The sequence below is a fragment of the Myotis nattereri genome (assembly GCF_964212035.1).
Source record: "Myotis nattereri genome assembly, chromosome: 3".
NCBI classification, from domain to species: Eukaryota; Metazoa; Chordata; class Mammalia; order Chiroptera; family Vespertilionidae; genus Myotis; species Myotis nattereri.
Window position 1 is genome coordinate 53,364,855 of NC_138077.1, and position 117,300 is coordinate 53,482,154.

At 44.8% G+C, this 117,300-nt stretch overlaps 4 protein-coding genes and 1 pseudogene across 8 annotated transcripts; 3 read left to right on the forward strand and 2 right to left on the reverse strand.

Annotated features, from left to right (window-relative positions):
- Nucleotides 1–16,076: 16,076 nt before the first annotated feature.
- Nucleotides 16,077–38,736, forward strand: PIGZ (phosphatidylinositol glycan anchor biosynthesis class Z). The gene is made up of 3 exons (XM_081085342.1): nt 16,077–16,571; nt 31,999–32,200; nt 35,503–38,736. The coding sequence occupies exons 2-3, from the start codon at nt 32,056–32,058 to the stop codon at nt 37,062–37,064; spliced, it is 1,707 nt and encodes a 568-aa protein (XP_080941468.1). The 5' UTR covers nt 16,077–16,571; nt 31,999–32,055; the 3' UTR covers nt 37,065–38,736.
- A 2,517-nt stretch (nt 38,737–41,253) lies between these two features.
- On the reverse strand, nt 41,254–41,553 carry NCBP2AS2 (NCBP2 antisense 2 (head to head); the record flags this gene model as incomplete). The annotated part of the gene is made up of 1 exon (XM_081085346.1): nt 41,254–41,553. The coding sequence occupies one exon, from the start codon at nt 41,551–41,553 to the stop codon at nt 41,254–41,256; it is 300 nt and encodes a 99-aa protein (XP_080941472.1).
- A 112-nt stretch (nt 41,554–41,665) lies between these two features.
- On the forward strand, nt 41,666–87,941 carry NCBP2 (nuclear cap binding protein subunit 2). Of its 3 annotated transcripts, XM_081085344.1 has the most exons (5): nt 41,666–41,843; nt 42,794–42,975; nt 45,284–45,422; nt 46,202–46,321; nt 87,737–87,941. In XM_081085344.1, the coding sequence occupies exons 1-4, from the start codon at nt 41,766–41,768 to the stop codon at nt 46,271–46,273; spliced, it is 471 nt and encodes a 156-aa protein (XP_080941470.1). In that variant the 5' UTR covers nt 41,666–41,765; the 3' UTR covers nt 46,274–46,321; nt 87,737–87,941. The 3 variants fall into 3 exon arrangements, with proteins under 3 accessions (XP_080941470.1, XP_080941469.1, XP_080941471.1); XM_081085343.1 differs by lacking the exon at nt 87,737–87,941 and having other exon boundaries at nt 46,202–48,244; XM_081085345.1 differs by lacking the exons at nt 41,666–41,843; nt 87,737–87,941 and adding an exon at nt 41,848–41,949 and having other exon boundaries at nt 46,202–48,244.
- On the reverse strand, nt 48,913–116,495 carry SENP5 (SUMO specific peptidase 5). 2 transcript variants are annotated; one of them, XM_081085341.1, is made up of 11 exons: nt 116,280–116,495; nt 106,578–106,737; nt 96,985–98,522; nt 82,263–82,368; nt 81,981–82,119; nt 81,671–81,718; nt 79,695–79,772; nt 59,366–59,503; nt 54,704–54,787; nt 52,928–52,978; nt 48,913–52,102 (listed from the first exon to the last, which is right to left on the reverse strand). In XM_081085341.1, exons 2-11 carry the CDS (start codon nt 106,583–106,585, stop codon nt 51,992–51,994), a joined length of 2,301 nt encoding a protein of 766 aa, XP_080941467.1. In that variant the 5' UTR covers nt 106,586–106,737; nt 116,280–116,495; the 3' UTR covers nt 48,913–51,991. The 2 variants fall into 2 exon arrangements, with proteins under 2 accessions (XP_080941467.1, XP_080941466.1); XM_081085340.1 differs by lacking the exon at nt 106,578–106,737 and having other exon boundaries at nt 116,280–116,493.
- LOC308516869 (nucleophosmin-like) lies at nt 66,008–67,003 on the forward strand (annotated as a pseudogene). The gene is made up of 3 exons: nt 66,008–66,065; nt 66,513–66,709; nt 66,796–67,003. The product of its transcript is annotated as a nucleophosmin-like (transcript).
- Nucleotides 116,496–117,300: the final 805 nt, after the last annotated feature.

The window sequence follows — 117,300 nt, forward strand, 5'->3', positions numbered from 1 at the left end:
ATACCCTTCTCCCCTTTTTCCTTTCTAGCAGACCCCAATTTGGTTTGGGATCGCAATGAACCCAGCTAAAAATATGGGTGAGCACGCAACCCAGTTCTGGCCAATGAAATATATGGGGAAGTTAGAGGGCATGGGTGTCAGCAAGGCATTTTAAAAGGACAAACTGCGCTAACATAGCTCTTTCCCCTTCTCCTGCCCAGAAAGCAGACACAATAGCTGGAAAAGGGAGCATCTTGCTATGTGAGGCAACGGCACAGGAAAGGGCACGGAGGGCAGAGCTGAGCATTGGGGTGGAGCGGCCTCTCCCCTACCAACTGGGAGGCTTGTCTCTTCAGTGTCACATGCTCAGCCCCTACCTCAGACCTGGCTTCCTGAAAAGAAGAATTAATACAGCACGCGTCAGCGGAGCATCAAACGCAGGCTCCCATCCCGGCAGGGATGCCTCTGGCCCACTGGCAGCCTTAGCCCAAGTTGCTTCAGTATCTGCTGGCCCATTGGCCTCCCCAGGTCAAAGCCAAGCCCCTCGCAGTTACAAGCCCCACCGGACCGGGGCAGGACCGATTCTGTGCATTGGTGGTGTCTTCAGACTCAGAAATGTCACAGCTTGGGGGCAAGGGCTCATTGCTATCCCTTACCCAGCACTGACCAAGGAGGAAAAGCTGCCTCCCTGAGTGTGTGTCTGCTGACCTGCTGCGAGGGCACCTGGGCCGGGGCCTCTGAGCCCCAGGGAGGAATCTGGGACTCGAGTGAGGCAGCCGAGCAAGGCCACAGGCTTGGGGACTTTTCTTTAAGATCAGCCTGCTAAAATGTGCCCTAAGACGGCAGGTGGACCAATGGCCACAATGTTCACTCTGGAGTTTTTATGGCAGTGAAATACGGGCAACAATCCACATGCCCAGCAGTATTGGCTTTGATAAATAAAAGCTGCGGCAGACTATCATTGGCGATGAAATACAGTGGGTAGTCTGCAGCCATTAAGAGCTATATTTACTGATATGGAAAGATTCCATGACATATTGTTCAGTAAAAAGAACAGATTATGAGACAGTGTATGATCCCATTATCATAAAATCGCACACGCACACGCACTCAGAGCTGTCTGGAAATCTGTTCACCAAACTGTTAGCAGTAACTATCTCCAGTTGGTGGAACTTAAGGGTAATTTTTACTTTGTTCTTTAAATTCCATATTCTGAATTTTAAAGTATTCTGAATTATTCATCATTTTCACTTTGAAATGAATAAATAAACAAGCAAACAAAAAATAAAACCTTCCACTGTTCTGATCACAGCCCCAATGTCTCACGTCCCCTTGTATCTTGTCAAGAAGTTCTGAGTGGGCCCCAACCAGGAGGAAGAGGGGGGCTGCAGAGCAGGCCTGGAGCAACTCTGGCCCGGATGTGGGTGTGGCTTCAAGAAGCCACTCAGCCCTTCAAAGCTTCCATTTCTTCCCTGAGTGTCTGCTCATGGGCTGGCTGAGGCGTGAATTACAGGTGAGTCAGGTGCCCACACCGTCATCTTGAGGGGATAGAGGGAGGCCCCTGCTTGCCCAGGGAGCTCTGTCCTCTCCAACTTCTGCAACAGCCTGTGATCCTGAGCTACAGCTTCCTGTCAGGGTGCGGGGAGACCTGGGAGGAAGGCAGGGAAGTCTATGAGGCCAAGGTTATCCTCAGGAAAGTGGACAAAAACCCAAGCTCAGCTGGGTCAGCTACAGGAGCCCAACTGTTACCGAATGAAGGTTCCCTGCCCACTGCACACTAGAGTTGATGCTATGGCACCGGCTTTTGAGAAAAGAAAGGAGCTTTATTTGCAAGTTGACTGGCAAGGAGACAGGACACAAGGCTCAAAACTGCCCAGCCAGTGTGGCTCAGTGATTGAGTGTCAACCTATGAACCAGGAGGTCATGATTCAATGCGGGGGTTGCAGGCTAGGGGGTGTGCAAGAGGCAGTTGATCAATGATTCTCTCTCATCATTGATGTTTCTATCTCTCTCTCCCTTCCTCTCTGAAATAAGGAAAAATATGTATCTTTTTTTAGTCTGTCTTCCTGATCTAGGATTCGGGGCAGGGTTTTAAGGGGTAGCAGTTAAGGGTTCACAAGTGTTACTCACTAGTGGTGTATGCAAGGTTTAAACTTTGACTGCAGGTCTTAAGCAGAATAGGACCAGTTTGAGCTAGTCCACAGTTACACTAGCATCAGAGCCCAGCAGCCCAGGGGAGGGCTGGGGGAGGAGGTGGGGGCCCCATAACAGAGCACTGAGCCAAGGATCATAGTTCTCCTTCAGGCAAGGTGGGGACACGGAAAATCTCCTTCAGGCCCCCCTTCCTCCTTTTTGCACTGTCTTGGCTCCAGGGCACTCCCATCCCACCTAAACCCCCATCACTAGTTCAAGATGCTGGAGCTGGGAGGGCCTCAGCGAATCAGCTTGTCCAATTGGTTGGCTCTGCCCCCTCATCTTTCAGGAAACCAAGGCCTAAGGGGCGACTTAGCTCCCGGCTCAAACTAGCATAGTAAGCACACGACGTAATGTACAGTGACCAGCTCGCACCAGTGAGATCCCTTCTACCAGTATCCCGACCCAGTTCACCCCCTGGGAAACGTTAACAATTACACCATAGCCTCGTGCCTGAGGTCCTCGTTGCCAGCTGGCCCCCCGATGAACTGGTGCCAAAATTCCAGTTTAGAGCCGATCACTAGGATTCTCCTGGCTCCACTGGCACAGGTTAGGTTCCCTGGAAAGCACGCCCTGGGACAGAGGTTTGTGTGCAGGTTTCTCAGGACGTGAACTCAGAAACCCCTGCAAGGGGATGAGGACTCCTGGGGTGGGCAGAGGGGGAGCTGAATGCAGTGCTATAGCCAGGGAGGCTCGGGATGATCCCACGGGAACTCTGCTGTCCCTCCAGGGTTATCCTGCCTTGAGACACGAGGGCCTGGTACCCCTACCACCGCCCCCAGCAGATGCAGGTCAAGGGCAGGCTTACCTTGAGCAAGGTGGCTCTCTTCAGCGGAAGGCAAGGCCCAGAGAGAAACCCAGCGTGAACCCATCAACTGCCAACACTCCCAGCAACGGGGGAGTGAGCGCCTCAGTCCTGATGGGGATCTGGGCAGGGACCACAGCGTCCCCCACAAAGAGAGGCAGCCACTTGCCCGAGATCACACAACCGGTACATGACAGCTCTGAATTCAAATCCAATGACCAAGGCCCACATCTGGATCCCAATAATCATATGCATGTCTAGTGCTTTAAAGGGTGTGCTCAGTAATGCCCTGGGCATTGTGCTAGACACTAACTGCAAAATATGTCATTTACCTCAGAAGAAGGTATTAGTATCGTAGCCACATTTTACTGATGAAGAGCCTGCAGCTTGGAGCTGATAAGTAACTTGCCCCGTTGTCAGCAAACGGCGGCTCGCGAGCCACATGTGGCTCTTTGGCCCCTTGAGTGTGGCTCTTCCACAAAATACCAGGTGCAGGCGCACACGTACAGTGCAATTGAAACTTCGTGGCCCATCCGCAGAAGTCGGTATTTTGTGGAAGAGCCACACTCAAGGGGCCAAAGAGCCACATGTGGCTCGCGAGCCGCGGTTTGCCGAGCCGCAATTTGCCAACTACTGAACTTGTCCAAGGTCCCTGAACTAATGAGCCAGGATTTGAGCCAGGCAGTTGAATCCTAGAGCCACTATGTGATAAGGCCACACTGACAAATTAGAACCTTGCCTAGTAGCTTGTAGATAACATGTATTTTTTACACTGTTTTTTGGAGTAAGAAGAAAGCATGGTGAGCCCTGACCTCCGCAGGCTGCCCACTGGTCTGCCAGAGGCCGAGCCTGCCTGGGTGTGCGCTGCCTGCAGGCTCCCTGCTCTAAGCCCTCAGAGCCCCCGAGCTCTGGGAGAGCAGCCTGGCTGGGGAAGTCCCATGCCTCACCCCTGCTCAAGGCCAAGTCTGCTTGGAGCAGCTGATGCTGGCATTGGCCCCATCCCGCCCCGCCCCGCCCCCTGCAGAGCCCTGGCTGGGACTCCGGAGCCTTAGTTTACAGGGCTGTAAACAAGGGGTCATCCCCATTATCACCATCGCATTGCTCCACCAGGCCTCTTTGAGGACTGCTGTGAAAATGATTACAATACATATTGCAAAACCCGTGCTGCATGTGCTCGGCAGTGTCACCAGCCCCAACAGAAGTTGACCTTTGACAGCCAGCTACCCCACATTCCTCAGAAGTAGCATGTTTCCTCCCTGGGCTGGGACCCTCTCCACCTGTGAGAGGCTGTCCCGGGAACCTGATCCTCAGGCCCCAGAGCCTGGCAGCTGCATGGGGAGGGCTGACACGGAGGAACGGACCAGAGGGCCCTGGCCAGGCTGTCACTGGACCCCTGTGTCCCACTTGATGAGGGGCCTCTATTTGGGAAGGTCTGCCTTTCCCGCCAGGACTCTCAGGGCAGACTAAGCCTGCCCTCACCCACTGCATGCCCAGGGCCAACCTCCGCCTGAAACACAGCTGGGACCCAATAAGGCAGCGGTTCTCAACCTGTGGGTCGCGACCCCTGTGGCGGTTGAACGACCCTTTCACAGGGGTCGCCTAAGACCATCCTGCATATCAGATATTTACATTACGATTCATAACAGTAGCAACATTACAGTTATGAAGTAGCAACGAACATAATTTTATGGTTGGGTCACAACATGAGGAACTGTATTTAAAGGGCCAGAAGGTTGAGAACCACTGCAATAAGGTGTTTGCTGAATGGATGAATGAATGAATAAATGAATGAGTGAATGAGAGAGAGATAAGATGTTAGCTTTGCATTCTAGAAGTTGGATGCTCCCAGGGGAGTTCTAAGAGCGCTGAGTGGCCAGGTCCTTCCTGGCAACTTTCAGACTGGAGCTAATTGTTTAAAAAGCTTCCTGTTGGCACCAGGCTGGCCAGGGTCTATGCCTGGTGCCAAGGCTGATCCCTTCCCCAGGGTATATGTGTTCATTTGCTGGGGCTGCCAGAACCAAGTACCACAACCTGGGGGGCTTAAACAGAAATTCATTGTCTCGGTTCTGGAGGCCAGAGGTCCAAAATCAGGGTGTCAGCAGAGTTGGCTCCTGGCTTGTAGGCGACCCCCATCTCTGTATCTTCAGATGGCATGCCCAAGTAGGCATGTGTCTCTGCCCAAGGTTCCGTTTTCTATAAGGACACCAGGCAGTTGGATGAAGGCCCACCCTAATGACTTAATCCCAACTCACTGCACCTGCCACAACCCTGTCTCCGACAAGGTCACAGTCTGAGGTGCTGGGGGTTAGGGCTTCAGCCTATGAGTCTGGGGGACACGATCAACCATAACAGTTTGCTCTTGTTCTGTTGGTCAGGGTTGGGCATAGAATGCCTCACAGTTCCTCTGCCCCCCTCCCCCCACCATCACCACCAATGCTGATGGTGTTTGGGTGAGAGACCAACCCTGAGAGAAGATCAGACCATCTGGACAGCAGCTCCTAGATGTGCTTCAACCCCCCACTTACCTTCCCTCGGCAAAGAGCAAAGGAGCAAGTACAGCCGGTTCTGACCTGCGTACAGACTGCCCCAGAGGAGCTCTCTCTGGTTCCGTGGCTTTGGCACATCCGGGAGGAAGAGCAGCTGGCTGCCCAGTACTGCCCTCTGCACCCCAGACTTGGTGCCCCTGGCGTGCTCAAGCCCAAGCCCCAATTCCCTCACCCTCCCGTTCTCTCCTCCACCTCCTTCTCTCCTTCTCAGCTCCTAGAGCATCAGCTACTGGTTGTTGGAAACTATCATGAGCTGGAAAGGAAGCAAATGGGCAGTGGCATTTCCCAGGAGCTGCCTTCTGTGCTGTCAATGACCCACAGTCATTGTTACCTCATCTCTCTCCCAACACACCCACAGGGGCCTGTTCGCATACCCCCCATTCTACTGAACAGGTAGGTGAGGCTGTGAGAACCACGGGGCTGCTGGGATGGGAACACAGGCACAGCTGGGATGTGGACATGGTGGTGGCAAGTCTGCCCCAGGCCACACTCAGAGGCTGCCACATGGCTGGCTGGGCTGCCTGCCCACAGCTTCCAGGACACGGGAACCAAAGTCCAGGAGCAATTGCCCTTATCTCCTGTGCTCCACATCTCCATAACCATCTCAGGGCCGGTCAGGTGGGCCTGACTGCTGAGGAGGCCTGGGTCAGCCTTTGTCGAGCTTGGGCGCATAGCTGATAACAGAAGTGCTGGCCCTGCTAATGTTAGAGACGGCCCAGGGAATTAGCCTACCTCTGAGAGGCCAGTGTTAGAGACGGCCTGGGAACTGAGCTCATCTCTGAGAGGAAGTCCTCAGCAAGGCTTTTTCAGCCCGCTGGCTGCCCAGAGGCGCCCCTACCAGGGCATGAAGAACCTTCCTCCTCTTGCAGGGGCACCAAGAGCAGAGAGGGGTTTCTGCCTGCACATCTGCTCTGCCGTCAGTCCCCCCGAGGGGGTCTCTGCCCCACAGCAGAGAGAGGATATGGTCAGGGAAGAGGGACATGCAGGCTGACAAGGGCCACCTGCCCCACCTACAGTGGCCAGCGGGATGGTTTAATTAACTTATTTCTTTCTGTAAGAGACACCAATCCCGGGGGAGTGCGTGTGCATGTACCCAGTGTGCATGATGAGGTGTGTACACGAGTGTAAGCGTGCACAGCTGTTTCCAGGCCTTTCCTCCTGCAAAAGGACAGGGGAGCTGGTTCCTGCTCAGCAGAGGATGACAGATGTCCTCACCCAAAGGTGTCTCAGGGCTCTAAACATTTTTGTTGTTGGTATTCATCCTCACACAGAGATATTTTTTCAATTGACTTTTAGAGAAAGTGGAAAGGAGAAAGGGAAGGGGAGAGAGAGAGAAACATCTGTATGAGAGAGACACATCTATTGGTTGCTTCCCACATGCATGCCAGTGGGAGCAGGGAGGGGGAGGGAATGGAACCTGCAATTCCTTGACCAGGAATTGAACCCACAACCCTCCGGTGTTCCAGCCGATGCTCTAACCTCTGCACACACCAGCCAGGGCAGGACTCCAAACTTCTGAAGGCTCTGTTCTTTTTTCCTCATTTCCATTTCCATTTCCATCAGAGGCCAACGAACTTTTTAAAGCCAGGCCTCTTTCCTCCTACCCCAACCTTCGGTTTCTTTTGAGGCTGAGAAGGACCCCCAAGGGGTGGGGTAGAGTTTGCATTGAAATGCTTCTGCTTTGCATAGTCTCCTCTTAGGCAGCTTTATTTCTTTTTTCTTTTGGTAAAATACACATAACATAAAAATTTACCATTTTAACCTTTTTTAAAAAATGTATTTTTATTGATTTCAGAGAGGAAGGGAGAGAGAGAGAGAGAGAGAGAGAGAGAGAGAGAGAGAGAGAGAGAAATAGAAACATGAGAGAGAATCATTGATCTGCTGCCTCCTGCACATCCCACACTGGGAATCGAGCCCACAACCGAGGCATGTGCCCTGACTGAGAACTGAACTGTGACCTCCTGGTTCACAGGACACTCAACCACTGAGCCACGCCGGCTGGGCCATTTTAACTATGTTTAAGGGGAATGTCCTGCGGCAATAAGTACATCACCACCATCCACCTCCAGAACTTCCCCAACTGAAAGTCTTTCTTCATTAAACACTAGCTCTCCCTTCCCCCCTGCCCCCAGCTGCTGGCAACCACCATTCTACTTTTAGAGCAGCGATTCTCAACCTGTGGGTCGCGACCCCTTTGGCGGTCAAACGACCCTTTCACAGGGGCCGCCTAAGACCATTCTGCATATCAGATATTTACATTACGATTCATAACAGTAGCAACATTCCAGTTATGAAGTAGCAACGAAAATAATTTTATGGTTGGGTCACAACATGAGGAACTGTATTTAAAGGGCCAGAAGGTTGAGAACCACTGTTTTAGAGAATGGCGATTGATTTCAGAGAGGAAGGGAGAGGGAGAGATAGACACACCAATGATGAGAGAGAATCATTGATCGGCTGCCTCCTGCACAACCTGGGCATGCGCCCTGACCGGGAATCGAACCATGATCCCCTGATTTATAGGTCGACACTCAGTCACTGAGCAAAAGCAGCCAGGCACCATTCTACTTTCTGTCTCTATGATTTTTGACTATTCTAGGTACCTCATATAGTTGGAGTCATATAGTATTTGTCTTACTCTGACTGGGTTATTTCACTTGGCATAATGTCTTTAAGATTCATATACATATTGCAGCATATTACAGAATTTCTTTACATTGTAAGGCCGAGTACTGGTCCATGGTATATATACACCACATTTTACCTAACCATTCAGTCGTCTGTGGACACTTGGGTTGCGTCCACATTGTAGCTATGATGGATAAAGCTGCTATAACATGGGAGTACAAATATCTGAGACACTGCTTTCAATTCCTTTGTCTATATACAGTGGGGCCTTGACTTACGAGTGTCCCGACTAACGAGTTTTTTGAGATACCAGCTGTCTCTCCACCGATTTTTTGCATTGAGTTGACAGAGTAATTTGAGTTAACGAGCTCCTTAACGAGCTCGGTCTCTGAACGAATTAAACTCGTAAGTCAAGGCCCCACTGTACCCAGAAATGAATTGCTGGATCATATGGTAATTCTGTTTAATTACTTGAAGAATCTCCATACTGTTTTCCACCATTTTACATTCTCACCAGCAGTGAACAAGAGTTCCAATCTCTCCACATCCTCACTAACACTTACTTTCTTTTTCTTTTAGTAATAGCCATCCTAAAAGGTGTGAAGTGGCATCTCATTGCGATTTTGATTTGCAATTCCCTAAGAATTAGTGCTGTCAAGCATCTTTTTATGTGCTTCCTGGCCATTTGTATATCTTCTTTGGAGAAGTCCTTAGGCAACTTCACATTTTTTATAAAAATACTCCCTTCTTGATACTGTGAAAGTTGTCACTTGAGATCGTTTCTTTCTGAGATTTCTTGTGGCCTATTTCAGGGCTGAACCTGCTCCCAACTCAGACATTCCTGTGGGAACAGATGTGGGTGGAGAGGGAGCCGCAAAGAGAATCTCGCCCACCTTGAAACCCGGCCTGAGATCTTAGCTCGCAGGATTTCAACCCTCTTGCTTGAGACATCAGAAGCTCGAGTTGAGCGGCAGCCAGTTTCTGGATGGCTCCAGTACATGCGGCTCCCACAGGTTAGCGAGATGCCAGTTTTGAGGGAGTTTTGCCTGAGCTGGGAGAGCAGCTGACCTAGTGCCCAGCGCCAGGAATGGGCAGTGCCCGCCTCCAGAGCTGTCTTCAGGCCCCCAGCTGATTGCCATTTTCCAGGAGGATCTTCTCTCCACAGGCCACATGACAGCTAGAGTCACTGAGCACACGCACAGGCCTTTCTGCTGATAGGAGAGATTGCAATCAGGCTTGTGGCCAAAGGTTCAGAGCTTATCATCCTACTCCGGTCAGAGTTTATCAACACCATCAGCCCACAAGGCCCTTCTCCCGGTTCTTTTCTTGATTGGCCCCCTTTATCTCTGGGCCCAATTCCTGCCCCCACCTCCCGCACCTCACCCACCACCGACATCTGCTCTAATGTGCTTGAAGTACTAGTATATCCTCACATCTTTGTATAGCGTGCATGTTTTCATGCATATGTTTCTTTAACTAATGTGCATTGTCCTGTGCTAATAAATCTCCTTCTCACTTTGTCGTTCGCTGGATGCTATATATTTTTAAAATCCATTTTCCATCGGTGTTTCTGATTCATAAAGGATCCCATCCCGTCTTTCACCTCTGGGAGACTGACACCAGGTACCTTCATTGCTTGAAGCACCTTCACTCTTAAGATTATTAAAGGAATCAATTAAATCATTTATATGTTTGTTTTTTAAAATCTATTTTTTATTTTTTAACTACAGCTTATGTACAATATTATATTAGACATTTCTATAACTTACACCAGGGGTCCTCAAACTTTTTAAACAGGGGGCCAGTTCACTGTCCCTCAGACCATTGAAGGGCCATACTATAGTTTAAAAAAAACTATGAACAAATTCCTATGCACACTGCACATATCTTATTTTGAAGTAAAAAAACAAAATGGGAACAAATACAATATTTGTATTTGCATGTGGCCCGCGGGCCGTGGTTTGAGGACCCCTGACTTACACAGTGATCATCCCAATAAACCTAGTACCCATCTGACAACATATGTAGTTACTACAATATTAGTGACTATATTCCCTAGCTATACTTTACATCCCCAGGATTATTCTCTACCAATTTGTACTTCTAAATCCCATCACCTTTTCACCCACCCCCCAACCTCCCTCCCATCTGGCAATCTTCCAAATGTTCTCTGTAGCCCTGGCCGGGTGTCTCAGTTGGTTGGAGTGTCATCCAGTACACCAAATGGTTGTGGGTTCAGTTCCCAGTCAGGACACATACCTAGGTTATGGGTTCAATCCCAGTTAGGGCTCATACCGGAGGCAACTGATCAATAGTTCTCTCTCACACTGATGGTTTGCTCTCTCTCACTCTCTCTTCCTCTCTCTAAAAATCAATTAAAACAGTGGGTCTCAACCTTCCTAATGCCACGACCCTTTAATACAGTTCCTCATGTTGTGGTGACCTCCAACCATAAAAATATTTTCATTGCTACTTCATAACTGTAATTTTGCTACTGTTTGTTTTCATGTCTAATATGCCTCGTATAAGTATTGCTACCCCAGCATTTTTTGTTTATTTCCACTTTCATGAAATATCTTTTCCCATCCCTTTACCTTCAGTCGGTGTGTGCCTTTCTATCGGAAGTGAGTCTCTTGTAGCAGCCAGAGAGGCACAGGCAGATGGCCCAAAGGAGCCTCCCACCCCCACCCCACTCGCCAATTATAAATATGCATAGGTAGTTGACTTTTTCATCTGTTTCTTCTAGCTTCTTGCAGAAGTTGTTGATTTTTTCCTCCATCCGGTTTATGCACTCTAGGACCTTTATTCTGAATTCTTTTTCTGTCATGTTGCACGCCTCTGTATTACTTAGCTGCTTTTCTGGAGAGTCCTCCTTCTCTTTCCTTTGGGGGTTCCTTTGTCTACCCATGTTTGATCTCACTGACATATCTAGACGTTGAGTCTTTCAGTGGCTGCTCCCTGGGTGGCAGTGGCTCCTTGGGCTGTGGTTGCTCCTCGGGCGGTTGTGGTAGCAGCTGCTCCTCAGTTGGCAGCAGCTCCTCTGGTGGGTGCTGTTCACAGCTGTGGTGGCTCTTCTGGCTGGTGGGGGGAGGCTTCACGTACAGCTGCTGTTCCTCAGACAGAGGGTGTGGTGCTCAGGAGGCTGCTGTTGCTTGGATCTGCTGCGTTGATTTAAAGGCACAAAATACAACACAACAAGGCACCACGTACCAGGCACTAAACACAAATATATTCACAATATTAATAACCCCAAATAAAGGTGACCACCCGAATTAAGAGAATTAAGGGATAAGGAAGAAAGAAGAGAAAAAGATAAAAGAGAAAAAAGAAAAGAAAAAGTAGAGAAGAAAAAAAAAGAGTGCAAAAATGAAATTGGGAAAAAGGAGGGGGGAAAAAAAAGAGAAAAAAAAAGAGAGAGAGAGAAAAAAAGAGCGAAAAGAGAGAATGAAGTAGAAGAGGGGAAGAGACTGTGTATATGAGGAGAAAACTCCTATAGAACCGCCACTAATCCCAACAAATTCCAGCAACAGCTCCCTGGAGATGAATGCAAACTAGAAACAACCAATAATATCAAGAGAGGCAAGGGAAAACAGAAGCACAAAAATAACCGGGGGGGGGGGGGGGGGGGAAAAACCAGCAGAAAAAAAGAAAAAGCAAAAGCAAAACAGCCTCACAACCAGTCCTAAAACACACACACACACACACACACACACACACAAAACCAAACAACAACAACAACAACAAAAACAATATACTCAACAATCAAGCAAACAGCAACAAAACAATAGAAAGATAAAAGAAGATAGTGAAAATTGGATAGTGAAGAAAGATAAGGGATATGTGTATAAGGATTTAGAGCAGTGGATGCCAATTATAAATATGGAGGGAGCTTTGCTTAGCTTTAGGTCAGACAGGGTGGGCTCTGCCTGAGGACCTGCCCTGAGCCCAGGGAGCTATGGGCCTGGAGCCGCACCTGGCCTTCAGGTGAGTCACTCCTTCCTACCTCTCAGAGCCACCAGTCAATTCTGTTAATGATCTGAGATCTTCCTGTTTCTCAACCTCTTTCACAACGATGGGGGCCCAAGGCCAGCACCCTCCTGAGGGAGTGAGGGAACGGGAGCAAGGAACAGAGGTCAGGGTCACCTGGCACGGTGTGTCCTTTGAGTTTCTCGGGAAAGCTTCCTGGGACTCAGCAGGAACATTGTACTCCTGTAAAGTGAGAGACCTCTGCTTCTACAAAGCAAATTCCTGCGATCACCAGTCTACTCTTCTCTGTGGCTCTGTCCTTAACTCTGATGCTGTCTTTCGAGCTCTCTCTGCCCAGCTTGTATGGGCCTTGACTCGGTGTCTCCCGCAGCAAGTGCAGCTGACCAGCGGGTGGACCCCAGCAGGCTCGGGCCCTCCGTGCTGGAGCACAGCCCCGGCTGCAGCTGCTGAGTCCCTGGAAACGGTCAGAGACAAAGCTAAAGGCAAACAGCACAGGCAGGCGGCACTGAGAAACTTCGGGAGAGTCACGTGAAACGGCCAAGAACATGCTGGTTTTGGCCACACACACACACACACGCGCACACACACACACACACACGCACACGCACACGCACACACACGCACACACACGCACACACACGCACACACGCGCGCGCACGCACACGCACACACACACGCGCGCGCGCACACACGCGCGCACACGCACACACGCGCGCGCACACACACACGCGCGCACACGCGCACACACACGCGCGCACACGCGCGCGCACACACACGCACACACACACGTGCACACACACACGCACACGCACACACACACGCACACACACACGCACACACGCACACACACACGCACACATACACACACGCACACACACGCACGCACACATACACACACGCACACACACGCACGCACACACACACGCACACACGCGCGCGCGCACACACACACGCACGCACACACACGCACGCACACACACGCGCGCACGCACACGCACGCACGCACACACACACGCACACACACACGCACACACACGCACGCACACACGCACACACACGCACACGCACACACGCACACACACACGCACACACACACACACACACACACACACAAGCACCCGTATATGTTTCAAACACAAAAGCTGCCTTTGAGACCAAAATACATAGTCACAGAAGCAAATCCGTGGTGCCACCCAGTGGCCAGAGCAAGCAAGCAGAGCTTGTTTCATTAATCGTGATGGCAACAAATAACAGCCTGATTTCCAACGGGTGCGGCCCAAGAATTTTTAAAACACGCAATACCTGACTATTTATTCAGGGGCACGGACCTCTTTTCCCTTAGGTTGTCAAATTTAAAAATGGCAACAGCCAAAACAATAGCTGTCTGGTGTGAATGAATCAAAATTATACCTTTTTTTTTTGTCAGATCAGAAAAGAATATTATGTATTTTTTGGTGTGCCACAGAATTTTAGCAAATTAGTTTATGTGCGTCATGAGGTGAAAACAACTGAAACTCTGACATTTTGGTATCTGTCATCTGACCATCCATATAAAATGTTCCCATTCAAACATTACCCAAAATCGTGGTTAATGATTAAAACAACAACAAAAAAGTCTGTCCTTGTGTCTAGTGGCACTTTGAGTCTTTTATATCAGGATATTGCAGTATGGCCAGAGGATTTTATGGGACTGGAGGCAATTGGGATAGTCTCCCAATTGACCACAGCTAAATAAATAAATAAAGCATAAGCAACTGAAAATAAAGGTAGAAAGTCACTGCATTGAGCATCTGCCCCCTGGTGGACAGTGTGTGTCATAATGACCAGTCATTCCCACTCAATCTGCTATTAGGGTCAATTTGCATATTACCCTTTTATTACATAGGAGTGCCTGGCCAGCCTGGGTGAGGGACTGATGGCTGTTTGCAGGTTGGCCACAGCCCCTTCATGGTGGGGGTTCCCACTGGGGTGCCTGGCCATCCTGGGTGAGGGGCTGAGGGCTGTTTTCAGTCTGGCCGCACCCCCTTCAGGGTGGGGGGGTCTTGCTGGGGTGCCTGGCAAGTCTGGGTGAGTGGCTAATGGCAGTTTGTAGGCTGGCCAAGCCCCCCAGCGGGTCCCTCACTCCATGAGGGTGTGGCCAGTGTGGGTGAGTGGCTGATGGCTGTTTGCAGACTGGCCACAGCCCCTTCAGGATGGGGGTCTCTGCTGGGGTGCCTGGCCTGCCTGGGTGAGGGGCTGATGGTGGTTTGCAGGCTGGCCAAGCCCTCCAGCAGGGACCCTCACCCCATGAGGGTGTGGACAGCTGAGTGAGGGCTGATGGCTGTTTGCAGGCTGGCCACAGCCCGTTCAGGGTAGGGGTCCTCCCTGGGTTGCCTGGCCAGCCTGGGTGAGTGGCTGAGGGCCATTTGAAGTCTGGCCACAGCCCCTTCGGGGGGGGGGGGTCCTGCTGGGGTGCCTGACCAGTCTGGGTGAGGGACTGATGAATGTTTGCAGGCTGGCCAAGGCCACCAGTGGGGACCCTCACCCCATGAGGGTGTGGCCAGCTTGAGTGAGGGGCTGATGGCTGTTTGAAGCCTGGCCACAGCCCCTTCAGCGTAGGGGTCCTTCCTGAGGTGCCTGGCCAGCCTGGGTGAGGGGCTGAGGGCCGTTTGCAGGCTGGCCACAGCCCCTTCAGGGTGGGGGGTCTTGCTGGGGTTTCTGGCCAGCCTGGGTGAGTGGCTGATGGCTGTTTTCAGGCTGGCCACAACCCCCCAGCCACCCAAGCTCCCAGTGGAGGCCGGCTGGAAGCAGGTATCTGGGATTTCTTTATCTTCTATAATTGAAACTTTGTTGCCTTGAGTGGAGGTCACAGCCGGCCAGGGCAGGCCGGAAGCTTGGCTTTCTCCATCGCCCAGGCAACCAAGTCTCCTGCTTGCTCCAGCTCCGTGTCTGGATGGTGGGTGTGGCTTGGGGTGTAGCAGAGGTGCGGTCAATTTGCATGTTTCTCTTTTATTAGATTAGATAGCTAGCTAGATAGATAGATAGATAGATAGATAGATAGATATTTTTAAAGACTTAATTGCAAAGGGGCAGAATGGAAACAGTCTACATCTTGAACTGGACAGTGTTTAGCCTGGTGTTTTCACTTGTCAAGTCATAAAACTGTACACAGTACTTTAAATTTCTGCTCTTGCTGCATATGTAAATATCTCAATAAAGTAGTATTTTTTAAAAATATTTTTTACTGATTTCAGAGAGGAAGGGAGAGGGAGGGAGAGAGATAGAAACATTAATGATGAGAGTGAATCATTGATCGACTGCCTCCTGCACGCCCCCTACTGGGGATGGAGCCCCCAACCAGGCATGTGCTCTGACCAGGAGTCTAACTGTGACCCCCTGGTTCGTCGCTCAACCACTGAGCCACACAGGTCTGGCTAAAGTAGTGTGCTTTTGTGGTGTGTGTTTTTTTAATGTGAGGGCTGCTGTGAAGCATAAAGGAGAACATAGGGGAAGGGGTTCTGCTCAAGGCCCTTCAAAAAAAACCATTGATTTTGGAAGGAGGGAGGGATGGTCTACTCCGCGCCAAGTCAGCCTCAGCAAGAGGCGTAGTGAAACATTTCCCCGCCAGAGGGCAGTGTCGTGGTCCGCCGGCCACTACCTTCTGTCCGTCAGCCGCCGGGCGGGGGTAGGACCCACCTGGACGCGGGGCGGCCACGAGCCCCACATTTGCAGAGGGAAGCCGTGCGCGCCCAGACGGAAGCCGTGCCCGCCGCAGGACCGCTTCCAGCACAGACGCGCAGCGGCCGGCGGCTGCGGGTGTAACAGAGCCCGCGCTCTGGCTCCGCTCCTGGAACCAGGCCGGCGCCTCCGTCCTCCCCGACCTCCTTCCACTCAGAGAAGCAGGTCATCTGAGCTTCCCCAACCCCCACCCGCACAGAACTAAATGCTTTTCTTTTGAATGACAACGGAAGCGTGGCCTAGATTCATGGCTTCATTGTCCCAGTGCTAAAAGGCGACTCACCAGCCCTGGCTCGCCGAGGAGGGGGCTGCTGGGGGGATGGGCCGGCATGCGGAGAGGGGAGGGAGCAGTCACTGCCGGGGGACACGGGGACACGGCCCCACGGCCCGGGGGCTCCCCATCATCTCCCTCACCGTGGCCACCGCCCGCAACCGGACCCGGGCGACGCCTTTGGGCAGCCCCGCCCGCCCGCCGGCTCGCTGGTCCCCAGCCCTCGCCTCCGCCCGCCTGGCGCACTGCAGAGCTTGCGAACTTCCCTGGACCCTGCAGAGCGGAGGCCGCGTCGACGCCTCCCGACTCTGGCCCTCTGGTCCCGGCGGCTCCCGGCGGCTCCCGGCGGCTCCCGGCGGCTCCCGGCCCACCACCCGCAGGGCAGGCTCTCGCCCCGGTGCAGACGCCGCCAGCGCCGCAGGTGCCGCCCAGAGGCAGCGCGAGGGTGAGTCGCCGGAGCAGCTCGGGAGGAGTTAAAGGAGGTCAAGGGGGGGAGGGGGTGTGGAGGAGGAAGGCAGGGGGAAGGTCATTGTTCCTATTCCTGCCTTCGCTAGCTGCCAAGAGACCAGCAGATGCGGGAGCCAGGGAGGCAGGCAGGGGAGCTATGGGCTCCCACACATTCTCACTGGCAACTTTCCCCAAACCGGGCCGCGGGCCGCAGCACTGACTTGCCCCAGGCTAAAGGGGACTGGAGACCTGCTGCGACTTTTCTGGGGAAGGGAGGCTGTCGGTAAACTCCACTTTAGGGACCTGGACGAAGGCCTAGACTTGAATCCTCTCCTGCTGTGGGCGGGCCTTCGTGGTCACTTTCAGGACTTTACTTTCCCCATCTATAAAATGGGAGTATAATGCTACCTCCCAGGGTCCCTGTTAGGATGAATCCAAAAGACACTGCAAAGAGCTGAGCAGGAAGCCTGTGAGAGCAGATGGGTTCACGTTGTTTTAGCGGAGAAGACTCTCCGCTCGGGCCTTGCGGGTTACACTTAGGCCAGGCCTGCCCTCCTGTTGGCAGCGAAAGGAGCACCGGAATGTTCCCAGCCATTGGACCTGGGTTCAGCAACCTGGGTATTTGAGTTCTGGCTAAAAGGATTCAGAGCCAAGGCTCAAACTATCAAAGAACATTTATTTGGGAAGTCACAGGTAGAAGAAGTGAGCTGCAGAAGAAATGGGCCCAAGAAACAAGTGACCGGAGAAAGAAGGGGCCTTGGAGCTTAGGGGAAAGAGTCGAGGAAAAGGAGCCTGGAAGGATGCTCCGTAGGGAGCCATGCTGGTCCTCAGCTTGAGGGTGTTTAGCTGGGGTCTCAGGGTGGATCCAATAGAATATCATCAGCTTTCCACATGTGTCCTTTGGGGTCCTGGTCTCTACTGATGGGGCAGGAGTTCATGCGGCAATGCAGCTGGTCCTGAGGTCAGCCATGGCCTTGCTGTCTGGTTTTGCTGCTGTTCTGGGCCTGGAACTGAAGCACTGCTGAGGCCTAGATGGTATCCCTAGATCAGCGGTTCTCAACCTGTGGGTCGCGGACCCTTTGGGGGTCGAACGACCCTTTCACAGGGGTCGCCTAAAACCATCGGAAAACACATATATCATTACATATTGTTTTTGTGATTAATCACTATGCTTTAATTATGTTCAATTTGTAACAATGAAATTGGGGGTCGCCACAACATGAGGAACTGTAATTAAAGGGTCGTAGCATTAGGAAGGTTGAGAACCACTGCCCTAGATGTTCATGTTTAAGGGAGTGGTCATGCAAGGGCCTGCCTGGGAGTCCCATGAAGTCACTCTCCCACCCCATGTTCCTCCTCCCAGGATGAGAGAATGGCCTCCTTGCCCAGGAGTCTCATGGGGGCACAGACAAAGGCAAAAGCTCTGTCACCAAGGATGCTCCAGGCAAACACGCGGGCCAGCACCGGCCTTGCTTTGGTCAGTGGCTGTCTGGGCCTTTGCATGGGATGCACAAAATGGCAAGGACTATTGCAGCTGTCCTTAAGGAGGGCGTCCCTCACTGTCATTCTTCACCACAGACATCTTTGCCTCAGGGAGCCACTGTCAAAACTATTAACAAAGCCCTGGCCCCTGTGGCTCAGGTGGTAGAGCGTCATCCCATGCACCCCGAGGTTGCCAGTTTGATTCCCAGTCAGGGCACATGCCTGGATTGCGGGCTCAATCCCCAATATCAGTGGTGGGCCATGCAGGAGGCCACCAATAGATATTTCTCTCTCTCTCCCTCCCCCTTCCTGTCTCTCTCTCCAAAATCAATGAAAATATACTTAAAAAACAAACAACTATTAACACTGCAAAACTCCCCCCTACAGAGCAGAGTTCCCATTTTGCAGATGGGAACCGAGGTCATGGATGGTTAAGTGCTGTAGGCCAGTTCATAGAGAAAACTTACTCTCTTCCACCCTCCCCTGTGTGTTAATGCTCCTTTGCAATCTCTGTTAATCAAAGGATAAGCAGGGGTCCGTTTGGACTGCCAGAAAAAGGAGGCGGCCACGCTCAGACCTTCCAGTGCTGTTGTGCAGGGACCCTCCCCCCTTTTCCCACACTCCCACCCCCTGCAGTCTTTAAAACCTGCTCCAGCCCCGCTGGCTGCTGTGGCTCAGTGGTTGAGCAATGGCCTATGAACCAGCAGGTCACCTTTTATTCCCCCTGGGGCACATCCCCAGATTGCAGACTCATCCCCAGTAAGGGGCGTGCAGGAGGCAGCCTATTAATTATTCTCATCATTGATGTTTCTCTCTCCCTCTCCCTCCCTCTCTTTGAAATTAATACAAATATGTTTTAGCTATAGCTGGTTTGGCTCAGTGGATAGAGAATTGGCCTGCGGGTCCCAGGTTCGATTGTGATCAAGGGCACATGCGGGGGTCGCAGGCTTGATCCCCAATAGGAGGCCTGCGGGAGGCAGCCGATCAATGATTTGCTCTCAGCATTGATGTTTCTATCTCTCTCTCCCTTCCTCTCTGAAATCAATAAAACTATATAAGAATAAAACTATATTTTAAAAAACCTGCCCTAGCCGGTTTGGCTGAATGGATAGAGCCTCGGCCTGCAGACCAAAGGGTCCTGGGTTTGATTGCAGGCCCTGGTCCAGGCTCCTGCAGGAGGCAACCAATCGATGTGTTTCTCTCACATCGATATTTCTCTCTGTCTTTCCTTCTCTTTCCCACTCTTTCTAAAAGATCAATGGAAAAATATCCTCCGGTGAGAATTAACAAAAATAAAAATAAATAAAACCCTGCTCCAAATTCCGGATCTGGGAAAGGGTCGCATCTGGGACCTGCCGCCCTCCCCAGGAAGCAACGACCCAGCAGCTTTGTCACGAAGTTGCCACCACGCGATGGCTGCCATTCCGGATCACAGTGGTTCCCAGCGGGGTCCCCAGAGCGCCCCGGCGCTGCGCGCTCAGCGGGCGCGGGAGGAAGGTGGGGCCCTCGGAGTCGGCCAGGCGGCCAGGCAGGCGGTCTCCCTGCCGTCTTCTCGCCGCACTGATGTCATCTCTGCCCGAGCTCCCCCGCTCCCCGCGCCCGACGCAGTGGCTTCCTCTTCGCGGCACCCCTGCCCCCGAGGTGGTCCCTCCCTGCCGCCTGCCCTCACCCAGCCCGGCACGCGCGCGGGGCGCCCTGTGGTCATCCGCACCCGCGCCCCTGCCGCACAGCCGAGTCCCCGCGGCCCCGGGAGCCATCCATTGATTCTAAAGCCTCCCGCTCCGCAGCCCTCGGGAGACCGACCCGGCGGCCGGGGCAACCGCAGGATTTGGACCGGGTGGAGGTGAGTAGTGGCCACGCCCCGCGGGGTTGGCCCCGCTCCCGGGGCGCCCTGCGGGGAGCAGCCACAGGGACCACCGCTCCAGCCAGGCCTCGGCCTGGGAAGCCCGGGATGAGCAGCGGGCTGGTCTCGTGCGGGAGAAGGCCCGCACTTGTTCAGTTCAGGGCCCCGCTATGTCCCCACCTCCTCCGACCCTGTCCTGGACCCTGGCCCCGCAGTGGGCCTATCCAGGTGGACTCGAGGGGCTGCCGAATCCGAATGGATCCCAGACCTGGGGGACGTCAGTCACACAGGTCAGTGCGCCCCCAAGTGCGAAGCCTGGCACAGGGTCCGGCGGAAATGGAGTTAAGGCGGGCTTCTCTGGGCCTCGGCAGTGGAAGCAAAATAGATAATCCAAGAAACCACTTGTTATGTTTGCTTTTTACAATTATTTCATCTTCACAACAGCCCTGAAGCCGGTGCCATTGTTATCCTCATTTTGTGGGGGAAAAAAAATGGGGTTCAAAGAGATTAAGTGCTCTTCCGCCATGAGCAAGTGACAGCAAGGATTTGAAGTCAGGCCTGGTCGATGCCAAAGCTGGTTTTAGCCTCCACGTTATAAGCACAGCCAGCAAAGAGAGCCACGTGAGCAAAGGCGCTGAAGTGAGAAACTACGCAGAATAGAGGAGGGGCCAATGCTACTGCGTTGTATGGAGGGATGGTATTTTAGCGTCCATTCCTTTGTTGAACATTTGAGTTGTTTCCACTTTTTGGCCGTCATGAATAGTGCTGCTATAGCCAAGGGCAAACTACTGCCCTCGGGCCGGATCCGGTCCCTTTGAAATGAATAAAACTATTGAAAAAAAAGACCGTACCCTTTTATGTAATGATGTTTACTTTGAATTTATATTAGTTCACACAAACACTCCATCCATGCTTTTGTTCCGGCCTTCCTGTCCAGTTTAAGAACCCATTGTGGCCCTCCAGTCAAAAAGTTTGCCCACCCCTGTATAAGCACTTGTGCATAAGTTTAGTGTGAGCATAATGTATACAGCTAGGAATGGAATTGCTGGGTCATGTGGTAACTGTATTGAATGATTAGAGGAGCTCCCAGGCTGTTTGGCAAGTGGCTGTACCTTTCTTCCATTCCCACCAGCAATGTAGGAGGGCTCTGAATTCTCCAAATCGTGACCAACATTTGCTGTGATCTGCTTTTTGATTCTAGCCATCCTCATGGATTTGAAGCGGTTTTGCTTTGCATGTGCATCTTTTTCTAAGATCAGAGAACTCTTTTCCAGAAGTCCCCCAGCAGCTTCCCACCAAGTCCCACTGGTGAGAATAGTATTAAATACACTTTCCCACACCCATCAATAATGAAGGACGTGGATTACCAGTGAGGACTCGCCTCCTGGTTTGGAGCTGGGCTCTGAGCTGCCTCCTCTGAAGCACACAGCCCTCCAGAGGGGGGTGCTTACCCGAAAGGAACAACAGAGAAGATAGACTGCTAGCCATTGTCTTTTTGTTTGTTTGTTTTTATTTATTATGTTCTTGTGGAAGGGAAGGGAAGCAAGTGTCTGGACTCAAAGGGTGACCAGATTTGAGACTGAGGCCTTGGGACCACATGGTCCAGGAGAAGGGCAACAAGGGGCCGATGGCCTTGAGTGGGTGGGTGAAATCAGCTTATGAGACTCATGGTCAAAGAAAAGCAGGGGTGCAGGGTGGAGTTTTGCTGGGGTGGCATTCCTGGTTGTCGACTGACTGAGAAGCTCTGCAAGGCTGTGGAGACAAGCACAGGGGGAGGGTGCTCATCTCAGAGTCTGCCCAGGTCCCCTGCCCAGCCAGCCGGCAGTGCTGCTCTTTTAGCATGTGACTAACTTCCTCCTGGCAGCAGCCCATTGCCGACAGCCACCTTGGACACCACATGGCCAGAAGGCAGTACAGAAGTCAGCAAAAAATCACTGACAAGAAAAAGCTAAAGGAGTTCATCACCACCAAACCAGGTTTGCAAGAAATGTTAAAGGAACTTCTTTAAGCAGAAAAAGGGGGGAGCGGGGGGAGATTTAAAAATATGAATAATAAAATAGCAATAGCTACATACCTATCAATAATTACTTTAAATGAAAATAGATTAAATGCTCCAATTCAAAGACATGGTGATTCAAAATAATATTGAATTGTAATATTAATATGATATAAACTATAATTAATAATAAAAATTTTAAAAACATAGGTTTGCTGAATGGAGAAGAAAACAAGACCCATACATGTAATACCTACAAGCGACCCACTTCAGATCAAAAGACACAAGTAGAGGGATGGAAAAATATATTTCATGCAAATGGAAATTAAAAAGAAACTGGGGTAGCAATACTTACATCAGACAAAATAGACTTTAAAACAAAGGCTCCAATGAGAAACAAAGAAGGACATTTCATGTACAATAGCCAAGATATGCAAGCACCCTAAGAGCCCACTGATGGACGATTGGATAAAGAAGATGAGTACATATATGCAATGGAATTCCACTCAGCCATGAGAAAGAAACCTTGCCGGAGAGAAACCAAGATGGCAGCATAGGTAAACACCGGAAATTGCTGCCTCGCACAACCACTTCAAAAATACAACTAAAAGACAAAACGAACATCATCCAGAACTACAGGAAGGCTGGCTGAGTGGAAATTCTACAACTAGAAGGAAAGAGAAAAGCACTGAGACTCAGAGGAGGTGTGGAAGTAAAGTGCAGAGGTACAGAGGCGCACGCCGAAAGGGCTGGCAGCTGAGGACACGGTTGTCTTTTTCAATCGGGAGGGAGTCTCAAGCTCCCAACTACTCTGAACTCCAGTTCCGGGTGAGTCTCTGGGGACCCAGACTCATACGGGGAGAAACTGGACTGTCTGGCATCAGGCAGAACTCGAGGGCGGCTTTCTCTCAGAGGTGCTTGCAGTGATTACCGGGACACTGAGACTTGGGGCCTCTTAGGGTAGGACTGAGGAGCAGCCATAGCTGCTTGTTCTGCCCCGTTGATCACCTGAGACCCTGCCCCACCCAAGCTGTGCTCAGAGGCTTTTGCATATGAAAGGCCTGGCCCTTTGCAATCTGAAAATTACCTAACAAACTGTAGCTGGGTCAGAGAGACCCAGAACTTCCAAAAGAAGGCCCAAGGTCCCTACAGCAGCTTGCATTGCTTCACAGCTGGGCCTCATCTGGGCACCTCCAAACCCCAAACAAAGAAGAGGAATCTCTCCATAGCTCCTGCTGGGTAGCCTCAGGCAGAGGCTAAATTAGCACCTCCTTAGAGATCCAAGAGCCAGTGTACCCAGTGGTCAGAGTAGGACCATCCAGATTACAACTCCTCAGATCCATAAGGGACACTCTCAGGGGGCAGACTCAGTGAGCACCAAAGCCCCACTAAAGCAAGTCTTGCCCCAGAAGAGTATCTCCAGCTCAGAAGTTCTCCCACTGCAGACACAGCTGATTCTCACAGCCAATTGGCCTGGAGGTCAATTCCTCCCAGTGATACCTACAACAATCAAGGCTTAACTACAACAAGACTGTGCACAAAGGGGTGCACCAAGAGTGTCCACCTCAGGGAATTGGGGAGACTGAGCCACTGGGCCCTATAGGACACCTAGCACACAAAGCCACTCTACCAACACAGGGAAGCATAAAAAATGCGGAGACAAAGAAACAAGTCACAAATGACAGAAATGGAGGAAAGCAAACTATTGGATATAGAGTTCAAAACCACACTTTTAAGGTTTTTCAAGAATTTTCTAGAAACCGCCGATAAATTTAGTGAGACCCTCAAGAAATCTAGAGTGACCCTTGGGGTTATGAAAAAGGACCAACTAGAAATTAAGCATACACTGACTGAAATAAAGGATATTATGCAGAGTTCCAACAGCAGACTAGAGGATCGCAAGAATCAAGTCAAAGATTTGAAATCCGAATAAGCAAAAATCACCCAACCAGAAAAACAAAAAGAAAAAAGAATCCAAAAATATGAAGATAGTGTAAGGAGCCTCTGGGACAACTTCAAGCGTACCAACATATGAATTATGGGGGTGCCAGAAGAAGAGAGAGAGCAAGATATTGAAAACCTATTTGAAGGAATAATGACAGAAAACTTCCCCCACCTGGTGAAAGAAATAGACTTACAGGTCCAGGAAGCGCAGAGAACCCCAAACAAAAGGAATCCAAAGAGGGCCACACCAAGACACATCATAATTAAAATGCCAAGAGCAAAAGACAAAGAGAGAATTTTAAAAGCAGCAAGAGAAAGAAAGTCAGTTACCTACAAGGGAGTACCCATACAACTGTCAGCTGATTTCTCAACAGAACTATGCAGGCCAGGAGGGAGTGGCAAGAAATATTCAAAGTGATGAATAGCAAGAACCTACAACCAAGATTACTTTACCCAGCAAAGCTATCATTCAGAATTGAAGGTCAGATAAAGAGCTTCACAGATAAGAAAAAGCTAAAGGAGTTCATCACCACCAAACCAGTATTTTATGAAATGCTGAAAGGTATCCTTTAAGAAGAGGAAGAAGAAGAAAAATGTAAAGATACAAAGTATGAACAACAAATACACATCTATCAACAAGTGAATCTAAAAATCAAGTGAATATATAATCTGATGAACAGAATAAAGTGGTGAATATAATAGAATCAGGGGTTGCCAAAACCGGTTTGGCTCAGTGGATAGAGCGTCAGCCTGCGGACTGAAAGGTCCCAGGTTCGATTCCGGTCAAGGGCATGTACCTGGGTTGCGGGCACATCCCCAGTGGGAGATGTGCAGGAGGCAGCTGATCGATGTTTCTCATCGATGTTTCTGACTTTCTATCTCTCTCCCTTCCTCTCTGTGAAAAATCAATAAAATATATTTTAAAAAAATAATAGAATCAGGGGCATATAAAGGGAGTCGACTGATTATTCTCGGGGGGAAAAGGGGTGTGGGGGGGTGTGGGAAGAGACTGGACAAAAATTGTGCACCTATGGATGAGAACAGTGGGTGGCGGGGGTAAGGGCAGAGGGTGGGGTGGGAACCGGGTGGAGGGGAGCTATGGGGGGGAAAAAGAGGAACAACTGTAATAACCTGAACAATAAAAATTTAATTTAGAAAGAAAGAAAGAAAGAAAGCTCGCCATTTGTGACAACACTGATGGACCTGCAGGGTGCTGTGCGGGGTGAAGTGGGTCAGATAGAGAAAGACAGATGCTGTGTGGTTTCTCTTAGATGTGGAACCTAAAAAACAAACCAAAAAAGTGGCACAGAAAACAGAAACAGGCTCATAGATGCAGAGAACAGACTAATGGTTGCCAGATGGGAGGGGGAGTAGAGTGCTGGGTGAAAAAGGTGAAGGGATTAAGAAGTACAAACTGGCAGTTACAAAATAATCATGGGGATATAAAGTACAACATAGGGAATATAGTTCACAAGTATATAAATGTCTAACCACTATCTTATACACAATATTTAATATAATATTGAATGTCAACTATAATTGGAATTTTTAATTTTAATTTTTTTATAATTAAATCTTTATTGTTCAGATTATTACATTTGTTCCTCTTTTTTCCCCCCATAACTCCCTTCCTCCCAGTTCCTGCCCCACCCTACGCCCTCACTCCCCACCCACTATCCTCATCCATAGGTGCACGATTTTTGTCCAGTCTCTTCCCGCATCTCCCACACCCCTTTCCCCCCCAAGAATAGTCAGTCCATTCCCTTTCTGTGTCCCTGATTCTATTATGATCACCAGATTATTTGTTCACTTGATTCTTAGATTCACTTGTTGATAGATGCATGTTTGTTGTTCATACTTTGTATCTTTACATTTTTCTTCTTCTTCCTCTTCTTAAAGGATACCTTTCAGCATTTCATATAATCCTGGTTTGGTGGTGATGAACTCCTTTAGCTTTTCCTTATCTGTGAAGCTCTTTATCTGACCTTCAGTTCTGAATGATAGCTTTGCTGGATAAAGCAATCTTGGTTGTAGGTTCTTGGTATTCATCACTTTGAATATTTCTTGCCACTCCCTCCTGGCCTGCAAAGTTTCTGTTGAGAAATCAGCTGACAGTCGTATGGGTACTCCCTTGTAGGTAACTGAGTTTCTTTCTCTTGCTGCTTTTAAGATTCTCTCTTTATCTTTTGCTCTTGGCATTTTAATTATGATGTGTCTTGGTGTGGTCCTCTTTGGATTCCTTTTGTTTGGGGTTCTCTGCGCTTCCTGGACCTGTAAGTCTATTTCTTTCACCAGGTGGGGGAAGTTTTCTGTCATTATTTCTTCAAATAGGTTTTCAATATCTTGCGCTCTCTCTTCTTCTGGCACCCCTATAATTCTGATGTTGGTACACTTGAAGTTGTCCCAGAGGCTCCTTACACTATCTTCGTATTTTCGGATTCTTTTTTCATTTTGCTTTTCCAGTTGGGTGTTTTTTGCTTCTTCGCATTTCAAATCTTTGACTTGATTCTTGCCCTCCTCTGGTCTGCTGTTGGGTGTCTGTATAATATTCTTTATTTCAGTCAGTGTATGCTTAATTTCTAGTTGGTTCTTTATCACAACATTGAGAGTCTCATTAGATTTCTTGAGGATCTCACTACATTTATCGGCAGTCTCACCAGTCTTTTCGAGGGCCTTACTAAGTTTATCGGCAGCTACTAGACAGTTCTTGAGAGACCTTAAAAGTGTGGTTTTGAGCTCTATATCTTCCATTTCTGACATTTGCGTCCTGTTTCTTTGTCTCCACATTTTTTTATCTTTTCTTGGTGCACCCCCTAGTGGTCTTTGTGGGCAGCCTTGTTGTAGTTAAGCCTTGATTGTTGGCAATACCAGGTGTGATTTGACCTCCAGGCTAACTGGCTATGAGAGTCAGCTGTGTCTGCAGTGGGAGAGCTTCTGTGCTGGATCTCTAGGGCGGTGCTAATCTAGCCTTTGCCTGAGGCTATCTGGCAAATGGCTCTGTGCAGGGCTTGGGCGGGGCGGGTCCCCGGGGATCTACAGGGTGGGCGGAACAAGCAGTTATGGCTGCTCTCAGTTCCGTCCCTAGGGCCTCTGCCTCTCAGAGTCCCAGCAACCGCTGCAAACCTCGGAGAGAAAGCTGCCTTCGAGTTCCGACCGAAGCCAGACAGTCCCGCTTCTCCCGTTTGAGTCTGGGTCCCTAGAGACTCGCCCGGATCTGGAGCTCAGAGTCTGAAACTCCCTCCCGATTGAAAACAACAACCGCGCCCTCTGCTGCCAGCCCGCTCCGCGCACGCACTCCGCACCTGAGTATTTCACTTCAGCACTGCGCCTCCTCTGAGTCTGGGTATGATATTCTCTTTCCTCCTAGTTGTAGAATTTCCACTCAGCCAGCCTTCCTGTGGTTCTGGATGATGTCCGTTCTGTCCTTTAGTTATATCTCTGAAGTGGTTGTTTGAGGCAGCAATCTCCGGCGTTAACCTATGCCGCCATCTTGGTTTCCTCCGGAATTTTTAATTTTTAAAAGAAGTAAGCAGGAAAAGAATTCATATAAGGAATTCGTATGCCATGGAATACTATGCAGCAGTAAACCAGAAAGATCTCTTACCCTTCGAGACAGCATGGAAATAAGCCAGTCAGAGAAAGACAAGTATCACATGATCACACTCATATGTGGAATCTAATGAACAAATAAACTGATGAACAAAACAGATCCAGAGACACAGAAGCATAGAACTGACTGCAGAATTGCAGAGGGAAGGTGGGGGAGGTGGTGGAGGCCTGGGGTGGGCGTGGGGGAGGGCTAGAAGGGGTCAATGGGGGGAAAAGGGGGCATATGTAATACTTTCAACAATAAAGATTTAATTTTTTTTTAAAGTCAACTCTGTATTCCATCACCAAAAGGATTTATTCAAGAAAAAGCGCCTGGCCAGCATGGCTCAGTGGTTGAACATTGACCTATACACCAGGAGGTCACAGTTCAATTCCTGGTCAGGGCACATGCCTGGGTTGCAGGCTCGATCCTCAGCGTGGGGCATGCAGAAAGCAGCCGATCAATGATTTTCTCTCATCATTGATTTTCCATCTCTCTCTCCCTCTCCCTTCCTCTCTGAAATCAACCATATTTTTTTTTTAAATAATAAAAAGAGAAGATTGCAATCCAATACGTGCAGACATGGCAAGGCACGTGCATGAAGAACATGTACAGCTGTATAAGGACCACATGCTCACCCTGGGCCACCAGAGCAAGCCTCCCACAGGCCCTTCTGATTTCTGTCCAGGGGAAGGTCTCTATTATAATTTTATCACTGAAAACTGGTGGTATGGGGTGAGGCATGCAGCTCGCGGTGGGAATTCTGAATCCTGTTACGTGGGAAAGGAGGAGTCGATGGGGAACTAAACGGGCGTCCCCTTGCTGAATTTCTTCTGTTGCTGCAGCGGAAAGCAGTGAGACTCACAGCCGAGGCTTGTCCTGTAACGACTCACGCCAGCGCAGGGCGGGCTGGGGTTGTGTCCCCAGTCAGTGCAGTGGTTCGGTATGTTATTCCAGTCACAGAGTAAAAGTCCTGTTCTTAGAGAGAGGCTTGAGCTACATGCATAAATGTGTCTAGGCAGTGGTGTTGCCGATGAGAATGAGTTCTTTAGATATCAGAAGAAAGGAATTTCAAAGGGCGCATGGCTGGGAGCAGTTGACGTGTAGTGACAAGATTTATTGGGGTGAAGGGAAATAACGCACCCTCGGGATGTAGAGGGCAGGCACTCTCTAGTTGCAACTGCCCTGAGATCCCTGATAATCCTCTGTATGTAATTTCTTGGTTTGGGGGAACGAGCAGGCTTTCTTTCAAACTATTCAACCTACTTTTTTGGTTTTCCTGGACTTGTGCTGGATCCTCCTCCTAACCAATCCCTTTCCTGGACCTTCCCGAGTTCCACGCCATTATTTAACCTGATTCTTTTTTTTAATATATTAAAAAATATTAAAATATTTTAATATTTTAAAATATATTAAAATTTAAAAAAATTTTCAATTTTTTATTGATTTCAGAGAGGAAGGGAGAGGGAGAGAGAGAGATAGAAACATCAATGATGAGAGAGAATCATTTATCAGCTGCCTCCTGCATGCCCCACACTGGGGATTGAGCCTGATGGGGAATCGAACAATGACCTCCTAGTTCACAGGTCAATGCTCAACCACTGAGCCATGCCAGCTGGGCTTAAATATGTTTTTATTGATTTTAGAGAGAGAGGAAGTGGAGGGGACATCGATGAGAGAGAAACATTGGTTAGCTGCCTCCTGCAGGCGCCTATTGGGGATCGAGCGCACAACCCAGGCATGTGCCCTAACTGGGAATCGAACTGGTGACATGGGAGGATGCTCAGTCAACTGAGCCACACTGGCCAGGCTCCCCTGCTGTTTTTATTCCTCCTTCGGTTACCCAGTTATCGAGGCTAATGATCAGTGGAGAATGAGGCTGTTAACCTGGAACTCTGTGAATGCTGTGGCTTCCTGGTGAATCAGGCTCAATGTCTAATTCAGCTCCCTAATGAATTAAGCTTAATGGTCAATTCCATTTGCTCTCTTCCTAACTAACTAACTACCTATGCTAATAGTTATACTAACCAAATCCTATTTATCTTCATAGCCAGTGGAAGTGCCATTTTGAGGATCTCCTAGACTCTCAACCTGTGAGTTGTGACCCCTTTGGGGGTCGAACGACCCTTTCACAGGTGTCGCCTAAATACATCCTGCATATCAGATATTTACATTACGATTCATAACAGCAGCAACATTACAGTTATGAAGTAGCAACAGAAATAATTTTGTGGTTGGGTCACAGCATGAGGAACTGTATTTAAAGGGCCAGAAGGTTGAGAACCACTGAGGACCTAGCGTGCCTGAAGCAGCCAGGATTTCATTATTTGTGCCTCTACTAAAAGCAGCAATGGCAACCTCAGACTGATCATTTATACGTGCAAGCTCCAAGCACTAAGTGCCATCCATGAGTCAGCTCTTTAATTCTCCCTCAATCCCGAGAGGTTTATATTGTTATCTGACTTTCCTGATGAGGAACCTGAGGTTTAGGAAACATCGACTGGCTGCCTCCTACATGCCCTCTACTGGGGATGGAAGCCACAAGGAAGGATGTGCCCTGACCAGGAATAGAACCGGCAACCTCTTGGTGCACAGGATGACGCCCAACCCACTGAGCCACACTGGCCAGGGCTACACCTGTAAATAATTTTTATATTTTATTTGAGCCAAACTAACAATTGGCAGAAAGTAAGATGCTCAAGATAAGTGACAGTTTGCAGTTTCTTTTATGCATTTGGAATTAGGGAGGGGATTAAAGGTAGATTAAGCGAAGGTGGGAGAAAGCAAAGCGGGGATCAGATTACAGGACAATTAACAAGATTAGGCTCTCTTGAGGGTGGTTACACCTCGGAGGGGTACCGCTTCTGACATTTCAAAGGCGTTAAACTGGGTGCACAAGAGCAATGGGCAGGAATTTGTAACTTATTAAAGCACCCCTTTTTCATCCACGGTATCAAGATGTCTTTGTTGACATCTGCCAGATTCCGGTTCTGTTGCTTTCCTTTGCCTTGTTCATTATGATGTATCGCACCTGAGAACAACAGTTGTTTAAGGTCAGGCTTTAGCACAGTGGTTCTCAACCTTCTGGCCCTTTAAATACAGTTTCTCATGTTGTGACCCAACCATAACATTATTTTCATGGCTACTTTATAACTGTAATGTTGCTACTGTTATGAATCTTAACATAAATATCTGATATGCAGGATGGTCTTAGGCGACCCCTGTGAAAGGGTCGTTCAACCGCTGCTTTAACATTTCAAAGCCGAGAAGTCAGGAAAGGGTCACCATTTTTGAAGAAGTGGCAAACTTGTTGTCCAGCTTGTTTTTCCGTCCACCAGAGGTGGCACGTGGGTGCTGGTGGATAGGTCCACTAAGCAACGGGCCCCGATTCCCCTTCCTCTTTGAATCCAGGAAGTGAGAATACCTAGCAAGAGGTGTTATATAAGTAAGTTCTTTGTCTGTTTGGGCTGGGTGGCTTATAAACAAGAGATATTTATTTCTCACAGCTCTAGAGGGTGGGAAGTCCAAGATCCAGGCAGCAGCTTGGTGAAGGTCCTCTTCCCGGTTCATAGCCAGTGGCTTCTGGCTGTGTCCTCATGTGGTAGACGGGGTGAGGGGGCACTGTGGAGGCTCATTTATGAAAACACTATCCCATTCGTGATAGCTCCACCCTCATGACCTAATCACCTCCCCCCTAGGCCCCACTTCCTGATGCCATTACATCAGGCTTTAGGATTTCAACATGTGAATGGGAGGGGGGAGACCCTCGCAGTGAGTTCTCATCACTTTCTAAGGCAAGTGTGTCAAACGCAAAGGCTAACACAGGCCACAGAAACAAGGTTTAAGTTTATGGGGGCCGCAAAAAAAACCCCAAAAGCTTCAATTTTCATAGAAACGTGGGTTTATTTCGATAGACATGCTCAATACAAAGGGCTGTAATAAATGAGTAATCATTATAGAATTTATAGAATTGCAAGAGGCAGGCTGCATGCTTGCCTATGGATAGGAGCTGTGAACAGGACTGGGGCTGTGAGACCCAGATTCGGAGGGCACCCTAATCCTACTCGCAAATGTTATATTTAGATACTTAGTAAATATGACTAGCAAGTAACAGGTTACTCAACAGGTCTCAGCTCCCCTATCTGTGAAATGGAGACCATGAGACGCACTGTCCCAGACTGTGGAAAAGATTCAATGAGATATGAGTGTAATCTTCCTGGCGCTTGACAGGCACTTAGTGGATCGCAGCTGTTAGTCTTACCATTTTAATTTTACACAGATCCCTTTGCAGCGGTTCTCAACCTGGGGGTCGCGACCCCTTTGGGGGTTGAATAACCCTTTCACAGGGGTCGCCTAAGACCATCGGAAAACACATATATAATTACATATTGTTTCTGTGATTAATCACTATGCTTTAATTATGTTCAATTTGTAACAATGAAATGGGGGGTCACCACAGCATGAGGACCTGTATGAAAGGGTCGCGGCGTTAGGAAGGCTGAGAACCGCTGCCTTAGAGCTTGTTCAGATGATTGAACATGATGATAACCTACGAATGCTGCCCTCAGCAGATGCAGATCTGTGGCCCCAGAGTGTATCCTGAGAAGTATCTCTAGGCTCTCGGCCCGATGCCTTGGCAGCGCCTCGATCTGGAGATGTCACCCCGGGTGCTGTGGGGCAGCCTCAGCCTGCTCCGCCTGGTGTGGTGTGTCCTTCCACAGACAGGCTACGTGCACCCCGATGAGTTCTTCCAGTCACCGGAGGTCATGGCAGGTAAAGCGCCCCGTGTGTGGCTGTGATACGTCCCAGCAAAGTCTGGGTTGGAGCTGGTTGGATGTCCAGGGGGAGGGAGACATGGCTGGGCAGATGAGCAGAAAACCAGTGAGCCCCTCTGGGGGAGAACTTGCGAGTGGGGACCTCGCATCTCCTTCCTGAGGGTGACACTGACCTTCCGGATGACACCCATGAAATGCCCGCCTCTTTGGTGTTCTCCTGTTTGGACCAGCAGTGGAGGTGACTGAAAAGAAAAGCTGTTTGGTATTTCTCGGGGAAGGATTTGAGTGGGGCTTCTGCCGGGGTTCTTGTTCTGGCATTAGGAAGGGTTCAGCGATCTGGAGAAGGGCTGTGTGTAACTTAATAAAGAGTCCAGAGACGAAGTATAATTTTGAAAGGCATTTGGGGGTCAGAGGAGCCTCGCTAAAGAAACTAAGATCTCCTTTTCTCAGGACCCCATGCTTTTTATTAACACAATTTGTCCTGAGGCGAGGTGGAGATATACACTTCAAAGGGTAGGGTTTAGTATACAGAGTCCATTGTCAGATTGGAAGAATTAGCCTACAGCTGTTCAGGTGTTTGGCCAGTAGGAGGCAGTAACATGTAGATTAAGATGCCCTGAGCTGTCTGGCAGCAAGCAATCAATTTAAGCATCCTTTTCAGGTTTGGGGAAATGCCCTTGCCACTCCAGATCCAGCCCTGCTGACATGCTGGAACTGGCTTCCGGCAGGCTTCCTCAGCACTTGGGAAAACTTACACAGAGAGGAAGGGAGGAGAGAGAGACAGAAACATCAATGATGAGAGAATTATTGATGGGATGCCTCCTGCACACCCCACACTGGGGATCCAGCCCAAAACCCAGCATGTGCCCTGGCCAGGAATTGAACCGTGACCTCCTGGTTCATAGGACAACACCCAAACACTGAGCCACACTGGCCAGGCTGTTGTTTTTTAACCAAAAAAGTAGTTCTGGAATATTTCTCTCCACTCCCTTCTACTCCTGTCCCTGAACAGCAGTGGGACATTTCAGCATCTCATCCTTTCAGGATCATTCTCCCTCTAGGGACCATTTCCCCTCCTCAGCCTGGCCCAGTGAGAGTGGAGAGCACAGGGCTCAGTCAGCATCTAGCTGCACTTGAGGACACACAGGTGCTCCCTGAAGCCTTTCTTTGTAAATGTGATCTGGTCCCTCTGCCAGCGCAAAGCCCTCTTCACAGGATGGGGAGCAAACCCCACGCCAAACCAGCACCTGCTGCTTTGATGGAGCCATCGCACCCCTGAGCATGTTGCTCCCCACACCGGTACCCTCTACCCAGCCCACTGGGGAACTTCTCTTCTGTAGTTTTATATGAGGGCCGAGGGAACCCAGACCTGGATGCTCCATTGTTAGAATTTATCTACCAGGTGGTGTAGAGCACATCACGAGGACGGCTGCTAGGGACCGTAAGGGTTCTCAGATGCTGGGGGCACATGGCTTCCTCCTCTCGGTGCCATAGGGCTGCTTGAGCTCCAGCCGTCAAGTCTAAAACCAAGTCTTTCCAGCCACTGATGGGCATGCCTGCTCTCTTCCAGGGCATTTTTGAAAGTCTCATACCATCTCCATCCCATCAGTCAGAATGTGTCACATGGCAACTCCGAGCCTGCAAAGGAAGCTGAAAAATAGAGCCTTCAAACCTGACCAAACGTCCCACTGAAGAAGGAGGAGGGAGTGGATACTGGGGAGACTATTTAGCTATTTCTGCCACGTGGCTCAATGCTGGATTTAACTTGAAAGGTCCAGTCTTCCTCTCCACACTTTTTTGAAAACCAGAGCCAGTGCCGAAACCGGTTTGGCTCAGTGGATGGAGCGTCGGCCTGCGGACTGGGGGGTCCCAGGTTCGATTCTGGTCGGGGGCATGTACCTGGGTTGCGGGCACATCCCCAGTGGGAGATGTGCAGGAGGCGGCTGATCGATGTTTCTCTCTCATCGATGTTTCTAACTCTCTATCTCTCTCCCTTCCTCTCTGTAAAAAATCGGTAAAATATATTTTTTTTTAAAAAAGAGTCTGCTTCCTGGCAATTGTCAACAGATTGTCTCAAATAAACTCACAAAATTCTTAAAAAAAAAAAAAAAAAAAAAACAGAGCCAGTGAAAAGCAGCCAGATTGAGCTGATCCTAGCTTTTCTGTTTCCCTTTTGACATAGAGAGAGAATGGCTAAAAGGCTGGAGGAATAAGTAGGAGAAACAAAGAGCCCTAAACAAAACCAGCAATGTCATCGAGCATCAGAAGCTGTGGGCCTGAGCTGAGGTGCAGAAATGAAGAGTTTGTTTCCTTCACCCCAGCCCTCAGAGCTCTGGGACACGGGGTGCAGGATCACAGGCCAGACTCAGGCAGCGAGTATTCTTTTAATGACACAAGTACTGCTCGAATATATTCTTCTTATGAAAAATTTAAATATCATAGACCAATCTAAAATCACTTTTGACCATAGTCACGTTGCTCATCCCCTTTCCCTTTCTCACGCTGCCTATCCTGGAACACAGTCATAATTACAGAGATGGGTTTTTACCTCCCTTTGGAGACTTTAAACTCTGAGGAGAGGAATGGACCTTCCCCCTGATCCTCCCCATAACCCCTGTCCAGGGCACATTGTCACCTCACATCCCAGGAATGGTTCCTTCCCAGGGGGGCCTCAGATGGGCTGGACTCCCCTACGTTCATTTCTAGTGCTGCATAACCAATCATCACAAACCCCGCAGCTTAAAACCGTCAGGTCACCGCTCTGTAAATTGGAAGTCCGGCATGGACTCTGCTCAGGGCATCACAGGGTGGAAATCAAAGTATGGCTGGGCCGAGCTCTCGTCTGGAAGCTCTGGGGGGAAATCTGCTTTCCAAGCTCATTCTTTATGTTGGAAGAATTTCGTTTATTTCAGCTCTGGGACTAAAGCCCCCACTTCCTTGCTAAACGTCAGCCAGGGGCTGATCTCGGCTCCTAGACATGCCTTGCCAATGGCCCCCTCCATCTGAGACCGCAAGGATGCATCAAATCCTTCTAATGGTCTGAATCTCTGACCTTCTTTTCTGCTTTTAAAGGGCTTGTGTGATTATGTCAGGCCCATCTGCATTGTCTCCCTGTCTACGTTCTGCTGTCCCCCGTGACATAAACTAATCACAAGAGGAAAATCCACCCTCTTCACAGCCCCAGGTTTATCCGGGGAGTGGACACTAGGGGGCTGGGAGATCCAGGCGGCCATCCCGAAGTGTTATTGTCTGCCGTATTCCCTGAGCGTGGGACTGGCTCACCCCCACTTCTCTCCGCAGAGGACATCCTGGGCGTCGAGGCCGCCCGGCCCTGGGAGTTTCACGCCAGCAGCGCCTGCCGCACGGCGGTCTTCCCGCTGCTGACCTCCGGCTTTGCCTTCTGGCTGCTCAAGACCTGGAAAGAACTGGGCCCGTGGCCTGGCCTGGTAAGTGGCTACGCGCTGCTGGTGGGGCCCCGGCTGCTCCTCACTGCCCTCTCCTTTGCCCTGGACATGGCCATCTACCACCTGGCCCCGCTGTGGAGGGCGGAGCGCTGGAACGCCCTGGTCTTGCTGTCGGGCTCCTATGTCACCCTGGTCTTCTACACAAGGACCTTCTCCAATGCCATCGAGGGACTGCTCTTCGCCTGGCTGCTGGTACTGGTGTCGCCCCGTGTAGCCCGGAGCCCCGCGCCCGGGAAGCCTGCTCGAGGCTCGTGGTGGCACAGCTGGCTTCTCGGGACCATCGTGGCTGCCGGCTTCTTCAACCGGCCCACCTTTCCGGCCTTCGCTCTGGTTCCCGTGCTCCTCTGGGGCATTTGTGGAGCCACGAGCTCTGCCTTCAGGTCACTGACCAAGGCAGCCCTGGGGCTCCTCCCAGGAGCCGCCCTCACAGCAGCAGTGTTTGTGGCTGCGGACAGCTGGTACTTCTCCAGCCCGTTTACTAAAAGACCCAATACCCTTGTCCTGACACCTGCCAACTTCTTGCAGTACAACCTGGATCCTCAAAACCTGGAGAGGCACGGCACGCATTGGCGGCTCACGCACCTGGCTGTCAATGGTTTCCTGCTCTTTGGGATGCTGCATGCCCAGGCCCTGCGGGCTGGGTGGCAACAGCTGCGAGTCTGCCGCCAGGTCTTGGTACAGATGCGCTCCCTGAGGGTGTGGGATGCCCGGAGACTGCTGCCCGGCCCCAGCTCTCACCTCCTGCTCCTCTACTTCACGCCCCTAGCACTGCTGTCTGCTTTTAGCCACCAGGAGGCTCGGTTCCTGATCCCCCTTCTCGTCCCCCTGGTCCTGCTTTGTAGTCCACAGCCTCAACCTGTGCCCTGCAAGGGCACCCTGGTCCTCTTCAATGCCCTGGGCGCCCTCTTCTTCGGCTGCCTGCACCAGGGGGGCGTCGTGCCCGGCCTGGAGCACCTGGAGCGGGTGGTTCATGCGCCTGCGCTCCCAAACGTACCTACCCACTACACACTCCTCTTCACCCACACCTACATGCCCCCGCGGCACCTCCTACACCTCCCAGCGCCGGGGTCACTCGTGGAGGTGATGGAAATGGGTGGGTCTGAGGACCCGGTCCTGTGCCAAACCCTGAACAACTTCACCAGACAACCGGCCTGCCAGGTGGCCGGTGGGCCGTGGCTCTGCCGCCTTTTTGTGGTGACGCCCGGCACCACCAGGCCTGCCACGGAGAAGTGCAGCTTTCCCATCAAGAGTGAGACCCTTGTGTTTCCCCACTTGACCCTCGAGGACCCACCAGCCATGTCCTCCCTGCTGAGCGGGGCTTGGAGGGACCATCTCAGCCTTCACATCCTAGAGCTGGGGGAGAAGCCCGACAACACGACAGAGAACTCGTGGCCGTAGATGAAGGCCCCACTCCACCTTCTCTTTGGGAAGCTGGGCTGGGTCAGAGTCTGACTCTCTCCCGTTCCCTTCCCTTCCAGGATTCCCACCCCTGCCTCTCCTGTCCACAGCCCTTGCTTTACTTTCTGGGTAATCTGGCACCCGTCTCCCCTCAAAGACCAAAGATCTGACCAGTCACAGTCCTGATGCCAAGGCCCTGATGCCCCCAAAGGATCTGGTATAACCAGTCGGCCCCTAATGTTGGTCCCTGCCCTATTCCTTCCAGAAACTATGATGCTTTAAATACATAATAGCACCTTGTTGTGAAGAACAACGATCTGAGAGTGACATTCTTGACTGACCTCCAAACCTTCCAGGATGCCTTACCTCTTGATGTCATGACAACCCTTTGCTTCCTAGACACCTGGAGGGAGGCAGTGTGGGGATGGAGAGGGAGTAGGCAGTGCAGATTCAGGGGACCTGAGTTCTAGTCCCTGGTCTGCCACTCACTGTGTGATCTTAAGAAAGCTCCTTCCCCTCCCCAGCCTGTTTCTAGCATGTACAATGGATCACAGCATCTCTGAGGTGTCTGCCAGCTAACACTGTGTCATTCCTGGGTCTGCAGCACATGCCCCCTGGCTAGACAGGCACGTCTCTCCCAAAGCTCTTTAAGCATGGAAGTGAGTGTGGTGGTATATTTAATTGCACTTTGGTGTCTGCTGTCTTAGTGTTTGTCTGTTGTTGTTGTTTTTAAATTTAAAAAAAAATATTTTTATTGATTTCAGAGAGGAAGGGAGGAGAGAGAGAGATAGAAACATCAATGATGAGAGAGAATTATTGATGGGATGCCTCCTGCACACCCCACACTGGGGATCCAGCCCAAAACCCAGCATGTGCCCTGACCAGGAATTGAACCGTGACCTCCTGGTTCATAGGTCAACACCCAAACACTGAGCCACACTGGCCAGGCTGTTGTTGTTTTTTAACCAAAAAAAGTAGTTCTGGGATATTTCTCTCCACTCCCTTCTACTCCTGTCCCTGAACGGCAGTGGGACATTTCAGCATCTCATCCTTTAAGGATCATTCTCCCTCTAGGGACCATTTCCCCTCCTCAGCCTGGCCCAGCGAGAGTGGAGAGCACAGTGCTCAGTCAGCATCTAGCTGCACTTGAGGACACACAGGTGCTCCCAGAAGGCTTTCTTTGTAAATGTGATCTGGTCCCTCTGCCAGCGCAAAGCCCTCTTCACAGGATGGGGAGCAAACCCCACGCCAAACCAGCACCTGCTGCTTTGATGGAGCCATCGCACCCCTGAGCATGTTGCTCCCCACACCGGTACCCTCTACCCAGCCCACTGGGAACATGAGGGACTGAGGCTCTACACCTGTCCTCACCCCCCTCCTCACCTCTGCCATCTCATGAGAACAAGAGGCAGGCAGGCCACAGAGATCAGTGAGCTGGACGCCAGCACAGAGCAGGAGGCCAAATCTGTGCAAATGACCAAACCTGAGTCCTTTTCTAGTTCTGCCTTCTGCTGGCTGAAGCCGTGGGTCATCTTAAAGTTACACCCTTCACAAGTATGCTGTTCTGACTGCTACTAGGGTCTTAGTGCCACATCTTCCTCATGACTCTAACCCAAGGAAGAGGAAATTCGGTGGTACACTGCTGAATGTGTAGCAATGTTCTCTCGGGGACAAAAAGGAAAAAAGAGAAAAAAAAAGTGCCCCAATCTGTAGCATTTGCCAATTTCTGTGGTGTCAATATTCCCACATGGCTGATTTCAAACTACCAAAATGATGTTACTGAACTCCAAGTTGGGAGGAGATGCCAAGCATCTACTCATGAAACAGTACCAGCTGGCCCCAGCACACTATCAGATTTAAACTCGAGACCCATTCATGACAGCTCATTGTTCTTCTGGTTCATGTTTCTGCTATGAACCTCTCACTTGTCTTCCCACCCCTTAGTACTTAGCATCATCTCTGGCAAATGATAAGCACTTACTTTGCAGCCAAGGATGGCATTTCTGTCCATAAATATAAAACCAAGGGCCACCTTGGAGACATCCAAGACTCTAGGGTCCCAAACTCCTCTGGGCTTCTGCCGCTTCTCTTCCCCATTTGGATCGACAGCCATGAACTCCCCGGAGAAACTGTTGGTATCGCAGTCCATGCAGACTGTGGTGGTCTGAGCTCTAAATTTGTCGGTAAAGGGTGTGTATCCGTGTGGCATCAAAAGGTGAATTGGAATTGCCCTGCAGGATGAGGGGATGAATTGCTTCCCTTTTAGGCAGAGCGTAGAGTCTGAAAGGCATGCTAGGAGACTGCCAATGGGAAGAATTTGGTCTGTTTCTTTTCTTTTTAAAATGTTTTTATTTATTTTAGAGAGAGGAAGGGAGAGGGTTATATATCAACATCAATCAGCTGCCTCCTGCACACCCCCTACTGGGGATCGAGCCCGAAACTGGGGCATGTGCCTTGACTGGGAATCTCTGGGTTCATGGGTTGATGCTCAACCACTGAGCAATAGCAGTGAGGCCCGGTCTGTTTCTTTAGTAACAGGGTAACTGGGGAGAAGGCAGGCCACAGACTACAAACACGGGAGGCGTTTACAATGAAGTGGGGACGCATCTAGTAGGAGCAGAAAGGACCCGGTTTTCTCTGCTCCCAGACTCCTTCTACAGAAATGAGGGTGCGCGTATGTGTGTGTGACTTAATTCTTATCCACTCCTTTCACAAAAATGAATTCTCTTGATTTCCCCTTCTCTTGATTTCCTTTCTTTCTGACTAAATGGCCAGTTTGTCTAGAAATTTCATTGTTTCCTGCACTTCTTCCCTTTTTGTCTCTTCTAGAAAAAAACACTGACGATGGTATTTATGTTGAGGTACGGATTTGGGCTGGGGGCTGCTAATATTGTGCGACTCTGATATCCAGAGACCGATGGGTGGGGCTGAGGCCAATGAGGCAGACAAGACAGTAGACTGAACAAGCTCTTTAGGCTCATCACTGCCAGGCTCCAAGGAAAATCCAACGAGCGGCCTCTAGTTGGGAGAACGATTTCTCCTCTGATGGGAGAGGAGGGTAGGATGCCAAACCAGGACTTGGTCATTAGGGGATGGGACTTCTGGCCTGAAGGAGGATTACACAGCAGCTCTGATGGGAAGACTGGGGGATGGGAAGCCCAATGAGAAGTCTGACCATAAGGAAAGTGGAGGACAAGCTACGTTAGCTCCTCCAGCCCCAGGGTAGGTCTCCAGCCCTCTCCAGCTTCCTGTGACTATCAGAAAAGCCAGCGTATAAATTCGGTTTGGTTACCCGCCAGTCTAAACGCTTCTCCTGTGGCTTTGAGCTTTCTGCTTGAATGACTGTGTAGCCTAACCAGAGGTGATCAGAAATTCAGTCGGAAGCCTCCAATGCCCTGACCCTCTAAAACGGGAAACAGGAATGCAGGCAGCTTGTTCCTGGCAGGCAGCAGTCCTCACACCCGGCGGTGGCGTAAGGAGTGGGAAGGCAGGCATCGAAGGTCAGGCCTGGGAAATGCCATGGAAAGCTGAGCATGGACTTGGGACCTGGAGTTACGCACCTGTGATCACATCCGGCTCCGTAAGGCCATGGGCAACTTAAGCAGCCTCCCTTTCCCTATACATGGTGGGGATTAAATGAGGTAACCCACTCAGAGTGCAGCTGGCAGTGCCAACACAGAGTAAGCACTCCACGTGTGTTCACTGATGATCCACCCTGCGGGTGGGAGAAGTACCACGCTCATACCCGTTTCTCAGCTCGCACATTTAATCAGAGGGCTTGGGCGTCTACTGGGTTGTCTTTCCATCCATGATCTCCGCTGGAGGCAGAGCCCCACTGCATCCGAGCAGAGGCGGCAGCATCCACAGGAGTTTAGGTCTCCTACGTGGAGGGCAGGCTCTCCTTGGGGCTGTGGCACGGTCCATGGCTCTGCAGGCGGCGGGTCGGGGCCCAGCTGATCTTCATTTCTGTTAGGCTTCGGGGCTCCCTCCGCTCCCTGGCCCTGTCCGCTCGCAGGGCTCACCGGGTGTGCCCGCCTGGCCTGGCTCTCTGCTGCCTGGGGCTCTGCAGGCTGACAGGTGTCAGGAGGAGAAGCCGTGCGCGGGGCTGGGGATGACTCCTTAGCGCCGAGGCCCGTGTCCAGCCGGAAGGGAGAGGGGCGGCCTCGGCCCGGCCCGGCCCAGCCCGGGGTTAGTGGTTTGCTCCCGGGCCCCGCTGGCTACCTGGTGGTGGTCCCGGGCGCTCGCGGAGGCCGCGGCGGAGCTCCCGAGTGAAGGTGTCTCTGAAGCGGGCAGCGCGGCGGCCCAGGGAACCCGCGGGCCCGGCCGCGAGGCCTCGCAGACGCCGGGCCGCGTCCTGGCCGCGCAGCTGGGCCTGCAGCAGGGCGAAGGCGGTGAGCTGCGCCGCACGCCGGATAGGCCGCGACTCGGACAGGCGTTCCACCAGCTGCGGGTTGTGCAGCAAGACGCCCAGCAGCCGCCTTAGAACCATCGTTGGAGCGGCCCGGAACCCGGAGCGCCTCGCTCTGGCTTCTGACCGGCGGCGCCCGACGACGGACCACGTCTGAGCCCGCGCCGCCGGCTGACGACACTGCCGCGCTGGGATTGGTCCGCAGAACCCGCTTCTCGCGTTTCCGGTTCCGCCACCTCCGCGTCCTCTGGTTCTTCCCGTCGTGGTGGCGTCCTCGTCGACCTCTGTGCACTATGTCCAGCGGCCTCCTGAAGGCGCTGCGCAGCGACTCCTATGTGGAGCTGAGCCAGTACCGGGACCAGCACTTCCGGGTAAGGGGGGCCGGACCGCGAGGAGGGGGGGCCCTGGGCCAGAACCCTGCGAGTTGGTTTCTCCGGTTTCGCTGTCGTCTCCCACTCTCTGGTTTCCCGAAACCCAGTGAGGCCCCGGTGCCTGCTGGGGAATGGATGCCGAGGGCGCGGGGCTGTCGCCGAATCCCCTTCTCCCATAGAAAGGGGGTTTGAGGCTCGCTCTCCCGGCGCCGGGCCCGTGCAGAGGCGTTGGAGCGGCGGTCGTGGTGGCCCCCGTTCCCACGGGCTGCGCCGCGGCGCGGTGACTGCTGAGGGGAAGGGTGTCCTGCGGCCGCCCGGAGTGCCGGGAGGCGCCTTCCTGACTCAGATGCCAGGGCTGCTTATTTTTTATTTTATTGTAGTGAAAAATGTGTGAGCATGTAAATAAGCCGTTATTTTGAACATTTTCTGTAGGAGTATTACAGGGGTACCCCGTCTCTGCAAATCCATGGATTTTTTTTTCACTACAAAGGATAAAAAGCCCCTTTATAATAATATATTGGTTCAGGGTCTGGAAATGAAGCCGGGACCCTTGGAGAAGGACCCAGTGCTGAGAATATGGAGTGTGCAGGGGAAAGGCACGCCCCTTGTAGGACAGCGTGGTACAGGAGGAGGGCTGCATGCAGTGCAACCTCCAAGCCACGACCCGCTACTAAAAGCAGCCTGGATCTTGCTTCATAAATTGTGAACCAGTCTCTCTCTCTCTCTCTCTCTCTCTCTCCCTCTCCCTCTCTCCCCCTCCCTCTCTCTCTCTCTCTCTCTCTCTCTCTCTCTCTCTCTCTCTCTCTCCCTCCCCCCCCCCCCAGAGTATTTGTGGTAGATTGGGATGATAAGAGAAGCCGATTCCGAAGCAGAATTTATAATAGGAATACTATTTAAGCAGGGCTGTTCTTAGATTGTGCTGCTTAACTTTTTCTCTCTTTGAAATTCAGGGTGACAATGAAGAACAGGAAAAACTACTGAAGAAAAGCTGTACATTGTATGTTGGAAACCTTTCCTTTTATACAACTGAAGAACAAATCTATGAACTCTTCAGCAAAAGTGGTGACATAAAGAAAATCATTATGGGCCTGGATAAAATGAAGAAAACAGCCTGTGGTTTCTGCTTTGTGGAGTATCCTTCCTGGTCTTAGGTGGCTGTTGGATGAGGATGGGACCTGAGTGGTTAGTCACCTGTTTAAAAACAATGAGTGAGGATATTCGCTAATTAGCACCCTACACTTACCTCTGGCTCCTCTTCTTTCATCTTCCTACCTTCTGTCCAGTATGTCTGCACTCTTACATTGTGAAAGCTGGCAACATTTACATTTTGTTCTTGAAATCCATGCTTTGTTTATAGTTTTTTTTTTTTTTTAATCCTCACCCAAAGATATGTTTTTATTGATTTTACAGAAAGAGGAAGGCGGGGGTGGGGGTGGGGGTGGGGGAGAAATCAATGTTTCTCTCACATAAGCCCTGACCTGAGAGCTCAGTTGGTTGGAGCATCGCCCCAATAGGCCAAGGTTGTGGGTTCAATCCCCAGTCAAGGGCACATATAAGACTCAACCATTGAACTCATAAAATGAGTGGAACAGCAAGTTGATATTTCTCTCTTCTCTCCCTCTTTTAAATCAATAATAATAATACATTTTTAAAAGTCAAGGGAATAGTATCATTCTAAGCCCAGAGACAGTCAGTTACCAGTCTCTTGGGCATCTCCAGAAAAAGTCCTGTGCATGGGTAGCAGTATACTGCAGTCCTCTTAGTGATTGCTGCGTATTAGCACATGTGGGCCCACCTCTTTTTAAAATGGCTGTGTAGTATGTATCTCATTATATTAGATGTATATAATTATATTAGGTATACTCATTATATTAGATCTATATAGCTTGGTGTTTGTAGATAAAAACCAAAACTTTATAATCATTTATTCTTTCCCAGGAAACTAAATATTGAAACTTCTGTATTTATCTGTTTCTTTTCCTAATATTTTTCTTTCTTTGGTCGTTTTGTTTTATATTCTGAGAAATTTAAAACATGATCTAACATGTCGTGAAATTTTTTCTTTGTCCTGAATGATCTGTTTCTTTTGGTTGTATTTATGCTGTAAATTTTCCATAAAGGCCCTGTGATCTTTGGTTTTGCAATCATAATGAGGGGAAAGAAGAGTGATTTTATGGACCCAAGCATAGCTGCTATCTCCAGCTGTTGCCTTACCTTGGGATATGTGTGTTTACCAAATGCCATGAAAAAGGGGGATTGGCCAGCTCACATCAAGACTGTGCCCCAGTTTCTCCAGACAGTTCGTTCAGAACCCCATCATTTGATTTGTACTTGCCTGGGATTAATGCCCTCCTGCTAGCAAGCCTTCCCACGTAGACACTGTTAACTAAACCCTTTCTGCAGCTTTACTTTTTATTCAACTTCGGTAAGAGCCGCCTGGGTTTACTGTCTCCTTCTTAAGCTCCTTCAGGATATTTCAGACTTTGTTTCATCCATGAACACTCTCCCTTTGGCTTTTGTTGAATCACTGGTCTGCTGCTAGCCTCTTCTCTTTCCTGGGTGTATGTTTCTTTTCTAATTTAAATAGGGGTCTTGGGAAGGAAAAGAGGGAAATGTGCTCACTATCAGCTCGAACCAGAAGCCCCACTTTTGATTAGGTGTCTAATTTCTGGGCTCTACAAGCTTCTTCCTTCCATTCTCCCTTCAGATGCAAGGGCTCAGAGTGTCCATGTTGTGCTTGTGCCTCTGGTAACAGTAGTTCACAGGGGACAGGGAGAACAGTGATAACACAAAAAACAAAATCCTCCTCAAAGATAATCATCAGTCTCTGAGAACTAGTATTTTTGCATTTTTCTTGTAAGTCAAAGATCAACAATCATAATGGCAAATACCCAAGAGAGAGGCTGCATTGGCAGTGTTGTTTTTCTGTTTGCCCTTTTAGCATGCATTCCATTCATTCAACAAATTACTGGGTGCGGGACACTGGAATTTCAGCAAGTGTTTCCCTGTGTAATTAAAGACAAGGGGGAAAATGTCTAGATCAGTATTTCTGAGTCTTTTCCTTCTAATGAAATACAATGGCAATTCCATATGCACTGTGACCTCTCTTAAGGTTGTTCTTGAATATACAGCTCCAAATATGGATGGTATTGATTCCTTAGATGAGGGCATTTTGCGGCATTAAACCTACCCTGAACGTATTTTATATTTTGTAATCAAAATATGGAGAGAATGGGACCAAATAGTTATTAACAGGGTTATTCAGGAAATCATGATCAATGTAGCCATGGACAAGTGTCATATTTGACTCTAGTGCTTCTGGACCGACCTCAAACAGGCCTTTGCAAACTGATGTCTTTAAACTCCGTCTAGTTGAGTTTTGTAGTTCCAAAAAGGTTTAGAGAAATGCTATATAGTGTTCCTTAATACTTATACTTCAGGTACTACTCAAGAGCAGATGCAGAAAATGCCATGCGGTACATAAACGGAACTCGTCTGGATGACCGGATCATTCGCACAGACTGGGATGCAGGTTTTAAGGAGGGCAGGCAGTACGGCCGTGGACGGTCTGGAGGCCAGGTATGCAGGAAGGTTCTCTGGGCTCAGCCTTTACCTGGGATTCCAGTCCTAATGACAAGTGTTTTGTCTATTTGTATTTGCTCTTTTGAAAATAACGTTGTGGCTCTAACTTGGGCTTGAAGTGAATCTCAAATTGCCCATTGGGATTAGTAATTACTTTCTTAACCAATGCAGTGGTATATTCTGTACATTACTGAACTTTTGCTAGAGGTTAGATATTTTCCACCTGCAAAAGTGTCTAGAATAAAAGCAAAATGTGCCCTAACTGGTTTGGCTCAGTGGATAGAGTCCACCTGCGGACTGAAGGGTCCCAGGTTCGATTCCGGGCAAGGGCATATGCCTGCATTGCAGGCTTGATCCCCAGTGGAGGATATGCAGGAGGCAGCCAATCAATGATTCTCTCTCATTGATGTTTCTATCTCTCTTTCCCTCTCCCTTCCTCTCTGAAATCAATAAAGATATATTTTAAAAAGCAAAATGCACTGAAATGAATTTTGTTTTTATTTTAAAATAGCCTAATTTAAGTACCTTGCAATGAGTTATTTTTGAATGATGGCGAATGAGTGTACACCTGATGTTTGGTAAGAAACAAAACAAGAAAACCAAACTATGAGGTTGTCTGAGATAATTCTGCAAGGCAGTTGCTTTAAAAAATTATATCCTGCTTGAATGTTCATTCACATTATATCTGAAAAGGCTTGGCTGTTTGACATATTTATGGGAGGCATATTTGTTACACCAGTCTTCTCTATATTGTAACCTGTGTTCTTTTCATTAAGGTACGAGATGAGTATCGACAAGACTATGATGCTGGGAGAGGAGGCTATGGAAAACTGGCCCAAAACCAGTGAGCAAAAACCATCATGAAAAACTCACTCCTTTGGCCTGCTGAATTTGATGTATGTTACCTAAGGTCTGCAAACCTGCCATTTTTACAAATATTTGATCAGTGTCTCTACTGAGCCAGATACCACTTCATGGCTTTCCTCTGAAAATTATTAAAGGACAGAATCCAAAAGAATGCCTTCAATTCTAGTCTTAGAATATTGGGCATGTATGCGTAAGGTTACTGGAATGATTTTCTTACCAGGTCAAAAATCGTGTTCCTTGGCAACGGAGTTTATCTATAATGTTGATTTATCAGCCAAAACACCACACATCTTTTAGGAAAACTGGAAAAAGTTTACAATTTTGTTTACCGTGTTTGTGTGTAAGCAGGTTCATGGTCTACACATTGGAGCCTGTAATTATCTAAAAAATTTTTTAGTTGCCTTGAGATAAAGTTTAATAAAAGGAGTTTTGTTATATTCATATCTTTGCTCTAAATTAGGGACAGACAACTGAGTTTTCCCCTATGTTGAATGCTAATCTCTAAAGGCAAACTGAGGGAGTCAAAAGAACTTCCTAGAGTTGGTGCAAAAGTAAGCCTTAGACCGTCCCAGGTGTACAACCTGCTCACATGCTTTAGCTGTCAGGAAAGTAGGTACAGGACTTGAAGGGTATTTACTAAGCATATTTTTTAAAAGGTGTGTTTTACCTAAAGCTAAAAAAAAGCCAGGGTTGGTTTGTATTATGAAGAACCTCAAATACTCTAAGGGAAGTGGGGAACATTGTCAGTAGGAAATGGGATGAAATATCAGAGGACACTAGTTAAAACATTGTCTTGACATGTTGAAGGTTGCTGTGAGGGCCATCAGATTTATTGTTTTCATTTTCAGAGTGATCTTGGGACTAGAGTAGGTCTAAAAAAAGAGCTTGAAGATTTGAGAGACTGCCTAACGAAAAACGATCAGAAATGCTTTCCTCAGGAAATATGTTTTGGCCAGTTGTCATGTTGAAGTCTGTCTGTTTTTTTTAATAATTGTGCTTACTGAATTCAGAGCCTCAATAGCAACAGTCTCCACAGAGAGAAGTCTAGAGTATTTACTTGGCATTTGTAAGGCAAGAGGCGATTTCTCTCTAATAGTATGTTGAACTGTTGTTCTTTTTTAATTTATTGGGGTGACATTGTTTAATAGGATCATAGAGGTTTCAGGTGTAGATTTCTAGGATACAAGATCTATATATTGTATTGTGTGCCCGCCTCCCAAAGTCAAATCTTCTGTCACCATATATTAGGTACCCTTCATCCCCACCCACCCATTCCCTTTGGCAACCACTACACTGCTATTTGTGTCCATGAGTTTCAGTTTTATATCCCACACATGAGTGAAACCATATGATTCTTAGCTTTTTCTGACTGGCTTATTGCACTTAGCATAATATTCTCTAGATCCATCTGTGTTGTCACAAATGGCAGTATTTTTTTTTAAATGGCTGATAGTATTCCATTGTGTGTATGTACCACATCTTCTTTATCCAATCCCCTATCGCAGGACACTTTGGTTGTCTCTATTATTCATTTAAAACTGATAATCTGGTATAATTTTTCCTGACATAAGTGGCATTTTTTCATCTAGCAACAAAGTATCTCCAAACTTCTTGTAGTTTGTGGGGCTGAAGTATCTCAAATGTGAACATCTTTGACACTAGGTAAGTATAGGTTTTCTCATTACATTGAAACCGGTTATTTGAATTTTTATAAGAGCTATAACTTCTTGTAAGTGCTTAAGAAAAAAACATTTGCAGATATTTTAATTTTATGAGGACATACTATTGACTTTTTAAATTTCTTTTTACACTATAGTTTGAGTTTAATGTATTTTATATTCTTTTTTTAGTAAAACATAACTCAGATTTCTACAGACCTTAAAACCACAGACAGTGGTTCTACATGGAATTGTGACTTCTGTAACAGATTTCAATAAAGTTGGACCAACTTATCCTTGTCTGTGCCCATTTCCTCGCCTATAAAGAGGGACAGTGGAACCATCTTACTCTGGAATATTTATGATTACGTTTGGGGGAGAAATCTACGAATACTGTGCAGAATTTATATGCCCATTTTGCTATGACAGGTAACTAGTATGGTAGTCACTAGCCGCATGTAGCTAATTAAATTAAAACGTTCAGTTCCTCATTCACACTAGCTACATTTGAAATGCTCAGCAGCCACATGTGGCTAGTGGCTGCTGTATTGGATGCAAATATAGAACACTAGAGGCACAGTGCATGAAATTCATGCATGGGTAGGGTCCCTAGGCCTGGCCAGTGATCAGGGCCGACTGGGGCCTTCCTTCCGGCTGCTGACTGCTGGCCAGGGCCTTCCTTTGTTCCGCGCCAACCCTGGTGGTCAGCACTCATCATAGCAAGCAATCGAACTCCCAGTCTCTGGTTGAACTCCCAAGGGGACACTCTGCATATTAGCCTCATATATGTAGATCCCATCACTGCAGACAATTCTGTTGGACAGTGCTTTTTAAGGACAGGCTGCTAGGAGCCTACATTGGTCATATTCATAAATGAGTGCCGTCACGACTGAAATGTCACTTGGAAAAATTCCTACTCCCCAAACAGTACATGTTATTCAATACAAGAGCACACACATTTATAAAGGCATTTCATTTATTTTTCAAAAAAATATTTTTGCTAGAAGGTTTGAGTCATTTTACATGATCACAACCTTTAAATAAATTTTTTTCTGACCAAAAGGTACGACTTAAATGAACAGCTTGTCTAGGTCTGCTTTTGTAATACCCCAATACAATTAGCACTTCCCTGATGGTATTCCCTAGGCCTTCTTAATTGTCTACTGGCCAGGAGGCAGAGCCCAGCACATAAAGTATGTGCTTTATAATTACAGATTAGTTTGGTTTCTTAACATCAGTAAGCAGAGCAGGTAGTCAATACATCTAATTCACACTATTAATACACTTTCTCGCCTGATGGTTCTGATCCACCCAGAACTCCCAGTTATCTCTTTTAAACCAGTGAACCACAATTAATTGCAGAGAAAGGGCAGCTCAACTTAAGACTATTGCTGGCTGTTCTTGTTTTCCAACTATGAATTCAAGATGACCAATGTTACTCATATTTAATGATAAATAGAAAATACAATGCAAAGCCACAAAAGGGATTTGGGGACTCTGAGGAGCAAGTGCTTTTTCCTGTAGGAGGTTCCTTTCCTTAAGAGAAGGTTTGTTCTCTACAATTCTTGCGAGAGCTTAACTAAAAGAATTAAATCTACATTCATTGCTTTACATTTAACCAAAAAAACCCACAAAAAAACAAACCCATTGGAAAGCAGCAGCTACAGACTGGTAAGTTTGCTGATGGAGAAAACCGGGCAGCTTGTTGAAGACGCATCATGAGTAGCTTTTAGTTTGTACAAGGCCTGCACTCAAACCCCGAAAACATAAGGTCTACCCACCTTGTGGGCAACAATTCAGGGCCAAGTTAGTGACAGTAAAACAATGTCCCTTTCACCAACAGCCTAAACTGTATTTCAAACATGTCTTTGTTGCAAGGAAGCCATTATTACAAACATCAAGAAAAAAAGGCCATTCTAATGTGGGACTTGGCCTAGAGGTTTATAACTAATCACAAGTGGAGAACAAGTGACTGTGTGTGCTAAAACCAAGTTTCATGAATGCAGAGAAACATTTTAATCAGACTTAAAATATTTGTAATGTACGCTAAAGCATGCTGAGCAGTGCATCTCAAGGTGTCCCATAAAGCTGGAAGTGAATGAGAAATGACTTGGACAGCTCACTTTAGGTTCTCTGAACATCCCTTCAAGCCTCAGTGTGGAGATGATGACAGTTTCTCAGATTGGAGGAAATGGCAACTCAGGCTTTGGGCACTAATTAAGATTCTTCATGCCGAATTCTGTCAGTAAGGAAGTGAGAGATGGAGCTCTAAAGTATAAGATGTTTTGAGTCAATAGCCTAGTTATTGGCTACTTTGTAGAGCTACAAAAAAAGTTAGGTAAATGTATCACAAATTTGAAAAATCTCATTTTGTATATTTTATGTCTGAAAACTGAAAATCTCAAGAAGTCCTCCCCATTTTAAATTGTAATTTTTTCTAATGCAGACACAACCCTATCTATAGCAGCATAAAGTGCCTCTAATCTCAGTCTTTCTAAAGACTTGAAGCACAATAAGAAATACTGACCTGGTTTTATATTAAAGAATTTGAGTCTTGGGGGACTTAGGAAAGTGCTGAGGCTGTTTGCACTGTAAACACTGGTGTTGGTGCCTGGTCTGTCTGGGGAGGGAACCCTGCATGTAAACGTGTCTGACTCCACCCGCAGCTGCTGGCAGTCCTACCTTACGGCCAAGTTAAACTGCACATTTTAGCTTTTTATTCTCAACACCTAACTAGGCATAGACCCCAAGTGTCTTCTGCCATTTTCTTGGTATTTTTCTGTACAAACTTCTAAGTTTCTTACATACGTATCTGTTGTTTTACCTGCCCAGTTCAGAACGGATAATTGGGTAGTTTAACATGCATCTTTTATTTCCTTTCAAATGCCACAAATAGCTAGATTGAAGATGCAAGATCCATTACATTAACCCTAATGCAGCCAAGTGTAAGAACAGGGCCACTTCTGCCTTTCTCCAGAAGATGAGGTTCATAGAAGCCAAAAAAAAGAGGACTCCTTGATCAGGCAGAGGCCAAATGAGGAGCCCTGCATGTGCTGAGATCATGAAAGAGCTAAGGGAGGGGAGGGGGATAACACTTGCTGTACTCCTGAGGAATCAAGTCTTCTCTATTAACCGTCCTCTTCCCGCACCCACCTGAAAAAGACCTGAAGCCAGTCTTCAGTTTTGAATGTTTATATTTTAAATACCCTTGAAATAGAAGGGTATTTGGCAAATCCTAATTTCTTATGGGAGATAATACAAGGGAAGTGTCAACTTGTAAATTACTTTTAGGCTGAATTCTCATTTGTTTGACCACTTGTTTTAGATACTAAGTTTTTTAATGGGTCAAAAACAAAAATCTAGGGAATTCAATGTTCCAGCAAAAGCCTTTATAAGACTTAGGCATTTATTATAATTCTTCTCACATGTGCCTCCAGGAAGAGAACATGCCAGTTAGTTTTTGGCCACTTCCTTCTCACCCTTCAAAAGGAATGCAACTCACGTTCCCAGACTCAGAGAGGAAAGTCAGTGAAAGGTACTGCTGGTAAAAGTAAGACAGGACTGGCTTTGTCAAAACAACTAGCTATCCTCTATGCCCAGGGAATACCTCATACTCTCAGAGTTATGTTGTATCAAAAACATCCCATATTTTTTAGGTTTTGGGATTATATTCGAAACCTGTATTCAGTTCATATCTAAGTTTCAAAAGCTGTACCAAATCTAGGTTTTTTTTGTGTTTTTTTTTTTAATACTCTGCACTGCATGCTCTGTCTATATGCATGCGTTTGGATAATAAATATTAAATATGGGGTGGGGAGAACATGTGGAATTCATAAAGTTAAAACTGAAACCAATCTGAACATTAAAAAATAGTACATTGTAGTTAGAGAAATGAATAAGGGCTAAAAATAAACTTGAGGTAACAATAGTGGCCCAATACCACCAATCTGAAATATCTGTTAGAATTCAAATAAGTGTTTGGAGATTCAAGTAACAAACCATCTGCTCCAACTTGGTCAGACTTCCCAGCCTTGCTGGGTTTTAGTCCATGAGCCGGCATTCACACAACTCCTTGTAAATCCTCTTCCGTACTCGGGGCATGTCTTCTTGGGAAAACTGGAAAGGCTGATCTAAGGCGAGGCACTTGCAGTACTGCAAAGGACCCAGAAACATTAAATGGCCTGTGGAGTTATGTACCAGCCCAATGCATTTTATCAGATGCAGACCTAATAAATAGTCTAAGGCAGCATTTTAAAATTTGTTTAAACTTGTTATAAAGCACTGTTTTAGAACATTTACCTCCAAATTATAGTTAACCTTCCATGTAAGTACATGGCCTGGGATGTCCCCCCATCCCCACTTAATACCATGAAAAGGGAAACTGACAAGAGGCTCCATTTCTTCTCAAGGTACAACTAGACCTCACATGGCCTATAACTGAGAACTTGAATTTTTCAAACCCCAGACATTCATGCGTCATATGAATGAGCCCATCTTCCCAGATCTTTGCAGTTCTAGAAATTCATGGATGGTATACCATAATTTCCTTCACATATATAATGTATAACAAAATTTCCAATAGCCTTTTGATCACTAAGGGAACCTACAGTATGAGAAAGCACAGCTATAGACCACTTGCCAATGGTTAAAAATAAATAGTTAATTCTTCAAATGCCAAGGGTCCATGATATGGACAAATTCAGATCAGTGTCCAATGTGGCTCACTACTAACCTCTGATAAGACATGTATGTTAGCAACTACTCATTCTTGGCCTTCAAAGATGGTTCTTCCTAATGATAACATCTGAAAATACAGAAACTACTGCTTCTTAACAAGAAAGGGAGGAAGGAAAAGTACCCTGTTAACTGTAGCTAGTACCATGTACACATCATGGGGACTTCCATCTCTCCTCTCTAAACCAACAAATTAAATTCACACATTGTAAATTCTGAGGTTTTTTGTTGTTTTTTTTTTACCTGGAGCACAAAGACTCCACAGTCACTGTCATTTTTCTGTTGTGGAATACACTGTGGGGGAAAAACAAAATGATCATTAAAATAAGACCAAATAATACTCTTTAGATAAGAAAATTTATTTTTATAAAAAAATAAGCAAGAGACATGAAATGTATCTTTATCCAGGACAGCTGGTGTATATTACTGGTTTTTATTTTTATATATATATATTTTTTTTATCACTGGTTTTTAAAGTGTTTGATTTTAGCCCTGCCTGGTGTGGCTCCGTTGGTTGAGCATATCCCATGCACCGAAAGGTCGCTGGTTCAATTCCTGGTCATGGCACATGCCCAGATTGTGGGTTCAATCTCCGGGTGAGGTGCATACTGGAGGAGGCAACCAATAGCCTCTCTCTCTCTCTCTCTCTCTCTCTCTCTCTCTCTCTCTCTCTCTCCTCTTTCAAATAAATGCAAACGTATTTTTTTAAATAAAAAATAAAATGTTTGACTTTATGGAGGCATCTGACCACATGAAAAAAGCTATCAATGAACCACAATTTATAGAACAATATGTTGCCTAGATAAAAGAAATGGGAAACAAAATAAAATACTATTTAAAAACTTCCATTTGGATAATTAGTTTCGCTATGAATATACTGACAATGGAATTGTGGATCAGAGAACATGTGCCCTGACTCTGAATACTTAGACAGTAACAATCCTGCTTAGCAGTCTTCACTTTCCTCTCATATTACACAACTCAGCCCTATTCTTCAAAAGAAATTGTAAAGGTAAATAACATGTTTTCAAAAGAACTGGTTACTGTATCCTGTCTAAAGTGGGAATATGAAAGGTCATGACTAAATTTAAGAGAATACCTACATATTCTAGTTGGGTAAATTCAGAAAATTTACAAGTTCAATTCTAGTTTGAACTAATATACTAAGTTATTTAAAACATAAAACTGAAGCTTAAGTTTCAAATTTAGCACTTGGTTCAGTTCAACAATGAATAAGTAAATCTTATCTATTTGTTATAAAGGTTTGTTTCAAAACCCTGCCTTTATAACGTGTCAATGACCTAGACAGACCTGAGCTCAAGAATCTGGTCCTAGAACAGCTGTGGTGGCCTTTGGGGAAGTCACACCCAGGCTTGTTTTCTCATCTAGAGAATAAAGAGGATGCTTATCCCTAAATGACCCACTTACCTCACAGGCTGTAAGGATCATCAAATGAGATCACACAAGCAAAAACACTTTGAAAACATGGAAGCAGTGACCGTAAGACACTGCTATATGTAACAGGATTGGAAGCTCTCCCTAGCACTGTGCCCCAGATCCAGCTTTAAGTGTCTATGGGCCAAACAGTGCTGCTTCCGGACTGTGCTCACACTGGAACACCCAGGCCACTGTCTTCCCCAACTGCCTGGAAAGTAGCTCAGTGCACTTGCTCCCTTTAGTCGGTCCAAATAGTTGTTTCAGTATTTTCTCTGGGTCTATATGAATCTCCTGGAAATAAAAGCTATGAGGCAAAGGCAGATGCCACCAAAATTTTTTTTATAATAATCATATCATCATAAAAATAGTATAACCATATCATTAGCAGTTGCCCCAGGGATGAAATTACTAAACTTATTTGTTCTTAGCAAGCACTGGGAAACAACAGCCAGATGATGGACACTAAGGTTTTGAGCTTCCCGGTCTTCATCACCAGGCTAAAAATGCTTTTAAAGACTCCTACTTCTCTGATAATTCCATCCCCTTGATATGCCTGGGTTTTCACATTTGTCACATACTTGCCTTTGTAACAGCAGTCTGCCAACCCTGAAGAAATTCAGGTCTATTTTTTTCTCTGGCTTCAGTCAGCAAATACTTTCTTATATTCTGGTTAAAAAGAAACAACAACACAGATACAATGTTCCATCAGTTGGTGAAAAATGGAACCTGCCCACAGCACACAGAAGCAGAAGGGAGACTGTGGCCCCACCATTGGGCAGAGTATGCATGAACAAGTTTAAAGCCGGAACTTTATTTCAGACCTTTCACTCTATAGTATTAAGAAGGACTCTGACCCCCTGTACTCAGGTATGTATGCACTTAGACTGTGGACACTGATATATGTTGTAATAAGAACTTTTTATGAGATAGCCTTTTTCAGCGGTAAGTCAACCTGCTGAATTTCAGTTAAAAATTACTGCCAAAGCTCAATAAATGGAAGGAACTCATGGTAGAAATAATAACTGAAACTAAATGAAAAACATTGTTTCCATATTTTTGAGAACTGCACGTAAAGGTATCATTCAATTTGTAGAGTTATAATTAAACCCATTCTAGCCGAAACCGGTTTGGCTCAGTGGAGAGAGCATCGGCTTGCGGACTGAGGGGTCCCAGGTTCGATTCCGGTCAAGGGCATGTACCTGGGTTGTGGGCACATCCCCAGTGGGAGATGTGCAGGAGGCAGCTGATCGGTGTTTCTCTCTCATCGATGTTTCTGACTCTCTGTCTCTCTCCCTTCCTCTCTGTAAAAAATCAATAAAATATATTTAAAAAAATAAAAATAAAAAAAATAAACCCATTCTAAATACTAAACAGAGTCAGAATCCTGAAATTTCTACCAAGATGAAGCCTACTGAAGTTTCAAATTTTCCCTCATGCCCTCAACCTCTTCATGTATCTCTCTCTGTGTATCTCTTCTAAAGAGTAAAGTTGGCCCTGGCCAGTGTGGCTCAGTTGGTTGGACATCATCTTGTACACCAAAAGGTTGCTGGTTTGATTCCTGGTCAGGGCAAATGCCTGGGTTGCAGGCTCAATCCCTGGTGGGGGGTGTGCAGCAGGCAGCTGATTAATGTTCAGCTCTCCTATGAATGTTTCTCTTTCTCCCTCTGCCTTCCTCTCTCTCTAAAATTCAATAAAGCTATTAAAAAATAAAGTAATTGATATTCTTTGAGGGGGAAAAAAAAAGGGTGCAGAGGTTTCATGAATTAAATTAACCCCCCTAAAGGAAGAGTAGATGTATGTGTGTATACATAAGTGTGTGTGTATATATATACATACTTATACTAGTATACACACATACGTATATTATGCATATATATTTTTTATTGCCATAAACATGTTATACTGTATCATTCCTGCAACTTGCTTTTTTAAACTCAATTATGTCTTGGAGATCTTTCCATGTTAGAACGTGGAGATTTACTATATTCTTTTTAACTGCAATGATCAGTTTAACGGTATGACTATAATGTACATATTTAGCTAATCTGTTGGCAGGACTAGATTTGGGTGGTTTGGATTTTTTCACTATTAGCAATAACGCTGCAATGAACATCCTGGTGTATGCCTCATTCTTGTATATAAATACATATTTTTATGGAGTAGATACCAAGAAATAGAATTGGTATGCAATAATTTACAAGGTACTTAGAACTGATTAGAATTGCAACTGTTCAAATATACATACCACCAGAAAATATGAGAATGTCTGTTTCCTTACACCCACATTACCAACTGTATACCATTAAATTTTTCCTGATATAGCAGGCAAAAAATGGAACTGTATTTGTATTTCCCATATTTCCTGTAAGGCCAAGCATCTCTCTGTACATTTAATGGTTATCTGCATTTTTCCTAAAAATTACTTATTTTAACCTTTGTCTACTTCCTTTTTTTTAAATATTTTTTATTGATTTTTTACAGAGAGGAAGGGAGAGAGATAGAGAGTTAGAAACATCGATGAGAGAGAAACATCCATCAGCTGCCTCCTGCACATCCCCTACTGGGGATGTGCCCGCAATCCAGGTACATGCCCTTGACCGGAATCGAACCTGGGACCCCTCAGTCCGCAAGCCAATGCTCTATCCACTGAGCCAAACCGGTTTTGGCTCTATTTCTATTAGATCCTTCTTTTTCTTAATCATTTGTAGAAGTACTTTATATATTCAGGACAGTGACTATTATATGTCACAAACACTTTCTTCAAGTCTACTCCTTGTCTTTTAACTTTATGGCATACAGAAGTTTTAAATTATGACGTTATAATTTATCAATCTGTTCCTTTTTATCTTTTGCTCTTTTGGTTCTGCGTAAGAATGCCTTCCTACTCTAAGAACATCACATTTTCTGTATTTTACTCTAACTTTTACAGTTTTATATTTAGGTTATTATTCCATCGGAAATTTGTTTTTCTAAATAGTATGAAGTAAAGATCTGTATTTTACTTTTCCAAGAAGACAGCTAATTTTCCCAATGGCATATACTGAATAAGCTGTCCTTTCCCAACTTTATCATACACTAAGTTTCCACATATGCATCAGTTGTTTTTAGGTTCTTTATGCTGTACCATCAGTTTACTCGTCTATCTACACTAATAAAAGAGAAACATGGTAATTGGCGTACGACTGCTACCCTTTTCATTGGCTAATCAGCGAGATATGCAAATTAACTGTCAGCCAAGATGGCGGCCGGCAGCCAGGCAGCTTGAAACTAACATGAGGCTTGCTTGCCTCAGTGACGGAGGATTCCAACGTTCCCCGCCAGCGGCTGCAGGCCTCTGAGCGGGCAGTTTAAGAAACATTGTAACAAATACCGCCGGACTTCAGCCAGCAGATTCGCAACATTGTAAGCAAAGGCCAGAAACCTACTTTCAGCCCGGAGGCCTAAGAGCTGGAGCCAAGCCTCAAGATAAAGCTGGCCCAGAATAAAAAAAAAAAAAAAAGGAAAAAAGGAGCGGTTGGGAACTTCAGTCACTCCCAGCCTGAAAACAGCCCTCAGCCCCTCACCGAGACTGGCCAGGCACCCCAGTGGGGACCCCCACCCTGATCCAGGACACCCTTCAGGGCAAACCAGCCGGCCCCCACCCATGCACCAGGCCTCTATCCTATATAGTAAAAGAGTAATATGCCTCCCGGCACCGGGATCAGCATGACAGGGGCCAGCGCACAAACCCCCTGATCGCCTTGCGGCTCTGCGTGTGACAGGGGGCGGGGCCCCAACCCCCTGATCAGCCCTGCTCTGTGCCTGATAGGGGGGAGCTCCCCAAACCTCCCCTCCCCCCACGGCTGCTCTGTGTGTGATGGGGTAGAGCGATAACCTCCCCATCGGCCCTGCCCTGAGTGTGACAGTGGCGGCGCCTCAACCCCCTGATTGGCCCTGCTCTGTGCGTGACTGAGGGTGGCATCACAACCTCCCAATCTGCCCTGCTCTGTGCATGACGGAGCGGCGCCCCAACTCCCCAATCGGCCCTGCTCTGAGCCCGACCAGGGGCTGCAGCTAGGGATTGGGCCTGCCCTCTGCCACCCGGGAGCAGGCCTAAGCCAGCAGGTCGTTATCTCCCGAGGGGTCCCAGACTGTGAGAGGGCACAGGCCGGGCTGAGGGACCCCTCCTCCCCCCCGAGTGCACAAATTTTTGTGCACCAGGCCTCTAGTTCCTAAATAAATATAAACATAGTTTTCACTATTAAAACTTTATGACATAGCTCTGGCTGGGTAGCTCAGTTTGTCAGAGCATCATCCTGATATGCCAAGGTTGCAGGTTTGATCCCCAGTCAGGGCATATACAAGAATCAACCAATTAATGCACAGATGGGTGGAACAACAAATCAATGTTTCTTTCTTTCTCTCTCTCTCCCTCCCTCCAAAATCAATAAATATTCTTAAATTTTAATTTAAAGAAAAAAAAATTATGATGTCTGACGTGTAGTAGACCAAGTAATCCTTCCTTCACTATTCTACTTCAAAACTATTTTAGCTGTTCATGCACATGAACTCTGAAATACGAATTCCATGACAAGCTGATTAGGTTTATTTCAAAATCCTGATGGGAAACTAACTAGGACTGAAATTGGTATATATTAGTTTGGGGAGAACTGATCTCTTTCCAATACTGAGTGTGTCTATCTTTCCATCTATTCAGATTTCCTTTAAATACTTTAGTTTTCATCTTTAGAAACGTCCACATTTTTTTGCTAGGATATATTCCTGGGTAATGTATGTCTTTGTTGCTTTTGAAAATGGAATCTTTCTGTTTTCAGTCACATGTTCTAACTGGTTCTTGCTGGTGCAGAGAAATTAAGAAACCAACTGAATTTTCTTTGTATCCCCCCGTCTGGTTGAGCTCTCGTATTTGCCAGTTGATTCTCTTGGTTATAATTCATTCTAAAGAAGTTATTTTCAAGACACAGGCAAATTTCAGCTCTAAAGAGAACGATTTCTATCCACATTCAAAATAAAGTGTTAAGGGAAAGGCATAATAAAATGTGATAAAATCCAAATGAATCTCAGAGGATCCAGATTATAGACAGCCACCTGTCCTCACGTGGGGAGTCCTCTGGCAGTCCTTTTCTCTGCCAACATTTCAGAGGGGTTTTATGAGAGAAATCGATCCTCCGTGGTATCTAGTGCTAAGACAATATTTGGTCAGTCACAAGATAAAGGGAAAAAATGGGCATTATATTAACTTACCTCTACACAAAACTTAAAATGAATGCCTTGCGAATCATAAAATGAAATATTTCGGTTAGAAAGTGTCACAGTAATGAGAGACCAGTGAACTTCCAGGTGAATAGGAATCAACAGAAGACTCTTTTTAAATAAATCCACCTAATCGGGGGGAAAAAAGAAAAAAAGAAATGCAGTCATCACCAAAGGCTATCCAAATCAACAATAATAAACAGCTGCTTCAATGTCCTGACCTCTGACCTGCCCAAAGTCATAAAACTAGGAAGTGGTGAAGTCAGAATTTGAACCCAGGTCTCAGTCTGAAGCACATATTGTAACTATTAAGCTATAATACACAATAAGAAAACTGATGATATAGAAAGCACCATTTTCCATTTAACCTGCTAAAGCTGTGCTTATCAACTGCCAGATATGATTTGGCCCCTTATTTGTATGCTTAACTAATTTTCTTGTGTTCAGATTTAACCTCAACTCAATTCTTATTTAGGAAGGAGTCATGGTATTAGAAAATATGGCTATACAGCTTTTATCTTTCTACAGACTCAGTATAGTAGTTAAGATTGTGGGCTCTGAAGTAAGTCTGGTCAAGTTCAAATTGTGGCTCTTCCACTTACTGGCCAGATAACTGGCAATTTTCATAGCTTCTTTGTGCTTTGATTTCTTCAATATAAAATACAGATAACAATAGTACCTACCTTATAAAGTTCTTGAGAGTTATAATAAATGTAAAATGCAAAGAACTGTGCTCAGCACATGATATGTAACTAATAAATCTTAGCTATTACCATTATTACTACCTCGGGTCTCCCAGGTGTCAAAATTGAGAAAAATATCCCTGATAATACTTCACATATCCTAAACATCCTAATCCATCCTTTATATCCCAATATGTCCTTTGCAATCTAGGAATATTTGCTATTCCACTCAAAATCCTAGTGTGGATGATATAGTAGTAGGTGTTTAATAAACATTTGTAAGAGAGTTAATAAATTTCTTTTTTTTCAGGTATTTTTAAAGATTATTTTAGATATTCCTTGGGTTAAAACAATTACAAGGCTATTTTAAAATACATCAGATTCTCTTTATTTTTTTAATTTATTAGGGCGATACTGGTTAACAAAATTATACAGATTTCAGGTGCATAATTCTACAACACATCACCTGTACACTATACTGTGTGTTGACCACCCCAAGTCAAGTCTCCTTACATCACCACTTCCCCCCTCTTCCCCCCACAACCACACCAGATTCTTAGCAATGTTCTCAAGCCTTCCTTGCTTTCTGATATTCAGATAATGTCCTGCTCTAGATGAATCTTCTGCTAGTCTACATGACCGTAGAGCAGTGGTTCTCAACCTTGGCTGCACATTAGAATCACCCGGGAATCTTTTTAAAATCCTGATTTCTGGACCTCATCCTCCAGAAATTATATTTCTTTGTTATGGGGTGGGGCCACAACATTAGTAACAAAGAAACAGAATTTCCGGAGGATGGGGCCCAGAAATCAGGATTTTAAAAAGATTCCCAGGTGATTCTAATGTGCAGCCACGGTTGAGAACCACTGCCTTACAGCAAAGCACATTAGCACGTCTGCTTTTCAGTTTTTGCACCCACAAACCTGGGAGGTAGATAGAAGGAAATATTAGAAAAGACTGGTAACTGGTTCTTTCCAGCTCAAAAATTCTGAATATCTAAAACAAGGAATCACTTAAAATACAGTATTCAATTACACCAAATTTATATTCTTCTCAAAAAGAAACTTTGGGGAGGAATATACAGCCATGCTGAAGCTTCCTACAGAGAGAGGTAGCCTCTGGAAGCTGAGGGCTCCAGTCCTGCCACTATAGGAACTGAATTCTGCCAACAACCTGAATGAGCTTGGAAGATGAGAATGGAGTCTGGCTGAATCCTCGACTGCAGTTTATTGAGTCCCTGAGCAGAGGATGCAGTCAAGCCACGCCTCGATTCCTGAGCATGGGAACTGAGATAATGGCAACATCTCAGCATATGAATCTGGGAAACAGGTGAATGAGAGTGGCCCTGCACTGTTCCCCAGGTGGCCTTTTAAAGGTCAGTTGTTTGCAGATTGGAGAATGTATTGATTCCATCCTAGCCAGGAGTGGTATGGCATGCTGTCTGAGGTTCCCAAAGCAACCCCAAATACCCTGTGTTGGGTCTACAACAAACAGAAAGGAAAGTGCCAAGCGTTAAGACCCTCCAGAAATACTCTGGACCAACCTGATCCTCCCAAACACTGAACCATACAACTTAAGAAGCTCCAAAAGCTGGACCACCAAGGTTCACAACATCTACAACATGTGGCTGGAGAGAACCTAACCAGAACCGCTTTATAAGCTTTTAATGATTAAAAAATAGTAAGATTTTTGGAAAACAGTATGGTGATCCCTCAAAATATTAAGAAGGGAACTACCATATGATGTAGCTGTTCCACTTCTGGGTATTCATCCCCATATACTGCGACATTATTTACAATAGGCAAGATATGGAAGCAACCTAATGTCCATAAATGGATGAACGGATAAAGAAGATGCGGTATATAAATAGATTGAAGTATTATTCAGCCATAGGAAAGAATAAAATCTTGCCCTAACCGGTTTGGCTCAGTGGATGGAGCGTCGGCCTGTGGACTCGGGGGTCCCAGGTTCGATTCCAGTCGAGGGCATATACCCATTAGGGAATGTGCAGGAGGCAACTGATAGATGTTTCTCTCTCATCAATGTTTCTAACTCTCTGTCCCTCTACCTTCCTCTCTGTAAAAAATCAATAAAATATATTTAAAAAAAAAAGAATAAAATCTTGCCCTTTGCAACAACCTGAATGGAGTTTGAGGGTATTATGCCAAGTGAAATAAGTCAGATGAAGAAAGACAAATACCACATGATTTCACTTATATGTGGAATCTAAAAGAAAACCCTAAACAAAAACAAAATCTCAGAAATACAGAGAACAGATTGGTGATTACTAGATTGGAAGAGGTGGGCAATATGAGTGAAGAGGTCAATTGAGTGGTGACGGACAGTAACTAGATTTTTGATGGCAGTCATTTTGTAGTGCATACAGATGTCAAATTTTATTGTACACCTGAAACTTACAGAATATTATATACCAATTTTCCCTCAATAAAAAAATAAGAGAGGAAAAACACCAAACTTTTTAAATTATAGAAACAATTTTTTTTTAAAAATATATTTTATTGATTTTTTACAGAGAGGAAGGGAGAGAGATAGAGAGCTAGAAACATCGATGAGAGAGAAACATCGATCAGCTGCCTCCTGCACATCCCCCACTGGGGAAGTGCCTGCAACCCAGGTACATGCCCTTGACTGGAATCGAACCTGGGACCTTTCAGTCCGCAGGCCGACGCTCTATGCTCTATCCGCTGAGCCAAACCGGCTTTGGCTAGAAACAATTTTTAACATAAGAATCAGCCCTGGGCGGGGTGGCTCGGTTGCAGCGTCATTCCCGTACACTGAAGAATTGTGGGTTTCATTCCCAGTCAGGTTGCGGGTTCTATTCCCGGTGGAGGTGCATCTGGGAGACTAATTGATGTTTTCTCTCTCTCTCTCTCTCTCTCTCTCTCTCCCCCCCTCCCTCCCTCTTCCTCGCTCTCAAATAAATTAAAAAACAAAAATTAGAAAATTACAGATGAAAATATAAAACTTCAGTGTGTATCTTTCCAGATCTTTTTCTTCTTTTTTCTAATATATTAATGTACACACACACACACACACACACACACACAGTTTTACACATATAATTAAGAGTGATGGCCCTGGCCGGGTGGCTCAGTTGGTTGGAGCATCATTTCATTACCAAAAGAATGCAGGTTCAATTCCAGGTCAGAGCACAAACCTAGGTTGCAGGTTAAATCCCCCATGGTACGTGTACGGGAGGTAACCAATCAATGTTTCTCTCTCACGTGGATGTTTCTCTCTCTCTTTCTCCTTTCCTCTCTCTCTAAAATTACTAAAAATATATCCTCAGCTGAGGATTAAAAAAAAAAAAGTGAAGAACCGTATCTATGCTGCCTACAAAACACTCACTTCAGAACTAAAGACACACATCATGAAGGGACTGAAAAAAATATTTCATGAAAATGGAAATGAATAGAAAGCTAGAGTAGCAATACTAATATTAGACAAAATAAACTTTAAACAAGGAAGGGCATTATATAATGATAAAGGGATGAATCTAACAAGAGGATATAGCACTTGTAAACATCAATGCACCCCAAATAGGAACACCTATACATAAATCAAATATTAGCTGGAATAAAGAGAGAGATTGACAGTATTATAATAATAGTAGGGGACTTTAACCCCTCACTTACAATGGATAGAAATAACAAGGAGCCCAGCCAGTGTGGCTCAATGGATTGAGCACCATCCTATGTACCAAGAGGTCACTGGTTTGATTCTTGGACAGGGCACATGCCCGGATTGTGGGCTTGATCCCCAGTAGGGTATGTGCAGGAGGCAGCCGATCTATGTTTCTCTCTCATCGATGTTACTCTCTCTTGCCCTCTCCCTTCCTCTCTATCTAAAAAAACAACAACACACAACCATAATTTAAAGAAATAAAATAAAAAGAACTAACAAGGAAACTCTGGCCTTAAATGACACCTTATACCACATGGAATTAATAAATATATACAAAACATTACATCCCAGAACAACAGAATACACATTCTTTTCAAGTGTATATAGAACACTCTCCAGGAAAGATCACATGTTAGCCCACAAAAAGTCTCAATAAATTTAAGACTGAAATTATATCAAGCACTGTTTTCTACCATAATGCTATGGATCTAGAAAACAATTATAAGACAAAAACTGGAAAAACCACATAAACACATGGAGGCTAAAAAACAAGCTATTAGCCTGGCTGGTGTAGCTCAGTGGTTGAGGGTCGACCTATGAACCAGGGGTGACAGTTCAATTCCTGGTGGGGGCACATGCCCGGCTTGCAGGCTGGTCCCCAGTAGGGGACACGCAGGAGGCAGCTGATCAATGATTCTTTCTCATCACTGATGTGTCTATATCTCTCTCCCTCTCCTTTCCTCTCTGAATTCAATAAAAAAAATATTTTTAAAAATGCCATTAAACCACCAATGAGTAAAAAGAGGAATTAAAAATGTATCTTGAGACAAATGAAAATGGAAACACAAATTCCAAAATCTATGTAATATAGCAAAGGCAGTTCTAAGAAGAAAGTTTATACTGATACAGGAGTACCTCAAGAAACAAGAAAAATCTCAAACAATCTAACCTTACATCTGAAGGACCTAGAAAAATAAGAACAAACAAAGACAAAGTGGGAGAAAGAAAATAATAAAGACCAGAGTGGAAATAAATAAAACAGAGACTTAAAAAACAGCAGCAAGATTAATGAAACTAAGCTGGTTCTTTAAAAAATAAATTGCCTGGCTGGTGTGGCTCAGTGATTGCACGCTGACCTATGAATCAGGAGGTCAGGGTTCAATTCCCAGTCAGGGCATATGCCTGGGTTGTGGGCTAAATCCCTAGTGGGGGCATGCAGGAGGCAGCCAATTGATGAATCTCTCTCATCACTGATGTTTCTATCTCTCTCTCCCTCTTCCTCTCTGATATCAATATATTTTTAAAATACCAATGCATTTTTCATAGAACTAGAACAAATAATATTAAATTTTATATCACAAAGGCCCTGAATAGCCAAAGAAATCTCAAGGAAGAAAACAAAATTAGAGATATCATGCTCCTTGATTTCAAATTATACTACAAAGCCACAATAATCAAATAGTATGTACTGGCACAAAAACAGATACATAGGTCAATGGAATATAACAGAGAGCCCAGAAATAAATTTACACCTATATGGCCAATTAATCTATGACAAAGGGGAATATGCTATGGGGAAATGACAGTCTCTTCAATAAATGATGTTGGAAAACTGAATAGATACTTACAAAAATTGAAAACCAGACCACTTTTTACACTGTGTATGTAAAAATAAACTCAAAATAGATTCAAGACTTACATGGAAGACCCAAAACTATAAAACTCCTAGAAAAAAGCATAATCAATAAACTCTTTGGCATCAGTCTTAGCAATATTTTTTTGGATATAGTCTTAGCAATATTTTTTTGGATATGTCTCCTTAGGCAAACAATAGCAGCAAAAATAAACAAATGGGGCTACATTAAACTAAAAAGGTCTGCCAGAACAAAAAAAACCAACAAACCCAAAGGACAACCTGCTGAATGGGAGAAGATAATTTTCAAATATATGTCTAATAAGGGATTAATATCCAAAATATATAAAAAACTCATACAATTTAACATAAAAAATACAAAGAATCCAATTTAAAATGGGCAGAGGACCTGAATAGACAGTTCTCCAAAGATGATAAACAGATGGCCAACAGACACATGGAAAGATGCTCCACATCATTCTACAGGGAAACTCAAATCAAAACCATGAAATAACACCTCATACCTGTTAGAATGACTATTATCAAAAAGACAACAGAGTGGTGCTGCTTTTCCCTGGTGCGATTCTGTCCTGCACATCCATTCTGCAGAAAAGTGGTTGTTGCTATCTGTCCGCCTGCCTTTTCTACCACCTAATTGCATGCCACCACCCCATGGAGGATTCAATGGACATGGACATAAGCCCCCTGAGGCCCCCGGACTATCTTTTCAGTTTTTAACTAAAGACCGACTAAGAGCCCTGGATGGTGTGGCTCAGTTGGTTGAGTGTTGTCTTGTGCACTGAACGGTTGCCCGTTCATTCCTGGTAGGGCACATACCCAGGTTGTGGGTACAATCTCTGGTCCGGGTGCGTATGGGAGGCAACTCATCGATGTTTCTCTCTCTCTCCCTCTCCCTTCCTCTCTCTCTCTAAAGTCAATTTTTAAAATAAAACTTAAAAAGACCAACAAAGGTTATCATTTCAAGATGGAGAATGAAAAAAATGAGCAACGATTATCTTTAAGAACTGTCAGTTTAGGGGCTGGTGCAAAGGATGAATTGCACATTGTTGAAGCAGACAATGAATTAGGAAGGCAGTCCAATTAAAGTAAAAATTGTCTTACGGTTGAAGTGTGTGTGGTTCGGGGCCTGTAAGTATTAGTGGAGAGCACTTAGCAGCTGTGGAGGAAGAAGCAGTCAGAGGATGAGACGAGGAGGAAATGAAACTCCTAAGTATGTCTGCTAAGCGTTCTGCCCCTGCAAGTGGTAGCAAGGTTCCACAGAAAAAAGGTAACAGTTGCTGCTGATGAAAAGATGAGGATGATTAAGACAAGGATGATGATTTTGAGGATGAGGAAGCTGAAGAAAAAACTCCAGTAAAGAAATCTATATGAGAAACTCCGGCCAAAAATCAAACCATAATGGAAAAGACTTAAAACCATCAACACCAAGATTAAAAGGTCAAGAATCCTTCAAAAAAATGGGGAAAAATCCTAAAACACTAAAAGGACCGAGTTCTGTAGATGATATTAAAGTAAAAATACCAGCAAATAGAAAAAGGTGGTTCTCTTCCCAAAGTGGAAGCCAAGTGCATCAGTGATGTGAATTGCTTCCAGATGACTGGCCAGGAGGCTAGTCAAGGTCTCTGGCAGTGGAGGACGTTTCTTTAAGAGAATAGTTTAAAGTTTGTTAAAATTTTCCGTCTTATTTCATTTCTGTAACAGTTGATATCTGGCTGTCCTTTTCATAGTGCAGAGGGAGAACTTTCCCTACCCTGTCTGATAAATGTTGTCCAGGTTCCATTGCCAAGAATGTGTTGTCCAAATTGCCTAATTCGTTTTAAAGTGAAACTCCACCCTTTGCTTGGTTTTAACTATGTATGAAATGTTACAATAGGACAGGGATGGCGAACCTTTTGAGCTCGGCGTGTCAGCGTTTTGAAAAACCCTAACTTAACTCTGGTGCCGTGTCAAATATAGAAATTTTTTGATATTTGCAACCATAGTAAAACAAAGACTTATATTTTTGATATTTATTTTATATATTTAAATGCCATTTAACAAAGAAAAATGAACCCAAAAAATGAGTTTACGTGTCACCTCTGACACGCGTGTCATAGGTTCGCCATCACTGCAATAGGATATAGTAGTAGTGAAGGTCAGACAAATGAAAATGGTGGAGGGACAAAAATATATACATGAAATAAACTCAGTATTTTATTTTTTTAATATATTTTTATTGATTTCATAGAGGAAAAGAGAGGGACAGAGAGATAAAAACATCAATGATGAGAGAGAATCATTGATCAGCTGCCTCCTGCACATCCTCTACTGGGGATCAAGCCAGCAACCAAGGCATGTGCCCTTCACCAGAACTGAACCCGGGACCCTTCAGTCTGTAGGCCGATGCGCTAAGCCAAACCAGCTAGGGCTAACCTCAGTATTTTAATAAAGTAAAAAAGAAAAGACTAAATGTTGATCAGGATTTAGATAAAAGGGAACCCTAGTGCACTGTTGGGGGGATTGTAATCTTGTACAGCCACTATAGAAAACAGTATGGAGATTCCGCAAGCATTTAAAAACAGAACCACTATGTGACCCAACAATTCCACTTATGGGAATTTATCTAAAGAAATTGAAAACACTAATTAAAAAAGACATATGCACACCTATGTTCACTACTGCATTACTTATAATAGGTAAAATATGGAAGCAACCTAGGTGTCCATCATAAAGATGATGTGATACACACACACACATATACATACACTGGAATGTTATTCAACCACAAAGAAAAAAAGAAAAGAAAAAGAAATCTTACCATTTATGGTAACATAGATCAGTGGTTCTCAAACTTCCTAATGTCGCGACCCTTTAATACAGTTCCTCATGTTGTGGTGACCCCCAACCATAAAATTATTTTCGTTGCTACTTCATAACTGTAATTTTGCTACTGTTATGAAGCGTAATGTAAATATCTGATATGCAGGATATATTTTCATTGTTACAAATTGAACATAATTAAAGCACAGTGATTAATCACAAAAACAATATGTAATTATATATGTGTTTTCCGATGGTCTTAGGCGACCCCTGTGAAAGGGTCATTCGACCCCCAAAGGGGTCGCGACCCACAGGTTGAGAACCACTGACATAGATGAACCTAGAGGGTATAATGCTAAATGAAATAAGCTGGACAGAAAATGACAAATACTGTGTGATTACACTTACATGGGGACTTTAAAAAATAAAACAAATGAACAAACTAAAACTCAGTTACAGAGAATAAACTGATGGTTTCCAGAGCGGGGAGGGACAGGGTGGGGGTAGAGGGATGAGCAAAAAAGGTGAAGGGGATTAAGAAGTACAAATTGCCAGTTATAAACTAAGTCACAGGTGTATAATGTACAGCACAGAGAACAGAGTCAATAATCCTATCTAATAAAAGAGAAACAAGGTAATTAGCATACAACCGCTACCCTTCCCATTGGCTAATCAGGGCAATATGCAAATTAACTGCCAGCCAAGATGGCGGCCGGCAGCCAGGCAGCTGGAAGCGAACATGAGGCTTGCTTGCTTCAGTGACGGAGGACTCCAACGTTCTCCGCCTGCCTTGCCGGCCTCTGAGCTTGCAGTTTAAGAAACATTGTAACAAATACAGAAGCTAAACAAAACCCCAGAAACCTGCTTTCAGCCGGCCAGGATCTCAGAGGTGGAGTTATACATTGTTTCGATTATAGAACCCAAACAAACCAGATACCTGCTTTCAGCAGCAGAGGCCTCAGAGCTGGAGCCAGAGCTAAAGCTGGCCCAGAATAAAAAAAAGAAAAAGAAAAAAAGGAGCAGTGGGAGCTTCAGTTGGCCTGAAAACAGCCCTCAGCCCCTCACCCAGACTGGCCAGGCACCCCAGTGGGGACCCCCACCCTGAAGGGTGTGTGACCAGCTGCAAACAGCCATCATCTCCTCACCCAGGCTGGCCAGGCACCCCAGTGGGGACCCCCATCCTGATCCAGGACACCCTTCAGGGCAAACCAGCCAGCCCCACCCATGCACCAGGCCTCTATCCTATATAGTAAAAGGGTAATATGCCTCCCAGCACCAGGATCAGCGTGACAGGGGGCAACGCCTAAACCCCGATTGCCCTGCAGCTCTGTGTGTGACAGGGGGTGGGGCCACAACCTCCCTATTGCCCCTGCTCTGTTCATGACAGGGGAAGGCGCCCCAACCCCCTGATCAGCCCTGCTCTGTGCCTGATGGGGGAGCTCCCCAACCCCATGATCGCCCTGCGGCTCTGTGTGTGACAGGGTGCAGCGCCCCAACCCCCTGATCGGCCCTGCTCTGTGTGTGACGGGGTAGAGCCATAACCTCTCCATTGGTCCTGCCCTGAGTGTGACAGTGGAGGCGCCCCAACCCCCTGATCGGCCCTGCTCTGTCGGTGATAGAGGGCGGCGCCCCAACCCCCACCCCACGGGCCCTGCTCTGTGTGTGATGGGGTAGAGCCATAACCTCCCCATCGGCCCTGCCCTGAGTGTGACAGTGGTGGCGCTCCAACCCCCTGATCGGCCCTGCTCTGTGGGTGATAGAGGGCAGCGCCCCAACCCCTGATCCGCCCTGCTCTGTGTGTGACAGGGGGCGATGCCCCAACTCCCATATCAGCCCTACTCTGTGAGTGACAGGGGGGAGCTCCTCAACCCCCTGATCGGCCCTGCTGTGTGCGTGACAGGAGGGAGCTCCCCAAACCCCTGATGAGCCCTGCTCTGTGCGTGACAGGGGGTGGCGCCGCAACCTCCCCATCGACCCTACCTTGAGTGTGACAGGGGGCGGTGTCCCAACCCCCCAATCGGCCCTACCCTGAGTGTGACTGAGGGTGGCATCGCAACCTCCCAATCGCCCTGCTCTGTGCATGACAGGGGGCGGCGCCCCAACTCCCCAATCAGCCCTGCTCTGAGCCTGCCCAGGGGCTGCACCTAGGGATTGGGTCTGCCCTCTGCCACCCGGGAGCAGGCCTAAGCCAGCAGGTCGTTATCTCCTGAGGGGTCCCAGACTGCGAGAGGGCACAGGCTGGGCTGAGGGGCCCCCCCGCCCCAAGTGCACAAATTTTTGTGCACTGGGCCTCTAGTAAAGATATAATATGCAAATTGACCATCACTCCAACACAAGATGGCCTGCAGGGGAGGGCAGTTGGGGGGGACCCAGGCCTGAAGGGGAGGGCAGTTGGGGGCAACCAGGCCAGCAGGGGAGGGCAGTTAGGGGCAAGAGAGAAGTTAGGTGTCGATCAGGCTGGCAATGGAGTGGTCAGGGGTGATCAGGCTGGCAAGCAGAAGCGGTTAGGGGCAATCAAGCAGGCGAGTGTTTGGGAGCCAGCAGTCCTGGATTGTGAGAGGGATGTCCAACTGCCCGTTTAGGCCTAATCCCGGTGGGGCCTAAACGGGCAGTCGGACATCCCTTGAGGGTTCCCAGATTGGAGAGGGTGGAGGTTGAGCTGAGGGACACACCCCTCCCGTGCACGAATTTCGTGCACCGGGCCTCTAGTATCATAACTAAGTACAGCAACATATGTTTACTAGCTTTATCATGGTGATCACTTCATAAGGTATATAAATATTGAATCACTAGGTTGTACACCTGAAACAAATATAATACTGTACTAGTGGCCCAGAACACGAAATTCATGCACATTCAAAGGGAATTAGTGGAAATATTTTAATATTGCTATTTGCCCTTTCTCTATAATAGAAGTGTCAGAATGAAAGAAAATTAGCAAAATGTATATGAAAGTCTTCCTCCTGTCAGAGTCTGGAACGCACCACGGGACCCAGAGTCAAGTCCCCGCCCACCCATGTGCGCCTCAAAATCATGTGAGACCCAGACCTGCCCCCCCCCCCCAAATTGGGCTAGATCCAGACCTGGCTGGTCCCACCCTTGTAAAGCCCCGCCGGGTGGAGAGTGCGGCCTCAGGTCCCCCGGCCTGGCGCCGGGGTGGGGGCGCAGCCTCAGGTCTCCTGGCCCGGTGTTGGGGTGGGAGGCAAGGCCTGAGGTCCCCTGTCAAGCCCCGCCGGGTGGGGGACACGGTCTGAAGTCCCCCAGCCTGGTGCCAAGGGCAGGGGGCACGGCCTAAGGTCCCCCATCAAGCCCTGCCAGGCAGGGGGCACGGCCTGAGGTCCCCCAGCCTGGCGCCAGGGTGGGGGACATGGTCTGAGGTCCCCTGTTAAGCCCCATGGGGACGAAGGGGGGGGGTGTGCAGCCTCAGATCCCTGCTGATTGCTCGTTATGGGAACTTGTCCTCCACTGTGGGTGCAGCCATCTTGTGTTACAGAAACCCCCGCCTCCGCTATGGGTGCCATCTTTGTGGTGGAGTGACAGTCAATTTGCACATTCCCTCTTTATTATATATGATGCCAACTATATATTTGTATTTTTAAATATATTTTATTGATTTTTTACAGAGAGGAAGGGAGAGAGAGAGAGAGAGTCAGAAACATCGATGAGAGAGAAACATCGACCAGCCGCCTCCTGCACATCCCCCACCGGGGATGAGCCCGCAACCCAGGCACATGCCCTTGACCGGAATCGAACCTGGGACCTATCAGTCCGCAGGCCGACGCTCTATCCACTGAGCCAAACCAGTTTCGGCGCCAACTATATTTTTTTTAAAAAATGTGTGTGGCAGATTGTATTAATCCCAAAAATATATTTTAAAAGATAATAAAATACTGAGTTTATTTCATGTGTATATTTTTGTCTCCCTAGATTGTATTGATCCCAATTATTTGTAGTCCTCCCTATAAAAGAATTATATAGACCTGCCTATTGCCATGTGGCTGCAAGTGACCCTTCCAGGGGAAGAAATGTATTCCTGTTATGTGATTTGCTTTAATCAATGTACTGTAAACAGAACTGAAGTTATGTCATGACCAAGCTGAAGCTTCAAGAGCTATCATGTGGCCCTGAGATTGGAATGTCTTAAGATTAGGTGCTGCTCCTTCAGTCTGAGTCCCATTAAAAAAATAGATGCATCCATGTACACAGAAAAGAGTCTAAATGTATATGAACCACATTAAAGAGGTATATATGTATGCATCTTTTTTTTTTAAATATATTTTATTGATTTTTTACAGAGAGGAAGGGAGAGAGATAGAGAGTTAGAAACATAGATGAGAGAGAAACATCCATCAGCTGCCTCCTGCACATCTCCTACTGGGGATGTGCCCGCAACCCAGGCACATGCCCTTGACCGGAATCGAACCCGGGACCCTTCAGTCCGCAGGCCGATGCTCTATCCACTGAGCCAAACCAGTTTCGGCTATGTATGCATCTTAAAAAAATAAAAAAAATAAAGACAAGACACCATAAAATTATCTCTTCACATGCAGGAAAACCATTTGATAAAACTCCACATCCACTTTATGATTAAAAACTGTCATCAAACTACGAATTGAAGAAAACTTCCTTATCTTAATAAAGAGCACCTACAAAAAATCTACAGCTGACATCATAACTATTAGTGGATGACTCAATGCTTTCCTCCTAAGATTGAGAACAAGGCAAAGATGTCCTCTTTCATTACTTCGATTCAACAGTGTACTAGAAGTCCTAGCAATAAGGCAAGAAAAAAAATGACATACAGTTTGGAAAGGAAGAAAGAAAAGTCACTACTTACAAACATTACTTCCTGTGAACATCCCACAGAATCCACAAAAAACACCTCCTAGAACCAGTGAGTGAGTTTGGCAAGGTCACTGGATATAAGCTCAAGATATAGAAATCAATTGTTTTTCTGCATACTAACAGCACACAATTGAAAGATAAAAATTTAAAAATTCTGTTTATAGCAGTTTCAGAAATATAAATGCTTAGAGATACATTTTAAAAACATGCACAAGGCCTGCACACTAAGAATTACAAAACAGCCCTGGCTGGGTGGCTCAGCTGGTTGGAGCATCATCCTATACACCAAAAGGTCCAGGGCACATAACCATGTTGCAGGTCCCTCGCATATGGGAGGCAACGAATCAATGTTTCTCTCTCATATGTATGTCTCTCACTCTTTCTCATCAATAAAAATATATCCTCAAAAAATATATACATATCCTCAGGAGAGAATTAAATAAGATAAAAGAAAAAAATAATTACAAAATATTCCTGAGAAAAATTAAAGTCCCAAACAAATGAAAAATATGCCAGTTCATAGTTTGGAAGATTTGATATTGTCAAGGTAGCCATTCTCCACAAATGAACATACAAAGTAAATACAATACCAATAATAACTCAGCAAATTAAAAAACACACACCAAAAACAGAGACTGACAAACTGATTCTAATATTTATGCAAAGAACATTATATTAGCATAATATAATGATAAAAGCATAAGAACAAATAAAGAGATTAATGTAAGAGAACATAAAGTCCAGAAATAGACCCACACATATATGATCAACTGATTTTCTACGAAGTTGCCAAAGCAATTAAACTGGGAAAGAGAAGTCTTTTCAGCAAATGACATTGGAACAACTGGATATTCATATGGGGGTTGGGGGGGGGGGGGGTTGGGGGAGGAGAACCTTGATCTCTACCTCATGTCTTACACAAAAATTTAGATATATCAGAGATGTAAATATAAAAACCTAAGAACTATAACGCTATCAAAAGAAAACATCAGAGGCAAATATTTCTTTAGATTGGTTATACAAATCAAGAACTATAAAAGAAAAAAGTATGGTAAATTAGGTTTCATCAATATTTATAATCTCTATTCATCAAAAGACATGGTTAAAAAAATAAGTAAAAAAGCCAGACTAAAAGAAAACAATCACAAAACATAGATCTGACAGAAAACTTATATCCAGAACCCAATAAGCTTTTCTTTACTTTAAACCTTTCAATTATATCCTTCACCCATTTTTCTACTGTTTGTGGGGTCTTTTTCTTATTGATTTGTAGAAAAAGCCCTTTATACATTAAGAAAATTAGTTCTGTGGCCTTGGCCAGGTAGCTTAGTTGGTTAGAGCATCATCCCAATATGCCAAGATTGGGGATTTGATCTTTGGTCATGGCACATACAAGAATCAACCAATGAATGCACAAATAAGTACAACAAATTTATCTTTCTTTCTCTTCCCCTTCCCCTCTCTCTCTAAAATCAATATAGACAAAAAGAAAATTAGTTTTGTGATATAAATTACAAATATTTTTCCCAGTTTATTTGTCCTTTTACATTGCTCCTATTTTTATATGCAAAATTATTTTTCTTTTTATGTAATTGAATTAATTTTGTTTATAGCATCTGGGTTTTAAGTTGTACAGAGAATAGACTTCACTATCCTGACATTGTTTTTTAAAAATTCTCTTATGGATTCTCTTCTTACTTTCACTATTTCATTTTTGTTGCAGTTAAATCCTTAGTCATTCTGTAATTTAATTTTACTTAATTCTTCTATTTTTCATTTTTTCCTTAATAATAAAGGCATTTGTGGCCATTAACTTTCTCAAAACTGCTTTTCATAATAGTTGGTAAGATGTACTTCCTTTTCCATCCCTTTCTAGACAGTTTGTATATAAGTTACTTTTTTATTTTCTTTTGGACCCAAGGGTTATATCTAGTAATGTGTGCATCTATAAAATCTTCAAATTATTAAGATTTAAACCACTTTTTATTTATTTTAATTAGGTTGAATTGTGATCAAGAAATAATATATGTAGCCCTAACCGGTTTGGCTCAGTGGATAGAGCGTCAGCCTGTGGACTCAAGGGTCCCAGGTTCGATTCCGGTCAAGGGCATGTACCTTGGTTGTGGGCACATACCCAGTGGGGAGTGTGCAGGAGGCAGCTGATCAATGTTTCTCTTTCATCGATGTTTCTAACTCTCTGTCCCTCTCCCTTCCTCTCTGTAAAAAATCAATAAAATATATTTTAAAAAAAATATATGTACTTTGTTGCCAAGTATACAATCAATTTTTACAAATGTTTCTTAAAGGAATAAATGTGTATTTTCCTTTTGAGGGGTATAAAGATCTAGTATATATCTTTTAAATCAAATATACTGGTTGTATTCTTTTTTATTTATGATCTTTTTTTAATCTATTAGATTTGTCCAACCATGAGAGAGGTCTCTCGCTATCATTATTTTATCAATCTTTACATTTTTATATATTGAAATTATCATAGTTTACTTTTCACCTTAAATTCTACCTCAAATGTTATTAATACTGCTAGTTCTTTTTTTATGTGTGTGACTTCCTTCCTCTGATTTGCATTTGCCTTCTACCTCTTTAACTGTTGCTTTATTTTCAACCTTTCTTTTTCATATTGTTTTATTTCTTATAAATGAATTTTGTGACTTAATCCAATCTGAAAGGGTCCAGAAGACAGAATAATTTAATTCATTCTATTTAATGAAATGACTTGCATACTTGATTTTAGTCCTTTTCTCTCGTGTTTATTTTTCCATGAGTGTACATTTTATTGCTCTTCACTTTACTGTGCTTTGCAGATATTGCATTTTTTACAAATTGAAGGCTTATGCCCTGACCAGTTTGGCTCCATGGATAGAGCGTCAGCCTGTGGACTGAAGGGTCCCAGGTTCAATTCCAGTCAAGGGCATGTACCTTGGTTGCAGGCACATCCCCAGTAGGGGGTGTGCAGGAAGCAGTTGATCGATGTTTCTCTCTCATCGATGTTTCTAACTCTCTATCCCTCTCCCTTCCTCTCTGTAAAAAATAAATAAAATATATTTAAAAAAAACAAAAAAATTGAAGGCTTGTGGCAACCTTGCATTGAGCAAGTCTATTGGTGCCATTTCCCAACAGGCCTGGTTAGCATTTTTTAGCAATAAAGTGTTTTCTAATTAAGGCATGTACTGTTTTCTTAGACATATGCTATTGTACGCTTAACAGACTACAGTATAATGTGAACATAACTTTTACAGGCACGGGGAAACCCCAAAATTAGTGTGAATCACTTTATCATGATATTCACTTTATTTCAGTGGTCTGGAATTGAACCCACAATATCTCCAGGGTATTTTATCATGCTATTTATAACCTTTCTCTATTCCACATTACATATGAACATTTTTCCTTATCTATATAACTTTTCCTGGTTAAGTAGCATCCTATTAAATGGATGTATATTATTTATTTGACCAATCCCCTATTAATTGTTCTCAATTTTTTCTAATATAAACACCACCATAGCCCATTCCGGTGGTATAAGCCACACACTTGGAAGTCATCTTTCACATTTCCTTCTCCTCCATCCCCAGAACCGATCCATCACCAAATCCTGTTAACTTTACTTCCTAGATCACACTCATATTTGTGTACATCTCCCATCTCTCCTGCTACTATTCTATCCCAAAGTACCATCAAGCCCTAGCTGGTTTGACTCAGTGGATAGAGCATCGGCCTGCAGATCAAAGGGTCCCAGGTTCGATTCTGGTCAAGAGCACATGCGTGGGTTGCAGGTTCAATCCCCAGAGAATCATTTGATCAATGATTCTCTCTCATCATTGATGTTTCTCTCTCTCTCCCTTTCCCTTCCTCTCTGAAATCAATAAAAATGTATTTTAAAAACAATACCATCAATCTGCAATGGCCTGCTGTTCTACCCACATCAACTTTGCTCCCACATTCATTCATATTCATCAGTGCTGCTAGACTACAAACTGGATGATGTCCCACCTAAAACCCTTCTATAGATTCCTATACATTATGTGTAAATTTCAAAGCACAGATTCAAGGCCCTACATCTCTGGATCAGATCTACTTCACTCTCTCTCCCTCCATCCCACTCTCTCTAAAAATGAATGGAAAAAATATCCTGCCTGCCTAATCGCCCTTAACCACTCGCCTGCCTGCCTGATCGGCCCTAACCACTCTGCCTGCCTGCCTGGTCGCCCCTAACCACTTGCCTGTCTGCCTGATCATCCCTAACCACTCTGCCTGCCTGCCTGATCACCCCTAACCACTCTGCCTGCCTGCCTGATCACCCCTAACCACTCTGCCGTCCTGCCCACCCCTAACCGCCTCTGCCTTGGCCCCCGCCGCCACGGCTTTGTCCAGAAGTTTGTCTGGAATGACGTCCAGAAGGTCTCTTGGCTGTCCAGTCTAATTAGCATATTACATTTTTATTATTATAGACTAAAGGCCTGATGCACAAAAATTCGTGCAAGAGTAGGCCTTGTTTCCCCCAGGTGCCGGCACCGGCTTCCCACCAGCACACAGAACCCAGGCTTCCCTTCCCCAGCTGCCAGCAGGCACCCGGGACCCGGGCCGGCTTCCCTCGGGCTTCCCGCAGGCACCCGGAACCCAGGCTGGCTTCCCTCCCGCTCTGGCTTCGTCAGGAAAGACATCTGGAATGACGTCCGGTCTAATTAGCATATTATCCTTTTATTATTATCAATAATGACTATCTGTGTGTTTACCATGTACCTAGTGGTTTACATGGATTATGTCATTTATCCTCACAACAAGGTAAATACTATTCATATTCTTTTTTTACAGATAAGGAAACTGAAGCTTATAAAAATTAAGTAATTTACTCTGGCTGGGTAGCTCTGTTGGTTAAAGCATCATCCTGATACACCAGGGTTGCAGGTTTGATCCCAGTCAGGACAAATATAAGAATCAATGAATGAATGAATGCATAAATAGGTGGAACAACAAACCAATGTTTCTCTCTCAAATTAATCAATAAATTTTCTTTTTAATTAAGTAATTTGCCCAAGGTCTTACAACTAGTTAAGTGGCTAAACTATGATCTGAACCCAGGTCTGATTTCTGAATTCATTATATCTATTTCCTCAGACTTGCACTCTTCAACCATATTTCATATATGTTGGCACTACTAATGATGCCTTGAATAGTAATGTTTAATCAGGTATTTTTGTACTTTGCAAAAAGTTATCTCCATCTACTCTTAAGATTTACTCTTAATTTCTCTAACCCATTCAGTATAAAAAGTAAAAAGTTATATTCCCTGGTTGGTTGCTCAGTGATTAGAGCATCGATCCAAGAACCAAAGGGTCTGGGTTCGATTCCTGGTCAAGGGCAAGTATCTGGGTTGTAGGCCTGATCCAAGGCCAGGTCAGAGCATGTGCAGGAGGCAACCAATTGATGTGTCTCTCTCACAGTGATGTTTCTTTCTCTCTCTCTCCCTCCCACTCTCTCTAAAAATGAATGGAAAAATATCCTCGGGTGAGGATTAACAACAACAACAAAAAGTAAAAAGTTATAGTATCTCTAGACCAGCTATTTTCTTTTCTTTTTTAAAAAAATATATTTTATTGATTTTTTACAGAGAGGAAGGGAGAGGGATAGAGAGTTAGAAACATCGACGAGAGAGATACATCGATCAGCTGCCTCCTGCACACTCCCCACTGGGGACGTGCCCACAACCAAAGTACATGCCCTTGACTGGAATCAAACCTGGGACCCCTCAGTCTACAGGCCAACACTCTATCCACTGAGCCAAACCAGTCAGGGCTAGACCAGCTATTTTCAATTCGTATGCTACAAGAATTTTTAAAACATGCAATACCTACTAGTCAGAGCACTGACTTCTTTTCCCCTAGATTGTCAAATAAAAAAAGCACAACAGCCAACATAACAATAGCCATCTGGTGTTAATGAATCAAAATTATAGTTATTTTTAAAAATCAGATCAGCAAAAAATATAACATATTCTTTCGTGTGCTACAGCATTTTAATAATTAGTTTATGTGTGCCATGAGATGAAAAAGGTTGAAAATTGTTGCTCTAGGCTTATGACTATGAAATTTGAACTTGCTGGTAATTTTGTCAAAATATCAAAAAATAGCCGTGGTCAGTGTGACTCAGTTGGTCAGATGTCGTACCTTGCATCAAAAGGATGCCAGTTCAATTCCCAGTCAGGGCTCATGCCAGGGTTGCTGGCTTGATGCCCAGCAGGTGGTATGCAGGAGGCAGCTGATCAATGATTCTCATTACTGATGTTTCTTTCTATCCCTCTCCCTTCCTCTCTGAAATCAATAAAAATATATATATTTCAAAAAAGACTGAAAGTGATTTTAGGGATTACTCTGATTTATCATTTTGATAAATAAGCAATCTATAGCCCAAACTGTCTTGTCCAAGTTGTACATTAAGCTAATAGTAGTACAAACCATTAACTTTCTGCCCAGTGTTTTGTTATAGCACATTCCAATCAAGTGGATAGACTCAATTTTACTAGCATCTTATCTTTTGAACAAGATTTAAAAGAAACAATAAAAAACTTTCACATTAAAGTCTGTTTCTAATTAACATCACATTGGTAATAAAGTTCTTATACTTCCACTCAAAGTGGATTATCATCTACATTTCAAATTTAGAATAAAGAGAATACCTTTTTAGTCCATCTTTTTACTCCATTATATCCTTTGGTTACCAGCTGTCTATGAAAAAAGCTGTTGAAGAAGTGAACCTAGAAGAGACATCAAATACAAGCACCAGATTATATTAGATTGTGCCCAGGTTTAACTAAAAAAAAAAAAAAAAAAAAAAAGGAAATTTAAAAATCCTTAAATATAAGATAACCAAAAAGGTGAGGGGAATTTTCTTCTTTAAAATAATAACCAAAATATAAAAAATACATTGCATGGTTCTCATAAGATTCTATTCCAAATTTTTATTAGAATGACCTTACAGCTGTGGTCTATAGTTAGAACTGGAATGGACAATAAACAGATTACCTGAATCCAATCAAGTAGACAAGCAACCTGACAGATTTCTCCAAATCAGGTGATAAAGTTAAAAGAAGCTATGAAAGAATGAGGTAATAATTACCTTGAACTAAAAGGATATGGATTACAAAACTAACCTCATATGAAGAATGTGAATTTGGAAATTCTTGTTGTCATAACAACTATAAAAAGGCCATAGCTTAGTCATTTCTAGCACTGAAAGAACTATTCTAGTCATATGGAGCATCATGTCCTGCATACATGGCTTCAAAGCTCTGGCTTCTAAATTAGTATCAGCCCACCTGAGATAGTAAACAATTGTGGTCTTAAGTGTTTCCTCAGTAACTTTGACTCACTTGAAATGATAAAACTGTTCTCTTCCTGCTGAGGTTCTCAGGATGTGGTCACCAGAACACAAGTATTATCAGCATCACCTGGGAACTTGCCAAAATGTAAATTCTGAGGCTCTACCCTAGCCCTACTGAAGCACAAACTCTGAGGTTGAGGCTCAGCAATCGGTTTTATAAACTTTTCAGAGGATTCTGATGCACATATATTTTGAGAACCATGTAGCTTAAGATATTGGTTTTTAAAAGAGCTTAGAGTAGCTATTTCTAGGGCAGTGAGTCTCAAACTTTGTATGCATCAGAATCTGGAATGCAATCTGACAGATTGGCTTTATGATTCCAATTTAAAATACATAACATATTTGTGATTTTAAGTGGAAAGTTATGACATTTTGTCTATATTCATAAATAGTGTTGCAATCTGAGATTCATTATATTACCTGTTTAAATTATCAGACTTACAAAAGTTTATAAAGTACTTCAAAAAGTTTTGCTTATTGACATCAAAGGCTGCTCACTAAACAATTTGAGTACTCAGAAAGAAATTAATATATTACATTTTAAGAATAGTTTTAATATGTAACTAAGCTCTTAAGGGCATTTTATAATTTAGTTTGTATTTGAATTGAGTATCAAAGATTAATCCAAAATAAAGTGAAGCTGAATACTACTTTACCACTTTTTAAAAGATAGTAAAACTAAGTTAAATTTTAAAGCTTAAAGCAAATAGTCCCTTTTGTGCATCTTCCACTAAGAAAACGCCTTCTCAAGATATCAACAACCAGCCCTAACCAGTTTGGCTCAGTGGACAGAGCATCGGCCTGTGGACTGAAGGGCCCTAGGTTTGATTCCAGTCAAGGGCATGTACCTTGGCTGCAGGCTCCTCCCTGGCCTGGGCCCTGGTCAGGCCCTGCAGGAGGCAACTAATCTGTGTGTTTCTCTCACATCAATATTTCTGTCTTTCCCTCTCTCTTCTACTTACCCTAAAAATCAGTGGAAAAATATCCTCTGTGGTGAGGATTAAAAAAAAAAAAAAAAAAAAAAAAGATACCAACAACCATATCTACTTTGAAACAAATAAGCAGGAAAACACCAGCATCATGACTTTCTTATGCAGAAGTGATTTTGTAGAATGTATGCCCAAACCTAGCACCTGATCAAGACAAAATTAATCCTTTTAAAAAAAAAACCAAGCGATATCAAATAATTATATAAAGTGTTTGTTTTTTAAAAACAACACCTTTTAATATACAAGGACTCTTGCTCCTAAAGAAGAGTAAGTTTTCACTTACTTTGTCTGGGACTGCATCCATTATCAGCTCACCGTACATATTAATGACCTATAAAGAAGCCAACATAAAACCAGCTTACTAACCCTATACAATTTAGAACATCCCACTCAGAATGAATACCACATTGATACTGCTAACAGTAATCAAACCTTTTGGATAGTGGGGTAAGAGAATGAGTCTCTTCAGTAAGGAATAAAGAATCCTTGATTCCAAAAGATAACTGTGAGGCCAACCCAGAAGTTATTAAATATATTTTGTTGTCCAACATCCTCTGCAACTTTTCCATGATGAGAACCTACAATACACTAACCTGGTCATTCAGCCAATTCTGACCATCCAGTGTCGCCAGATCATCCATATCTAGCATGTGCTTATTGTAGAAGACACGGAAGTTGCATTTTTGATGTCTAGCCCGATAGTTTGTTATTTCCCTATTGATAAATGGTTTTCTGAAACAGAAAGATTTTGAAATAGAAGATTAAAAACATGAGTTTTACTCAATTTATTGCTAAGTATCTTTTTTTAATCAAGAAAAAAGTCATATATGCTAAATTTTATTGTCAAGGGCTTAACTTAAGCAACATTGACAAACCTATTAGAAAAGTCTTCATTAAAGACATCTTTTAATCTTCCAAGGACATCTTTTTCACTGAGTGGAACCAAACTGCCATACTTCTTCATAACCTCATCTAGGAATCCTTAAAGAAAGAAAGAAAGGTTAAGGTGGAAAAACCATTTTCAGTAGTCATTCTCCCAATACTTAACCTATATTTAACCTATAGCACTACATATATCATACTATTAAAAAATCTTTGCCCTGGCTGGTGTGTCTTATTGGTTAGAGCATCAGCCCATGCACCAAAGGGTCGAGGGTTCAATTCCTGGTCAAGGGCACATACCTGGGTTGCAGGTAAGTGTGGAAGGCAAGCAATCAATGTATCTCTCACACCTAGATGTCTCTTTTTCTTTCTCTCTCTCTCTCTCTCTCTCTCTCTCTCTCTCTCTCTCTCTTTCTCTCCACTACCCCCCTCGGGGTGAGGATTAACAACAACAAAATCTTTTAGAAATATTTTTTTTATTGATTTCAGAGATGAAGAGAGAGAGAGAGAGAGAGAAAGCGACAGAAACACCAATGATAAGAATCATTGATCGGCTTCCTCCTGCACGCCTGGGTATGTGCCCGGATGGGTAATAGAACAGTGACCTCCGGATTCATATAGGTTGATGCTGGCAGAAGAGAGTGTTTGTTTTCTATTAATCCTGACCTGAGGATATTTTTCCATTGATTTTTAGGGAGCGGGAAAGAGAGCGGGAAAGACAGACAGAAACATCAAAGTGAGAAAAACACACCGATTGGTTGCCTCTTGCATGAGTGTTGACCGGGGCCTGGGCCGGGCAAGAGTCTGCAACCAAGGTAGATGCCCTTGACAGGAATTGAACCCGGGACCCTTTGGTCCGCAGGCTGATGCTCTATCCACTGAGCCAAACTAGCTAGGGCAACAAAATCTTTTAAAAGTTATGTTTTATGAAAAAAATAAAATAAATCAGACCCTCTCCACATAGAGAAATGTTCTAAGACATTTCACATTGGATTTCTAAGCTAGCAATGCACTATTAGGAAATGGCTAGCTAAAACTAAAGACAGACATCTTTTAGTAGTTTAACCTTGCAGTAAAATCCTATCTCTGAAAGAGTGAAATATACTAGGAAAGGGCTTAATTACCTGATTAAATGTGTCTATCACATTTGGTAACTGAAGGAATTATTTTTTAAAAAAATCACAATTAGAGAGAAACCAAGATGGCGGCATAGATAAACACCGAAATTGCTGCCTCCTACAAAAACTTCACAAATACAACAAAAAGACAAAACGGACATCATCCAGAACTACAGGAAGGCTGGCTGAGTGGAAATTCTACAACTAGAAGGAAAGAGAAAAGCACACTGTCAGGAGCTACGGAAGTAAAGTGCAAAGGTACGGAGGCTCGAACGCGAGCGGAAAAGGGCTGGTACCTGAGGATGCGGTTGTCTTTTTAAATCGGGAGGGAGTCACAAGCTCCCGACTGCTCTGAACTCCAGTTCCGGGAAGTCTCTGGGGACCCAGGACTCATATGGGGAGAAACTGGACTGTCTGGCAGCAGGCAGAACTTGGAACTCGAGGGCGGCTTTCCCTCAGAGGTGCTTGCAGCCGTTACCGGGAAACTGAGACACGCGACTCCTTAGGGCAGGGCTAAGGATCCGCCATAGCTGCTTGCTCCGCCCTTTGATTCCCTGAGACCCCGCCCAACCCAGGCTGCGGCAGTGGCTTTTGTATATGAATGCCCTGGCCATTTGCAACCTGAAAATTACCTTAAAAATTGCAGCTGGGCCAGACAGACCCAGAACTTCCAAGAGAAGGCCCAAGGCCCCTCAGCAGCTTGCATTGCTTCACAGCTGGGCCTCATCTGGGCACCTCCAAACTCCAAAAGAGGAAGGGGAATCTGTAGATCTTTTCATAGCTCCTACTGGGTAACCTCAGGCAGAGACTAAATTAGCACCTCCTTAGATCCAAGAGCCAGTGTACCCAGTGGTCAGAGTGGGACCATCCAGATTACAACTCCTCAGATCCATAAGGGACACACTCAGGGGGCAGACTCATTGAGCACCAAAGCCCCAATGAAGCAAGTCTTGCCCCAGAAGGGTGTCTTCAGCATAGAAGTTCTCCCACTGCAGACACAGCTGATTCTCACTGCCAGTTGGCCTGGGGGTCAATTCCTCCTAGTGATCCTATAACAATCAAGGCATAACTACAACAAGACTGTGCACAAAGCCCACAAGGGGGTGCACCAAGAGTGTCCACCTCAGGTAACTGGGGAGGCTGAGCCACTGGGCCCTACAGGACACCTAGCACACAAAACCACTCTACCAACACAGGGAAGCATAAAAAATGCGGAGACAAAGAAACAGGTCACAAATGACAGAAATGGAGGAAAGCAAATGACTGGATATAGAGTTCAAAACCATGTTTATAAGGTTTTTCAAGAATTTTATGGAAACCGCCGATAAATTTAGTGAGACCCTGGAGGATATGAAAAAAGACCAACTAGAAATTAAGCATACACTGACTGAAATAAAGAATAATATACAGAGATCTAACAGCAGACAAGAGGATCCCAAGAATCAAGTCAGAGATTCGAAATACGAAGAAACAAAAAATACCCAACCGAAAAAGAAAAAAGAAAAAAGATTCCAAAAATATGAAGATAGTGTAAGGAGCCTCTGGGACAACTTCAAGCGTACCAACATCAGAATTATAGGGGTGCCAGAAGAAGAGAGAGGACAAGATATTGAAAACCTATTTGAAGAAATAATGACAGAAAACTTCCCCTACCTGGTGAAAGAAATAGACTTACAAGTCCAGGAAGCGCCGAGAACCCCAAACAAAAGGAACCCAAAGAGGACCACACCAAGACACATCATAATTAAAATGCCAAGAGCAAAAGACAAAGAGAGAATCTTAAAAGCAGCAAGAGAAAAAAAGTCCATTACTTACAAGGGAGTACCCATACGACTGTCAGCTGATTTCTCAACAGAAACCATGCAGGCCAGAAGAGAGGGGCAAGAAATATTCAAAGTGATGAATAGCAAGAACCTGCAACCAAGATTACTTTATCCAGCAAAGCTATCATTCAGAATTGAAGGCCAGATAAAGAGCTTCACAGATAAGAAAAAGCTAAAGGAGTTCATCACCACCAAACCAGCATTATATGAAATGCTGAAAGGTATTCTTTAAGAAGAGGAAGAAGAAAAAGGAACTCTTACCATTTTCCACAGCATGGATGGAACTGGAGAGCATTATACTAAGTGAAATAAGCCAGTCAGAGAAGAATAAATACCACATGATCTCACTCATTTGTGGAATATAATGAACAACATAAACTGGTGAACAAGGACTGATCCAGAGATGGAGAGGCATTGATTGGACTGTCGGGCCTTGGAGGGAAGGTAGGGGAGGGTAGAGGTAAGGGGGAAAGATCAACCAAAGGACTTATATGCAAGCATATAGGCCTAACCAATGGACGCGGACAACAGGGGGGTGAGGGCATGAGCGGGGGGGGGGGGGGGGGGGTGGAGGGGGGGTAGGGTGTAACGTGGGGATAAGGACACATATGTAATACCTTAATCAATAAAAAATATATTTTAAAAAAAATCACAATTAGAGCCCTGGCCAGTGTGGCTCAGTTGGTTGAACATCGTTCCACGCACCCAGAGATCCTTGGTTTAATTCCTGGTCATACAGGTCACATGCCTGGGTTTCAGGCTCGATCCCCAATAAGGGGCTAGCAGGAGGCAGCTGATCAATGTTTCTCTCTCTCTCTCTCCCCCTTCCTCTCTAAAAATCAATAAACACACACACACACGTTAAACATAACGTAAATATAATATAAATAAAATACATATATTTAAATCACAATTAGAGGGAATGAATTATTGAGACTGCTGTCAAAGTATCATTTGGTAAAGGTGTGTAATTTCTCATCTCCAAGAAAGGGACAAATTCAAAGGCATTTTAAATATACAATTTGATAGCATTATTATAATCTGAAAAACACTATGAGGTAAACTTAACTAAATAACAGCAAGTAGCATATTTTAAAAAGGGAAACAGAATTAAGGATGACTTCTTGGCCAGAATAGAGAATCATCTTCAGGTCAATTTAGGTAACATGTATATGCATTTTAATGACTTCCAAAATGACCCACTGAATATACCTAAAAAGGCCCTAGGAAATAAAACCAGGACATTATTCTAAGTAAACACAAAGAAGCTGAAGAAAGGCTGAGAGGCTCATGAAAGTGCAGGCGTGACTTGTGCTATTCACTGATGCTGAATGGGGAGGGCAACAGCCCCACTGACCATCAGTCTGACAGTTAAGTCTACTAGGTTAACATGGGAAAAATAAGGACAATAGGCATTTATTTTACTCAGCTCCCTTTCTAACTTTAAGAATGGCCTCTGCTACACATCGACACAAAATGAACAGGAAGGACCACAACAAAGTGACTGTCTTGGAAATGGAGTGTTTTGTATAGGGAAGGGGAAAAAAAAGGGTGTGAAAACTCCATTTTTCTTCATGTTAGTCTCTCATCGGAGTGGCTCCCAATTGGAAAGGCTTAAGACAAGAACAAAGGTCAAGGTATAGTAAACAGCAAAAAGTTGTTTGCTTATGCCTGGTTCTGATCTAGGCTTTAGGTATATGGAAGAGGAAAAAAAAAGGAGGTCCCATGATCCAGATTAATCAGAGTAGGAGATAGAGATTTGGGGCTTCTAATAAGGAATAGAGCATATATTTACCTTCAACATTTACTATGTCATATCTTATAGTTATCTAACTATAGACTTGTATATACAAGGGAGAATGGGCCCAAAACAGAAAATAAGGAATCCCAACATCTGAGAAACTGCATTTAAGGAAGACATTTTATCCTATTTAATAAAAGCATAATATGCAAATCAACCAAATGGCAGAACAACCGGTCACTATGACGTGCACTTACCACCAAGGGGCAGACGCTCAAAACAGGAACTGTCCCCTGATGGTCAGTGTGCTCCCACAGGAGTAGAGCAGCTCAGCTAAAAGCCGGGCTCGGCTGGCAAGCCCAGCAGCAGTGGCGGGAGCCTCTGCTGCAGGCAGGCAGTAAGGAGCGAGGGGTCGTGGACTGTGAGAGCCCTGGATTGCGAGAAGGATGTCTGACTGCCAGCTTAGTGGACATCCTAAGCCAGCAGTTGGACATCCCCTGAGGGGTCCCAGACTGCAAGAGGGCACATGCCAGGCTGAGGGACCTCTAGTATAAAAATAATTCTATTAACAAAAGATTACAGCTTAGGCCCAGCAACCTTAATTGAAACCTCTCAAATTAAAAAGCAGGCTCATCTATCTAGGGCATAGGGACTTCAATGCCAAACAAGTACCATGGCAAAGAGGTGTCCCTGTTAACACTGTTATTTCTGGATGGTAGTATTTTGGGGGATATTAAGTTGTTATATTTTTCCCCTCTTACCTGTACTTTTGTTTTCACTTTCAGATGATAAATATGGATTCCTAATGCATAGAATGGCCCTACCTGAATCTTCAAGGAGAATCTTAGATGACAACGTCTCACTGATGCATACCATTTACTCACTGGGACCATAAGCCAAGCGCTGCCATCTCACTTCATCCTTGTAAACACCCTATGTGAGCCGTGGGCAAACTACGGCCCGCGGGCCAGATCCGGCCGGTTTGAAATGAATAAAACTAAAAAAAAAAAAAGACCGTACCCTTTTATGTAATGATGTTTACTTTGAATTTATATTAGTTCACACAAACACTCCATCCATACTTTTGTTCCGGCCCTCCGGTCCAGTTTAAGAACCCACTGTGGCCCTCGAGTCAAAAAGTTTGCCCACCTCTGCCCTATGTGTTAGACAGTATCCCTATTTTACAAATGGAAACCAGAAGCTTAGGGAGGTTAAGAACTTTCCCAAGGATCCCTAACTAGCATATATCAGAACTAAGACTGACTGCAGGTCAAACGAAAACAGACACTGAGCAGTTACCTCTTATGCTATGCTACCTCCAAAACAAGAACTACCCATCATCTTTTCCCTACAACTTTTGTTCACTGCACCTTCCCCTTTTAACATGAGGAGGCCAAGAATTACCCAGAAAACAGACTTAAAATGAGGGTTAAATCCATTATTCTTTTCTTTAATTGAGGACTTTTAAAAAAATATTTTTTATTAATTTTTAGAGAGAGAGAGAGAGAAAAAGAAACGATGTGAGAGCGAAATGTCAATTGGCTGCCTCCTACACACCCTCTACCAGGGATCAAGCCTGCAACCTGAGCATGTGCCCTGACCAGGAATGGAACCAGCAATCTTTCAATGTAGGGAATGACATCCTAACCCATTGAGCCACACTGGCCAGGCCTATTAGTCTTTACCCACTTGCTATAGCCAAACTAATAAACCAAAAAGGAAAAGTGCATTTGGAATACAATTTCTTTTACTTCAAAAGTACTAAAATTTCGCCCTGGCCGGTTTGGCTCAGTGGATGGAGCATCAGCCTGCGGACTGAAGGGTCCCGGGTTCGATTCCAGTCAAGGGCATGTACCTTGGTTGCGGGCACATCCCCAGTAGGGGGTGTGCAGGAAGCAGCTGATTGATGTTTCTCTCTCATCAATGTTTCTAGCTCTCTATCCCTCTCCCTTCCTCTCGGTAAAAAATCAATAAAATATATTTTTTTAAAAAGTACTAAAATTTCAATGTGACTAAAAAGCAAAGGACAACATGTTAGGAAAAACAAAATAACAAAAAACTAGTTCAAATTATAGTCCATCCAACAAGTACAAAAGGTAATAATTTAAAAAATAAAACCTGAGAAAAACTAAGATGGTGGCATAGATAAATACCGGGAAATTGCTGCCTCCAACAACAACTTCAAAAATAAAACAAAAAGACAAAACAGACATCATCCAGAACTACAGGAAGGCTGGCTGAGTGGAAATTCTACAACTAGAAGGAAAGAAAAGCAAACTGAGAGCCAGAGAAGCTGCGGAAGTAAAGTGCAGAGGTACGGAGGCTCGAGCGCGCGCGGAAAGGGGCTGGCACCTGAGGACACGGCTGTCTTTTTGAATCGGGAGGGAGTCACAAGCTCCTGACTGCTCTGAACTCTGGTTCTGGGAAGTCTCTGGGGACCCAGGACTCATACGGGGAGAAACTGGACTGTCTGGCAGCAGGCAGAACTCTGAACTTGAGGGTGGCTTTCCCTCAGAGGTGCTTGCAGCGATTAAATTACCGGGACACTGAGACGCGCGGTCCCTTAGGGCAGGGCTGAGGATCTGCCATAGCTGCTTGCTCCGCCCTTTGATTCCATGAGACCCCGCCCAACCCAGGCTGCAGCAGAGGCTTTTGCATATGAATGCCCTGGCCATTTGCAACCTGAAAATTACCTAAAAAATTGCAGCTGGGCCAGACAGACCCAGAACTTCCAAGAGAAGGCCCAAGGCCCCTCAGCAGCTTGCATTGCTTCACAGCTGGGCCTCATCTGGGCACCTCCAAACTCCAAAAAAGGAAGGGGAATATGCAGTTTTCTTCGTAGCTCCTGCTGGGTAACCTCAGGCCGAGGCTAAATTGGCACCTCCTTAGATCCAAGAGCCAGTGTACCCAGTGGTCAGAGTGGGACCATCCAGATTACAACTCCTCAGATCCATAAGGGACACACTCAGGGGGCAGACTCAGTGAGCACCAAAGCCCCAATGAAGCAAGTCTTGCCCCAGAAGGGTGACTCCAGCACAGAAGTTCTCCCAATGCATACACAGCTGATTCTCACTGCCAGCTGGCCTGGAGGTCAATTCCTCCCAGTGATCCTACAGCAATCAGGGCATAACTACAACAAGACTGTGCACAAAGCCCACAACGGGGTGCACCAAGAGTGTCCACCTCAGGTAACTGGGGAGGCTGAGCCACTAGGCCCTACAGGACACCTAGCACACAAAACCACTCTACCAACACAGGGAAGCATAAAAAATGTGGAGACAAAGAAACAGGTCACAAATGACAGAAATGGAGGAAAGCAAATGACTGGATATAGAGTTCAAAACCACGTTTATAAGGTTTTTCAAGAATTTTATGGAAACCGCCGATAAATTTAGTGAGACCCTGGAGGATATGAAAAAAGACCAACTAGAAATTAAGCATACACTGACTGAAATAAAGAATAATATACAGAGATCTAACAGCAGACAAGAGGATCCCAAGAATCAAGTCAGAGATTCGAAATACGAAGAAACAAAAAATACCCAACCGAAAAAGAAAAAAGAAAAAAGATTCCAAAAATATGAAGATAGTGTAAGGAGCCTCTGGGACAACTTCAAGCGTACCAACATCAGAATTATAGGGGTGCCAGAAGATGAGAGAGAGCAAGATATTGAAAACCTATTTGAAGAAATAATGACAGAAAACTTCCCCTACCTGGTGAAAGAAATAGACTTACAAGTCCAGGAAGCGCCGAGAACCCAAAACAAAAGGAACCCAAAGAGGACCACACCAAGACACATCATAATTAAAATGCGAAGAGCAAAAGACAAAGAGAGAATCTTAAAAGCAGCAAGAGAAAAAAAGTCCATTACTTACAAGGGAGTACCCATACGACTGTCAGCTGATTTCTCAACAGAAACCATGCAGGCCAGAAGAGAGGGGCAAGAAATATTCAAAGTGATGAATAGCAAGAACCTACAACGAAGATTACTTTATCCAGCAAAGCTATCATTCAGAATTGAAGGTCAGATAAAGAGCTTCACAGATAAGAAAAAGCTAAAGGAGTTCATCACCACCAAACCAGCATTATATGAAATGCTGAAAGGTATTCTTTAAGAAGAGGAAGAAGAAAAAGGAACTCTTACCATTTGCCACAGCATGGATGGAACTGGAGAGTGGATAAATACCACATGATCTCACTCATTTGTGGAATATAATGAACAACATAAACTGATGAACAAGGACTGATCCAGAGATGGAGAGGCATTGATTGGACTGTCGGGTCTTGGAGGGAAGGTAGGGGAGGGTGGGGGTAAGGGGGAAAGATCTACCAAAGGACTTATATGCAAGCATATAGGCCTAACCAATGGACACGGACAACGGGGGGTGGGGGGGGTGAGGGCATGAGCGGGAGGGGTGGGTAGGGGGTAACGTGGGGATAAGGACACATATGTAATATCTTAATAAAAAAATATATTAAAAAAAATATAACCTGAGGTATTATTTTAGAAGTTAAATTGGACAGTTTTTTCTTGAAACAGCATCCCTTCCTAAAAGTGGAAAAAGGTTGTGTTATGCACATAAGGAATGCAACCACCTGGTTCTCCAACAAATATAATACACATGCCAGAAATCAAAAGGAAGGTATTGATGTATTGTATATGCCTGAAACTTATGTAAGTTTGTTAATCAATATCACCCCATTACATTCAATTTAAAAAATGTTTTAATAATGAAATATAAGGATAAACTTAAGGATTGTGCAAAATCTAAGTAAAAAGCATTATAAAATTCTATATGGGACACATAGGTCAATAAATGGAATAATTTTGTTTTTAGATAGGAAAACACAAATATTGTAATCAATGCAATTTTCCCTAAATTAATCTATAAATGTAATACAATACCAATTAAAAGCCATGTGTGTTTTTTTTCAATTAAAAAAACCCAAAATTCCTCTTGAGACAAAAATGTGAGAAATTCCTATAAACTTTTAAGGATTAAAAGGGAGCAGTGAATAAGGGTCAAGAGAAGAAACTGAGAGCCTAGTCAACTAACTAGCAATTAAAGCAGAATAGTGCTAGCACAGAAACAGATCCAATGGCAGGTGGCATCTCATGACCCTGGGGAAAAGATGAATCAATCAATAAATGGTACTAAATAGAACCAGTGACCAAATATTTTATTCACAGTTGGAATTCATCTTGGTGTAAAGAATGAGGTAGGGCCCTAACCGGTTTGGCTCAGTGGATAGAGCATTGGCCTGCGGACTCAGGGGTCCCAGGGTCGATTCCGGTCAAGGGCATGTACCTTGGTTGCAGGCATATACCCAGCGGGGAGTGTGCAGGAGGCAGCTGATGGATGTTTCTCTCTCATAGATGTTTCTAACTCTCTATCCCTCTCCCTTCCTCTCTGTAAAGAATAAAATATATTTTTTTAAAAAAAGAATGAGGTAGGGATCCATCTTTTTTCCAAATGGCTAAATGTAAAAATAACACATTAATAATCTAGAAGAAAGTAGGAACGAATATTTTTATAGTATTGAAACAGGAAAAAGCTTCAATTTTAAGGTTTTTTTTTCTAACATATGACCATAAACATTTTAAAATAAAGTGGCAATTACACTGTAATTACTTTAGAACTTTACACCCTTATGAACATGTTTTTCTTAAACATGCAAATAGTACACTATATTTACTCTTCTTTTTTTAAATATTTTTTTATTGATATTTTACAGAGGAGAAGGGAGAGGGATAGAGAGTTAGAAACATCAATGAGAGAGAAACACTGATCAGCTGCCTCCTGCACACCTCCTACTGGGGATGTGCCCGCAACCCAGGTACATGCCTTGATCGGAATCGAACCTGGGACCCTCAGTCCACAGGCCAATGCTCTCCACTGAGCCAAACCGGTTAGGACTATTTACTCTTCTTGAATCTCCTTTTTTTCCTTCAATACATGTTTTTACCTAAGTAAATTCAAAACAACCTAGTAGTCCATTACATGGGTATGCCAGATTTTAACCAATTCCCTACTGATGTCTATTTAAGTTAATTTTTAGTTCTCTAAGTAATTAAAACCTTTGACATACCATTGTTCTATTGGTTGCCAGAACAGTCAAATTTCTGGATCAAAGGACAACTGCATGTCTAAAACTTTAACTTTTCACTTAAGAGTTTTGTTATATACATATACAAGTTTTTAATGTTTATGAAGTTAGATTGATATATTTTTATTGCTTGAGTTTCCCATGATGCTTGATTATTAAAATGGTCTTTTGTACTTATTTTTTAAATTTTATTGAACTATGATTCACACACCACAAAATTCAACCTCTTAAAGTGAACAATTCAATGATTTTATACATTCAGACTTGTGCAACCATTATCACTTAATTCCAGAACATTTGCATTACCCCACAGAGAAACTTGTTAGTAGTCACTCCTCATTCTTCTCTCCCTAGCCCCTGGCAAACATTAATCTACTTTTTATCTCCACATATTTGCCTATTCTGGACATGCCAAATCAATAGAATCCTACAGTATGTGGCCTTTTTGTTTGGCATCTTTCACTTAGCACATTTTCAAGGTTCATCCACACTGAAACATACTGTATACCAGTATTTCGTTTCTATTTATGACACAATAATTCACTGTGTAGATATACCAAATTCTATTTATCCATTCATCAGTTAATAAACATTTAGGTTGTTTCCACTTCTTGACTATTATAAATAATGATGCTATGAACATTGTGTACAAGTTTTTTATGTATTTACTTGTTCTTAATTAAATTTTTAATCCATCTATTCTAGAATGTTGACATAGGAATCTATTTCTTTCCTTCCAAAACAGTAGCTAATCTGAATACAGAACCCTAGATTTTCTTATCTTCCCTCAAGTCTTTTAAAAGTATGCATGGTTTCGCCGAAACCGGTTTGGCTCAGTGGATAGAGCGTCGGCCTGTGGACTGAAAGGTCCCGGGTTCGATTCTGGTTGAGGGCATGTACCTGGGTTGCGGGCATATCCCCAGTGGGAGATGTGCAGGAGGCAGCTGATTGATGTTTCTCTCTCATCGATGTTTCTAACTCTCTATCTCTCTCCCTTCCTCTCTGTAAAAAATCAATAAAATATATTTAAAAAAAAAAAGTATGCATGGTTTCTATCTCATCGATGTTTCTATTTTTATCCCCCTCTCTTTCTAAAAAAATCAATAAAAACATACTTTTAAAAAGTTATCTTGTACAAGCAAAACTCAGTAATAGTTTTTTCAGCAACTCACAGCTATCATTGCAAAGCATCCAACTTGGTTTTGAAGAGAGTAACTTTCTCTTTACACTCATATTTCATTTAAACTAATGAATAAAATTATGAAGCAGTAAGTATATTGAAGTAAGTACAGCTGTTGATAAATATGTAAGCCCACTGCAATGAGCATAATGTACAGTTATTTTAGAAAAGAGGCAGCATTCAGCATACCATGGGATTTAATTGGCTAATGCTATAGAAGTCAGTGAAGGGAGCATCTACTATACTGACTATCCTATATTGAGTCTTATTCTAATGGCTCTATTAATCCTGATTACTCAGGTTTAGTTCTTTTATTTGTTAAATCTATCTTTCATTGTGTTGGCTTTCTTTGGATGTTTGGTGATAGATTCTGGGCTCATGTCTACTTGGGTAACTTGAAGGGTGGAGGAAGGGCTATGATGGGCAGTGGATGTTGCTCTGCCTTGAACTATTTTCAATGTGGTGCAGATGCTAAGAACTCCAAAAACTGTTCTTCTGGAAATGACTGTTCCTCATTCTTGCCAAGTGTTACAGTATTGGAGCAGGGGGGATGGGAAATGTCCTCTCCCCCCATCAATCTCTGGTTAGAATATCAATGCCGTATGTCAAGGGGGCGAGGATTTCAGCTTGATAGCAGATATCCTCCTTGCTGCTATGTGGCACAGGCAGGGAGAGATACTTTTGTTGAGATTCCCCTACTCAGTCTTTTATCATAGGTCTCCTCTTTCCTCTCTACCTCCATCTTCCAGAAATGGGACTCACTTGATATTGCATCATTTTCCTACACTAATCTTCCTTCTGCTGCTGGGCTATGCTCTGGGCCTTCCCTCCACTTTCTGCCTTTTGGGAGTTTCTCAGTTTCTGACTTACCAAACTCTCCTCCTAGTTTTGGGTATGGAGAGACACACGTGTTTTTAACAAACTTTTCATGCATTACAATACAGATCACTAATGTGAATAAATGTAAATTCTATAAAAGTTCCTACTTCCTCACATCATGCTACAGTTTTACTATATGCCATATTCAATGTACCTATTGTTTTTGGAAGTGCTACATCTATATGTATAAATTAATTTGGTATTTGTGGGTAAATATTAACTATTTTAGATTTGTGTATCATGGTTCTGCTAACCTCACGGTAGGGAAATTTGTCTTTCTTCTAGACAGTATAAATGACAGAAATAGGTTTTTTAAAGATTTGCTAGGACTCTGTACTTTGAAGAGGTTTTTTGCATGTGTGTCTGCGAACTTTTTATACAGATTTAATTGTTGGGCAAACAAAGTGTTCAGACCACCAAGAAGTAACTCTCCTAACTCCCCAGAAAAAGCCATTTATAAAAATTTGATATATCTGTCAAGATATATCTTATACATATGTGGACACATATATACATATACTTATCCTATATATGTGCATATGTATCATTTAACAAAATGGCATCATTTTACAACTTGCTTTTTCACTTTATATACAGCTTTCAGTTTCAAAATACAGATAAAATTTATTCCTTAACAGCTTCATAGTATACTATTGCTTGGATGTGCCATAACTTTTACTTCCATAGAAACATTTGTTGTCTTAAGTAATGTGCCCGTACAAATATATTTGTACTCTTTTAGATCTTGGATAAATTGCAATAAGGGGAATGGGTCAAAAATTGATACTACCATAATGTCTTCCAAAAATATTTATGCCAACTTGATTTTGTGGGGTAGATTTTAACTATTAGGCTTTAAAACATGACACAGTAACTTGAGGCCATAAAGACAGATATATTTTACTATGAAAGAACTGACAATTTCTGTTAAGCAAAAATATCATATACAAAGTCAAGGCTTTCATCTTTTGGGAGAGAAAAACTTAAACTCTTATAATATTTATAATTAAAATTTAACATCTTTAAAACGAGAATGATGATAAGGTCTATGAAGGTAAGAATCAGTGTATCCTACCCTCACAGAATACTTAATGCTACATTCTTAGAACTATCACACTGCCTGGTACATAAGAGCTTCTTGTAATTAAATAAATAAAATATAAATAACCCAATAGAAAAATAGGCAAAGAAAAGTTATATACAAACAAAAAATGGCCAACAAATATAGACAAAAATGTTCAAACTTTAAACTAAAAAATGCAAATTATGACTTGGGGTGGTAAACACACAATACAATATACAGATGATATACCCCTGATGATGTACCCCAGGGGTATTACAGAATGGTACCCCTGAAGCCTATATGATTTTATTAACCAATGTCACCCTAAGAAATTCAATAGTATTAAAAAATGTTTGATAAAAAATAAATAAAAACTGATCATTAAAGTGAAAACTCTCATGATCTATAAGACTGACAAAGTTTAACAAGTGTAAATTGGTTCAGCTTTTTGAATGCTAATTTAACAATTCTCTTAAAATTTTAAATGTATTCTTCCAGCATCGATTCTACTACTAGGAATTTCACTTACAGAAACACTTACATAATTATAAAGAAGTAGTTTCACTGCACCATTGTTGATAGAAGAAAATAACTGTAAGCACCACAAGTGTCCATCAATCAAGAATTAAATAAACTATGGGACATCTACATAATAAAACAATATAAAAAACAAATGTCGAGAAGAATGTCTAATTGTTTAAAGGGAAATCCATGTGTGGAAGGGAAAAACACCATCCTAGAAAGGATAATGGACAGCAAGTGTGGGCTGGAGGTTGAGGGAGAATAAAAGAAGAGTGCATACCAGAAAGGCAGATTGACAGCTGTTCATCATCCACTGGAGATGCTTTTTGACTGTTCTTCCCATCTCCCACTTGATTTTCTAGTGTGACTCCACTGCACATCAGAGGAGCCTCCAGCGGACTTTTACAGTAAGGGTGGTCCAGCAACTTAGAACTAAGAATGTTCTGTTTGAGAGATCCATCCTCATCCATCTGGTATGAGCTCTCTTTCTGAACAGTCTCTTCGGACATAGGCCCATCTACATTACTTACAGATTGATCTGCCCCAGACACTGACAATTTTACTGTGTTGTCATTGACAGTACTTGTCCGATTTTCCTGACCAAGAGTCATATTTTCTCTTTCGGTTTCTGAGATAAACACATTACTAGAATGATGCTCTGGTAAGGGGATGTCATGAATTAGCTCTGGAAACTCCCACTTAGGAGGGGAAGAGGGTGACTGGTCCCAGGTGTATGTGGCACTGCCATTCTGTTGGTCAGGGAATGCTTCAGCTAAACTAAGCTCCTTGCCCAAGAAAGGGCTTCCTTTAGTGCAGCCATCCGGCACATGAGAGTTCTTTTCCTTCATCACAGCACTGCTGTCCATACCTGGGAAGTGTGGTTGATGCCGACAAGAAGGGTCTTTAAGTTCTCGGGAAGGGAATGGGCTACAACTGCCACCCTCACTGTTCTCCCTAAGGGTCTCTTGACGGTCCCCAGTGACCTGCACCCAGCTTTGCTGGGCTTTTTTTAGCTTGCAAACTTTGCTTTTTGTTCTGAAGTGCTGGGATCTGAGAATCCTGTACCGAAATCTAATCATGGATAATTTCTCATACATCATAAGAGGAGATACTTTTATTCTTCTATGTTGGTTACGTTGGAACTTTTTTGGAGTCAGAGGTCCCCTATTCCTGTGGTGCTCCAGCCCTCGGTAGCAGCCATAACAAAAGCGCTTTCTCTTATGGTTGCTCAAGGTGACCACAACTGTGCCACTCTCACCTGAACTTTGGCTCTCCCCATTGAACTTCATGGGAAAGTCAGAAGCTTGCAGCTCCGTCCTAGGTCTGTGACCAATAGCCTGATCTAAAACACTATTTGCTGGTAAGTCAGCAACTGCCTGCAAGAGATTTTTCTCTCCGTGGTACTCATGGTCAGAGTTCTTTGCTGACAGCAAATTCTCTGCTTGGAGTTTCAGGAGGGTCCTTGAGGAGGAAACTAAGTGTTTAGTGCTGTTTCTTTTCACTTTAGAGGACAGAGTACTAACATTTTCAGCAGCCACATTCGACTTTGTCTTAGCAAAAAGCGGTTCATCCTGGATCCAAGTTTGCTGGATTTGAAGGGCCTTCTCTCTGCACTGGAAATGCCTCAACTGCCTGCTCCAAGTAACTGGCCTTCCCAACTTTGCTTTCAGAATGCACAAGTGCTGGTGAAAGTAGAACTTCTTAAAACCTCCAAACCCAGTATTCCATTTCTCAGAAAAGGCTAAGTGGATTCCTTTTCTCCATAGAATTTTCCTCTGCTTTTTCATCTTTCTGATGCATAATGAGATCTGGATGTAGCTGTAAAGAAGAAAAAGAAAAGTTACATTTCCACCCTAAAAATTAGGTCATAAAAAGCCCTGGCCGGGTAGCTCGGTTGGTTAGAGCATCGTCCAGATACACCAATGCTGCAGGTTCAATCCCTAGTCAGGACACATACAAAGTCAGCCAATGACTGCATGAATATGTAGAATAACAAATTGATGATTCTCTCTGCCTTTCCCTTCCTCTCTCTGAAAAAATCAATAAAAAAAATTTAGGTCAAGCCCTGGCCAGTGTGGCTTGGTTGGGTGTCATCCTGTGCACTGAAAGGTTGCTGGTTCAATTCCAGGTCATGGCACATGCCCAGGTTGTGAGCTTGATCCCAGGTAGAGGGCATGCAGGAGGCAGTTGATTGATGTGCCGCTCTCACATCAATGTTTTGCTCTCTCTCTCTACCTCTCCCTTCCTTTCTCTAAAAATCAATAAAAAAGTCTTTAAATAAATATAGGTCATAAAGATATATTCACAGGAATATATATATTAGAAAACTGAATAAAGAGAGCGCATAAAGTTCAACTAGATCAGTGGATCTCAACCTTCTGGCCCTTTAAATACAGTTCCTCATGTTGTTACCCAACCATAAAATTGTTTTCGTTGCTACTTCATAACTGTAATGTTGCTATTGTTATGAATCGTAATGTAAATATCTGATATGCAGGATGGTCTTAGGCGACCCCTGTGAAAGGGTCGTTCGACAGCCAAAGGGGTCGCGACTCACAAGTTGAGAACCGCTGAACTAGACTATCAGACATAATGAAATCCTATATGATCAAGGAATTCTAGGAATTCCCCACAGTGAAAGTTGAGAAGAAAGTCATGCATACTCTAACATGACCCTGTTTGCTATACCTGCCCACAATAAACTAAGTTTCAAGAATCATTTCCCAATATGCAGGGACTAAACACATGTTTACCTCAGTTCCCTCTCTAAATCCCATTAAGATGACAAACACGGGTTTTAAAAAGGTAAAAACACTCAACGACAAAGAAAATGAAAAAAGGAGATGAGAGTAATACTATTTTTGAAAGAAGAAAGCAGATGAATGAGTATTAACAGATTTAGCAGGCCAAAAGAGCCGAAACTAAGCCAGCAGTAGCGGAAGCCAAAAAGGCAAGCTACAGGATCTCAGAAAGGCTTAAGAATTGAAAGCAATAATACCTATCCGGGTATGAGGGGAGTGGAAAAATGAAGAACTGGTTCAAAGTCTGAATAAAAAACAAACCCTAAGATCCCTTCTCCTACCTTGGCAGATAACCAATGTTTTACTTTCTGGGGAGTCCATTAAATTGAGGTCCACAAAATTGAGGGTTTACTGTACAGTAAATCCAAATTGAAATACAAACAATAATAAATGAACCTAACTGTATTACAAATAATCAACATAACCAGAATGAAAGGAATTAGCCAAAAGTAAATTTGGAAAACATTAACTTTGTAAGATGAGAAACAAAAGAACTATACAAATACTACACTTTAGTTATTGAATTTGTTTTTCACAGAGGGATGAAATTCTGAAACTGCTTTGTCATTATTCTAAAATTAATCAAGTAGGTACATATGTTGTGGGTAACTAGAGCTAGGTTTCACTGTTGGTGAAGTTACAAGTAATGAGAGAGACAAAGTGAGATAGCTTTGAATCCATAGTGACAGACAGAAACCAGAGGTATTTGTATGAACTGATGGTGATACACACACACACACACACACACACACACAAATATCTAAAAGTGTGCACACACATATATTTCCTAGCTCTCTCCACTTAGAGAGTCTAGAAGCAATAGCATCTCAGTAGCAATGAGCACCTCTAGCACCCAGATCTTGGTTTTTAAATATTACTCTACACTTAAAAGAAATGGCTGATTCCAGAGCTGGGGCAGAGGAAGTATAAGATAAATCTGGATTATTATTGTAGTGCCAGAAAGTATACAAGTGCTCAAAAATTTATGAGATATGTCAAAAGGACACAGGAGCCAACTTTAAGAGACTCACAATGGCCAAAAAACACACACTGAGCAACTGAATATAAAATGATAGTAATGGGGCCTGGCTGGTGTGACTCAGTGGTTGAGCACTGACCAATGAACCAGGAGGTCTCATTTTGATTCCTGGTTGGGACACATGCCCAGGTTGCAGGCTTGAGCCCCAGTGTGGTGCATGCAGGAGTCAGCCAATCAATGATTCTCTTTCATCATTGATGTTTCTATATCTGTCCCTCTCCTTCCCTCTCTGTAATCAATAAGTATCTATCTATCTACACTAATAAAAGAGAAGCATGCAAATTTGGTGTCACTCCGCTATGCCCACCAGCCAATCAGATGAGCATGCAAATTAACCCAACAAAGATGGTGGTTAATTTGCATATGCAGGCGCCGAGCAAAGACTGAAGACAATGTAGAAGGAAGCCAAGCACTGCAGAAGGGAACAAAGCTGCAGAGAAGCAAGCGGGGCGGTGGAGGTGGGAGCAAAGCCCACCTCGGTGGGTTTCGCTCCCTTCTCTGCTTCGCTCCAGCCGCAGGAAGCCCTATTCTTGCAGGAATCTTCCTGCAATGGGCCTCTAGTCCTATCTAATAAAAGAGAAACACGGTAATTGGCGTACGACCGCTACCCTTCCCATTGGCTAATCAGGGCAATATGCAAATTAACTGCCAGCCAAGATGGCGGCCGGCAGCCAGGCAGCTTGAAACTAACATGAGGCTTGCTTGCTTCAGTGACGGAGGACTCCAACGTTCCCCACCTGCTGCTGCAGGCCTCTGAGCTGCAACTATAAGCAACTATGTAACAAATATAGAAGCTAAACAAAACCCCAGAAACCTGCTTTAGTCCTGGGCTACAGCCAGCAGAATCGCAACATTGTAAGCAAAGGCCAGAAACCTACTTTCAGCAGCGGAGGCCTAAGAACTGGAGCCAAGCCTCAAAGCTAAAGCTGGCCCAGAATAAAAAAAAAAAGAAAAAAGAAAAAAAGGAGTGGTTGGGAGCTTCAGTCACCCCCAGCCTGAAAACAGCCCTCAGCCCCTCACCCAGACTGGCCAGGCACCCCAGTGGGGACCCCCCCCCACCCTGAAGGGTGTGTGACCAGCTGCAAACAGCCATCATCCCCTCACCCAGGCTGGCCAGGCACCGCAGTGGGGACCCCCACCCTGATCCAGGACACCCTTGAGGGCAAACCAGCCGGCCCCCACCCGTGCACCAGGCCTCTACCCTATATAGTAAAAGGGTAATATGCCTCCCAGCACCAGGATCAGCAGAGCCGCGAGGCCTCCCAGCACCAGGATCAGCATGACAGGGGGCAGCGCCCAAACCCCCGATCGCCCTGCGGCTCTGTGTGTGACAGAGGGCGGGGCCACAACCTCCCTATCCACCCTGCTCTGTTCGTGACAGGGGAAGGCGCCCCAACCCCCTGATCAGCCGTGCTCTATGCCTGATAGGGGGGAGCTCCCCAACCCCCTGATCTCCCTGCGGCTCTGTGTGTGACAGGGTGTGGCGCCCCAACCCCCTGATCGGCCCTGCTCTGTGTGTGACAGGGTGCAGCGCACCAACCCCCCCCCCCCGCCCACACACACACACACAGGCCCTGCTCTGTGTGTGACGGGGTAGAGCCATAACCTCCCCATCGGCCCTGCCCTGAGTGTGAGAGTGGCGGCGCCCCAACCCCCTGATGGGCCCTGCTCTGTGCGTGACAGGGGGCAGCGCCCCAACCCCGACTGGCCCTGCTCTGTGCGTGACAGGGTACAGAGCCCCAACCCCCCTGATGGGCCCTGCTCTGTGAGTGACAGGGGGCAGTGCTCCAACCCCCTGATGGGCCCTGCTCTGTGCGTGACAGGGTGGCGCCGCAACCTCCCCATCGACCCTGCCTTGAGTGTGACAGGGGACGGTGCCGCAACCCCCAAATCGGCCCTACCCTGAGCGTGACTGAGGGTGGCATCGCAACCTCCCGATCGCCCTGCTCTGTGCATGACAGGGGGCGGCGCCCCAACTCCCCAATTGGCCCTGCTCTGAGCCTGACCAGGGGCTGCACTTAGGGATTGGGCCTGCCCTCTGCCACCCGGGAGCAGGCCTAAGCCAGCAGGTCGTTATCTCCCGAGTGGTCCCAGACTGCGAGAGGGCACAGGCCGGGCTGAGGGACATCCCTCCCCCCCGAGTGCACAAATTTTTGTGCACCGGGCCTCTAGTATATATATAAAAGTCTAAGCGACTTACCAACTGGTAGCTGTGATGTACAATGACTACCAGGGGGCAGACACTTAACGCAGGAGATGCCAAGCTGCAGTGACTTGCCAGCTGCAGTTCTCAGGTGATGCACCTGGAACCAGAGAGGAGGAAGCCAATTCTGGGGTGCATCACCCGAGAACCACCCTCTGGCAATCTGGGACCCCTCGGGGGATGTTGGAGAGCTGGTTTCAGCCTGATTCCTGCAGGTCAGGCTGAGGGACCCCACCAGTGCACGAATCTGTGCACCGGGCCTCTAATGTGTGTGTGTGTGTATATTTTTTTAAATGATAGTTATGGATTGTAACCCACAAATAAATATCCTCAGTCTACAGTGATATAAATAACTGACTAAATAAATAGGGGAAAGGGACAGCTCTTCCTTACATATTAATTTCAAATTAATAAATATAGTGATGGAAATAGAAATGATGGAAATAGAAAAGTTATCATTTGTAACTCCTCTCAGAAATAACTGACTCAAGCAAGAATCATCAATGGAAGTTAAAATTAGAGGGAAAATGTACAATGTAAAACAAGCTATTTACATAGTCTTAAAGTATCTCCCACAAGAAAATTAAAATTACAAAGGGAAAAATTGTGACTTTCAATGGAAAAACCTGGCCTTAATTAGGCAACAATCAATTAACATCACTAATAATGAGACACATGGACATCATGTGCCTCCCGATGTGGCACAATGTCACTTATGTATGTATTCTTGCCAAAAATTAAACCCTCGTGCATTGTTGGTGGGAATGCAGACTGGTGCAGCCACTGTGGAGAACAGTATGGAGTTTCCTCAAAAAACTAAAAATGGAACTCCCATTTGACCCAGTGAACCCACTTCTAGGAATATACCCCAAGAAACTAGAAACACCAATTAGAAAGGATATATGTACCCCTATGTTCTTAGCAGCACAATTCACCATAGCTAAGATTTGGAAACAGCTTAAGTGCCCATCAGTAGATGAGTGGACTAAAAAACTGTGGTACATCTACACAATGGAATACTATGCTGCTGTAAAAAAGGACTTCTTACTATTTGCAACAGCATGGATGGAACTGGAGAGCATTATGCTAAGTGAAATAAACCAGTCAGAGAAGGATAAATACCACATGATCTCACTCATTTGTGGAATATAATGAACAACATAAACTGATGAAAAAGGACAGATCCAGAGACAGAGAGGCATCGATCGGACTGTCAGGCCTTGGAGGGAAGGTAGGGGAGGGTGAGGGTAGGGGAGAGATAAACCAAAGGACTTATATGCAAGCACTAGTAGCCCGGTGCACGAAATTTGTGCACTGGGGTGGGGTGGGGAGAGGGGCCCCTCAGTCTGTCCTTCACCCTCTCCAATCTGAGACCCCTCAGGGAATGTCCAACGGCCTGTTTGTGCCCACACTTTTACAAATAACAGCTCCATTGTTGTTTCTTTCTTATGCTTAAAACCATTGGAATTAGTAGGTATTCAAAGTGTGTATACATTTTGGGGGGACACCCTGTATATCTCTAGTCAGCGGTGAAAGAAACCAACAGCAGATTTGGAACCCCCAGATAGGGAACCTCGCTCACTCTCCACACGTCTCCCCACTTCACTTTCCACCTTTGTGGGCAGCAGGAGAATCAACGTTTTCTCTCATTAATTCGGAAAAGCACGTCCTGTTACCCGCTGCCCGGCAGGAGTGCGCTAGGCCCCAAGCAAGCGAGGCTCAGTCAGGGCAGCCTTCGCTCATGGGTGCGGGCACCCAAAGTGCACATTCCTCCTCTACAGTCGTCCCGACTATCCCACTGTTTCACTGAGAGGACAGACTTCCTCTCCGCCTCTGGGTTCTTGATCTTGAACGCTGACCGAAGGCACCTCAGCGAGGGCTGCCCCCGCCCACCAGGTGTGTCTGTCTGCATCTGCTCCCGCCTCAGCACCTGCATTAACCCCCTAGAGGTGATCTCATAGCTGCACTGGCCTCCGTGGGAACAGGGCATCACCACTCCGCCCTCTCACTGTCATCTCACAGGCGCCCACCCTCAGCACCCAGAACACCCAGACACTCTCCAAAGGACGTGAGGGCATCAGAGGGGATGTGTGCACATCCTGGGGGGGGTGTTAGGCATGCTGGGTTGATGGAAGTGCGGTGGAGAGGCGGGGGGAACTTGTGCACGCCTTGGTTTACAACTGTTGCAGGCGCGGGAAGGTGACAGTGTGCTGGGGGATGTTCGCACGCCAGGGGAGGATGTGCACACCAGAGGCTTCTGGCTTTGCAGATCCGCAAACCCCCGTGGTGCGGCCAGGAGGACGTCAGTCTGGCCCACCATGGTGGCTGTCCCTGCGATCCTGCACCTTCTGGGCCAAGAGGAGGATCTTGCACAGACACTCCCAGGCACTGATGGCCTGCAGGCACTATTTCAGCTCAGCCTGCAGGCTCTGCTTGGCGCGCTCACAGCTGTCACCACCGCCATGTGGGGAGTACAGGCCGCCCTCCACCAGCCTGCCTCCTCTGTCCAGAGGCTCTTTGCGCTGCTCACCTGCCCAGAGTGACTGGGGCTGGGCGGAAGCCAGGCATCCTGCCCTGCCCAACCCCGGCCGATCTACCCCTGTGCGAGCTGCCGCCCTGCCGGGACGGGTCACAGATCCGGGTCCTGGGATCTCAGACAACCTCAAGCACTGCCCCCCGCCCGGCAGGGTCACAGATCCAGGCCCCGGGACCATGGACAGCCTCAAGCACTGCCCCCGCCCGGCAGGGTCATGGATCTGGGTCCCTGACAGCGGACAGCCTCAAGCACTGCCCCCCACCCAGCAGGGTCATGGATCCAGGTCCCAGACAGCGGACAGCCTCAAGCACTGCCCCCCGCCCGCCAGGTCATGGATCCGGGTCCCAGACCGCCGACAGCCTCAAGCACTGACCCCTACCCGCCAGGTCATGGATCTGGGTCCCAGACCGCAGACAGCCTCAAGTGCTGCCCCCCACCCGGCAGGGTCACAGATCCGGTCCTGGACCGCGGACAGCCTTGCCTGCTGCCGCCCACCTTCAGTATGCAAATTAGGTGCTATCTTGTTGCTTCAGGGTGGGGGTCCCCACTTGGGTGCCTGGCCAGCCTGGATGAGGGGATGATGGCTGTTTGCAGCTGGTCACACCCCCTTCAAGGTGGGGGTCCCCACTGGTGTGCCTGGCCAGTCTGGGTGAGGGGCTGAGGGCCGTTTTCAGGCTGGCGGGTGACTGAAGCTCCCAACCTCTCCTTTTTATATCTTTTTTTAATTCTGGGATTTATTTACCTTCTATGGCTGTCACTGGAGTTGAGAGCCGGCTTTAGCTCTGAGGCCTGGCTCCAGCTCTGAGACCTCGGCTGCTGAAAGCAGGGATCTGGGTTTGTTTGGGTTCTATAATTGAAACAATGTTGCGATCTTGCTGGCTAAAGCCCAGCTGGCTGAAAGCAGGTTTCTTGGGTTTGTTTAGCTTCTATAATTGCAACATTGTTTCAGAGTGCAGCTCAGAGGCCAGCAGTGGCAGGCGGGGAGCCTTGGCTTCCTCCATCGCTGGAGCAAGCAAGCCTCCTGTTCACTTCAGATGCCTGGCTGCTGGCCACCATCTTGGTTGGCAGTTAATTTGCATATCGCCCTGATTAGCCAATGGGAAGCGTGTCGGAGCTACGGTTAATTACCATGTTTGTCTATTATTAGACAGGATATAGGCCTAACCAATGGACACAGACAACAGGGGGGTGAGGGCATGAGTGGGGGGGATAGCGGGTAACGTGGGGATAAGGACAGATATGTAATAAATTAATCAATAAAAAAATTAAAAAATATATATATTATATAACTTGCCCAGACATAGTGGCTCAATGGTTGAGCATCAACCTATGAACCAGGAGGTCATGGTTCGATTCCAGGTCAGAGCACTTGCAGGGGTTCCAGGCTCAATCCCCAGTAGGGGGTGTGCAGGAGGCAGCCGATCAATGTTGATGTGTGCCTCATCGATATTTCTCTAAAAAAATCAGTAAGAACATATTAAAAAAATATATGTATATATCACTTGAATGTAATCATAAGGAGAAACAACAAACCCACACTGAGGTCACTACAGGATATCTGGCCAATACACTTCAAATGTGTCAATCAAGGTCATGAAAGAAAAAACAGATTAAAGAACTTAAAACTAAGGAGAAAGAACAACTAATGCAACATGAAATCCTGGATTGGGTCCTAGCTCAGAAAAAGGAAATTGATGGGACAATTGATAAAATTTGAATAAGACTTACACATCAGCTAACAGTATTATCTTAATGTTAATTTCCCAGTTTTGATAATATACTATAGTTGCATAATACAACATTGGGGAAAGGTGGGTGACAAGTATATAATTGTTTTTTATTTTTTTGGTAAAATTTAAGTTACTTCAAAGTAAAAAGTTATATTTTTTCCCCCCTTAAACATTTAAATTTTTGAAGAACTCTCCCAGAAAGTAGCACAAAATGACAGAGACTGAAAATAATGGAGGAAGATAAGAAAATTGAAGGATCAGGCCAGTAGATTAAACATCTAAATAAAAGCTTCAGAAAGTAAACTAAGAAAGTACAGGAGAAGGGAGGTGTCAAATACATAACTCAATAAAATTCTCAGAATTGAAGGGCATGATTTTGTACATGGAAAGAACTTATCAATGAATGAAAACAGACCAGTCCCAGAACACTGGGGTCATAAACAACCCTCTACAAGTTTGGGGAGGGAGTCAGGTAAATAAAAATCCTATATAATAAAAGCCTAATATGCAAATCGACCAAAGGGTAGAACGACTGGTGGAATGACCGGGTGCTATGGTGCACACTGACCATCAGGGGACAGACGCTCAACACAGGAGCTGCCCCCAGCCCGCAGGCCCCAGGCCAGCCAAGGCAGGTGCTGGCGGGAGCCCCCTGTTCGTCCCACTGGTCACCCTGCAGATTGGCCCTCATCACCGGCCAGGCCTAGGGACCCTACCCGTGCAGGCCACTAGTTATATATATATATATGTATGTGTGTGTGTGTGTGTGTGTATCTGGTATGTATGTATGTATGTATATATATACACACACACAGAGATATAGATATATACACATACACATATACTACCTATATAAAATATAAATATATAACACATAAATATATATTTTAAAAATCAGGAATAAGAATGGCAATGGACTTAATAGCAAGATTGAAAACTAAAAGAAAATGTAGTAATGTTTTCAAAGTTCAGAGGGAAAATTATTTTGAGCACAGAATTTTAGACAAACAACTGACCAAAATTTTGGATAGAAAAAAGGTTTTCGGAGATTAAGTTATCAAACTATCCATGCATCCTTTTCCTCAGGGAGTCACAAGAGGAATAACTCTGACAAAATGAGGCAGTGAGTCAAAAAAGAAAACATGAGAACCAGAAAATGAGATCTGAAACAAGAGACAGGAAAGGGGAATACTAAAGAAAATGGTAAAGATCACAGAGTGACAACTGTGCCTTAGGCGTAGAGAGCCATCAAACCAGAAGGAAGGGAACAGAATGGGAGAGATGACTTTAAAAATGTAAAACTGATGGAATTTTTAAAGTGTCTGAATGCAAAGATAGAGATATAGACTGCTAGAAGAGAGCATGAAGATAAATTAGTAATAAGTTCAGATAATACCAAGCAAAACAAGACAATTATTAATTTCAGGGACAATAAGAAGTTGTATAAGAAAGGAAAAATAGTAATTGCAAATCATAGTAAACTATGCAGGTTAGCTGTGACTACCATTTACATAATGATAATAATGTAAACACTGATCTAACCCAATGGTTCTCAACTAGATATACCACACACCAATCCAACATTTGGAAATGTGTGGGAAATTCATGGTTGTGGGTAATTCAGGTTGTTATTGATATTTAATGCCCAGGATCCAGGAATGCTAAATAATATGTAATGAACAGGATAATGAAGAACTGTCTCATCTAAAATGACAACACTGCCCACGTTGAGAGAAACTGATTCTAGCCAAAATTATGGTATCACTATACTGGGAGGATGGGCGAGAGAATAAATAAGAAGTGTACATGTATACAGAAGTGAGGAGAAGAAGAGAACTAAATCTTCATTTATTTTATTTTTCATAGTCAATAAAAAGGGTGTCCCAAAATTCACACAAGAAGTAATTTTGATAGAAAACACAGGTTTATAATTAAAAATTGTAAACTTTTTATTGATTCATAAAGTATACAGTATAGGGTCATGTATGGAATAGCACATCAGGTAAATGGCCTCCACGGCTTTGCTGGCACATATGCAAAGCCGTGGTCTTCATTGGTCTTCATTGTCCCTGCTCCTGGGCCATAATTGGTACTTGGTAATGCTTATCAAATTGAAGGGACTGAAATCAAAGGGCAACAGATATTAGAATCTGATTCAATAAACGAAGTAAAATTAGGCTTTTATTTTTTGTTGTTGTTGTTGTTGTTAATGCTCACGCAAAATTCAAATCTTGCGTGAATTTTGGGACACCCTTTATAAAGCCTAAAAAGAAGAAATCAAAAGTAACATTATAAAAAGGTAATTTTTAAAAAGGTAATTCAGAGATCTGCTGTTTATAGCAAAAAATATCTTACAAACTTGAAAAAGGCTGCCTTTGGTGAATGGGAAATGATGGAAAGGGGCAGGACTCTACAAATTAAGTCAGGAAAGAAGACTAGGTGTTTCTGCCTGTACCCCACCCTCAGCTGTGCACGGTACCCACCAAATCCAAAGATTGTTTTACCCTCTCCATCCAGATACTAAATCTCTACTTACCATGTATGGGACAAAAAGGCCACATCTGAAAGTTATTTTTCCTTAAATAGACTTTCACACAATTGCTTATATTTTTGCCCCACCTTCACCTTTACAGTACATACCACCACTAATCTTGAAAATTTTAAAAGGCTCTAAAACAAAAATATGACTATACGTTGGCTTTCTCAAATCTGCTAATCAGTTATCACTAATCTATTCTGCTTTCCAGCTTCCAGAATTTTGTTATTCTCACTGCTCCTACTCTTTGTCATTTGGGCTCTAAAAAAACCCACATACTTTTCTACCGTTTTAATGGACTTTTCAGGCTGAAGTGGAATTAAATGTGTATTATCATTCCACTATCTTTACAACATATTTTTGAATGAAAATAAACCAAACCCCTCAAGTTGTTATGAGCCCACTGTGGTGAAAGAAAAAAATGTAAGTATATTTGAATATTTATAGGGGACAAATGTCTAAAAGAATATACACCAAACTATTACAGTTTACATCCATAGTTCTTAAACTGTGTGCCAAGGCACCCTGAGATTCTGCAGTGAATTCACCGGGATGTTATAAGATATTCCAAATCAAAGGGGGAAAGTGATATTCTTTATGTCAAGCAGCTCACAAACTACCAGTTCAGGATAGTTCAGTTTCAAATTAGATCAAGCTATATTCTTTTTAAAGGAGAGAGGTGTACATGTTTAAATGTTGATGAAGTACTTTACTATGGATAAAGATGGCAGACTTAACAGACAGAAGCATTTTACTTTCACTTCCTTCTAAAACCCCATCAATATGAAATAAAGAATTTCTTAGCCGTGGCTGGGTAGCTCAGTTGGTTAGAGTGTCATCCGATACATCAAGGTTGTGGATTAGATTTCCTGTCAGGGTACATAGAAGAAGCAACCAATGAATGCATAAATAAGTGGAACAACAAACTGATGTTTCTCTCTCGCTCGCTCGCTCCCTTCCTCTATGTCTCTAAAATCAATAAAATTTTCTTAAACTACTTTTTAAAAGACATAATTTACATATAGTGAAATGCACAGATCTTAAGGGCTTGTTTTATTTATTTGTGTCTTTTTTAAAGCATATGCACACAAAATAGAAGAGAGGACAACAGAACCTTTTGGAAGTTGGACTGTTGATTTAAAGATCTAAGACAGTTAAATATCAAGCTTGCAATGAGGAAAACAATCCAATTTACTAGTATATACAACAGTGCCTCAAAACAGATCAGGAATTGGCAGCAGCATGTTCTGTAAGAGGGGGTTGGTAAATATGGTGCTAAAAACAACAGGATTGGTCAAATCACTTAGATACCCCCCCCCCCTCCTTCCTCAAAACCAGCCTTTGCAGAAGCTTGGAGCATTATTTTCTAAGCTAGAACAGCACTGTGCAATAAAACTTCGCACTGACAAAACTATCCTACAACTGCCTTGTCTAATATGGTAGCCTCTAACACATGGTTAACCACTGAAAATGTGTCTAGTGCCACCGAGGAACTAAATCTTTAATTTTATTTAATTTCAAATAATTAAGTAGCTACATGTGGCTTGCGGCTATTAGACAATGCAGCTCTAAAGGGTAAAACAAAAGATTCCTGGACTGGGAAACATCTAGTACAGTTGAGAATGAGGGTATCATATTAAAAATAGTTGAGTTTCAATGAACCTAAGTGAGGGCTGAGGCTTCTGCCCTTATCCCCAATTTAGCTACCAGACTGCTGGGAGCCCAGTTTATAAGCTCTAAGCAGGAGATTTGAAGACTCTTCTTTGGGAAATCTAACTAGCTCAAGAAATAAGACAACAATACTGCTATTGAAGGTTCTCTAATAAAGACTCCAGCAAGTGCACCCTACGACTGACAAATCCAAAGCTTGTACTCAGAGCACATGTAATTAAAATTAACAGCAACCTCCACATGAGGTCCCTTTACATTTCTGCACCTGTATTCTTAGCCATGTTTTATGTGTTCATGTTCACCAAATAACAACATTCCTTGGAAGATAACACACACACACACACACACACACACACACAAAACAGAATTAAGCTTTCAACTCTTATTAGGTACTCACTGACCCTAAGACAGCCCAAATTCTGAATAATCTTTAAGGAGCCCGATATTTGGGTAGACATTCTTTTTAACTTTTTTAAAAATATATTTTTATTGATTTTTAGAGAGGAAGGGAGAGAGAGAGAGAGAAACATCAATGATGAGAGAGAATCGCTGATCGGCGGCCTCCTGCACGCCCCCTACTGGGGATCGAGCTCGCAACCTAGGCATGTGCCCTTGGCCAGAATCGAACCTGGGACCCTTCAGTCCGGAGGCTGACGCTCTTATCCACCGAACCAAACCAGCTAGGGCTAGGTAGAAATTTTAAGGGCAGCTACTGGACAGGTTAACTGAAGCATTACTATGAAAAAGTTCTTTCCTTTAGAGGTAACAAGACAGTAATGAGAATAGCTGTTGTGTAGTAAATAAACAGTAGTGGGGTTACCCACCTCAAAAAAATGAGACAGAATGGTGTGCAGTAGGAAACATGATTAAAAACAAAACAAATACTTCCCATTGGCATCAGAGGGCATAAATAAATCTTTAAAAAGATCAAGACTGAGAATTGGAGATCTGTACATTTATGGTACTTATGGATAATACTTTCTTCACATTCAGCCACCAGATATAAAGTGGATTAAGTATCCAATTTCGGTCTCAAGTCCTTACAGACACAGACTACTGCAAGGACCTGTGAAAAGTGGACTTCTAAATTCCACTTTTCACTGAATCTTCAAGTTGTTATATTAACCCTGCTTTTGTTTCTATGTTAACTCTTTAATATAAGGTCTTTTAAATTCTTTTTTTAAAAACATATTCCCCATCACCATTTATCCCCTCTGTCCTATTCCACCTCCACTCACCCCCCCCCCACTTTAATATCAGTTTAAATTAAAATTGTGACCCTGGGTTCATATTTATCGTTTCTAAATACCTCTACTTAAAAAGTTTGCTCTATCAGAAGCTGAAATTCAACAATTTTTAAAACTTCAAAATTACAATACTTCAAACTCACAAAAATAAAAAATTTAGAGACTCAGCAGCTTGGTTTTTCATGAGTCACATACATTATGTTTCTCTAGGTTATGAATTTATAGACTACCTGTTAACACGGCTTTTTAAAAAATACGTTTTTATTGATTTTTAGAGAGAAGGGAGGGGAATAGATAGAAACATGGATGAGATAGAAACATCACTAATCAGCTGCTTCCTGAATGCCCCCAACTGGGATCAAGCCCAAAATGCAGGCATGTGCCCTGACTGGGAATCAAAACAGTGACCTCTTGGTTTGATGCTCAACCACTGAGTACACTGGCTGGACGAACATGGCTTTTTTAATCAGCGAATTCAGAATGCCCTTTGTCATCTGGCTGTAAGAAGTTAATGTGCTATAAACGGGGTCATTTTTAGAAAGAAAATAATTCAGCATCTTCCTTTAGAGCAGGGGGAGGAACCTTTTTTCTGCCAAGGGCTATCTGGATATTTATAACATCATTTGAGAGACATACAAAATTATCAACTTAAAAAATTACCCTGCTATCTTTGGCCAAACATGTAATTAACTCACCTCTAATGCCTTCACAGGGCCAGACCAAATCATTTTGTGGGCCGTATTCGGCCTGCAGGCCCGATGTTCCCCACCTCTGCTTTATAGGATTTGTGATATAGTGTTCATTTCTGATTTTACTACTAACACAGAATAGGAATTACTGGAGCAATGAGAAGGCTATCAAAGAATAATTTGAGGGTGAATATATTTCCCTGATGGCCTATTACCTTAATAATTCTTTAAATATTAACCATTCCCCTCCCCTCCAAAAAAAGTCATAAGCTTTTCACTGTCACGGATAAGAAAAATACACAAGGCACTGTTACCACCTCATCAGCTGATGCTTTGACATCTATCAAAATTTTAAAATCTGGCCGAAACCAGTTTGGCTCAGTGGATAGAGCGTCAGCCTGCGGACTGAAGGGTCCCGGGTTCGATTCCGGTCAAGGGCATGTACCTGGGTTGCGGGCATATCCCCAGTGGGGGATGTGCAGGAGGCAGCTGATCGATGTTTCTCTCTCATCGATGTTTCTAACTCTCTATCTCTCTCCCTTCCTCTCTGTAAAAAATCAATAAAATATATTAAAAAAAAAAAAGTGACTAAAATTTCAAGCACAAGCTTAAAGCAAATAGTGAAAGCCTTTAGTTAAATCAGGTGTTTACAAGGCAATATAGAGCTCAAGTCTCAAACTGAGTTCCTCTTAGGAAGCTGACTAGTGACACAAAGTTAAGTGGTCATGCATACCAGATTTTGGGGGGGGGGGGGGGAGTCTGCATATAGTGCACTGGGTTTATGATCGATAAGCCAATACAAAAGAAAAATATTCACAAATTGGAATTTTCCCATGGTTTATGAAGGTTGGCATAAAAACCTATTAAAAATTTGATTTATAAAGTGATATAATCTTCATATTCTTCCAACAAACAAACCTAAACATTAGTAAGAAATTTTACTGTAAAATCTACTTTCATCAAAGAGTATTAAGGAATCTAACTGCGTAGAAAGCTATAAAAACTAGCCCTAACCTGTTTGGCTCAGTGGATAGAGCGCTGGCCTGCGGACTGAAAGGTCCCAGGTTCGATTCCGGTCAAGGGCATGTACCTGGGTTGCGGGCACATCCCCAGTGGGGGGTGTGCAGGAGGCAGCTGATCGATGTTTCTCTCTCATGTTTCTAACTCTCTATCCTTCTCCCTTCCTCTCTGTAAAAAATCAATAAAATATACTAAATAAAAAAAAGAAAGCTATAAAAACTAAATTACACATACTGACTTAAATAACTTGTTTGTAAGTTCTGGGCTCAAGGCACTACAAAACCTGAAATAGTACTATTGATTCAAGTGAGATCCTTAAGAAAAGGAAGAGAAAGAGAAAGATATTAAGAAGACAACAAATTACTTGGGCATGACACTCATCTTTGAGTCTGTTAATAAACTAAAGTGTGAAACCTGATCTACATCTGTGTTTTCAAACCTTGAGTCACTTGAGAAGCTTTTTAAAAACTACAAATACCCAGGTTCCTCTTCAGATCCACTGAAGTAGTGTCCAGGCATGTGGGGTTTGGTTTGAATTCCCGACTATCTGATGTCCAGGTTTTGGAACCACTGGATGGATGACCCTCAATGTCCACTTCTTATCCATGTCTTACAGTTCCAAATTGACAACGCTGTCAAAAGCACTGAAGATAGCATTTGGTTACATACTGCAGGGCCTCCATCATCATATCCCACCAGGGAAAGAAAGCATTCTTACTTTGTCTGGGCAAACAATTACAGGAACTGGGACTCCTCACTCAAGCCACTGACTGGATCTCCCCTCCCGCCTCCCCAAATACTTCTCTAACTTCGGGTCTATTAAATCTCACAGCAGTGAATGTTCTTCTCTCCAATACAGAGAAAGGCACCTCCTCAGATAGACTTAGAACTGTAATGCCCAGGCACTCAAAGGATTCAAATTCCTGTATTTATTATCTGCACATTTTCAATTAACATGAAATGTTTTAGAAGCAGAGTGAGGGGGTCCTCTGAAACACGTGCAAAGAATTCCTCCTAAATGACACCCCTTCCAGTTTCCTCCTAGAAGGAGCAGGGGGGGTGGGGGTGGGGGTAAGGTTATTCTGAGTAAGGGGCGAAAGTGGTTTGGGTCATTCTTCATACACTAATAATGTTTCACGAATAAGCACGAGGCATCTGGGTGACCAGGAGACTCTGACGTCTTCCTAAATGCCCGCCAGCCCAAAGCAGGCTCTAACCACACAAGATCCTAGCATCTCCTCGGGCACCCCTCTCCCTACTAAGCTTCGTTCTTCTGGACAAAAGGCATCATTAGGGACCTGCATCTATGTCCCGGATATTCTTAAACCGAGTGTAACTAGACTCCCCCCCACCCCCCAACATTTCATTATCCATTTAACGTTCCACTTGCTTCATTCCGTTTAATCCTCACTACGAATTTACACAGGTCCTCTAAGAAAGCTCCACTTCACACGCAGCCAATAATGTCCAAGTGTCTAGCACGAGACGAAAACCGCGACCAAACGGCAGGCGCTTCTCACACCCTCTTCCGCATCCCTCCACCCCCAGCAGCGTGGCCAGACAGCGGAACTGGGGTGGCTGCTGCCCTTACAGGCAGAACAGGAAATCACGTTCCCACCGCCCTAATGTGCAAGTGTGCCGTGCACGTCCACTACCACAGGGTCGTCCCAGGAGTGTGTGTGTGTGTGGTGGTGGTGGTGGTGGGGGGGGACCCAAGGCAGGAAAGAAGCAGAACTGCCCGAATAAATAAAAACCCTTGACTTTGAAGACGGCAGGGGCTGGAGGCCGCCTAACAGCAATTCTTTCTCTCAGCGCTTTCCCTACCTTCATGAGGAGCTGCCGGGGGCGCTAGTTTTTTCTGCTTCTGCGTCGAACAGCTCGAACTGGAAAGAAACAGGAGGGCAGCGGACCCTAGAGCCGAGCTCCCTCCCGCCCCGAGAAAGGTACAGCAGCGGCCCCAGGAGATCCGCTGCCTCCGTGGCGGACGTGGGAGGAGGGCAGCGCTCGAGGCCTCCAGGCCGGGGCGCTGAGCTGGCGCGCACGGGTGCGGGAAGGGCCAGGGGGCTGTCATTCGGCCGAACGGACACCCCGGCTCCCGCTTACCTCGGTCCCCCGCAGTCCTCACCCGGCCCGCCGCGGGCCCAGACACTGCGGCAGCTCGCTCTGCGGCCCCGCCCTCGCCAGCTCTAGGGACGGCCCGTCGGCGAGGTGTCCGGCCTGCTCCCGGCGCCCACGGCCGCTGAGCTTCCCTCGGAACCGCGGCGGGTGCCGGCGCTCGCTTTCATCGTCACCTCCTTCCTTGCCCTTCCGCCTCAGCGCGGCCTGCGCAGCGTGCGGTGGGGGAGGCAGTGACGCCGGCGCTGGGGGCGTGGCTCCGCCTCCCGGCGCTTCTGGAGGCGTGCGCGCCCCGCCCCCGGGACGTTTGGCGGCTGCGCGGCGCTGTGCCTGCCTGGACTCGCGCTCCCACGGCCCGGCCCGGCCGGCGCCCCCTTCCGCGTGCGGGAGGACTTGTGGAAACTGAGACGCCGAGATTGCAGCGGCTGTGCAAAGTGGGGTTGAGACTTCTGTTCAGCCCCCCTGAAATGTTTACCTTAGAAGGATAGGGCCAACCGCCACTACCCTATGGTCCCTCCCTCCGCTAATCCTTTTTGCTAAGTTCAAGGCATTCCTGCCCTCAGGCTTTCCTTCTGGTTCTCCCATGGCGCGGCCTCGCCTCACCTGAGAACAATGTCACTGGCGGACAGAGCCCGGACGCATGCACTGTAGTCGCCCCCGCACCAAATAGTGACTGGGCTACAAGTGCTAAGTCTGTGCAGTAACTCTGTTGCTCTTTCAGACGAGAGAGGAAAGTGACATCAGCCTGATAGGTAGCAGCACTATTCACTGAACATTTTTTTTCTCTCCGAATTATAAGAGAAAATGTATCTAGCAAGTGGGAGGTAGCGGGGTGGTTGGTGTGGCTCAGTGGTTGAGTGTTGGCCTATGAACCAGGTCACCGTTGATTCCCATCAGGGCACAAGCCTCGGTTTCCCGCTTCATCCCCTGTAGGGGGCGTGCAGGAGGCAGCCGATGAATGATTCTCATTGATGTGTCATCTCTCCCTCTCTGAAGTCAACATCTACAT

Bases quoted from the DNA above. Each gene is read 5' to 3' on its own strand.
- NCBP2 (XM_081085344.1), top strand. From the start codon at position 41,766: ATGTCCAGCGGCCTCCTGAAGGCGCTGCGCAGCGACTCCTATGTGGAG. The intron at 41,844-42,793 runs GTAAGGGGGGCC...TTTGAAATTCAG, and splicing joins ACCGGGACCAGCACTTCCGG to GGTGACAATGAAGAACAGGA. The intron at 42,976-45,283 runs GTATCCTTCCTG...CTTATACTTCAG, and splicing joins TGTGGTTTCTGCTTTGTGGA to GTACTACTCAAGAGCAGATG.
- SENP5 (XM_081085341.1), bottom strand. The intron at 81,719-81,980 runs GTTAGTGTATTG...GCTTCTTTATAG, and splicing joins AGAATTGGCTGAATGACCAG to GTCATTAATATGTACGGTGA. The intron at 54,788-59,365 runs GTAAGTTAATAT...CTTTTTAACCAG, and splicing joins ATTTTAAGTTTTGTGTAGAG to AATATAAGAAAGTATTTGCT.
- PIGZ (XM_081085342.1), top strand. From the start codon at position 32,056: ATGCCTTGGCAGCGCCTCGATCTGGAGATGTCACCCCGGGTGCTGTGG. The intron at 32,201-35,502 runs GTAAAGCGCCCC...TTCTCTCCGCAG, and splicing joins GTCACCGGAGGTCATGGCAG to AGGACATCCTGGGCGTCGAG.